The sequence below is a fragment of the Corvus hawaiiensis genome, chromosome 26 (genome assembly GCF_020740725.1).
Source record: "Corvus hawaiiensis isolate bCorHaw1 chromosome 26, bCorHaw1.pri.cur, whole genome shotgun sequence".
NCBI lineage: Eukaryota > Metazoa > Chordata > Aves > Passeriformes > Corvidae > Corvus > Corvus hawaiiensis.
Genome location: NC_063238.1, coordinates 612,084 through 731,699, shown reverse-complemented (window position 1 = coordinate 731,699; position 119,616 = coordinate 612,084). Strand labels below are relative to the sequence as shown.

General features: G+C 42.0%; 1 protein-coding gene across 2 annotated transcripts; it reads left to right on the top strand.

Moving 5' to 3' along the window:
• Positions 1-5,475: 5,475 nt before the first annotated feature.
• GAREM1 (GRB2 associated regulator of MAPK1 subtype 1) lies at positions 5,476-107,890 on the top strand. 2 transcript variants are annotated; one of them, XM_048286720.1, is made up of 6 exons: positions 5,476-5,838; positions 28,251-28,391; positions 83,140-83,270; positions 92,577-93,755; positions 98,829-98,995; positions 102,430-107,890. In XM_048286720.1, exons 1-6 carry the CDS (start codon positions 5,718-5,720, stop codon positions 103,340-103,342), a joined length of 2,652 nt encoding a protein of 883 aa, XP_048142677.1. In that variant the 5' UTR covers positions 5,476-5,717; the 3' UTR covers positions 103,343-107,890. The 2 variants fall into 2 exon arrangements, with proteins under 2 accessions (XP_048142677.1, XP_048142678.1); XM_048286721.1 differs by lacking the exons at positions 5,476-5,838; positions 83,140-83,270 and having other exon boundaries at positions 28,321-28,391.
• Positions 107,891-119,616: the final 11,726 nt, after the last annotated feature.

The following is a 119,616-nucleotide window of genomic DNA, read 5'->3' as shown; positions in this document are numbered from 1 at the left end:
AGTCTTTCTCCCCCATCCACAAAGCCTGTTAAAACCTCTTTATTTAGTAGAAATTCACTTGATCAGTTTGTAGAGGTATTTCCTTCCCTCCTTTAAGAGAGATGCAATCCCTTTTGGGTTTTCTGGTGTTGCAACCACTGGACTCTGCCTAGCAGGCTGCTGCAGCCTGAAAGCTCAGCGAGGGTTTCCTAGGGCCGTGCGATTGATCGCATCCCGGAGTCCATTTCGGACAGCCCCGCGATCTGGCTCCGGCAGCCAGCAGCGTTACAGCGCAGTGGTGGTAAAGAAGGCAGAGAAGGGTCTCTCATGAGGGTTTGAGATGGCTTTAATCACATCTTGTCCCCGAGATGTTCAGCGGTGGTGAGACAGCGTGGGCGGGGTGCGGGATGGTTTTCTCAGGGGCCCAGGGGCGGTCCCTGGACAGGGTTGGGGTACAGGAAAAAATAGGGAGAAATCGAGGGAGTGGCCAAGGCCAGGGAGGGAACAGGATGAACATACAGAATTAGGGGGTGAACAGGCCACCACATTCCGGAACCTCATTCTGTTGATTCTTGGAAATAATCAGTAGCAATTCTAACACAGTTTGAACCATGAGAGAGTTTCATCAGGTCCAGTCTGTGCAGAAATCTTTAACTTGCCTATGTATTTTCCAGTTTATTTGTTCATTTTTCTAGCCTTGGACTTTTGTTGGTGGTGCTAGTAGTGAAATCACATTTGCCTTCTAAAATTGAAGACTGAGGTTGAAAGTATCCGCATCACCAGTGATGATTAAATAGAGTTCCCACTCTGTGGAATAGCAGACCAGTTTTTTTCCTTAGTATTCTCACTATGCATATTATCAACAGGCTTGCTATCTTTAAAATCTAATTTTCTAACTTTTTGGGACCTTATCTTTCAGGTTTTGTCCATATATAGTATATATATTTATTAATAATTTACTAATTTGACCTACTTTTTATTTTCTTTCAGGTCATTGAAGATCTCATGATTCATTCAACTTAATCTTTATCTCACTTCCTTCCTCTCCTCTGTATAGATTAAATTCTGCAGTTTTGCATTTCAGCAGTGGATGTCTGATGAACTTTCAGCTGTCCTGAACTCACAGAAGTTCAGCTACTAGTTCTCTGGGTGAAACCTTCATGTAATTCCTCCTCCTTTTTCTAACAATGAAAATAGATTTTAAAAGGTCAGATTAATTTGTAATTTTGATTTCTTCTCTTTATTGCTAATGAGACTTTCAAGTACAGGAATTTCTTTTATACATTTTTCTTTCTTGCAGAATTTCCTACTGCTTGTCCTTAGGTATGATCCAGTCCCACCTGAGGGAGATGCAGATACTCAGGTTCCCATGGTAGTTTTTGCAGGATGCTAGCTCCTGCTAGCTGATGCAGCATGCTTCATCTAACACTCCATGAGCTCCATGAGCACCATGAGTGCTCTCCTTTTCACATCTTCTGGAGCAAAACAACTGCCTTTTTCCAAACATACTCATTGTAGATTACAGGAGTGTGCCACTGGGGAAAAAAAACCACTCTCACTAGAAAGGGCCAAAAAAGGTTCAGGTTGGACATCAGGAACAATTTCTTCATGGAAAGGGTTGTTAAGCATTGGAACAGGCTGCCTGGGGAGGGGGTAGAGACACCACCCCTGGAAGTGTTCCAGAAATGACTGGGCATGGCACTTAGTGCCGTGGTTTAGTTGACAAGGTGATGTTTGGTCAAAGATTGTGCTCGATGATCTTGGTGGTTTTATCCAACTTAAATAATTTTGTAATTCTGTGATTCAGGGAAAGAAATTCAGGATCTGATTCTGAAATTATCACTGCATCTTCTGTTATATCCCACTGGACTTGTAAATATTAGGAAAGTCAGGCCTTTGGTATAAAAAAAATCATATGGGAACAAGGAATGCAAATTGCTGGGGTTTTTTTTAAAGAAATACCAAATATTATGGTTTCCATGAAACTTACTGTATAAAGCTCAGTTTTATTTGATATATGCATACTACACTGTAAAGCATATTACCAGACTCACACTAAAATGAGTTTGTAGTAAACAATTCCTTTTCAGATGTTAGCACAGATATGAACTGATGATGATCTGAAATGCTTTAAAAATAATGTTATTGGCAATGGAATAAATATATACTACAGATTTGACAGCCTGCTGCATAAATGTGCTGTGGAGTCAACGTGAAGTCAATTCAAAATGCATTTAAGAATAATTTCAGGAATTATTCTGAATCCTTTTGCCACTGCGTATGGTTTTATGGCAAGAATTTACTGTTGATTCATAAAGACTGTCTCTGAACACCACCTAAAAGGCACATAGACAAAAACGAAGATGTTGTGTAACTGAGGCCCTGGCCCTGGGGTGGATTTGCTCTTCAGGTCTGGTGGCTTCATTAGCATTTTGCACCAGTAGGAGCCTGGTAAGAGATCACACTAGGGCATTGCTAGACATCAGGAAAATTATCTCTGAAGTGTTAATTATACATAAGGTGCAGTTAAAACAAATTTCTGCTATGTGCTGGTGATTTGAATGCCATTTATATAATATTAGAATGTATTCCAAGGAGGTGGAGCTGTAGTACAGTTAGGACACATAACAAAGTGACTCCAAGAGCAAGAGCAAGCCATTTAAATACTAGTGAGCATTATGTGAGCATTATGACATCTCTGCCTGGAGACAACTGAATGAAATTTGGATAGTATCTAGAAGTTACGTTTTTTTTAAATGCACATTGTTCCAGTAAAACGATTAAGGGTGGGCTGGGTTCTCACTGGTTGATGAGAACACAAACACAGTTACAGGAAGGCGGACTTAAAGGCTGTAGGACATCAAGTACAGAAGAATGAAAAAATGTTTGAAGAAAAATCAACAGTAACTATTTCTGTGTGAAAGATGCTTTTCTTCCCAGACAGTAGAAGTGCGTGATGTCTGAGAGAAGCGTATGCTGTGAGATGGTATCTATCCTGGAATTAATGGTACTCAAGATAGTGTTTAAGAACAATTCCTGACAGACTAGTGCTTCAAGTCCTGGTGAATCTCAGTCTGATCTGATCTGCTTTGCTTTACATACTGCACCTGGAAACCTCATCAAGCCTGAATGAGCTAAAGCCATGCTTTCCATATTTCAGCAGTAGTGCTCTTAGCAACAGCGCTCAAGTTCACTGACAACACAAAGCTGTGAGGAGTGGCCGATACCCCAGAGCCTGTGCAGCCCTTCAGAAGGATTTTGACAGATGGGAGAGATGGGCAGAGAACTGTCTGAGATTCAGTAAAGGCAACTGCAGGGTCCTGCACCTGGGGAGGAATAACCCCAGGCACCAGCACAGGCTGGGGGCTGACCTGCTGGGAAGCAGCTCTGCGGAGGAGGACCTGGGGGTCCTGGTGGACAATGAGCTGTCCCTGAGCCAGCAGGGTGCCCTGGTGGCCAGGAAGGCCAATGGTGTCCTGGAAGCATTAGGAACAGCACTGCCAGCAGGTCAAGGGTGGTGATCCTACTCCTCTACTCAGCCCTAGTGAGGCACACCTGGGGTGCTGTGTCCAGTTCTGTGCTGTGTCCAGTTCTCAGTACAAGAGAGACATGGAGCTCCTGGAGATGGTCCAGGGGAGGGCAGCAAAGGTGATTAAGGGACTGGAGCATCTCTGTTATGAGGACAGGCTGAGTGAGCTGGGCCTGCTCAGCCTTGAGAAGAGACAACTGAGGGGACTTTATCAATGTTTGTAAGTACCTAAAGGGAGGGAGGGTGTCAAGAGGATGGAGCCAGGCTCTCCTCAGCGATGCCAAGCAATAGGACAAGAGGCAATAGGCAGAAACTGAGGCACAGAAAGTTCCTTCTGAATGTGAGGAAGAACTTTACTGTGCAGTGACCATGGACTGGAACAGATTGCCCAAAGAAGTTGTGGAGACTCCCTCTCTCCATATTCTAGAACTGTCTGGATGCAATCCTGTGCCATGGGCTCTGGGATGACCCTGCTTGAGCAGGGAGGTTGGACCAGATGACCCAATGTGGTGCTTCCCCGCCTGATCCACTCTCTGATACTACTTTGCACTTCAGTAGCTTAATTCACTGAAGTTGTTGAAAAGCATTTGGTGAACTTGGTAAAAGGGAAACTACTTCGTAAAGAAGTATCTTTTCAAGCTAAATTTAAAAAAAATTTAAAGCTAACTTTTCTGGTAGGTAGGATCTAACAGCAGCATGACAGAGTGTATAGAATGATGTTTTTTCACCGTGTTGGGAAAACCCTGCACCATACTGTATAGCTAAAGCATGGACCCCCAGCAGGATGAGCTTCAAGCCAACCTAGATCCACTTAAAGCAAGATAACTTGGGTTTTCTGTAATCTTGTACGTCGACTAGTTTCCACGGTCTTTTTTTCATCTTGGAGACCATGGATAAAGTCGCAGTCTCTGCTTGCAGCAGAGCAGAACAAGAGCATGTCTGTCTCAGTCCTCCTCGTGCTGGCAGTGCTGTGGCACCAGCAGTGACAAAGGCACGCAGCAGCGTCTGGCCCTTCACCCAGGCCACGAGGAAGGGTGAGCAGCAGGAGGGCTCTTGGTACCACAGCTCTTCCCTGAGCTCTGCCATCCCCAGCAGTCTCAAGGATAGATGGGGAAGCGGGCACCTGGAGAGAATTTTTGGCTGTGGTTGTTGTCAGTCGTTTTGCTAATCACTGTAAGGCACTTTTCTGTCTCTAGTCAACAGTGAAGGCTTAAATGTAGCCAAGTTTAGTGCAATAAAATAAACGGGTTTGACACAGAAGTGAACAAAATAAACTTGAGCACAGTACAGTGCAACCACCCAGCAGTTAGTTTTTCTGGTTTAATTTCCCAGAGTTTCTGCACTCTGGCAGCCTGGAGATCAAAATGTATAAAATAAAATGTAACATTAAGTAAAATATCTTATGAGGATCATATAAGATTTTATCACATAAGCCACTTTGAAGAGCGAATGACTACAAATGTTCCCATGGTCTGGAGACCTTTGACTACGCAATATATGTAATACCTGCGTGTGCAGTAACAGTGACTTCTGTGCACTAGCCTGTATACATGAATTCACACGCATATACATGACGCACAGGTGAAAACTAAAATAAGAGCTACATAGCCCAAGTGCGGGCTGCACGTCGGGCGAGCGGTCGGAGGGTGGAGTGAGAGGGACGGGCTGGGCGGCTCTGGCAGCTCTGGCTCTGGCTCTGGCTCTGGCTCTGGCTCTGGCTCTGGCTCTGGCTCTGGCTCTGGCTCTGGCTCCGGCTCCGGCTCCGGCTCTGGCTCTCCGCGCCGGGCGGGCGGGCGGGCAGCCCGGCACTTTCCTTTTCGGCGCGGGGAGGAGCGGCAGCTGCGCAGGCGTTGCTCGCACCCTGTTGATTAGTCAGTGCTGGGATGGCGCTTCCTGGGCCAGGCGCGGCGGCGGCGGGCGGCCCCAGCCGGTCCCGGGGGGCGGCGGGAGCAGCAGCAGCGGCGGCAGCAGCAGCGGCAGCGGCAGCAGCAGCAGCAGCAGCGGCAGCAGCAGCAGCAGCAGCAGCAGCGGGCGCCCGGCGGGCCTCCCTCTCTGCCTAGCCCCGCGTGTCCCGGGCGCCTGGCGCGGAGCGAGCCGCGCTCCCTGCCTCCCTCGCTCCCGCCGCCCGCCCCGCTGGCAGCCGCCCCGCCGGGTGGGAGCACCCCGCCGGCGCTGCTTGTCTGGCTCCCTCCCCTCCCGGGCCGGGAAGATGGACCCCGGCCCGCCGCTGGGCTGCAACCTCAAGGACGTGAAGTGGAGCGCGGTGGCCGTGCCCCTGGACCTGCTCGTCAGCACCTACCGGCTGCCTCAGATCGCCCGGCTGGACAGCGGTGCGTGGGGCGGGGAGCGGGGCCGGGCGGGCGCCGGGCTGCGGGCGGGCTGCCGGACACAGTCCCGGGAGCGCCCCGTGCCTCCCGCGGCTCCCGGGAGCGCTCTCCCGCGGTCCTTGAATTGGCATCTGCCGCTGCCGGGGCTCGGTGCAAGGCTCCGGCTCGCCGCGGGGTCCGCGCGCTGCTTTGCACCAAAATATCTGGGTAGAGTGCCCCCGTGCCCCCTCCGTGTGTGCGGAGGGCAGCTCGGTGGAGCCTGTTTGCTGTCAGCAGCCTGCCCCACTCAGAGAGGTCTTCGCATTCCCAAATTAAGCGTGGAAGGGCATTTTCAGCACTGGAGAGCCGGTGTTTTGGTGAAGTGATGCTGCAACAAGGCCAAATAAGAAGGGCTACTAAATAGCCAAATGGGCTAAATCCCTAGTGTTACAATTCCCTAAGAAAGCCACGGACCTGTAAAAAAAAAAGAATAACGTCAGAAACCTTTACAGTCTCCAGATAACTTTTTATTACAGTTCACTTGGGTGCTCACCTGCCATTTCCAAGTCTGCAGCTTTTTGTTTACTCCAGGAAATATGAATCGGGTCCGACAGAACAGCTATGATAGCAGCGTTTTACCTTTCCTAAGTCCATGTCTTGGAAAGTAATGTGTTGGCACAGAGAACTAGGGAAATATGGGAAATCTTTTATAAAAGCTCAGATAACTGCTTTGTAATAATGTATATGTGCATTGCTTGGTAGCTCCATGAAAACTGTCCAGCTCCCTAAAGGAATGCAGAAGATAACTCACAAATTGGAAAAAAATTCTAGGCTTTTAAATTCATTAGCTTATGAAGTCACCATATACTCTATGACATAATAGAGCGGTTCTTGATTTATCAAGTTTTGTATTGATTTGAAAAGTTAAAAATGAGCACAGGCATTGTCCTCTGTTACTCCTCAGTGTACAGGTCAAGACCAAGGCTGTTTTGTTACTTAACTGCAGTTTCCATAATGCAGTGATGATTTTTGACTTTGCCCCTGGATTATGCAGTATTTTTCCTTTCACTCGTAGTGCTTCCTCAGAGCTGGCACTCAGGAGCATATTAAAGAAAAGCTTATTTTGCTTTTTTAACTGCATCTGCCTGTTCATCATACTGTCGAATGTATGTTGTCCTGTGAGAGTGGCAAAGCTGGTGTGTTAAGGAGCTCCTCGTGGTAACACCTTCTGTCACTAGGAACAGCTAAGATGGCCTCCAGTCACTGCACTTAAGGCCGTCAACTTACTTGAGGCTCCTGGCACTGATTCAGGCTTTAACAGGACGTATATATTGATGATTTATTAATTTCCCTCTCTGTGTGTTATACCTCCCAATCTCCCTGCTCCTCTTGTCTTTCTTCGTTGGAAGGCACCTGAAAAAGCTTTGTGGGTAGAGAAAGATTATGGTTTTTGAAGCAAGCAGTTGTTGGGGCTTTTTGAGGGGACTCTTGTGCTGGAGCTGTTGATGGGAATATGCCATAATTGTTGGGGAGACAAAGATGTTGTGGTTTTTGTGCAAAGGCTTTTTTGTCCCATGTGCCACACTTCAGAGCATATGCACAGGCGGGCGGATGTAAACAGACAGTCCTGAGCTCTTCTGCCCATGCCCTGAGATGGCCAGACATGAGGCAGCTGTTGGTGTAGGTGTCCTGCAGTAGTGGTTCAGCCCTGCACTAAGCCCTGCCAGGAGGCAGGCTCAGGTAGAGCTCTGTGTGAAGGGCTTCAGGTTGGAGCTGGTTTAGATCTGCCCAGACCCAGGCTCGTGGGTCTGGTTTTGCCTACTCAAATGCACGTACTTTTAACTTTGTGCACTACAGATGGCAGACAAATCAATATTTTATAAAGAACACAGACGCCATCGTCTCAGGGATACAAAGATAATGCTTTTCCTTCTTCCAAAGGAGGTTATCTTGCAGTAAGAGAAAGCAACCATGAATCACTGCATAGCCTTCTAAAGGAGGAAAGTTGGGAATGTGCAATGCTTGTGGAATTGACTGGAGCACAGGCTGTTGTGGGGTGGTTGCTCTGCATCCCTGTTCTTGTCTTGCAAAGTTAACAAGTGGAGCTCTGTCAGAGAATCTCTTGATGCAACACTGAAGAAAATAAATGCAGAGTTGAATCCAAATCTGTATCATCCAGTGATTAGGAGGTTTAAGACTACCTCTGTTAGCAAAGTAGTGTCTTGTGCCAGTTTTATCAGGTGTGCTTCTTATCTTTGGGTCAGGGTTTGTTTGCACAGAAATGACCTCACGTCTTCTTCAGGTGCTGAATTCCTCTCCAGGTCAGTGGAAGCTGCATGTGTTTCATGCTGTTGGAAATCGAACCACCTGTAGATGTCTGTCTTCAGTCACCTTTTGATTCTGTGGTTGGCCTCTGTCTGTAGCAGCAAGCTGTTTCTTGGCTGTTGTTTCAGTTTCCGTGAGGTTTTGTGAAAGTCAGAATTTGTTTCTTCTGGCAGACCAGGGTGTAGGAGAGGATTGTAAAGCTGGAGTTGTATTTTCTTCAGAAGATGCCAGTCTTACTGTGTTGTTTCTGCATTTCTTAATGGAGTTTAGCACTTGGTGGATAATGTTCTTAGATGACACCCACACAAGATCTCCAGTTTTTCACTGTTGCTTCACCTTCTGGCCTTTCAGTATGAAGCAGAAGAATGGATATGATCAGTTCAGTTTTATTCTTCGAGCTTGGATGTGCAGCTCCTGGAAAATTGCCCTTAAGTAATTCAGTTTGATTTCTTGACAGGATGAAGTTATGAAATATTTATGTGGACTAAATTTGGTCCTCTGCTAAGAAGGGAGGGTTTTTCTTGATGGTATGGGAGGAAGTAGTCTTTTGTTACATCAAGATATAGTTGGAATTAGTTAGGCATTCATGCCTGCCTTATCCATCAGAAATGATAAATATGTCAACTTCTGGCGGGGAGGTGGTCCAGAGTTTGAAAATCTGAAAAACTTTTCAAGTTTTTGGGTTTTTTTTGTTTTTTTTTTTAAATTTTAAGACTGGTGGTGTTTTCAGGTTATGCTTTTGGATGCTGTTAAGTCATACATCAAATTTTGTTTGTTTCAATGTGTTCATGTGTTTTATCGTTTTGCTGGTCAATATTGTTGTATTAATTGAACAAATAGACCAAGAAAACCCAAACCTGTCACTCTTGAAGGAAGCAAATGGGTTTTATATGGGTCTTTTTTCCAACCTCCATAAAAGCTTAAATATTTCTAGATGATAATTCAAATACAAAATGCTAAAAGAGAGCTAAACACCCTTCCAGAGAAAATGCATGGACTTGATCTCATGCTGTGGAATTCACTGAGTGGGCTCTTTCAGATGAAAAGAAGCAGGACTTGAAGAGCAAGAGAGGAATGAGCTTTGTGCTGTGTTTTTCCTGTCCTCCCCCCCCTTCCGCCCCCTAGTCCTGATTTGCATTGTCACAGTTGAATCCCACCCCAGTGAGAGACTTGTGGGTGGGTGAAGTGGGGAAAAGATTTTGCTCTGGGAACCCGCAGCAGAAAGAGATCTTATCACAGTGTGGTTGTTGAAACAGGGCAAAAGGTGAGCATCGCTGGCTTGTGAGAACCAGGGCTGCACGTGAGGCTTGGCTCAGCTCTCCTTGGACCATCAGGAGAAAAAGCTGACTGTGAAGCTGTGACTGTGTCTTGTTGCTAATGCAGAAATGGCGTCGTGCGTGGTGATCTCAGGGCTTTAAATTTCTGATAATTATTTTTCTATGGATAATTTTGGAGGGTAAAAGAGAAATGCTGTCAAGGTTAATATCTGGAAAATACTGCTTTGCATAGAGCTGAGCTTTAGGCCAAGCTTTTTTTTTGTAAGCTTACTGATCCCTTCAGACTCGCAAGAGCCTGTCATTCTTTTTCTTAGTGGAACTCCCTTTTTCCCAGACAGTCTTGCTGTGCTTTCACAAGTAAAGATCAGCCTTTGCTTGTAGGTATTTTTTACTCATATATTGGATATGAACTGAAAGAGTTCATAGAAATTCGCAGTTTGTGTACAAAGACTAAAGGTTAGGGGATTAAAAGGCCATGTGGTCCTCTGTTTTTATTTACTTTTTCCCTCAATGATATCTAAGAAAAAAAGAAATGTGTCCTGGTGCTGTTGGGGTCAAATATAGTGGCACTTGACCTCAGCTCAGAGAGAAGTGATTCCCGACTGTGCATGGTGGGGAAAACATCCTGAACTTTCCTGCAAGGGAGATGATGGATCTCAATGAGCCACTGAGACAGTGAAGGAAGTGCTTCCTTATCCATTGTAAATGTGCTGTAAGATGAAATGGCAGCATTGGAGGCTATAAAGAGAGGAAAAATCTGTAAAATGGGTAACAGATTTAAAAGGTGATTTTCTTCTTTCTTACCCTAAGGTGAACTCCTGTGCATATCAGCAATGGGTGAATAGTGAGTTCGTACTGCTCTTGCTCCTGGGGACAAAGGGATTTTGTTTAGTTTTATTTCAGGTTCTCTTTTTCTCTTCCATTTCAAAACTTTCTCATGGTGACAACTGTCTACCTCAGTCATGTTCAGGGGACTATTGTTCTGTTCAGCACATTACTGTAGAGCTGATTCCAGTTCTGGAAACTAAGCACCCTCACATCTTATCAAAGAACATCATACTTAATAGAACAGCGTGGCTGTGTACATAGTGAAAATTTTGCATTGCGTCACTCCACAAATGCGGGTTATCTGTGCAGCTGAACAATACTTTGAAACCACAGAGACTTATTCTTTAAAGGTCTGAATGCTGCTATCTGCGCTTTAATTGTCTTGAATGACCTCCTTCTTTTGAGAAGCTAGTGCAGCGTGTCTCTGCAGTCTGCTTTTGAATAAATCTTTAAAAGGCATCATGTGGGAGTAGGGCAAAGCTTTTGAACGGACCAAGAAAGAGGTTTCAGATATGCTCAGACCCTGGGCAATGCCCATGATCTGATTGCCCACTGGAGGTGTGGCCACCTTGTCCACTGAGGTGTGGTAGGTGATAGTTCTTATGTATGGGGCAGACAAGTGTCTGATTTGAAAGCAAATATCCTCAAGATACGTTGTATCCACATGGCTTGATTTTTTTTTTTCCTTCCTGCTTTGAAACTGTTTATGCTGTGCGTTCTGCCATTAAAGAATAATCTCAGTAGCATCAACTCCTTGCTTCCTCGTCTTTCTACCTTTACTCTGCAGTCTGCTGTTTCCATCAAGACAATTGAATGAAAAAAACAACAGGTTGCCACTAACCACTGCTCCTGGGTTTTTGTTTTGGTTGGATTGCTTTTTTCCTTTTCCCCTGCTGGCAGAGATGTGTTCCAGAAACATTTTCGAGAAAAAGCTTTTAATTCATTTAAAACCTGCATCTACCAAATGGTGTCCTGTGAAGATTTTCATGTCTTTCTGGAGATGGACGCCAGTACCTCAGGAAAATCTGTTCCCAGGAATACCCTGGACTGCCAGTGAGGTAGATAGAGTTCAGCATCATACCCATTTTAGTAGTGTGTATTGTGTGTTCTTAGCCAGAAATTTGAACCCTTGGTAGTGTGTTAGGGCTGCTAGAATGGCAAATAGTTACATTGCTCTTATTTCTTGCGTGCTTAATAAATGTTCATATTCTTCTCTGTTATTCAAGGTGTGAAACTACTAGCTCTTTGTTTCAATTTCTAAAGTTTTGACTTTGTGAGGTGAAGCCTTCATGCACATAACTGGAAGAACACTTCCTGGATAATTACGTAGTTCAGGTATTGAAGGTGAAATACCACTAGTCTTTTCTTAACTGGAATTCAAGTGCTATAACTTTAAGTCCACGGGAGTTTTTCTTTCTCCACCACCTCCTGCCCCCCCATTTAAATTGCATTTAACTTCCAAATAAAGCACAAGATACACATAAAATCTAAGGCATTAAGGTGCCTCAAACAGTTTGACTAACTCTTAATCTTAAATGTGGTGTAATGAATCATAAGCTGCTGTTGCAAGGAATGGCATAAGTCTAGCATAGGAAAGAAGGGCTTCGTTGTTTTCTGCTTTGTCTGTAAGTGCTGTTCTGGAACTAGGTGTTCCTGGCTTCGGTGATTATGTGAACTGGCACTCCCTGTAATGCCCCAGCAAAGGCAACTATGCCAAGATGAAGTGCTGGAGAATATTGGACAGCATGGTCTGGTGCTACAGGACTTGATGGAAGTTGTGGGAAGAGCTGCAGTGTGTTCCAGTCGTTCCAGTGGTGGTTTGTCAGAAGTAAAGGGCATGGGTGTTGCTGTATTTCCTTTTGGCATTAGGAGTAACAAGTTGGTTGGATTAGGGAAGCTTAAGTCTCTCCCCTATAGGAAAATATTCATCATCTTAGTGTGGATTGCATATGACTCAAAACCAACCTTCATAAAACTCCATGAGCCAATGTTTCAAGTCTGAAATTTTTTGCTTTTAATGATGCTTCTCTTTGGAAAGAGTTTTACATAGCATTTGTGGTTTGTGATTTTCATACCATTTGCAGTATGAAAAACTTGTGGAGCTAACTTCACTGTGCCTCCACCTGTAAGCGATGTCTGCTCGTCTAAAGGGCTTAGCACAGAAATGTAAAATTGAGGTGTATAAGCAGATTGAAGAGTGTCTTTGCTGGGGATCAGAGCCACATCTGCACTGCAGTCTCTGAGGCCATGTGCAAGTCGGCATAAAACTAATAAATCACATCTTTGCCGGGGCACCTGCGTGCTTGGCTGAGGCTTTGCACCAAGGAGAATAGCTGCTGTGTCTCAGTATCTCCTGTACTGCTGCTGTGTGATGTATTGCCCTGCCAGGCTTGGTGCTGCGTGCTGGAGGGGGGGTGAGGGAGAGGAGGGTCTTCCTGGCACTGGGGAGGCTGTGGAGTCCAACCTCCTCATCCTTCAGGTTGCCTGTTATGTGGAGGGAGATGCTCCTGAGACTACAAAATGCAAGCTGAGTGGATCAAGCCACGATGAAGATGTGAAGTGCTGAGCAATAGCTGCCAGAGCTGTGTGTTTGGGGGGCAGGGGGGAGTCCTGTGCCAGGGACTGCAGATCTGCACACCCAGGCAAGAGCTGATGTGCTCTCAGCAGTGGAGTGGAAAAGCAGCAAATCTTGTTGCAGTGGGGAAGGTCACTTGGAGCTTCCTGGAAGTGCAGACCTTCAAGAAATGCAAAATTACTTGAAAAGTGTCCTTTTTGGTTTGGGGGTTTTTCTCTCAGGATGTTATAATCTTGTAATCACAGAGAACTTGGATGTGTGCATGTTTCCTTGGTTTGTGAGAATGTCACTGGGCTTCTAAGAGAACCAAGAATAAAGATTTAAACATGGTCTCAGAGGCTGGAAGATGCCCAAGAGCTCAACCTGATGAAGTTGATACTGGAATTGCTTCATATTGGGGCTGAACCTTAGTGACTCAGATGTTATATAAAACACAACATGCTGCAATTCTGTTTGTGAAATGAGTAGGGAGAACATTGTGGTGGCGACAAGGAAGTTGGGGCATTTCTCCTTACAGTCCGAGCTGGGGGAGTGGGAAGAAAAGCTGAGTAAAGAAGTAAAAGCCCCTTTTGATGGGCCATTATGTACCATGTGCTGCTTTGCTTTCTGTCTTGGTGCCCTCATGGCAAAACATCTACCTGGCATGGGTAAGGACGTGGCTCCATGGGTGACAGGTTTCCAGGGACAGGCTGGGGGACTGCAGCTACTGTTTAGGGGAGCACCAGCCGCTGGCTGGGATACAGTGTGGGGGTGTGCATCCTCCAAAGGTGACACGCTGGACTAGAGGCTGTGTGGGGACACTGTTCTGCTCTGCAAGGAGGATATGGGCTAGTTGCACAGAGAACAGAGATTAACCACCCCAAAGAGAGTGAATAAGCCTTCACTCTGTCCTGAGGGGACAGGCTGTGCGCCCAAGACTGACCCAGGTGGAGGAAGGTCCCTGTGTGTACCATAAGCTGTCATTTCAGAGCTGCTCCTGACTCGGTGTTGTGCTGCCAGGGCTGTTGGGGAGCACTGCGTGAGCCAGACTGAAGCAGAGCATGTTTGCCTTGCAGCTGGGTTTGTAACAGCTATGCAGTCTAAATACTCAAGTTACTAACTTCCAGGAACTATTTCCAAGTAGCCCACAAATGCTTGGATACCCCCTCTCCTGTGTTTGTTTTTCAGTTTGCAGCTTTTCTGTTGTGGTGGTTCCAACTGGCAGTTTTGCTTATTTGCCCCACTGAATGCTATTCTTGTTGCTTCTTGGTACCTCACCATCCTGGAGATGAAGGAGGGAATATTGGGGTGGAAAAATGAAGGAAACTTTAAGGAGGGGGAGGAAAAAGGAGATCTGTGCATAAGTGCCTCTTCTTGTCCAGCTTTCCTGTTGCATCTTTCAGTGTGTCCCTTTAGGGCATGGTGGGTTCAAGGAACCCTTGGCTCCAGTCTGTGTCATTTGTTCCATCCCCCAGGCGGCTGTCCTGCACTTGTGGGCTTCCAGGAGGTGTTGCAAGGTTATCTGCAGGGTCGCTGTCAGGTAAAACCCCCAGTACTGTCCAGCAGTGGCAGAATGGAGCAGTGTGGTGTTCGGCTGTGCGTGTTCCAGGAGGGATAGCTTCATATGTGCTACCAGAAGTGAGAAAGCAAGCAGGGGAAGTTACTTTAGGCATTTCTAGAGACTTCAGTGTTTCTGGTCACTGGGAGCAGAAGCTGGAATTGCAGCTCACTGCTGTTAGAAGGAGCTGCAATTCCTTCCCTGCTTCAGAGGGGTGGCTGATATCAGGGCAGAAAATGTGGGATCTCCCCCTGTGGAGTCCTACACTTTGCTGTTGACATGATGTTTTGTATAACTTCAATGAAGGGAGTTTTGCTGGCAGGACTCAGATGTGAATTGATAGGTTTTGCATGTAATGCTTCCTTTTCTCAGCCCACACTGATTGCTTGCTTGACCTAGAAAATGAGTGGGAATGCTGTGTACTTGTAAGAATAATAGTAATCCTTGTCCGTTTGTGATATGATGCGATGAGCCAAAAGGACAATCTTAGGTGTATAGCCTTGCTGAAAACTGGCTTCTAAAACATTTGATTATCTTGCTTCTTTCTTAATACTTTTTTGTTTAGGCTTCTATTTATTCAAAGGACAAACTGCCCCATTTCCTTTTTGAAGGGGCCACACACACACGCATAGAGTTAAGCTGAGATCTTACCTGAGTTGCACTTAGGTAATTTCTCTTTTTTTTTTTTTTTCCCTGTCTTAATCTCTGAATGTAAAGCAGAAAACTCATAGCAAGAAAATATAGAAACAGCACGTGTGACTCAGAGAGGTGAGAGGGCTCAAAATACAAAATGTAGTTACACAGACGTGTTGCTGCAGCCCCTGCACTCAGGATGTGGCTGCAGACCAGCAGCAAAGCTGTAGCAGCACTGCAGCCAAATGTAGAGCAAGCTGGAGGAGAAGGTTTTCCTTTTGCATGTCTTATGGGTTGCAATGTCAAATATCATTTGGATTCCTGTCAATGTATAACAAAATATCTTAAGACCAAATTGCCTGTGGGCAAAGATAAATGTGCCCTCAAGGGGAGAGTGAGGCATGATGGGCTTTCTTTGTTCACTCTGTGTTCTGCATGCTGCTTACCAAAAGTAGAAGCCTTCCTTTCCACAGGAATGGGGTTTTTTGGGGGGTTTTTGTGTGTGCCTTCTTAAGGTGTTAGAAAGGTTATCAAAGAGCTGTTATTCACTTGTCCCTTATGTTTCAATAAAAGCAAAACCATTCTTTTTATGCCTTAAAGTGTAGATTTCTCTGAAACAATGGAAATAAATTGCATGCAGGATTAAGACTTTTTTTGTTCAGAAAAGACGTAGGGGCTGCTTTGATTGTGTTCCTCCTGTTAGCATTCCCATATTACTCAGATACTGTTCCAAGATGTAACCAGACCAAAGAGGTGCCTAATTAGAGTTGAACATCCATACTTCTGTCCCTGTACGCAGTCAGCCCACGTTTGAAGAGGCATTACCCACTTATTAGTGCTACTTGAATTTTTCCAGGTTGAGCAGAAGGGATGCCTTCTGCTGGGTGGATGAAGCTGAAATGCAGAGGCAGTGGTAGCTCCAGCAATCGGGTGCCATGTGTGCACAGTCCATTAGTGCCCGTTCGTACTGTGAGGGCATGGGGAGGTGGACCAGGCCACTGGGCAAGCAGCCAGGTGACAACCCCACTTCACAGCAGAGCCGAAATTCTGTTCATTTCCAGCTGTTTTTATTTCATCCTTAACCCAGGCTGCAAGAAGGATGAGAGACAAATTAAATTGTAATGGTGAGTTCTCTGAAAGCCAAAGAAAACCATGCTTGAGCAGCTCCTGCGTTTGGGCTACTTTATTTTTAATTGGGAGCTTATCCAAGATGCCCCAAGTTCAAGCAGGGATCACTGCTGTGCAACACAAAGTGGCATAGTGTCCCTTTAGGACTTGGGATGTATAATGAGAGGATAGAGTGTGTTTACTTGGATGCTATTTTAAAATATCATCTAATTATAAATAACTGTCAATGAGAGCTCCCCAGCTCTCAAGCTGTGCCCAGGAAAAGTCTGAATGAATAGGCTGTTTCTCCATCTGCCAGGGCAGAATCTGGAATCAAATTCTAGCTCTTAAATCCATGAGGTTGGTAGGGTTAAAATTTTCTTCATTGGCATCCCAAATCTGGGGAGGTTTACCCAGCCTTCCCTGACCACACTCCCAACCACTGCCTGTGACTTGTGCAGCAGCAAAGGAGTGCAGCTGCCTCTGGCTTGATCAAATGAAGCAACCATTCTGTATCTGTGCTTGGAATAAATAGGAAGTCAGTACCAGTGGGTTAAGTGCAATGTTAAATGCTGACCTCCCACCTCTGAAGTATTAAGCTTCTCCAGCTGGGCACCTGATGCTAAAGAGATGCTTGGAAGTGTGTCCTCCAGTGGACCTCACAGTATTTATAGACACATCTGAGCAGGAGCTCTCTAGAATGAGGAATGCCTGCCTCTAATGAAAGAAAACCTTGGTTCTCTTAATAAAGTATTGAAAGGAGCTGATTTGGATGGCAGCAAGCTGCTCAGAGGTCTCATTACTGCTGTGTTTTTCCTTTGGTCAGGTAGCACTGTTGTTCTCTTTATCTGTACCTATCAGACTGCTTTTGAAAGCTGCTCTTTGCGTTCTTCCTTTCCAGGCCTGGTGCCTTGATTGCAAAGGGCAGATCAATATTTTAACTTTTTTACCCCCTCGATTTTGGCCATGAGAATTCAAAGTGGAAAATGAACTACTTATGGGATCAACATAACTCCTTTCTCTCGCTCCCTATGATAACAATGAACTAGGCTGGAACCTCTCCTGCATGCAATGAAAAGTTACTTAGCTTTCTCCTCAATGTTTCTAACCTGTGACCATTTGAAGTGCAGTTAGACTTGTCATTCCTTGCTATTATTCTTAGCACTTCAGATTTGTGGTCTTAGGTGACTTCAAAACCAGAGAGCTTTCTTCCATAAGAATCTCATTTTTTGAGGAATTGAGTGATTCTAAGATATTTTTTCCCTTCCTTTTTTTACCATGATTAATAGTTGCCACATACACAACTTGTTGCAGAGTATCAGAATAGTTTAAAGAATTGCTGATATTTTCTAGCCTGTTGTAAGTAACCATGGTGTTGGACTGTTTTGATCAATCATAGAACTAAATCTGTCATGAGGATACAGCAAATCTGCAGTTACATCTGATGATGCTCAATATTAACAAGAAGAGTAATTATGGTAGCAACAGAAAGTTACTGTGTTTTGGAATGTGAATGTTAAGATGTTGTTGTACTGAGTGGTTTTTTTCCCCCTGTGTGGGAGTGAAGAGCAGTCTGTGTTGAAAGATGTGTTTTGGCTTGTTTGGCTTGAATTCATGAAAAGTAAGGTTTCTCATTCTGGGATGTTAGTTCTGAAGGCTTGAAATAAACACAAACAAAGCTCAATGAAATCTGTGTTGTTACTACTCTTTCTCATTTTTTTTCTCACTAGCTTTCTTATGAACACAAAGAAAGCAAGATGCCAAGGTTGAAACTGTGAGATTGCTGAAGTCAGCAGAGAGTTTACCATCAGTGGCAGTGGCACCAAAATTCCACTTACTGCTTATTTAAAGTATTTGTTCTTCTCTTCCCTGCAGTAGGTCAAACAGGTTTTTTTTTTGAAGACTCACTGAGATGCTCTCTCTGTATATTTGCAGCTAGGGAAAAGCTTGCCTTGGAACAAACTGGATTTTTCAGTGGATTAATCTGTCCCATAGCTTTGTAATGAGATTATGGTTTATGCTGATTTGTTGCAACAGTACTGGTATATCCAGTCATTCCAATAGCAAAATGCTAATCCTAGAGAAATAAATCTGTCTTCTTGCTGGCAGGCATAAAAAGAATAGGTGGTTGGGAGTCTCTGCTCTCTTGTTAGGTATTAGTGGATGATAGCTTAAGTTCAGCTTCAGTTGGGATTGAAGCAATTTGATTGTATCAGGCTTCTGCAGAGGGATTGGAAATTGCAGAAATAAAGCCTTATCTCCTTTCTCTTGATTGTGAAATACTTAATGGTTGCCCAGAGCAAAGTCTGATCACAGTGCTGTGAGGCTGAAGGGTTACATCAATGCACAAAGTACCCCAGGTAGTAACATAAGGCAGTCTGGGGGTGATGCTGTCTTTGCTCCTTCCGAGCTGAGCAGGTAGGGTCAGTGAAGCAAACTGGATTCCCTGTTCAGACAACTGAAAATTGTTGCAGTGTAGCCAACAGCAGTTGCATTTCATCCAAGGTGTACAGGTGGCAAGAGGCTTCACCTTGGACAAACTATTTTGTGGGTAGATGTATCTTGCCCAGCTCTTCTTGAAGCTGCAAGAAGATTCAGTGTTCCTCCCTCCACCATCCAAGGTGGAAACAAGTGTAATTGCTGGTAGCAGTCCTTGCTGCAGATGACCAGCTTTTGGACAGCACTCTGGGCTGGATGGAGTTGGACAAATCTCATGGACATTTCCTGCATTGTCTCAGCAGCGAATTAACGAAGAGATGGTGTGAAACTGTTGGTGAGTTTGTGAGGCACAACCTGAGCTGGCTTTGATGCCTAGCTCTCAAATAAAAATATTTTTAAAAATATATAAAAAGCACTTTTTAAAACTCTTTTGTAATTAAAAAGCAACTCTGAAGACCAGTAGGTTGAATCTTAATCTAAGAGACAGCACACAAGAATTTGAACTGATTTTGCCTGATCTTCGTGCTTTACTTACAACTTTCCCCCATTTCTTGTTTTTGGCAAAAGAAGGAATAATATAAGTAATCTTAAAATAAGTATGAATCCTTATGCTGTCAAACGAAACTTTTCACCCACTGGGAGATGTGAAATCTGTGCCACTGATGGAAGGTCAAGTCAGTATGACTTTGGATTTTTTTTTTTTTTTTTTTTTTGAGAGAGAGGAGTGTTAAATTGCAGTTTGAATCATGACAGAAATGCTGGTTGATTCAGATAATAGGAAGCAGCACAAATAATGTGCTGCAGGAATGGAAGTGTTAAACGGAAGCACCTATTGAAAACTACTTGGGAATTTGAGAAGGAAGAAGGGAAACTGAAAAGTGAGGCTGATTATCAATAGTCCTGGATATAACTGGAATTTTTTTCTAGATCCTTGTGTTGCAAGCTCAAAAGATTGTGTAGCTGGGTACAGAGCCTTCTGCTTTCATCTTTTCCACTATGCTCAGACACAGAAAGTCAGCTGAGACCACTGTCAGGCTTTCCTAATGAATCTGCCCACTTTAAATTAAAAATTTAGTACACTACATTATGTAGCCCTGAGATGTTTAAATTTTAACGTGCCTTGGGTTTGTTTTGGTTGGGTTGTTTGGCTGGTTTTTTTTTTTCTTACTCCTAGAAACTACAATATTTGCTCCTAGAAATTACAATATTTACCCTTTTAACTTACTGGCAGTCTGTATTTAGACCTTGCATGATATACTCCCACACAGGTTGTTATGCTTTCTTTTAAACAAGGAAGTTTCTCTGATCAGCTTGATTTTAATTTTTTAATCAACCTTTTTTTGTGTCTGTATGGAATAACAAAGTGAGACTGATAACATGAAACAGCTTTCAGAGAAGGTTTTTCTTCAGTAGTAGTGTTTTCTGCAATTGCATGCTCTTTCTACTTCTCTCCCATTAGGCATTTTATGCAAGAGTAACTCTTCTGAGCATCTGTTCAGTCATAGTGATAAAAAAAAATTCGATTTTTGTCAGTCTAACATTGCTACAAGTAGGCTTCATCACGTAGCAAAATATTTCTGGGACTTTCTTCCTCTTCCTATAAGGAACATTACAGTGATGTGATTTTTTTTTCCTACAAATTTGCTTTGCTACTTCAGTCTGGAAAATTCAGATGTTGTTCTGTACCTAATGAACTTTTTCCGCTGACCTACATCACAGACCAGTGCTTTTGCAGAAGAAATAGGACTGGCAGGCTGAGCAGCTCAATGGAGATTTGACTCAGTAACGAAGGACGATGCCAAAGCTTAAGCAAGCAAACCACCCTAATTTAATATTTATTAGTCTTTGACATTCATTGAGGTGCATCTCCATAGATAAAATACACAGCAGGTAGTCTGCAGTATGATGCAGTGTGCAGAAAACAAAAGGTTTGACTTTCTCCCTCCACCCTCCCTCAAGAGTTCAGATGGAGTTCTCATGAGGAGAGGTTGCACAGCCTGCTGAATAATAACAAAATAATTTGTCCTAATTTAAATATTCAGACTTAGCAAGAACTTTTTGTTTCTTCACCCAAAACATAAATCCCAAACTCATCATTATAAGAGAAGGAAGCTCTAAGTATTAGTGAAATGATCTGTAGGAAAAGAGGCAGCTGTAGTGCCAGTGAAATGCTGTGGCAGTAATACAGCTGAGTGCTGGAGGTGGTGAAGGATCATGTGTTGACAGCAGTGTGCAAGTCAGATGGAAGCTGTCCTGTGCACTGTTGTAAGGAACTTAGAGTTCTCTTTCCATAGCCTATTGCCCATGCTAACAATCTGAGGGGTTTTTGTGTATGTTTTTCAGAGAACTTGTACTCTTAATACCATGAAAGCAACATACTCAGTGCTGCTTGAGCACTGGTGGTGCTTCTGTGTATCCCTGAATCAAATGAGTCCAAATTCAAATTAACAGTAAATGCTCTTTGTGATGCAGCCTGGTGTACATCTTTTTGTTTTAGCTTACTTGGTTTGTGTGGGACAAGAAGTTGCCATCTTCTGGATTTTGTGGATGTTATGCCTTGGTTTTTGTTGTGTTGTATTTTAAGAGATCAGAAGCCCAAACAAACAACTGGCTAAAAAAGAACCAAAGTGCTGAGACCTCTTTGAAGTTTATGTTAAGGATTAGCCCACCACTAAGAGGAAACACAGACTCTCAGATAAGAATGGCTCTTGAGTTATGATTGGTCTTTTCTTTCTTTCTTCAATTTTTTTAAAGACAAAAGAATGTTGTGGTACCCAGCCTTGTTTTAACACCTGGTAGTACTGCAAAGGCTTGCAGGTACCTGTGGAGCTCCCAGACCCTCACTGCCAAGGAGACTGAAGTGTGTGAGATGCCTGCAGTTCCCAGGTGCTCACTGTGTGCTGCCAGGTGTTTCTGACCTGTGTGTGGTCTCCTCAGGTGTGCTGTCTCATCAGTGCTCGGCCCTGGGCTTCCCATTTTTAGATGGGGTCCCCCCTAGCTTTTGTGCTGAGGAGAGGCCTTGGCTTCATCTTTTACCTTCTATGGATCTCCCAATAAGATGAAAAGAAATCTAATTAATTGTAAGTGTTACCTTGTGTGGGAGCTATGTGACTAGCTATGTCTGTAGAAACACAAGTTTGCCTTTCCAAAAACAAGACAGCTTTTATTATTTTACTAGTGCCTGGTTTTGTAGGTTCCTTCTTTTGCCATGAAAAAGCAGTGCTGGCATTTATATTTGTGCTAGCAGTGTGACCTCCCTCTGACCCAAAACGTCTCTTTGCACAGAGCCATGCAAGTCTGTAATACTGTCTTTTTTTTTTAAACAATAGATAGATTATAACTTCATTTCATACTGTGTGGGGCTGTCCTTTTGTTTTTGTGGTGTAGTAGGGTAATGTTAAGGTTTATCTTAATGCATGGCTTGTTTGGTCCTCAGCTAGGGAACATCCAGGGAAGCTGCATGCCCAGTGGAGCAGATAGTGTGTAAGTAGGGCTCCTCAGTGCAATGGGAGCATGATGAATAAGTAAGAACCTCACTTCTTTCTTTTTACTGGCTTCTAATAGTTTTGCTTTCTCTTACCTTTCAGTTGTTGCCAGATAAACCTCCTTCCCTTGTAACACTAGCCACATGCTGACCGTTCTGCCTAATTATTTCACAGCATAGCTGCTTACCTGTCCAGCCAGCCACTTCTTTTTCCAGTTGCACAAATTAACACTTCATTCCTGGCAAATATTAGTGCAAACTCGAGGGAGAATAAGGTTGATGTTACTCTTTTGTGTGGTTTGGTAGGCACCTGGCTGAGTACCTGGTCATGATTTTTAATATTGCTGAGATTTTTCTATGTAATGATATGTAATATGATTATGGAACATTAGATGGAAAAATTAAACTCACCACCTACTTAACTGACCAAGACAGTCCGGGTGATGCACTTAATTGTACAGCATCTGTTACCTTGCATGCAGATGGTGTTCAGGCTTAATGAAAACACATGGCCCTAAGTCTTGCTGAGTTTTCCCTGGGGTTCCACAGGCATCTTTTTCATCAGTTATTTCACAAAAGCCATCTCAAGTTTCTTGTGAGCTCCTGGTTCTTTTCCATAAGCCTTTTCATTCCAGAAAGAGCAAATTCAGCCTGCTTGAACTGATGTGCAAGGAACAGCATTAAGCTCACTTTGCAGTCCTCCGTGATGAATGAGATGAGTGGAATGTGTCCGTAACCGTCTTCCTGGCAGGAGGAAATGGTATCTAGCTCATCTGGTATGTGTAAATGGAATCTGTTATGTTACTGGAACCTTGTATGTGATGACTTCTCTTTCTCTGAATTACCTTGCTACCTACTATTTTAATGTCTCCAGACGCAAAGCTTATGCTTTAAGGCAGCGATGCAAACTCTTAGCCACAATGACAAAGTGTGTGGCGTTATAAAGCGTTTATATTCCTGTACATCACTGCCTATTTTTAGCATTGTAGTTTCTGTGAGTGAGTGAGTCATATTGGTCTGAACATTTTGCAGTGACTTGAATGTTAGTTTTTCAATATTAGGAGGAGAACCTTAAAAGTTTTGTTGTTGGTTTGTTGTTGGTTCTTTTCATTTGTTTCATGAGTTTTCTTTAGTGGCTGGTGTTGAAAAGTCATTGTTATCTTTGGCAAGCGGAGTAAGTGGGACCTGTGTGAATTTTCTTTTGTGGACTGTAATGGGACATTAGGAAAAGGCTCTTTACTGAGAGGGTGATCGGTCACTGGAACAGACTTTCCACGGCAGTGGTCAGGGCACCAAACCTGTCAGAGTTCAGGGAGGATCTTGATGAGACTTAGGCATATGGTTTAGTTTTAGGTAGTCCTGTGAGAAATGAGCAGTTGGACTTGATGGTCCTTATGGGTCCCTTCCAGCTTGAGATATTCTGTGATCCAGGAGGAAGCAAAGAGGAGACAGGAGTGCTCAGTCTCCTTCAAAACTGGAGTGGTCTTCAGTTCTACTCCTGAGACTTTGGGGAATTTACAGACATTTTGGAATTGTGAAATGCTAAACTAAATAAAAACGTGTGTGTCTTTAGAAAGTAAGCACTGGCAACAGCTTGCAGAGAGGTCTCTTTTCAAAAGAAATGAGCTTCTTTCTCTGCTGCAGCATAGACATATATGAACTCAGTCCCTGCATGTAGCTGACCTCTGTTTTCTCACCTGGTTCTTAAAAACTGCAGGTGAAAACAGAATTTCGTCTCTGAATTTGTGGATGGGGGTATCATGTCCCTCCTCCATCAGTCTTGCTACAGTTGTTAGCTGTTAATTTGAAATTGGAGTGTTTACAATGACAGAATCAAGATTTGCCAAATGTGGATGGTCCGGTTTTGTAACTGGAAAGAATTATTAAAGTAGTATTGGCATTTAATGTAGGTAGTATTTAATAAGCATGGGACTCTAAATGAAGCAATTAACTTTTTTTTTTTTAATGACTGTATCAACATGTGAATGATTTTACTTTCCTGGTCAGCATTTCCCCTGCAACTACCCTTCAACAAGGATGTTGTTGACAATATTAGAGGGTTTTAGGAATTGTACAGAAATGGGTCATGCAATTAAAAAATGATAGTGAATCTGATTTGCAGTGAAGACCTGAAGACCTATTGCAATGCTACTTCAGTGGTGCTGAGCGAAGTACCCAGATACTGATTGTGGTCAGAGTGCTTGTGGGAGATCAGCTTGTGTTGGAACATACTGGTTGCATTTTCAGTTCCGAGGTGTGATGCTTTTCATCTCGGGCAAGGATGGGTGTTGACACTTTATTTAGGGTTTAGGAGCTGCTAGTGAATCATGGGTGTCTTAGTCTTGGGCATTATTATGAATAAACTTGACTCATATTTTGGAAGGAGGTAGGCAACTTGGGGAAGGGTGGGGAATTGAATGTGGTAGTTCATTGCTTCTCTTGACTTTTATTTGGGGGGGTTAAAAGACCAGCACAAGTATTTGCCTGTAGATTCTTTGTAGTGGTTTAATTATACTGCAGGCATGTGGGGCAGGGAGGAGAGGGTGAAAAGATAGAGCAGCTAATCCACACTGGATCATAAGAGACAAAACTGTTACTAAAGATGAGTGGCCTGTGTTCTCTGTTTTCTCATGGCGTCTTATTTTTATGTGAGCAGCAGCGTAGGAGTGTGTTGAATAGGTGAGAACCGAGTTGCGTAGCTGGTGAATGTGAGGGCTGCCGAGTTCTCTCCCACACGGCTAAAATGTGATTAATGGAAGGCTTGCATAACTTACGTTACTGCGGTGGGGGGGTGGGATCAGATTGAATGTGTGTGGCTGTTTTGCAAGGTATGGTTGGCTGAGAAAAGTGTGAAGGCCTGGCTAAGTCTGGCCTGGGTTGGGCTGGGACAGGAGGTGTGTAGCAAGGGTCAGTCAGAGGTGCCTCCAGCCTCGAAGGTCCTCCCCTCCAAGAAGAAGCCACTTTAAAATCACTGAGCAAGTCTTATGGGGGAGACAGAGTAGAAGAAAAGGGAAGACAGAAGTGAGTTGCTTTGTTGTCCTCAGTCGCATTTTCCTCACATAGCATGGAGGCCATGATTAGCCAGGTGTTTCTGAGAGTCCAATAATCCCTTGGTGACAAGGAGCCTCTTCCTGTTAAGCAAACCCCAGGAATCTGTCTCACCTATGGTTAGGAAAGATCAGGGCTTGGTAAGGACAGGCCCTTTGTTAAGGAGCCACAGGGAATGTCACCTCCCTGTCACACCTGCTTCACCTTGTCTCCTCCAGTCTCCTGTGGCAAAGCACAAAATTCGTTTCCGATGTAATCAGTTGCAGCAAATAATTTGTGTAATGAGAATTGTGGTTTCCAAGGTTCTGTTTAAAGAAATACAGCTCCTTCCAGCTCCAGACTCAATTACATAGTCACTCTTGGACCTGCCTTACTAATCTCTTTTTACACTCACCTGTCCCACCCAGTTTTAGTGGAGCAACCACTTAAACAGATCGCAGCATGTGAGCCATGGCTAGAAACACCTTTTCATAATGGGTGTCTTTATTTTCCTGAGAATATCTTCCTCAGATTCTTCGAGGGTGACCCATACTGTAATTATTTCCCTGCAATCCTGGATGTAGAGTCCAGCCTCCCTTGAGGTTTTCTGGGTATTCTGAAATTATACCTACAGATTGTAAGGCAGAAAAAAAGCATACTGGAAATGCTTTGTACTTTATTCCAAATTTGTTCACCACTGTCAGTGAAACTAGTAAAATACTAGGTCTTCCCTTAAGTATCCTTGGTTTGATTTTGTTGTGGGACAGAATAATTACTTGTTGCCACAGATTATAGGAAGCATGAGTGTAACTCTCAAAACTGAAACATGAGTTTCAAAGAACACCACTTATTATTATTCTTATTGTTGTTATTATTATTATTACTGTTATTATTGTTATTATTATTGTGCTCTCCCTCAAAATTGTAAAGCTCTGCAGCAAGCTGAAGGTAATTTTTATACATAGTAGAAGTTGCTCTGTGAGCAGAAAACAGGAGATGCCCGAGAGCTGATAATTTGCTAAAAATTAGCAGATGCATAATTCTTTCAGCAAATATATCTGAATTTCTTTCAAGATATGGATGGGACCAAAGAGTTCTCATGAAGCACCATGCATGGCAATTTTGCCACTCTTCCTGAGGCTTTACAAGATCACTTATCCCAGTGTGCTGTGGGTGGAGGGTGGTGCTTCCCAGGGATCAGGAACTGGTGTTAAGCAGCTGTCTAGGCCGCCAAGGGATGTGGTCCAAGGAGCACCTGGAAACCAGTTCATGGAAACAGCTTGTTTACCTGGAAGTTACTATCTGTGCTCTGGAAAAGAAGGAAACCTAGAAGCGTACCTTCATAGGAGCAAGAATAACTGGTACTAAGCATCTTTGTATATACCTTTTGACTTCTTAATTTTTACATTTTTTGTTTCTCCTCTACATTCCCATCATAGCAGTTGACCCATGGTTATAAGTTAAAGACCCAAATGTGCAAAGCAGGAACGTTTTTAAGGTTTAACAGGCTATGGAACAGCATTCCCATGGAAGTCCATCTATTGGACTCTGCAGGTTGGGGCAGGTCTCTCCCTTGTTTAGCCAAATACAAGTTTCTGGAGGAAACAAGCAGAATCCTGTGGCCAAAGGGTGTAGGAGCAGATGGTCGTAATGGTCTCTTCTGATTTAAAATCTAACAGTTCTCACACACACCAGTTGCTGTGTTTTAAATCGTGTAGGAGGGTGCTTTCTGATAGAATGGGAGCATGAAATCAGGCAGGAATTGGGTGTGTAGAAGCTGCTGCCTATGATGGAAGAGTGCCTGTTGTGGGCAAAAAAAAAAGCTTACTGGGAAATAGCTGTCCTCTGCAGAGATTGAACAGAGGAAATGTCTGCTGCCCCGGGCTGAGGAAATTCTCATTCTTCCACTGACTTTCAGGAATATCAGGACAGTGAGGAGAAAGTTCAGTTTGTTGGCATAGCTGAAGGGGGTGGGTTTTGTCCAAACTTGATTCCAGGGCTAAACTACTTGTGTTATTTTTGGCTGTAGCTGCAGAGGGCTGGTGGGAGAGAAGGAAAATGAAATTTGAAGTTTCGTTATTCTTGGCCCATGTTTAGTGCCTACTGAGTATTCCTGAACATCCAAGTGACTGCTTTAAAGACACCTTGAGAAAGGCTGTTTTTTGGTGTGCTTAATGCAGAAGGGTACTGAGCAGGACTGCAGGTGTGTGAGAGCAGTTCTGTGATGATATGCAGAACAGTTCCCTGCTCTGTGAAATTTTGTTCATATATCATGCTCGAGATGTGTAGCTGGCACATTGAGTGGTCCGTCTTATGTGGCTCTTGCAATTGCTGGAAAACCAAGCAAAGCACTCTAGACCTGATCAGGTACTGCAAACCATAGAGGAGAGGAGGATGCTCTGCAGAAATGCAGAGGAGTTATTAGGGACAGGGGAAGAAAAGAGGGCTGGGTCTTGATCTCTGACTGTGTTTGGGATGGATTTGACAGGTACCAGAGTACAGGAGAGTGCCTTAGAAAGGTGAGCTACACATTGTCTGGTAAGGCTTCTGGTTGAGTTTCACTCTGAGAGGGGACTTTGGTGTGTGTGAATTTTTATCTTTTTCATATATATATATATATATATATTTATTTATTCATTTCTCCTCCTTAAGTGATAGGATTAAGTTTATAGACATCTGAATGGCTAATTAAGCAAGGGCTTGCAAAGGGATAGAATGATCAAGATGAAATCTCTGTATCTGAAAGTGTGACATCCAGTTACTACTGTATGGTAGTGTGATGCTGATCTTCTAAAATATGAAAATGTGTTGGGGTTTTTTTTTTTCCTTTATTTAAAGGACCTCTCAAGTATTTATATCGAGTGAGATAGGCAGACAGAAATAGAAATATGAAAAGTCTGTTTATGCAGAAAGCTGAAAAAGGAGCCCCAGAGCCACTACTCAGTAATCTAGATTGCATCTCTGTGATATTGTATGCATGGCATAATTTGCTTCATGTTTGTTTTCTGGAAGGTAAGATGCTTAAGCTGCAAAAGTGAATACTGTGTAGAGTTGAAATTTACATAATTGAATTTTTAATTATCAAAACATCTGGAAAAAAATAAACACCAATATGAATAAAATGCAAGTTAAGTTTTCCTAATTCTTCATGTAGTAAGTGTGGCTTGTTTTATTTTTTAAAAAAACCCTACATCTGTTTTGCAGGAGAAACTGTAGAAGGTCTTCGGGAGAGTGATTATCTTCTGATACATTCGTGTCGGCAGTGGACAACAATCACAGCTCACAGTCTGGAGGAGGGTCACTACGTCATAGGGCCAAAGATAGAAATCCCTGTACATTATGCAGGTAAAGCTATTGTTCACCTGAAATACAATGCAAAAATAATGAACTGCCTACCACTTACACTGATCACTATATTTGAGAGAGTGAAGCTAAGCCTCTCATGCCGTGTCTGTGAGTTAATGTTTTAAAAATGTTACAGAGCAAGAGATACTGACTTGCTCCCAGGGCTGCTAAATAGATGTATTTCATTGAGCAGCACATTGACAGAACACGTAGCTTTGTAGAGGAATTGGTTTCAATTTGAGCATAATGAGTTGCTAGCACTTCTCATGTGTGAATTTGGAGACACAAGTGTGAAAGTTTGAAATTGCCTTGAAATGTTTGGTCAAAGATGGAATAGGTTTTACACTCAAGCTGGAGCGGATTTTCTGATATTTCCATGTTAAACACCATAATAATACTGCAATTTTAAACTAATGCTCCTCAGGAGTGCCTTGTCTTTGTCTGCCTTTTCGGGTGATAGAGTAATACTGTTGTTCCAAGTAGCTGTGATCCAACTAATCCATATTTATTTTACGATTTCAAATTATTTTTACTTTCCTAGGAAATTATTTTTAATACTGTCTCCTGCTGTTTAGTGTTCTTATTCACAAGCTGAACAGAACAATAAAATGTGAGTGGGAAGTGCTTATCTTACAGCAGTAGATAGAAAACTTTTAAAAGCTGGAAAGTGTGAACTGAAAGAGACATGGCTACGAAATAAAGATGTGGGCTTAGTGGTTTAGTCTTCTGTATAACCAGTTATCAATTGAATAATATACTTGGCTCTGCTACAGTCTCCTTTAAAACACTGTGCACTGAGGGTGTGCTGAGTTGGACAAGACCTGGCTGAATTGTTTCAGTGATGCAGTGATGCACCCTATTTCAGTGATGAAAATTACACTACTTGCCGCCTTATGCCCTGTTTCTCCTTGGAGTTCACTGCTGGAAGGTTAATTTTTCTAAGATATGTTTAAAAGCTTTGGTCTGATGGCATATAGTGTCATAATATATGCAGCTTTAAAACTCCCCGAAGTTAACCTTCTTAGTATAAACAGTTTTTAGTGCTTATGCTTAGTAACAATTTTTTTACACCTCCTGGCTGCATAAGTTCCAGTGGTGTGGACAGATAAACACTTCCTTCAAACTGAATGCCATGTTTTAAAATTCTTACACTGATTCCTGGAAGAAGGAGAACAGAAAATAAAATGGTTATTGGCATGAAAGAAGATCTTAAGGGGTTTACTGGAGGCTTGGTTCTTAATTTTTAAAGTTAAAGATATGCTAAGCAGAGTTTCCTGATTCCTCATGCTTCCATTCATCCATATCTTGAATTTACACAGACACCAGCAAAATTAAAATCTATCCCCTGAGATATAAAAGTGTCAATGTGCTTTTCTTCCTGGCCTGTGTTAATGCAGGAAAAGAGGGTGTGTTTAGTTAGCAAAATACATTTTGCTGTCAAAGAAAGTTGCCTGCCACAAAACCCTCATTAATGAGATGAAAATATCTTAAAGTTCAGAAACTTCCACCTAGTGACGGCACTTACTGAATGCACGATGAGCTCCAGTGTTGCCTAAGGAACGTCACAAACGTGGTCTGGGCTAACTTGCAGAGCCAGAGCATGTCTGATGGGTTTGCCTACATGAAAGGAGAGCTCAATCTATGCATGTGAAGGATTAGGTAGCAAAGCACTGCAGTTTGGCACTTGGGTGCTAACATGAATGCAATTAGAAGTGTCTTCCATGCCCTAACGATTAACTTGTGCTGCTGTGGAGTAGCATACAGAAATCCATGAGCTAACACTGAGTGCTTTCAGTGCTGCCCTGTGCAGTGCCTCACATTCACTGCTCCTGGGATCCAGAACCCCCTCTGGAGAGGCCAGGTTGCCTAAGCCAGCTTGCTGGGCTGGGTGCTGACCTGGATTATAGGACTGACTTTTTGCATGGTTAAACTTTAAACTTCTGTCCGCTAAGATGTACTGGCTACCAGAATAACCCTTAGAGATGGAACATAAGAGTTCATTGAAATTACTTTCTAGGTTTGTTTTGGCTTTAATAGAATAGCTTTTTTTTTTTAATCCCCAGAAGAATTTCAATGTCACAAATTGCAATATTATTTTGGTTGTAACAGTTGAGCAGGAAGAGACACTGAAACCGATTTTGTTTTCCTGAGATTATGGCTTAAGTACCACAAAGTCATCACTTGTATATATAAATACGAGCATAAAATAAATCTTATTTTGCTACTCGCTAAATCAGATTTTGATACACTTATTAAACAATACAACAAATACAAAACAATACAATAAAGCTTTACTAAAGAAGGGAAATGCTGTATTTTGCATTTAAGTGAAATTATATTAACAGAACCTGAGTTGTGCAGTCTTGCTGATGGTCCTTTCCCTACTATGAAATTGCTACCCTGGTTGTTTCTTTTGGTGATGGCAGACATGGTTAATTTTTGCTATTAAAGATCATATGTGACAGCTGTTAGTGTAACCATTCTCTCTTGAATATTCTCTCTTTAGAGTAAAAGTTAATGTGCATCAAGTTAAATTTTCATGTAATTAAAACCAAGTAACTAATGTGTTTCTGGCTCTTAAAACAATAGGAATCTTCATGTGCATATAGAATGGAGAGCATATCAAAATTAATGTCCTGATAGTGTCCTGTGAAAGAACAGTTTTCACAAGAATCCAAGGTAAACCATCACAGCAGATGGACATTCTTTTGGTGTCCTTTGCTTTCCTCAGATACACAATTCACATTTGATATTTACAGGAAGGTCTTATCAGCTCTCTGTCTGAACTAGTTTTGTTTTGTTCCTGGTACTCTGATATCCTTAATACCTGGATTTCTCCTCTAAAAGCAAGTGTGTATTACTGATACCCTCCAGCTGATGTTAAATATTACTGTTACATTTTGCTTAGGCAGCGCGGTAACCTTTACCTTGATAAATGTCTCCCCTGGTAGCCTCTGGAAAACGCTGGTTTATGATCTGAATTTGGAAGATACACAGGGAATGTTGGTACCTTGCAGAATTACACTTTGCCGTGCTGCTGCTTGCTAAGGAGGATACTTTCATTCTTCTGCAGAGGTTCTGCATAGGAAGATGTGTCCCAGGGATATGCTGGTGACCACATCTCAGATGTATTCTGTGATAACTGAAAGACACTCTCTCAGAGTTTTACTACTGCAACCTTCAGCCGTTGTCTGACTCTTCTTGCATTACCTTCTAGGACTCTACAGCTCAAAACTATCTAAAGCTTTTTGAGGATGCATCAGCTCAAGCCGCAGAGGTGTTCTGCTCTGACTGTAAATGGTTCTGTCTGTTGCAAATGCCTGTGCTACGTGGCCACAGTTGTTTATGTGTGCAGATTATTGATGTGAAAGTGGATGATCAAGTTGGATGTGGTTGCTTAAAACCTGCTGTACAGGAAAAGTGGCACAGAAGGCTGTGGAGTGTGTGCATACCCCCACCTACACAGTGCATTCTTTTCTTTCAAAGGCCATGCTAGTGTTGGTGAGTGCATGCAATGAAAGAAAAAAGTACTTTGGGATGGGTTGGCAGCATTTAGGTAATTTTGCCCCAAATATGCACTCCCACGTTTAATCAAATCATTACAGGACTTTTAATGTTGGGGGTTTTTAGGGCCTTATCGCTGTTGTTGGAACTGATGGTTCATTTTCTTAACTGTCTGTTTGGTTTTTTCCATTCTGAGAGGAAAACTGTTACTCTGAGATTACATTAAAAAAACCCCAAACATACAAATGTAAAAATCCTTTTCTTTTTTTGTAATTGTCTACTCAGTTTTGCCCAGAATTAGGAAGGAATCCCTCTTCTGTCTCTGCTGCCACCTGTGTGCACATAGGAGGCAACTAATAACAAAAATACTTCTATAAAGATATTAGAAAGTAACACCCTATTCCAGGGCGTGCCACACCGTAACACATCCGGGCTGTTGAAAATATTCCTGTGAACTCACACCTCCCTTCCACAGAGTGCAGGTGTGGAACTGCTAGTACAGAGTAATCACTGATGCCCTGGTCTGCTTGCTTACCTAAGTGTGCTGATAGCTTTCTTAATGCCTTTTAAATGAGGAAATATAAAACCTTGTCATGTGAACCTTCCCCAGGTGGGGTGTTGGATGGAATGAGTCAGAAGGCCCTTCTCTGCTGTTGGAACTGGTGTACAACAAACGCCTTACTGAAACCTGTTCCTACTGGTTTGATTTGTTAATCACGGAGTGGTGCCTGATGGGCCTGTTCCTCCCCGTGCCCTGCTAGCATGGAGGAAGACGCTCTCTGCAGGTCTTCTCAGGAGCGAACTTGCCTTGGCAGCAGGAGAGCTCCCTGACATTTGGCAACATGCAGTTGCAGAAGTTTCTCTCTCAGGCCCATGGCTGCCTCCAAGGCACAGTTTGGCCATCCCTGTAGGCCTGTTGCTATCCACTCTGGAATAGCCATCCCCTGGACACTGAGGGAGGAGAGCATGGTGTGAATTAGGCATCTCCCAGTTGTCTTGAGATGATGACAGCAAGAGCAGCTGCTGTTTCTCATTAGCCACCCTGAACCTGATGCATCCAAGGTCTGGAAGAGCTCCGATTTTTCCTTCGGTAATGCTGAGCACTCTTAGATGTTTCTAGTGTGTTGGGTCTTCTGTAAGTTTGCTGTAGAGCTCTCTTCCTGGCCCTGGGGAGAAGAAAAAATATTAGAGTGGCACACATCCTTTGCTTGTCAGCATTATGGTATCTGCTGCCAGCTTGTGTTACTTCGGGGACAAAGTGGGAGCCTGCTTAAGTTCAATTCAGACTCTCCACTCCCTCAGATGCAATTTAATGCTGTCTGCTGATCAGGGAAGGTGGTGCTGGACAAAGAGCGTTTTGTCCAAAGCTTTGCATCCTTGAGAAGAGCGAGTGGTGCCAGGGAAAGCTATGCCTGCTCTTCTGAGTGAGTTGAGCAGCACATCTCTGATGGGGTAATTTTAAGTTCAAAGAGGTGTGTGAGATCTAAGGCAGGGAGGGACACACTGCTCTGGAGTAGAGAACTTAGGTGAGTCCTTTCCAGCCAACAGGCACACCACTCCCTGATACAAAATGTTTTGCACTCTGATTTGTGTTTTGCTTTGAACTTACCCTGGCACCGAGCTATCACATAGTTCTCCTGAGGCTTTCGTGCTCTACAGCTGAGTATCACTTCCTAGAGAGCAGAGCCCGAATGCTGTGCGCCTGAGAGAGGCAGGCTGCCATGTGTATGTGGGCTTGTAAATGATTAATGAATGGATATCCTCAGAAGAAAAACCAAGAAAACAACCTACACACACATTTAACCCACCCAGTACCCAAGTTTCGTTTTGTTTTTTTCTTTCTTTTCTTGAAAAGGATTGTGCATCTGAAAAGAAACTGGAGGTTTGAAAACTTTTCTTCACAGGTTCTTCTAATAAGAGAAAGCATTGCCACCAGCATATAGCCTTCATGCTTTTAAAAGAGAAATATGACTTCTGTAGTTCTGAATACTTGACTGTGGGAAGTTTCTTGAGCACTGCAACCTTTCTTTCCCCATAAATATGTAGAATAAAGTGTATTTGGTATTCATTTAAAACTGTGAAGTACTGCCTGAATATTGCAGAGAGAGAGGGTATTCACTTTATTGAACAGTTTGTGCCTCCTCAACTCTGAAATCAGTAATGTCTGTAACACTTGTAATTGCCCATATAGCATCATTACATGCTTTTCTGGAAATGTTTATGCTTTAAAATATATTTATTGACTTGATTTTAGTTTGTTGCTACCTCATTTTCCCCACAAAGACTTAGTGTTTTTTATTCTAGGAAATCACAGCTTTGTAGTCTGGAAATTCTTCATATTCCTGATTTCTCAAACCTGTCGCCTTGAAAAACTGGATGAACTCTTATATGCAAGCAAATATCCATATTCCTCTTTTTTTTTCCTCGAAGAGTTACCTTCAACAAGTTGTCAGACCTTCCCATGGTCCTGTCTGTTTGTTACTTCACTTTCTGTACCCATTTGAATTTTGGCAAACATGTCTCCATTGATCTACAGTGCAGTATCAAAATGCAGTCAATGAGATTGCTGGCAAAAATTGCTTATTTCTTTTGCATCTCTGGGTGCACTTGTTCTTCCTGTTCTTTCATCTCCCCCTATTAGCCAGCCTGGTGAAGTAGCAGCTTTTTACCTAATTTTAATGAAATATTCCCCGTTTATCAGATAACGTGTTGGAGAATCTCATCTACTTTGCATTTTGTTTTATAACTGCTAAGGAAAGTATACATATGTCTTCCCTTTTCTTACCCCCCCTTCCCCCTTCTTGTAGAGTTGTGTGCTGACAGCTTCCCAAAATGGAAGCTATGGATCAGCAATACCTTTTCAGTGTGGAGAGATGATTCAAATTTAGCGTCGAGTGAAACGACGCTGTGCAATTCTTCATCAGGTTGCACTGATGAAGAATTCACTTCATCAAGAATCTTTCACTTGAATTCATCTCTCTGGACTCAGCCAGACTTTTTTGCAGTGTCTAGTTTCCCTGAAGTTACCATTCTCATGAGTTAAAATCAGCAGACTGTGAAACTTTCTTTCTTTGCACATATACAACCTTATGTCTATGGGAGATTTCTGGTATCCCCTACAGAACTTGTAGAATTTGCTTGATGTTCCGTTTGGTGGGTGGTTATATCAAAGTTTGGATCCAGCTTTCTAAAGATACCATGTTCAACACTCCTTTAGTTCAAATTTACCTTTCAGATATTTCAGATGGGCCAGACTGGAAAACTGGAACTGCGGTAAGAGTCTGCAGCCCTCAAAGACTGTTGCTCTTTGATGTAATGAGAAAAGTAGGATCAGTTCACAGGGTAGTAATATTCCAAGTAATGGAGGAAAAGTCTGACTGTGTTCCAGAAGTTCATGGAAAGAAAATACTTGCATTTTCTGTCTTGCTTTCTAACCTGGAGAATTGGTCAGACACCAATTCTGCTATAAAATATGCTTGGTTTCATGGAATTTGCTTGGTACCTTAAAGGGTACCTTAAAACCTTGTGATGACAGTGATATTTTTCAATCCTATTACAGTGAGCTACTAAGTGGGAAGAGCTGTATCCTTTTAGATACAGCTGTCTTGCTCTCCTCTACCTTGACTTCAGCACAAGTATAATCTTATGCTTGTTTTAAAAAGAAAACCCCTAAGATTTGCTTCAGCATTGAATTTGTTTTATTTGTGAGAAAGGAAGTAGGAAGAGAGAGGGAGAACTTGCAGCTTTTACAACTGATGGCTCGGAGTATCACATGTTCCTCTCAGACTTCCACAGCTCTTGGCTGTTACTCAAAGTCTGCAAACTTGAAAGTTGCTGAAATTCAGCTGTGACCTTACAAACATTCACTGTAAGGTGGTGGTTGGTTTTTTTGTTTCATTTTGTTTGCTTGTTTCAGATGTCCATGGGCAGCAAAAAAGCCTATTGGAGTTGCATCAATTAGGAAAAAGTTCTAGAGGCTCATACAAAAGAAATTAACTGGGGAGGATGACTTTTTGAAAGATTGCAATTGAGGGAAGGGTGGAATAGCAGCCAGGAAACTGGTTCCCAGAAGACTGGGAGATGGCCTGAATCACACGGGATTTGCTTGGCATTGCTTGAATTACTTTGCCTTAGCTCTTGCCTGGTACAGTGGAGTGCTGGGCTCATTTGCATGCTGCTGGAAAGACTTAAGTGCTTGGGAGGGGGTCTTAAAAGCTGCCTAACTTAACCACTGGGAAGCTGAGAGAAAAAGGCTGATCCCCACTGGGAATCTGAGGTGTATTCAGGGCTGCACTCAAGGCTCCAGTCTGATCCCTCATTTCTAATGATTTGAAGCCACCCGAAGCACTAGCTACAAGGAAATTGAAAATGTGGCTCCTGAGTTCCCAAGAGACAGCTGTTCTCCTTTTTCATGAGGTCTAACTTCAGAATTCAAAAGGGAGGAGTTGTATGAGCACTACAGCCTACCCAGCTGGTGAGCTGCTGCCAGCAAGGCTGGGGCAGAGAAACAGTGCCTGTTTCTAGGCACTGAGCAAGGCGTGAAAAAAGTGAGAAGCTGCTTCACCCCTTGCCTACCATGACAGGCCCACAGAAAACCATACAGTTAAAAGTCTTTAAGGACCGTTAAGAACCTCAAAGTGGGTCTCTTAACCTGTGGTCTGTAATTGCAATCTGGAACTTCACACCAGTTTTCCTAAAGTAGGAATTTCACAATTTTAATATCACCCATCTGGCCTTGAACTTATCCCTTGATGGGAGAAAAGAATAAAGAGAAGGGAGTTGTAAAGGCTATGTTTAATCAGTTAAAAAATATGCTTTCCCTTCTGTGCAAACTTGGGGGAAGAATTTTTATTAAATTCTGAAAAATGGTATATTTTGAGTTGATGGTTCATATGGGTGATGATGCCTTTTATTAATCTCATATGTAACACTGCATGAATTTTCATACAGAGTACCAGGTGCAGAAGAGAGCAAGCACATGTGACTGCTAGGAATGAAGCAGTCACCAGTGCAACTATCCCATGACTCTTACCTGGATCATTGTTCATGCTAGTAGCAGGTGAAGACTCTTGCAAAGAAGTACAGTCCTTAATGCTTGGGGAATTTGGTTATGGGCTACCGCACACTTCTTTTCATTTGGTGGATTCTTCTGCTTTTGGCTTCACTTCGTTTCAAGTTCATCCCCATTTTTTCCTTTAGAGACATTATGACTTGTTAGATGAACTAAATCTGCATGGGAATTTGTGAGGGAAGAAATTGCCATGAGCTTTCTATAATTAGTCTATCAAATCTCTTTCAGACAGACTGTCCCTTTTCCTTCTGGAGGCTGGAGGGGGAACTGTTACAACTGAGCCAACATGGCAAACAAGCAAGGCAAAAATTATTGATGTCTTTTCCTTCTGTAAATACAGAACCCAGCTGGCAGGAATGTAGAGCAGGAGTTTTGATAGGTCATGTGTGTTTAGGGAGGGAGCTGCAGAGAAATCTGTCTCACAGGATGGCGTCATCCTGTGAATTTTTGGATGCCTAAACAGATGATTTTTTTTTTTTTTCCCCTTTTTTTTTCTGCTGGAGGCAGTATTTGCTGCTCAAAACAACTGATAGGAAGTGTGGTAGGAATTCTTCGGTCAGCATCCTCCCTATGGAAACCGGCACACTTCATGTCTGGGAACGAGAGCTGGTCACGTCAGTGCTGCCAATTAAAGCAACTGACATCACTGATGTCCTAAGCTTTGACTGAACTACTGTACCAATTGGTGCCAATAGGAAAATAAAACCGTGCTATTTAAGTCATGTATAACTGTTTATATGGAGAATGTAATTTGTGTGTTTAATTTAGCCTGTGATCCAAGTCAGTGATTCTGCTGTGTCAGGGACAGGCACTTCTGTGAGCTTTGAAAGTTAAAGAAGTGGAAAAACTGGCTCTTTCCTCTGTCATGGGCTGTTGTGCAGAGCTTTTCTGTTCTCAGTTGGCAGAGATGAACTGGTTTCAGTGGTGGGGGGGAAGCTATTAACACTAATAGCAAAGGTGACCATTATTACCTGGATAGGAGGAACAAGGGTATTTAACTTCTTGCTCTGAAGGACCTGTGCAACAGAGAGAAACTGAAAGCCTGTACTTACTTTCTCGCAGCTTTATGTACAGACATGAAGCTCTGTATTCCATTCATTCCCTCTACTGCAGGTGAGACTCAACTCTTCTGGTGAACCCAAGTGTTCAGTTTGACCCCAAAAGCAGGTGGAGCAGGGGCAAAGAAGGAAATCATTGTACGCTGTAAGAGGGCTTTCATAAATGTCCTCAAACTAAGAACGCCAGGCTGCTGAGCCACCTGTCACAAAATCTACAGCACTGACAGATGCTACTGTCATCTTGGATGGTTGATAGCCTATGTAGAGTAAGAAAGACCTTTTAAATCAACGTGTTAAGAAGGTTATATTTTTCAGGGGAGGCACCTTCACATCACGCTCTTTAAATATTTGTCACTGGTTCAACCTTTCCGGTTCATCTCACATGAGTCCTGTATTGCAGTGGACTGGGAGTAGCCAGCCAAGGCTGGCTGGCTGCATTTGAGTGGCTGAAATAATTCAAGCTGGCTGCATCTATTCATTGTTGCCTTGTTTCATGGCACTCACCTGATTCTTCTTTTGCTGTGTGTGGACCAGCTCATCATGTGAAAGGTCCCATTTTTATTATGATGGCTGCACACGTGCTCAAAAAGGAAGAGGGATGTGTGAGTAGGATGCAAGATCACACCTGAAGATCTTCATCAAAATGATGGGAAGTGCATTTGTTGTGTGCTGCCAGAATAATTGTTTGTGTATTTTAATTTTTTTAACAATTAGTAACCTTTTGAGCATAGGCAAGTGTGAGCTATGTGTCTGTGGAGGAGAAAGCTTTCTCCAATCAGTACTTTTGCTGAACACTGTCTCTGATAAAATGCCGCATGGGCCTCTGCATTTCCAGACTCAAAAAGCAAAGTCTGTGTAGACCAAGTGGGATCACCGTGAAGCTTGATGGGGAAAGTGAAACAGGGGTGAGATGGATGGGCAGGGTAACTTGAATAATCCAGTTCTTTAGCTACTATGTCTCTGCTAAATTAATTACTAGGATTCAAAGTATGTAGGAGAATTTGCTACACAAATGGCACTGCCAAAAATAGAAGAAAAACAAAGTAGTACTGCATTAGATTCATGGATCATAGCTGAGAAATCTGTACAAGTGTGACTTAGAAACCCAGAACCAACTGCTGGGAAGGATGTGTCCCTCAGAGTCAGTGTAGGAGAGGAGCTACAGCATATCCTGGGGTGTGGGATGAGAAATACCCTGAGTAGGAATGAAGTTGCTGTATGATATTAAATCAGCTTTAGGCTTCACTAGACACTGTGGGATGCTGGATGGGGGAAATGGTCAGTACCTGTAACTGTTCATGATATCAGATTTTTTTCTATGCAGTGCTGTTGAACCTTCCAAGAGAAGAGTTGCTATAGAAACATAGCACGTGAATTTAGACAAACATTCTAGATAAAATCAACAGAAAACCTGAATTTGAGTTCAGACTGGTAGTGTCTTAAAACAGTATGTAAATAGAAGAGAGACTGACATTTATAATAAGATCTAGTATGCATATGTTCCTCTCTGAAAAACTACTTTATCTGAGTCTAAGAAAAGGCTGAGATGGACTCGAAATCCTAAGGGTTGGGTTGGTTGATTGTTTTCCCTTTTTTTCAGTTTGATTGCTGCTGACTGACCACTGTCCCACTTCAGGAAGTCTGTGGGTTACCTTTGTTTGTCTCTTGGTGTGTCAGTACACACACTGTTAGACACACAAAGGTGTCAAAGGATCAGATGGATCTAGTGGATCCAAAGGTCTCCAAGAGCTGCTCTAGGTAGCTGGCTGCGAGCAGATGTGCTTGTGCTGCCTTCCTAAGCTGGGAGCAAAGTGCACAGACTTCTTAATGGCAGACAGGCTTGGCTGATCTTGTCATCTTATGTTCCTGTAGTCATCCTGGTGGCTGAGGGAGTGTTAGGGCAGTAGCAGGGAGGAAGAGGAGTGAGGGGGAAGTGCTGGTGGAGGGGGGGAAGTAGGGGACAATAGCAGCAGCAGCATGGGTGGCGGTGGATGGCAGGAGGAGGAAGAGATGTAGGGACAAGGGCTCCCCACTGGGAGGTCAGGAAACACCAGCCTGGCAAGGATGAGGTGTTCTGCCAACCCTGCTGTGGAATCAGGGCTCCCCTGTCAAACTGGTAACTTGCTCTGAGCCCCGAGTGGCTCTCAATACTCTGCTTATGAAAATTTCTGGTGCCATTTTAACAAAAAGTTGCTTTGCTAATCTGCATTTCTGGTTAAAATTCTAATGACTAGAATTAGTCTGTTTAGAAGAAAGAGACATATGGCAAGCAAATGGCCCTTTTTAATGAGCCTCCCACTCAGCAGTTGGCTGCTCATCCAGTTTGTGTGTGGCACAGTCTTAGAGCAGTATCTTCTTGCCAGATTAAAAAAAAAAATTAAAATCCTACAACCTTTTGGTGAGTTTCCTCTCAGAAAGTGGGGTGGTAAACATTATAATCTATTAGAGAAAGACAAAACATCACTGTAGCTTCTGCAACAATTTTTACCAAAATGGTAAGAAAATATTCCAGAACCTAGTTTAGAAAACTGGAAAGCACACAGTTCTTTACCTCTTAGTGGTGGATGGGTACCATATATACTTTTTTAGAGCATGTGAAATTTTCAATGATAAATAAAACAAAGTAACATAATGTCTGACTTCTGAAAGTCACAGTAGTCTGAAAGGCTGTAGTAAATTAATGCAGCTGGTCTATATAATCCTGTTAAAATACTTTCAATAAATACTTGTCGGAAAATACTGTATTTGGTAGCCAGTAGTGGGTCTGGAGGATTGATGGGACCATTGTTTCTAAACTGTGGGTGCCACCAGTATGGGAGCATAAAATTTATGATGATCAGTCTCTGGTGTCAGTAATGGCTGTGTGACTGATCTAAGAGAAATCCATTGCCAAGGTGTAGCTGTGCAAGGATTCATGGAAGTAAAAACTTACGTACTTATCATTCAGCCTTATGACTTCAGATGAACTTGTGGTAAGGTCAGGCTGTCCTTCACCTCTTAACCTTGCCTGCTGAATTCTGTGCTATGGCAATGACTTTTAATATTGGCTCTGACGTTAGTGTTTGTTCTCATGTTGGAATTAGTTTGTGTGTAGCAAAGGGAGAATACCTCATGCTCTGTCACCTTGCTGCTAACCCCTTCTGAAGTTCTGCCTCGCCTGATGTGCAAGTAGCGCTGCTTTTCCTTCCTGCTCTCATTTCCAACACTTTTCCTGTCCACTCAGTGATTGAAAGTGCGAAGTACTTTGCCACCCAACCTCTGTGTGCATTTGAGGCTACCCAACCCTCAGCTGAAGAGAGAGGGCTGCTTGAGCAGTCCTTTATTTTGAGCACTGCCACTACATAGTGGGTTTGTTGGATCCTCTGTAAGAAAGAGGTTGGTTAAGTACTTCTACAAGAAAAAAAGAGAGATGCATGTCAGACCTGTTTCAGTAGGACTGCCTGAAAAAAAAATGGGAGGCACTGGAGTTCCCTGGGGTGGTAGCAGTAGCAGTAGTGTGCACCTAACTCTTCACCTGGTGCTATTTACTTTGCCTTTAGTTGCCATGGCTAAAATCCTTGTGGCTCTTTCAGAAGAGAAAAGGAAGCTATTAGCAGCAATGACTGTACTCCTCTGGCTCTTTTGATAATGTATGAACTAGTAATTGCAACTTAAAATAACTTCTCCCAGTCCATCCCTTGGCTGCACAGTTGTTATCTAAGCAGCCTGGAAACAGAGCTGCTGCTGGCCTCAGGCACTGCCAGGTCTGGTGTCCGACAGACAGGTTCGAAATCTGGGGCCAAGCTTTTCAGCTGGCCAACATAGTCTGGGTGGTGGAGAGTTTTTGTAGATTGTTAATCTTCGGTCTTGCAGGCTTTCTTCCAACTGTGTGTGTCTAACAGGGACTCTTGGGAAGTTCTCCCTCCCCAGGCCTTGTCTGGACATGAGCCAGCTGAGTGCAAATGTACAAACCTTTTCTATGTCACATTGCTGGTGACCAATTATAGCAGCACAATATGGAGGGGGGGAGAGCGGAGGCATTTGACCCTCTGTATTTGCCAAGTCATATTATCATAGCCAGGTGTGAATAATAGCCATTCTCTCTCTCTCTCTCTCCATATATATATACACCCCCCAATATCTGATCTCACTTTGATTTGATTTCCAATGTATCTGTATACCCAAAGGCAGATTACTCCCAGCTACTTCTTTGTGTGTGAGCAATAAAAATCATTCTGTGTGAGTGGGTTGAACTTTTTTGGGGGGAAATGTAAATATATTTTAAGGAAGGTATGATCTGATAGGCAAATAACTAAAAAAGCAATGTAGCAAAACTGCCTACCTAATTTTACCAATGGGGCTGAGTTAAACTGTATTATTTGCTGTTGGGATGCTCGTGGGCAATTTTTTTTGTTTTTAATCTAGGTATTCCATTGTAAAGTGTGAAGGGTGTGTACACTCTTATAGCATGGTGAATTAAATAGGATCATTGAGGAGCTGGCAGGTCCTGCTGACTGCAGTAAGTAGTTGACAGTTTTGTATCTGGGAAGGAACTCATAAGGTATCTAGCTTATTTCCATTGTATTAAATTCATCTGAAAAGGGGTAAAGAAAATTTAATGCAACCCAAAAACAGGCTTCTGCACTTTCCTTCTCTGGTTCTCCAAAAACAGCCAGAAGAATTTTTTCATGTGCCATCTTCAACAAAACTATAGTACTTCAATATATTTCAGTATTTCATTTGGCTTCAGGTGTCTAATGTTACAAATTTCAAGAGCACAGAATAAAGTTGACTAATGTGTTTGAGGGAGATGGTGAAAGAAGTATGGGATGCTGTGAAATTCCTCTATGACAGGTTGCCTCAATTTGTATACATCTGAATGGGTGTGCAAGGAAGCTGGTGTTTCCATTAGAAAGTTTCTGCAAAAGAAGTTTGTAGTCCATACTTTCCATTTTGAAAAAGCTCTTAAGGGAGTGGGGAAGGAAAGTTGAGTCCTAGAATTAGAAACTTAGTAAGTGTTTAAGGCCTATGAAAATTAAATTTCTCTTCCCCAAGTTTTGAAAACCAAGCCACTATTTGAATGCTTCTGAGAGGATTGCTCTGTCCAAATCAATAGCAGGGTTATCTGCTGCCTTAATACAATACCCTTTTCAGGGTAAGAACATTTTCAGCTTCAAAAGCCTGTTGTGCTCATAAGCTGCTCTGATGGATAGGAGTTGTACTGCGTGTAAACAGAGCCCCTCACTTTGAAGGGCCTGTGTCCTAGGAACCATATGTGTGATTTATGTGCATATTTCTAGTGTTTGCATTGTGTGTGGTGATGGTGGGTATTGACTGTTTTCCATAGTTGCTGGTCCAGTCACAGTGATCCTTAGATGCATTTATAAAATAAAGTGGAGGAGAAAATAAGCATTACTGCCTGGGGCCTCCCCTTGAGCACCAGTAAGCCCTGCTCTTCCCAATCTGAATCAAAAGTTTCAGCTGTTGCCTTTTGAAAGGCAGCACTTGAGTAATACTTGATCTTGTTCGTAATTTAGTTGGATCAGTTTAAAACATATCTCTTTGTAAAGGCTTAGTTGTTTATAAAGCTGAAAACCTTGTTTGGATAGCTATTTGGAAAACTAAAATGGGGGACCTGGTTGGTAAGCATTTGCCCAAGGCTTCAGTATCATTGACTTCAAAAGAAATCAACAATAGAAACAATTTGAGCTGGTTTTGGCAGATGGGGCTTTTTGTTTCTTGCTTTCCTCAGTTGGAGGGATGATCTTGGGAATAAAGACTGAATATTTTGACTAGTATTGTTATAAATATTAGTCTCCCTTGCAGTAATTCTCTGTACTGAACAAATAAACAAAGCTGTTTTAAAAGTTTGTTCTTACATGTGAGGAACCATTAAAATTAATACAGATAGCCTCTTACCTATGTCCTCAGACAGTTTCTCCGAAATAGATTTAAAAATAAGTTTGTGTGTTGTCTTTTTACATTTAGGCTCTGCTTGTGGTACACAGCCACAACTCCATGTTGTTGCATGCTAAAACATGTTGTATCATGTCTTCTTAGGCCAGATGAGTTTCACAAGTTAATTATGCTTAAAATTAACAAATGCTATAACTCTGAAATTTGTCTTGAGTGATTGGTTTTGTTATTCCAAGGCTCAGTAACCCTTATTCTTCACCAAGTATTGTCTCTGTTTGAAATGCTCATCAGTTGTTTCCCTTGGTAATTCCTCGCTGGAGGAAAAAGTTCTTCTTCTTCTGCTGTAAGAAGAAAGTGGCTATGGGACATGGGTAATGTCAGAACTTTTGGGTAACGTTTGGAGAAGCGAAAAAGCAAATAGCATCAGGGAAAGATTAGGTGAAACTCTTCACTGGCCTCTCAGGAAAACTTTTGCAGAAGTATGTAGCATTTCCTTAGTTGAGCCATTGATTTAATTTTTTACTTTTTTTTTTTTTTTTTTTTCAAGAGAGTGTTAAAAGTCCCAGTAATTTCAGTGGGAGCAGAGCTGGATTACTAATAAGGGCTCTTGAAAAGAGCCTCCTTCTGAGTACTTGGAAATACTTGTATTCTCTCTCTGGTATTCTACTCATACTACGATGGTTCAAAAAGTGAGAAATAGAAGGAAGCAATGTGGGTGGCTTTTGGTTATTTGAACACAGTGCCCTGGATCTAGGGGTTCAATTCAGTGAGAGGAGGTAGAGGCTACAGATGGCAAGGTTTCCAAATCTTGCTCAGAGAAAACTAAGGTTCAAAAACCTTTTGTCTTAAACCCTGAAGCTTGATCCAGTGGCTATAAAAGAACATCCATCTATATATACAGAAATAAATTATAGCACTATCAGTTAAATGCCCAGGGATGAATGGAGATAGTGAAGATAGGAGTGTACATATATTTGTTTAGCTGATTTCATGTCAAATGTAGTTAATATGTAATGGTAGCAATAACAAAAATGTGATTCCACATTAAATTTAGTTTGGTTGTAATAGCAGCAACAAAAAAATGTGTCCTTAAAAACTCGGAGCATGTAAGTAAAATTACTAATTTTAAATGCACTGAATTAGTCATTCCCAACCACACACAGCAATGGATTTACGTGTGTTGCATTTTGGGAGCACCTTTTAGGTTCCTTACTCTTGGTTGCTGTGGCTCAGAAACATCGAGAAGTGAAGAACAGTATAAATGTGTTTTCCACTGAAAAGAGCAGGTGCAAGATCATGTACAAAGTTCTTGTATTATTTAGTAAGAGCACCTCTTCTTGAAGAGTTGGACTGCAAACTCTCTGAACCATATCCAATCAAACATTTGGGAACAGATGCCTTCAACTGTTGTTTCCCCCCTCTTTCCTTCCATTGCATAAAATTGCAGACATTAAAACTAGCTGGTAGAGGTTAATACTGTACGATAACCTTTTAGTTCAAAAAAGCACAAGAACAAAAAAAAACGAAAACCCAAACAAAAAAAAACCCAAACAAAACAAAAAAAAAAAAAAAAAAAAAAAAAAAAACCAAAAAAACCCACATCCAAACTGTAGTAGTCAAATCTCTTTGTTTTTGTGGCCATGTACATTGGTAGGATTTTTCATCATGAATGGCACGTATACCATGCAGAAGTTAGTAACACAGTAAATGTAAAACCCCACAGTACTGTTTCCATGGATGTTTTTAAGTCTGGTGGTAGATGTTTTCTTTCTCTTTCTTCCTTTTCTACATGGGAGTTATCACTTGTAATTTGTGGAGGCCTAATAACTTCAATGTTTGACTGTTCCAGAAGGTCTGACTAATAGACATGACAAAAGTTTGTCTGCGAACAGTTACAGAAGGAAGAGTTCAGGCCAACATGGAAATGAAACTTTGGGTGTCGACACCAGTATTCTTCTAAATAGTATAAACAACCAGACAGATTATTCTTAGCAATGATTTACAAACCCACCAGAGATTTGATTGCATCCAGATTATAGTGCAACATTTCCCTCTGAGCTGCAAAGTCAGTTATTTTGTCAGTAGAGGTTGTTAGATTGCCACTATTTTTTTTCCTGTGTGTGTCATTTTGCACCTGTATGTGGTATCACCTTAATGTTTTTGGCTGCTTAACAGTCTCACAGTAGCTAAAGCAAAATCAAAGTAAACATGTGAAGAACAGCTAAGAGATTGTTAAACTTGTGTAGAGATTTGGTAAATTCCCCCAAAAGAAAGAAAGCATTTCTTCTGTGTCTGGCAAATTCTTTTATTAGAATCTTTCCCCATGTGTTATCAGACTGATTTAACTGTTTGTTTATTTATTTATTTATTTACATACTTTTTTTTTCTCTGCAGATGTACTGGCTCCAGGCATTGGCGACTAACCGGCGTTATATTTGTGGAGTTGATGTTTGTATTGTATTGATTGTGCTATTCCTAAATATAGCAAAGTCACTTTTAGACTGTTCTCTCGCTCTCGTTTGGCAGTTGTACAGAGATACATGATCATCTGTTAAGCACCACTGTCCTGCAAGTTCAGTACCGTAGCATTTAAGTTTTGAGTAGAAGCTTTGTGATCTTGAGATCTGTGAAAAGCAGTAGTGGAAAAAATACCTTTATGCTGTGCTTGACTACGAGAATTTTGTAATTATATTTTTGAATAGCTGTTAACTGTGAGAGTAGATTTTGGGCCATTTTAAAAAGCCCTTAACATTCCCCTATTTCACTGTGCAGTTAGCAAGACCGATATATTATGTGACAAAAGCCATTATTAATTTCCTAAAAAGTTACTGGTATATGGTCTTAAAGGCTGCTTTGTGTTAGAATAAATCCTTCTCAAGTTCTGAATGGTGGCAGTAGGTTTTCTATGGTTGTTAAGTTCTGTAAACCTTCCAGTAAGAGGTTGCTTATTGTTGTGTATCTTGCAAGGACAAGACAGTGGGGTTATCCCCGTGGTTCTTTGTGAGATGAACTGCATTATTGGCTATGAACATGCAATAAAAGCCTTGTTCTGGAGGCATCTCAGCGTTTAGGCCCAGCCAGGAGGAAAGGAAAACCTCCCAGGTGAAACAGGAAGGCAGGTGAGACTGAAGTTCCACAGGCTGGATATGTAGCAAGAAAGTGTTATAACCCATGTCTAGATAAGCTGCTCCTCTAAGATGAGAGACTCTGTATTTTTGTTTACCAGATGGTACAGGCTGAGGTGATGGAAAATGAAGGGGAATTCCTGGCTCTGGGCTGAAGTATTTGTGTGGGCTTGTGTAATAGGGACTCACAATTAAGAATAGTAACTGAACTAGCCTGATCCTGACCAGAGACCAGCTTTATCTAGTCTCTGGCTAGAAAGGAATATTTGTGAGAACAGTTGCAATTTGGCACTGAGTTGCAGTGTATTCATGAACACAGATGCAAAACTAGAAGAGCATCATGTAATTGCAATGGAAAATGTCTGTCCAGCCACTAACATTTCAGAAGCAGCAGCAGCAGCTTTTGGTTACATAGTGCTGGATTCTGAATCCGTTCACGTGCCCCAGCTATGCCTCAGCTCTGGAGTTGTCCTGTGGGCTGGAACATTGGCTCTGCAGAGGTGCCCCACTGCTGGCGTGTGGCCAGTGGTGGCCAAGTGGGACTCTGCTGCAGCACAGCAAAGTGGAACACCTGCTACAAACTCCTTGTATGCTATTTCTGTTTGGTAAACAGAATGTAAAGCACTAGAGGAAGTAGTAAAGGCAATAATTTATAATCTCCTAAATTCATGATGTAATCAGGACTCCTGCAAGAACAGATTTTGTAACCGTCTTTCCTGTTTTATTATTATTATCTTGTATTGCAAAACTCTTCCTATTATCAGATCAGTTTGTAGGTATCTGTATTCTTAGGGGCTTGGCCTTGTCTTTCATCCACAAATTGAACTGTTAATGTCTGGTGTATTTATGTTACACCCATTTGCCATTTTCAAGTTCTTTTCAGAAGGCAGTCTGCAGTTTAACATTCTTCACTGACCATACAGTATTAGAACTGTTTGGAGTCTGATTTATATAGCCTTCTTTCAAAGGAGCAGCCAGCCTAGTTCAGTTAGTTAGAGCATGGTGCGAATAACACAAAGGTTATGGATTTGATTCCTGCATGGGCCATTCACTTAAGAGTTGGACTTGATGATCCTTGTGGGTCTCTTTCAACTCAGAATATCCTATGATCTATCAACCTGGATGGTGCATTTCCTCTAAAAAAGCTTAATTCTGTAGCCTTTTCTAGTCCTTTCTTCATCCTGCTGAAACTAACTGGTAAAAATCCATTCATATGATCTGTATGTTGACTGCTTACACATAAATGTGGATTTGACAAAGCAGTTAGTTGTTAGCCTGCTGTGTGTCTAACATACTGACAGAGGTTTTAAGCAGGACTGAAATCAAGCTAACAAGGGCTTAAATCATTTAGCTAAAGGATATGAATGCAAATTTGTCAAGTGTTGCAGCCCTAATATCTAAATTGTCCTCTAAAAAAATCAGTTGCTGCTTTGTTGCTGAGATTTTCTTGGAGAGGTTTTTGTTTCTTTTTGTTTCTTTTTGTTTCTTTTTTGTTTTCCTTCTTTAACAGAGGTGGAAAAGGTGCTTGGGCTGAATTTTTTTCCCTCATCTTGGAACCTAATACATCCAGACGTACAAATGTGTTCTTCCAGCAACTTTTTTTTTTTTAAATGTAGCATTTTAAAAAAAATTCTAACCTTGTGCTGCAGAGCATTGTAGGCACCCAGAAAAAATGCTACAGTAACTTCAGAAACCTCTTACTTGAACTGAGCTGTGACTGCTCTTAAGCTGTATTTAGTGGATACTTTGAATTAAAATAATACTTGCACAAGCTGGTCAGAACATGGAGTCATGAAACCGTTTTTTATTCTGTGCCTTATTCTTGCATGCTGGCACAATTGCAAGAAATGTGCTTTCAGGAGTTTGTACCTGTGTATACGCACACAGTAATATCCTTGATCAATCACCAGACTACAGCTCATTTTCTCACACCTAATTCTTTTCTGCAGAAAAGTGAGTACCTGTGTGACATGTTCAATTTCAAACTTGGTTTAACCAGTTAGAGAGCTTGACAGTCCTTTATTATTTCTCTTTGTAGAGCAGCCATAATACCTGAAGCACCATTCAGATACATAGGCAAATAGTCCTTATGGTGGGAAACTTTCTTCCTGCAGAAGGCGAGGAACAGAGGAGAGGTGAAGAGGAGATGGCAACAACATGTATGTGTTCAGGGTATATGCCAGCAACTCTTTAGAGCTGCATGGATCTTCTTCAAATAACTGAATTTTTTTGGGGGGGGGTGATTTTTTTTTTTTTTTTTTTTTTTTTTTTTTTTTTTTTTTTTTTTTTTTAATCTGGCAACCTCTTCCTCAACTGAGTGATGTTTCCTGCCTCCCTTTCTTGGTAGGGAGCCTGCGTGTTCTGCCAGAAAGCAGCTGTCACTTGACACAATCTGTTCTGTGCTCTGGCGTAGGCTGGCTGCTCAAAGGGGAGCTCTGTTGATTCTTACACATTAGGAGATTAGAGAGTGACTTCAACCTCCCTTGGTTATTAGGGCTTAAAGACCAGCTGCAGAGTGAAATATTTGGAGCCTGTTTCACTAGCTTTCTGCAGTGAAGTGGGTCAGAGTGATGTGTCGAAGGAGAGAGGGGTGTGCTATTCTGACACCTACGAATGCTTGAAGTATATCGTGGTAGATGTGGAAAAGGGAAAGCTGGGGGGAGGAAGGTGTGGGATTAAGAGTTCATGAAGTGGGAATTTTGGTTTTGTTTGCTTTTTCAGGGGTTTATAGGTAAGGTGTATGTTTTAAAATTTATATGTATATATGTATTGTCTACATATATACTCATATGCTCATACATATCCAAATACACACACAATCATCTATCTGAAACTGTGATTACTAAGTACTATTGCCACTTTTTTTACTGCCTGTTAGCAATTCAGAGTTGCACGATGCTCTTCTTGAAGGCCAAGTCCTTGTTCCAAACAGAAGAATAACGGGGTAGTAACACCAAGCTTCCTTAACAGCAGTAAGTGAAAGAAAAAAAAAAACTTCTGCAAAATAATTAAGCCTGTTTGAAAGGTAATGAGCTCCAGAATCACATGCCAAGGCCTATTGCAAGGAGTTTCTGAGTTACAAGAGACACTTGTATGTGAGCTTAATTCTCTAGAATAAGCTTTAATTAATAATTGGCAGTAGAGGGAATTTTGCCATCTGAGAATCTTGTCTGAAATGTCTCCTCAGGACAACTTTGAAAGAGCTACTAGTACCCTATATAAATATCTTACCTAATGCTCTGTTTCCATAATTACTGTCCAGACAGTCTGATATGAAAGTAACACCTTTTGGGGTACATTAATTAAATTTAACTGAAAGGCAGCGTAGCTGAAGGATATAAGAAGAACTGATTATCCTTTGGCATTTTTCATATTCCTAAATCTGAATGAAGAAATATTATTTCTGTTTAATCTCAGGGCATCCTTACGCTTGTATACAGTCTCAAACTTAAGAGAATTTCTGATAAAGACTTTTTTTTTATTCTTACCATTTATGCTTCCATGCAAAGACAACACAGTTAAAGCCTATTAGCTAAACTAAAGTGGTTTGAAAAGGTAATGTGAAAAATCAGACTTCAGTGTATATTTAGATTTCTCTAGTGATTTTATAGGAAAGCAGATTGTATACAATTTGATCCATTTATTTTACTAAAAAAGCAATTATAGACAACATGTGAATTACTCTTGTCTTGGAAAATGATGAAAAATGTTTCAAAGAATGCAAATGGCTCAACAAAAAAAGTTTGTTATCTGTTTAAATACAACCTCACGTTTAAATGACAATCTGTGACACTTGGTTTCTTAGGGAAGTGGTCATTTTCTCCTTCAGGTTGTGAAATCGAGGTTTGTCACCATAATTCAGAAAATTCATGAGTTCCACAGACATTGTCCATGACCGTTTCAGCTGTTCAGCATTGTTAGCGATCATGAGATTGAATCCTTCTCGCCTCTCCCACCCCTTCCCTCTCTTCTGTCTGTAAAGACTGTTTTGTTTGTGTAGTTTCTTGGAACAAAATCCACTGACAGCAGTCTGTGCAATAGATTTATTAAGCAAGTACAGTAGCTCCTTCTGTAGCTTCCCTTCCTGTATCGTGCCTGTGACCCTTGGAGTTTTTCCAAGATAATGTCAGTCTTATGCTTCATAGTTGGATACATTAATTATGCTTATGTGGAACTGAGCGTCTTATAGTTCATTCATTCATTTGCTGCTACTCTTCACAAACCTTGCCAAGTTAACTGGTTCCTAGAGGTGCTTGGTTCCAGCAGAAGGTCTTTAGGTTATGCACTGTGGGACCACCTACTAGCTGGTCATTGGTGAACTAGCAAAGTGGTGGTGACACTGTGCTGCTCCTTGTTTCCAGCTTTTGCATAACAGTTGAAAGTTAAAAACCAGGACTACCCTGGAGGCTGCTTTAGTACTTCAACTCCACGAGTTTGTAATTTCACTGAAGAGGTTGGACCACTTACCTGCAGTTGAAGTTGTTCAGGGTTCTCTTTTTAATGTTATGTCTTTGACCCATTTGAATATTTTTTTTCTGTAAAGATCCTGGTATTTCTATGGCCAGTATAAGCTGAATAACAACAACAGAAAAACTCCTTGCTTTTCACAACTGCACTGTGTAGTCAATAAACCATTAAAAGCCACTACTGCAGGGGTAACAAACTTGGAAGTCTTCCTCTTCCCTCAAAAGTCTTTTGTGTATGAACTGTGTGTACTCTTAACACAACTTCTCTAAGCCTCTGCAGGAAAATATAAGGCAAGTGGTAGAAAATCAAATGCAAAGCAGAAATTAAGGGTCACACCTCACTGATTAAACGTACTTGAAAAAAGTACTTTCTCTTTTAATATGATGATCATCAACTATTCATCAAGCCAAATAGAAGACTGATGTGTGATGCTTCTCACCATGTTCTGCAGTTGTAGGTGTGAGCTACTTGGTGCTGCACAGACCTGGAAATCTTCTGCAAAGGTGTCCATTGGGTACGTTTTGACTTAAGTAGTGTATTGAAGTAAGAACTTGAATGAAAACAGAGTGAAAATAGTGATGGAGCAAGCCTGGCAGTACTGAATGATGGCATCTTTCACGTGATGGTAGGAACAGGAAGCGCAGCAGAGGAGGAGGACAGAACTGGGCTTTGGTTACTAATATATGTTGATGGCTGTCAGTTCTCTGCTAGCCTAATTCTTCCCTAGTGGATGAGTAGGATGTGCAGGGCTTGCTGCTCTGTAGGTTATTTTATACATAAAAACTGTAGTTCCTGTGCAGGCTGATGTGTGCTTACATCAATCAAAGGACAAGCTGGTCTAACTTAGATGATGAAACTTCTGTTTATGAGGACTCTTGATTGCATATTGACTCAGTTATGCCTAGCTGATTGTGATGACACTGTACTCATTAAATGGAATTAATTTGCATATTATCTCTGGACTAATCAAGAATAACTGTAACTACCAAGTACTTGATTTTGTCACATCATTACTCTGAAGCATAAGCTTTCAGTAGTGACAAGAATGGAGAAGAGTAGATTTCCTAGCTCAGTTTTTCTGGAAACTCAGTTTGAATGAATTTTTTGCTTAAGATGGTATTTGGGGCTAGTGGATTTGCCCCATTATTTTAAAAGTAGTAGATGACAAATCAGAGTCTGTGGTGAATGTTGATTGCTACCAGTAAAAGAATTGTTGGGGGCCTGCCAAAGCTTTCAGTTATCTAGCTTTTTCCAGGTATGTTTTTGTTTGTGAATTCTCTTAGTTTACTAAATGTTTCCTAAGGGCTTTCTTGGAGATTCAGATGTTGTCTGTAATCTTACAAAGCAGTTTATAAACACATTTAATTAAATCTATATAAGGACTTAAGATTTACGGGTAATTATGACTGTCCTGCAGCAAATGAAAAACCTGCCTGACAATTTTGCATGGGCGAATAAATGTAAGTAGACTGATGAAAGCATCCAATTGAAGCTTAAAGTTTCTTCTTGTCCTCTGTCTGAATTGAAACTAGAAGCTCATGAATACTCCCCACAGTTTGTATTAACAGGAAAACTAGCTTTTGATGGGTGGCCACTATGTCCTTGGGAGCGCTGAAGTGTTTCTGGCCTTCTGTGATCAGAGCAGAAACTCAGCCCTAGGCACAGCTCTGAGACTTAGAGATGGTGACAGATTACTAGTACTTGCCCTAGTTGTAGATGGGGAGAGAGTTCAGGATTAAAATGTTATTGGAGTGACTCTTGCTTGGTAGCAGTGGTAGAGACCCTACTTGGAGCTACAGCTGCCAACCACCTCTTCCAGAGGGCATTACAGGGGATTGAGAAGCCAGCCTGGCTCTGCAGGGAGCATGCTGTCTTCTCTGGGATGTGAGTGGGTTGCTTGGGAGAAGATGGAGGCCTACACTTTTATAATCTGGGTGCACAAACTTGAGCTACTTTTCTGCTGAGGCTGTTGGAGAGCTACATCATAGAATCATAGAAGGGACCTTAAAGATCCTCTAGTTCCAACCCTGCTGCCATGGGCAGGGACATCTTCCAGAGTGCCATCCAGCCTGGCCTTTAACACTTCCAGGGATTCTCTGGGCAACCTGTTATAGTGTCTCACCACCCCCACAGGAACTAATTTCTTCCTAAAATCTAATCTAAACCTTTTCTCTTTCAGTTTAAAGCCATTCCCCCTTGTGTGTCACCACACATGCTCTGGTAAAAAGTCCCTCTCCAGCTCTCTTGCTGGCCCCTTTTAGGTACTGGAAGGCTGCTCTAAGGTCTGCCCAGAGTCTTCTCTTCTCCAGACTGAACAATCCCAACTCTCTCAGCCTGTGATCCAGCCCTCTGATTACCTCTGTGGCCTCCTCTGAACTTGTTCCAGCATAGTCCTCCTTTGCTACTTGCAGAGAGACCAGTGCAAAATCCTTCTGTGTCCATAATGAGACAATCAGTGGTAGTTGATTATACTGGCAATTTTGGTGGACTGCAGAGCTGTTACTGTGATGGTCTGTGATTGATCAGAAACCTGAACTTAATGGCCATGGGGACTTTCCAGTCCCACATTTCTGTGGATTCTACATCTTGCTGGTGCCAAATTGCCAGCTGATATTTGAGGTATCAGAGAGCAGAAGGCCTTTGGCAAGCCATCTGAGAAGTTTCTGCCTTTTCCCTGTAAATCAAATAAATGACAGTTTTTTGTGTAGCAGTCTGATCTCTGACTTTAAATCTTAGCTAAAGTTTTAAAACCTGGATACCCTGGAATGTCCTATTTCTTTCTCTGTGGAAGAAATGAGGAAGAGGAAAGGGAAAATGCAGGCAGAGAGGGGTAGTAGCTGTAGTGTTTGTAGGTATGTTGTCTCAGTGTGACAACAAGTTATATAGGGAGGCATAATATTTTTGTTAGACCAGCTGGAATTTCACAAGATACATTTGGAAAAGGCAGGCAGACTTTTGGGCACATGGTTCTTGGGGAGGAACAGCTATTTTTGCATTGCATGGGAGGGATGAGACACACGGAGTCCTTGGCGGGAAGAATAAATGGAGGATTTGAGTATTGAAGTAGGAGGGCAAAACAGTTCGACGTAGAGAAGAAAATGTTCTCAGCCTCTAATCTCTTCTTTACAGGGTGAGATTTTACACTTTCTTTTCTCTGTGACTAGGCATTGTTGTTACTAGCAGATAGCAGTGTGGAAAGCACTCTTTAGTACTCTGTGGGCACCAAGTTGTTTTTTGTGCACAGAGTGGTTCGGCTTGGAAGGTGCTTTAAAGATCATCCAGTTCCACGCCCCCCCCTGCCATGGGCAGGGACACCTTCCACTGGACCAGGTTGCTCAAAGCCCAATCCAGCCTGGATGGGAAGTGGTGCATTCAGCTAAGTCTATTTCCCATTCTCCGTGCTTGGAAGTTTGCCTTCTGTGGGAAGGTGCAAGTGAGGAGAGGAGGCTTTCTTGTTACACAGGGAGGAGAAAAATAGCCTTGTTGGAGACCTTCTTACAGTGTAGCCAGCAGTGCTTACCTGAACATGAATCATCTCCTCTTCAATACCTGGTCTAGCTGAGTGGAGAGACAGACTTCGTGTGTTGCAAGGGAGCCTGATCACTGTCTGGTTTTTGAGGCATGGAAGAGAGATGTTGCCTGTAGTCCCAAATCTAAGAAGTGAACCATGATGAAGGATGTTGTAGTAGAAAAATCCAGAAATAAACACTGTTTTTAGGTTTATACAGTTAAAATAGAGATTTTTTTTTTTAAATGAAAGAATTCTAATAATATTTTTAAAAGCGAACAAAAAAGCCAAACAAATCCTGACTAATGTATCTCTGTGCTGTAATATGTCACTAACTGCGTGTGCCTTCCTATCCTAATCTCAACCAGTTCTCCTTTAGAAGACTGAAGACAGTTGTTTACTGTGTAGTTTTACACTTACCTGGTTGAGAATGGATTAAAGGGGACTTCTGTAAGTCCTTCTCAAAAGCATTCATTTACCAGCTACCAATATAAGAAGGGTTCAGAGAGTGAGCTGGGTGCATGTTCTTTTGGAATGCATGTGTTCACCATGTGTGATTAATCTGGATTAAAGAGGTCACACATGTAAAATTTTAATCTAGGCACTTTAACCATGTGAAAAAACCCTACTGGTGTCTTCTAGTAGGACAGAACTCAGAGTGATTTTAAGAAAATTTTGATTCTCTAAATAACATCCTAACACCGTTTTACTTCACACCCTAAACATTAGAGTCACTATAAGCATTGTGTGGGAGGCATGTAACAGAAGATAAATGTGTTAAGATGTCTTACATGCATATAGAGTTCTAGATTTGTTTCGTTAGGCTTTACTGGGAGTAATAGGCTTAGTAGTATTTAAGCAAACAGCATCCTGGAAAGTCAGATGAGCCAAGAAGTTCTAAAAGATGCTTGTTGTTGATGGTTAGGGGGCAGAGGGATCTAATCACTTGATTTAAAAGAAGATTTGCTGGACATCTCGAAATATTTGTAGAACTCAGAACACTTTCATGTGCTGTTTCCAGACAAGACTGTTGTGGAAATTTATATAGTGTTTATCTTGGTAAAAATAACACTACTTCCATAAAAGACTTTTAAATGTTGGCTGTGCTTAAGTCAGTTTCACCCTACAGCTGGAAATGGATTCACATCAGGAAAACTGGAAAATAATAGTTTTAATAGAAAACTATTGAGTAAAATGTGAAAAATAAAGTTGTAGAAAAGGCTGAACTGTGTTCATTGACAGAAAATGAGATTCGTATCTGTTGGTGTCATGTAAGTCAGTAGCATCTTTCATTATAAATGAGCATGGTTTTAATAATATTTACTACAGTTTAAAAGTACTTCCCTTTCCTGTCAGGTTTGAGTGCTGTAAAATGCTGTATTTGGACATATTCAATAGAATCTACCTTAATTAGGAATTCAGAAATGAGCCAGGCAGACCTGTTTCTTAAATGATGTTCCCTTCTAGAACCAGGAGGACTTGCACTGTGTAGCTACTAATGCTTGAAAGCAGCTTTGAAATTCAAGCTGGTTTAAGGATGGCCTCTGCACTAAATGTACAAGGTACAGGAGCTGGCTCACTTAAACTCCTTTATGCTGCTCTGGTTTACAGCAGTTGAAAGAAAAATCCAGGGATTTTTATTTCTTTCTGGAAAAAAGGGTATTGCTACGCCTGTAGTGGCTTCTAGAACTTGTATGGGTATATGAGGCGAGGAAAATATTAATCATTACTTGGGAGGCACCATGGAGATGCCACATTTTGCAGCTGTTAATTTTATGGCTCATTTCTGCCTTTTATGGTATTACTTCAGTGGTTATTTCTGTAAATTCTTACGTGTTCTTAATGCTTCTTGTGACTGCTTTCCTTAGGAGGGAAAAAAAACCAGAACATGTTTGCCTGATACATTTCAGAAGGAGGATATTCAACATAAGCTTCTTTGAGGTTTTTTGTTTGCTTCTTGGACTAATTTACTTTGAGGAATTCAAAGCCCATATCAGAACTTCAAGCAGATCTTAACAGCACCTTACTAGGTGATGAACAAAGACATAAATTCAATTGCTTCAAGCAACAGATTGTGTCAGTCATTATCTGTCTGTCCAACAGCATTTAGAAAAAAATAGGAATATTTAAGGTATATTTTTTATTAAAATGAAGACTTCTACAGTTCCTTCATAGTGTTTTTTCATCTCTTTCATTAGGAGCTATTGAAACTTAAGACATGTTTATGTATGCATGATATATCTCCTACCCAGTGCTTCATGTATTTAAAATGCTTCTTTTGACTCTTCCTCAACTCACTGCCCATCTCGCACTGCTCTTGCACACCAGTATCCCTTTTGGAAAGCTATTGTGATGTTTAATGCAAACATCATGTATTCTGTGAAGTGGTAATGCAGTACAGTTTGTAGTGCATGTTATTGACACACATTTCTGTGACATGGGGAATATATGTGAGATGACAGCAGTTGTTATATATAAGGAACACAACCTCTCTGAACTCAGGAATGTTTTAGAGGATTGTAGCTCCCTTGCTGGGTTTTTGTAGTCTTATTCAGTGTTACTACAAAGACAGAAATCTGTGTGCTACTGAATACTTTGCTTGTTTACCTCAGTGATCATTGCTGGTGCCTCTTTTTTCTAATTGTGGGTCAGTTCTCCAAGATGTTCTCCCTCACTGAAACTGTAAAGAAGAGGAAAAATAAAGAACATGTTTCTTTTGTTGTTCCATGTGACACTTGAGTTGGTTTTTTAAAAATACTGTATTTGCCATCAGTAGCTCTTTTACTCTGTTCTTTCTTTGTTGTTTTATTTTAATGATAGATTTTCTTTCTCCTGAAGACATAGCAGATATTGTCTGTGTGGACTTGGTATGTTGGAAGGTGGTTGGGGGTAAACAAAATGAAAGCTTGCCCTTTCACCCATACAGACAATTGAGATTCAAGCAAGAAGTGTTTATGGTCTGCATCTACTGCTCTGAGCTGCTTTTTTTTTATTATTTATTAAGAAAGTGGTCTTTTGATATGTCTGAAAATCAACCATCCAAGCTCCTGATTGTTCCAGTTTTAGAATTCTTGACAGCTGAAATGGAATCTGCTTTAGAACAAGAGCATGAAAAAAGGTTAAAGGCAGGCATCAAGCACATTGCTAGCAACAGACATCAAAGATTTTATTTTCAGCTGGATATTTGGAGATGGAAAACAAATTTAGTAATAGTTTACTTCTGTTTATAAATCTGAACATGAGTCAACTGTGTCATGCTGTTGCCTCAAGGAAAGAGGAGGGGTGAAGTGTCTGAGATGAAACTTAGTCTGTAGGATGATACGGTTCTGCTCTCTCAGCTGTTGGTACGGCAGGAGCTGAGCAGCTTCTTCACTTCTGACACCAAACATCAAGAAGAGCACAGGCAACTGGAAATCCAGATGACAGCAGCAAGAATAATCAAGAGCTAGAAAATACAACCTCTGAAGGGAACAGTCCTAGCAAGGGAGATTTAAATGAGTTATTCCAAGTAAGCCAAAAAACTTTTCTCCATGTGAGGATGCTACACATTGACGTAAAGTGCCTTGACAGTTTGAGACATCTCCTATGTTAGAAGCTTTAAAAACAGGTCAGGTATTTGCCAGAACTGGTTTAGAGATAACAAATTCTTCATTGGAAGTGAGAGAAGGGAGGGAAGAGAGAACCTTTGGACATCTGCTCTTGTTTCCTGTGATTTAAGAACAGCTGTTTTGAAGCTCCATTCATACCCATTCTTTCTCAGATGTGTGTGGTTTTTTAGCATTTTTATTAATTAAGTGTCTGGGAAACACAAGGTCAGGCACAAGTAGAAAATCAATCTAGGTTAAATATTATTCTACATTAAAGCAGTATTTATTTCATTATAGACAGATACAAAAATTACACATGTAGGAACAAGGGCATGTAAGTTACATTTACAGGATCAAGAAACACTATTTTAAGAAGTGTCATTTCTGAAAAGGTCTTGATTATCCACTGTGAGATTTTTTTAATCTGATTTCTGTGGTAAATGGCCCTCATGGTAACCAATGGGTTTGGAAAACAGAGGCTTACACAAATCTCTCTTTGGGACTGATGTGACTGCAGCCAGAATACAATTTATGTCTAGTTTTTACAGTGGAACAGATACTGGGGGAAAAGCAGGATTCCTAGAAGAGGCACGTCAACATGATGGGCTGGGCAATAATATCACTTGTGAGCTCTGGGGGTTTGGAAGGGAAGTCAGTTTTATTCAGCTGTAGTCTCGAAGAGCTCTCGCTTATCAAAGCAGTGAAATTAAGCCATGTAATATTAAAGCTGGAAGAGCCCGCCAGGCCAAGTCACATCAGAACTGGAATGGAAAGTAAATAAAATGGTAGCAATCAGCATGAGGACAAAAACATTAATTTGAGTGTAGAACTTCCTTCCCTGGAAACATTTCAATCAAGATTGACAGGGGAGGTTTTTTTTCTTCCCTTTTGGAAAAAGCAAAAACCCATAAGCCTTAACTCAAAAGAAATAATTCATTGCAATCCTCTGGCTTGTTCTATCAAAGAGATAAAGACTTAGATGATTACATTGGCTCCTTCTGGCTTCGTAATTTATTTTGCAAAGTGAGGGAGAGGGGGAGGATTAAATGGGAGATTAGCAGCTCTGGTGGGAGTGGAAGAAGGGTTTTCCCATGACTGGCATTTTTTAATCTCTCTATGAAAGTGGTGTTTTCAGTCTTTGTGCCTGATTTTCTTAGGTCATTAGTATTTCTATCAGTTTTGATATCGGAGAAATATATTTTAGCTTTTATTCTTCTCATAGCAGGAGGACACTGTTCATTTACCATCAAAGGAATTCCTCTCAATTCTTGATTTTAATTTCTTTTTCACTTCAGTAATTGTTTCATTTGTTATTTTGTGGGACACCATAGTTTCTGGAGTCACACAATTACTGATGCAAGCTTCTTTCATAGTAAAGAAAATATTATACAAATATGTCCTGAAAACTGTAAAATCTGACAAAAAGGCAGAACCAAGTAGTTGGTGGTGTGGATATTGTACATGTTAAATATATCATGAATTTTTGGGGGGGTAGAGGAGACTTGGTTTACATTTCCAGTATTTAACCATTTATAGATAAAACTATGAAACTATACATACTTCAGGTTGAGGGAAATGGCAGCAGCATACTATATAAAGGGAATGTCAAAGAAGGAAGGGTGCTGACTTCAGAATGATCTTACTGGCAATCTTATTTAGCTGTGAAGAGCTCTCTGCAAATTTTAGTGTATCTGTGAACTAGTAATCATTAAGTAAAAGTCACTGGGATAGCTGGGGGCTGTAGCACATGGTGTTATGAGAAGAGCTGGAGGAAGTTAGGCTTGTTCAGCCTGGAGAAGAGGAACACAGGGGATGGCAGTACCTACCAGCCACAGGGGCTTTTGAGAGAAGACAAGTGAGGCACTTCTCAGAGGTGCACAATGAAAGAGCAATGTACACCATGTCCAGCAGGGAAAATTACACTTGGATGTAAGGTAAAGCTTTGTCACTATCATTGTGGTTAAAGCTGAAAAAGGATCACCCAGAGGTGCCGTGAAGTGTCCATCCTTGGACACTTTCCAACCCTGATGGAACTGAGTGCTGCGATCCACCTTTCAAGTTAGTCTTGCTTTGAGTAGTTCATGGCCTCCAGAAGTCCCTGCCTGATTAAGGACATTACAGATTTGTCCCATAAAGGTAGACATTCCTCCCCTTTATTTCCTGCTTGTTACTAAACACTGAATCTGTAGTTCTGAAACCTTAGTTTAAAATGGACTATTTTATTCAGATGTTTGTCTTGTTTCGTGAGATGCTCTTAAGAGTTGGGCAGCAAGATGAGGATAGGAATGAACCTGTCCTTATCACCTGCAGTACACTGGTGATGTTTCGTTCTGTGGGAAAGGACGTTTGGTGGTGTACCACAAGGTGTGGTGGTAAGGGTTATAGCCATCTAGTTTCTCATGTTTCCCAACCTTCTACTGCCTGAAATCTGGAGCTGATGTTGAGATTTGCTGTTTTCTCCCTTTCTGCTAGAAGCTGGGGATGGGTGTGGGAGGCTTTTTGTCCCACTCCCTTTTCTTCTTGTATCTCTCCAAAATACTTCTTCCTAAACTTTACAAGTGCTGCCAGGAGAAATTTTGGCATGTGCATACCATTTAACTGTTCACTTATTCCTAATTGATGAGAATACACCTTTGAAATTACTAAGAATGTTTTGCTCTGGAGTTGGTTGTAAGGTTTATTTTCTATCTAATTTGTGACTAAGTGGCTATAGCATTTATTTTGAAATAAGATACCTCCATTTTTATTTATTTTTTTTTTCAGTTTTGTTGATTTAAAGGAATTGTTCTGCTTAGCCGTTGGTGTTTTCTGGACACTTCTATTAATATTTGAGCCTAGTAAGGGCAGGTCTTGAGTTCATAGCTGAAGTTCACTTAACAGATGGCCTTCCTTGGCTAACTTGCTTGTTCTCCTCCCCCTCTCTTCCCTTCTCTGGAGAGAGAAGGTCTCTCTGCTCGTGGCTGTGAGCTTGTGAAAACTGGATTCTACTGGTTTAAGCCTTTATGCATCCAAGTTGGGAAGACTCATGTTCGTCTGAGCAGTTTCGCTGATGCACACAGTTTTCTTTCTTTTTCAACCTCTTTGTTTCCTTGCTTCCACCCACAAAATCTTCCCTACCCTTCCAGGTTGCCTCTTCAGCTACTCAAACATCCACAGTTTTTCACAAAGTGACTGGGTGGTTTTCACAAAGCAGAAGCTTAGCTCTGTATTTTAGGATTTAGGGTTTTTTAATAATAAACAGCCTTTTGCCTGTTTTTCATATCACCTCCCATAAACTATCTGTACACTCAAACTTTCTTGCCATCAGATGTAATGACCCCGATATACTTAAGCCTCACTGTTTCCTATTTTATATGTGTGGGTCCAGATTTCCCTCTTAACTGGGGCATAAATTAGTTCCTTGGAAGCTCTTCTTTGTGATCTGGTGGGTTGGGGCTTCAGGCAGGGATGGAAGGAGAGGGCTTAGCAGTTCTCTGGGATGGATGCCAAATAGCTTCCTCTGAATCCTCACCTCAACTCTCTTTTCCCCTCATTTCTTGGGATAGAATAGATTCACTGCCACTGTGCTAAATAGGGTAGAGTTTCTTTTTTGTAGCTGAAAGACCATGATTTCTAAGCTTCATAATTTTGTAGTTTTATGTGAATTTAGTTTCTTGCTAGATATAACCATTAATATCACTGATTTTTTTTTCTTTTGCCTTTTCCATCTTCTACAGTTTCTGTGTTGCAGTGCTGATAATGGCACTTCCCAGGGGTTGCTTATAGAAGATAAAATTAAATCCCTCTCAGTGCAGAATTTCCTACAAGAGTGAATCCCATGTCTCATAGCTCAGCGTAGGTATCCTTAAAAGGTAGGTTAGTCATAAATTCTCCTCAGGGGCAAGTGCATGAAGTGCCAGTACTATGGGAGCATTTGGGTCCAGAGACCTGAAGCTGACAAGTATGACTTGAAGATGACAAATGAGTAAATGAAGCCTTAGTGTTCTGGAGGAGTTCACAGGATGTTCTTGCTTTAGCGTGCTTGAACAACTCTGTGCTCTGTCACACCTGCTTCCCACACCAACGTCCAGCTTTGCACCAAATGGCAAAAATCTGACATCCTGAACTTCCTTACTGAGCAATGAATTCCATCCTGTTTAATGAACTACAAACAGAGCTCTCCTGCTGATCGTGTTCAGTTGAGTTTTTTCTTGAAATTAAGGCTGTTTTTCTATTTATTTTACAATACTTGAGAGCAATATTATTTTAGCCACCTACTTTATCCTTTACCAGCTTGAAGTGCTCTGAACTATTTAATAGCAACAGAACCATTTTACAAAAAGTGCTATCTCCAAACAAATTCAAATATAGCTTTACCCAGGAAAACCATGTAAACACATTTATTTTTTTGTTTTTCATATGGAAGCAAATGTTCTGTTCTTGTACCATGTGAAACTGGAATAGATTCAGGTCAAGCAATGCATATTCATTCCTTGAGACTCCTTGGCAGTTTTAACTACAGTCATTTCCCTCTCCAGCCCACTCCTTTCACGTCTAACTATGAGAATGGGAATTCCTTCATCTTTTGGGAATTGTGCTTGCGTGTCTCTATGCCTTTATGGATAAAAATCTGTTAAACTTTATCTACATGGAACAGATTTAGCATGTGAATTGTGTTCTCGGGTCTTGTGATATAAAAATATCATCACTCACCAAAAATGGCTTTCAGTGGTAGGCTTTTTTTCTGGATTATTGTGGACACTTTTATACTTCTTTCAGTATTACTGAATTTGTAATGGGAAGTATTAATCTGGGTGAGTCATGGTAGAGCAGCAAAGCTTCCTTGGCTGTGATCTAAAATGTCACTGATAAAGCCTAAAACCTTTTCCTTATATAAATGAAGATATCCACTAGACTGCAGCAATGCCAATTAATCATGTGCAAGCAGACATGTAATGCCTTTCCTCTCTGATCTTCACCAAACATCTGATGGGAAAGCTGTTCAGGACAATAGCAGCTGTCTCTTTTCTTTGGAAAGTTGAGAAATACCCATAGGGAGTGTTTGTATAAACTTCCAGGTGTGGAAAATATTCCATAAAAGCTGGGATGTGACATTACACCCAAAGGAGACTCAAATCAGTTATTTGCTTTATTCATTTCAAAATTGTTCTCCTCTCGCCTGTGTACAGTTTGAGGGTTCAAGTGGCAGCGTTAAGAGTTGAGAAGGCTGTATTGTACTGAACAAAATAAGGGCTGTTCTCCAAAACCCTGTTCCCTGCTACACAGGGTCCATCTATACTGCAGGAAAAAAGAATAAGTAACAACAGATTAGTTGTGCAGGGAACCACACAAAACACATTGCCTGTGTGGAAGATTCAGGCCTCTTCTGAACACTGAATTCATCTGCTGCTGAAAAGGTCTCCCCTCCCCCCAGTGTCCCGTGAACCAACACCTTATTTTTTCTTTTCTTTTATAATGTCTGTTACAGAACCTTAATGTGCTGGAGGTGGTTGGATATTTTTCTCATTAAAATTTATGTTTTGAATAGTTACCAGGTCACCAAACTGGCTAAATAAAAAGAAGGAGGATTTAGCTGAGTCTGAGCCAGCCATTTACAAATAAATCTCTTGTGGTCTCTAAACACTGGTGAATCTCAACATCAGTTTGATTTGAGGGGAGATTAAGGATTGCAAATATGTTAGAAATCTATTTTTAACTTCAATGCCATTTCGTGAAGGTGAAGGATTCAGTGCTGCTTTTTCACCCTTTCTTACCTCCCGCAGCAGACTGGAATGATTTATTTGGATAGGCTGGAAAACGTTAAGTGTTTATACTCTGTCTGTACTCAGTGCATGAAACAGTGGTCAGTGGTGTGGCCAGGAATGCATCAGTGCAGAAGTCAGGGAATTTTGTTTTCACAAAATGGGGGAGCCATGGAAAAAAAAAGGGGTTGCCTGGTAAACTTTTTCCCCACAATTTGTCTGTGGATGAGCAGTGGATGAATATTTTCAACCTTCATGGCTCTTTGTCTTAAAACAAGTCCGGGTACTCCTGCCTGATTCCCACTGAGGAGAGTGGCGTTTGTCGGATGGTGCTACTCCTTGACGCATCACTCCTGACTTGCTCTTGTGTCTGGTAGGGAAACATCCCTTGCTGTACTTTGACAACATCCTCTTAGTTACAGGGATGTCAAATAACAGTAGAAATCACTGGGTGAGTTTATGTGGGAAGAACTAAGTGTTTGGATAGAAGGTGATGGACCTGCCATCTCCTACCATATGTGTGGTTTGCCTTTTCCAAACTTCCAGGAGCCTCTTCTGGCAGTGTGAAACTGCAGGAATTCTGTGAAATTCTGCCCCAGAATAGCCCTGTCCACAGGGCTGCACAATCAGCATCCTTTAGTTCCCCCCTGTATTACACCTTTTCCCCCATTCCCCTCTTTGTCATCTGCACCAGTTGTTTGAACCATTTTGCCCTGCCATGTAAATTCAATTCAGTCACAAAGCAAAGTCGGGAGGGGGTGGGAGAAGGCTGACTCCCATTTGTCTGAAACCTTCATAATTTGGTGCTTTATAAATTTTAGAAATAAAATCCTGAGATGATACATAAATGTTAATGAGCCTTAGCTGGGCTAAAGGTGTTGAGATTTGCTTGCAGAAGCCATCTGGATATCTGTCAGCACAATGTTTGTTCTTTGTATTATTCTTTTAACCTGCTGTAAACAATTTCAATGGCTTCTGGATTTCCCCTTGATATACAAATGAATCTTCAGTGCTGATCCTCCCTTTGACTCTCTGTATCAGTTCTGATGCCAAGTGGAAACAAAACTCCCTTCTGTGTAATAGCTGAACTGTGTGCTCCTGTGGGACTAGTCCTGACACGGAAGGAAAGGCAGCCCCAACCCTTTCTCTGCCACCAGCCTTCAGGAGAGTCAAGCCAGAACTGAGTGCAGAAAGTCAAGGTGGAGACCTGATCCTTGAAACCTGTCTCCAAGGCATCAGCTCTGGCACCCCAGGCAAGGGGAACAAACAGGGCAGAGGGCGAATTGCAGCTTGCCCCTTCCACAGCTTTGTATAAAGCCTTTGAACCCTTGCCCTAAGGGGAGGCAGGGTGCCCCTGCACGCTGGGGGCTTCTAACAATGTGCCCCTTGTGCTGGCTGGCTTCTCCAAATGCTGCAGCATCTTGGATTATCTTGTAAATTGCTTGGTCAGAAGAAACCCCCTTCTGGTGTAAGAGCGATTTCCTACTCTTGTTGCTGGATGGAAGCTGAAATAAAGCAGTTTAATCTTTAGAAAACTATCAACCCTGAAAAAGCTGGGCTATTATTTTAAGTAATGTAATGAGCAAACGCTTCTGGAAATCATTAAAAGAGCATATTCACAGCTGCAGACCCTGCTGCCCCATGTGTATTGATGAAACTTTTCCTGAACCAGGAGGATGCAGGTTAATTTTTTTCTGCTAAATTGACAGCAGCGTGGGCAAGACATTTTGCTGTTGCTGTGTATTGCATTTCCATCACCAGGAAGCTTGTAGTCAAATACAGGCTATTAGTGTAAGTGTGGGTGAATGGTGTGAGTGAACATTCGTAATGATCTCTTCATAGAGGTTTGAAATGAGGGTTGGCAGAATTCATTTTTAGCTGTACCATTTTTTTCCTGGGAATGCTGAACTGTTCACACTTTTGTAGCACCATGCTGAGTTCAATCTGAAGGTAGGTTTGTGGTTTCGTTTTTGGGTTTTTTTCTTAATTGAAAAGCTTCTCAGATCTGCAATGGAAATAGAAAATTTCACAATACAATAACAAGTGATTTAAAACTTCTGCGAATAACATATAAGATGTGTAGACTCATGCACTTCCTGTCCTACAGGATGTGGAGCAATGACTCGAAATTTGCTTTTCATATTCACAGTTCCTTGACCATAAAGGTGTATAATCAGCTGCTCTGCCCCAAGGATTATATTTGGAGCAGTTCTTCTTTTCCTTTTTTTTATTTTCATGTATATACAGTTCTGACTGTGGCAGAAAGATTGAACTTGTAGCAGGGATGTAAGAAACTGAATTCAGATTGATAGCTCAAATGAAACAGAAGAGGGGTAGATTGAATTCCAGCTGCTCACCAATATGTAGGGTTTTCCAACCCTATCTGGTGGCACTGAGTGCATGTGAGCATCCCGTGCAGGCTTCAAAGCACTGGGGAAGGATCTCAGAGTAATTCTGTTGTGGAAAAGAAAGAAATAACTCTAAAACTTCAGATCAGTATGAGGGACAGAAAAGTTTAACCGAGTTTCTGAATACAGAATTCGTCTGTACACTCAATGAAATAAAGTTTTCAGAGGAGCTTCAAGATCCTTTGGAAAGAGGCTGCTGAAAAACATGGCAAGCAAATTGCTAGCATAAGGTGAAATACAGATGGAATATGCAGGCTTGTGTTCTTCCTTCAGAAAAGCACTTTTTTTTGGTGCTACAACTTTGTAAAATAACACCTACAGCAACGTTTTTTTGGAGTTAAATAGCTACTTCCATGGTTCTCCTTTGTATAGATGTTGTTCAGCTGACAGGAGCTGGAGCACTGAATATTTCTGGATCCTCACAATGAGCAGGTTTCTAAAGCTCACCATGCTTTGTGTTGCTCAGTAACAGCAGGGGACAGGTGATGAAGGTGACAGATGAGCTGATCCAGCAGAAGCACTGTCATTTCTTTGACTGTACATCGCACATGTGCAGTCTTTCTGCAAGGTTTTCTCAAGGAGACAGCCAGAACTAGTGAGAGAGCGCTACAGTGTGGGAGAAATTGTTTAATAACAGCTGACCCTAATTAGTTGTAGGCCTAAAGAAAGAAAATTTAGGCTATATTCCTTGAGGAAAAAAAATCTGATTATTCTTGCATTTCCCTATTGCCTTCACCTGTGAAGAAAGAATTATTGTAGTCTGTGATTTTTAGTATTTAGAGATTGAACTATAAGCTTAGCTAAATCAGATGACCCAACACTTGTTCTTTTTCCCTCACTTCTTTCCATCAATGCTCCTTGAGTTTGACCATGGAGGTGGAATCAGATTTCATAAGGGAAATGAAAATCTCATTTTCAGACAGATGTTGGATATCAAAACCAGACACGTTAGAAAGCCTGATCTGATGAGCTATGCATATGGTTTAATTTTTTCAGTAGAAAATGTAATTAAATTGTCTGGTGTTCCTGGATTAGCCCATAGTGCTTCATACTGTAATCTTGCACAAAGATCTTAAGTGTGTGATTTGATATTTCTGGTATATGTTAGCTTTTTTATTGTGAAGGATTGGTATCTGGCTCAATTTATTTACTAATTAACCTTCCCTTTTTCACAGATTGTTAGAGTGGTGTGCTATCTGGTCATAGATAAACTTATCCTCTGTTTTTACTCTGGGAAGAATGCTTTTGAACTTTGATTTCTCTAAATATTAATACTATCTGTGAAGCTTTTTTTAGTGGTCAAAGAAAAGAATAATTTTTTGTAGCATAGATTTCCTTACTTTTATGTTTTCAAACATATACTATGAAATTTGGGTCATACTGATTCCTGGGTATGCCACTGCCTAGAGGAGAATCGCAGAAGATAATTTCAAACATACTCTTTTGCTTGTTTTTCTTTTCTTCAGAGGGAAATAATTGTGGGTGAGGGAGAAGGGGAGCAGAGAGGCATTGGCAGATATGATGTTTGTCAGGGAAAAAAGTGAGTAAATAACATACAAAGGGCCATGCTAAGCCTTCAGCTCTGTATGAAGATGTGTGCAGGCTTTGCAGATCAGCTGTCTGCAAGGCCTAAGACTTTCCCTAGAAACCCTGGAAGTGAGGCATGTAGGGTCTGCCCACATACCCCCATGGATGTGTAAGAACATTTCCTTGCCTGTTTAACAACAGCAGGGACAGAGCAGCAGCCCGGCACGTGATAGCAACCAAGGTCTGTGTGCCAGGAGTCCCTGGAAGGGAGGCATCCTGTGCTGCTGAGAGTGGAACGTGGTGCTGCCATGTCTGCATTACTGCCATCCGACGTGCTGGCTCGGGGGAGCAGAAGTGTGTGACGTGACTTGTATGCCTTCATCCTGTTTGGATGTACCACTCGTCTTCTCCACTGTGGAAAATGAAAATAGCCACCTTTTTCCCATGGTGCTGATGCCATGAAGATTTTTTGCCTTTTCTTTTATACCCCTTTTATACCTTTTTACAACTTCTGTATTCTTTGTGCTTTTTGCCTACATTCTTGGACTTGTTTGTCAAGCTAGGAGATGAAACATTTTAGAAGCTTTGTAGTTAGGGGATCCCAGTTAGTGTGCCCCAGACCCCAAGTCTCTCCAGAACACATTCTGTAAACCAAGATACAACCATCCAAGGGAAGGAGCCTCTCATTGGGGAATTTTTGATAGATATGCTAATTAGTAAGACCTATAATGTTATACCAGATCTTTTGGGGGTGTGCATTGTGGTGTGCATTTGGGTGCATTCCACCTGGACACGGTGCACCTAAGGATCCTTAAAATAAATGCCAAGGTAAAATCCCTTTTTCCCTTCTAACCGTGGTTGTCTCTTGATTTTAAGACCAGGAAAAGGCATCAGTGCACAGGTTTGTCACTTCATGGTGTTTGGCCACTGTAAGGCTGATTTAATGTGGATCAGATGGAAAGTGTACAGAGTGGTTTTCTGACTCCTGTCCAAGAAAAACCTTAGGTCAGCTGGCATACAGCTTTCTGAGAGCTGGCTCAGCTGAGTCTTCCTAGAGCTGGCAAATGAGCTGCCTCTTCAGCCATGAGGAACCTGCAGCAGGCAGGGGTGGCAACACTGGGGCATAGCATGGTGAAGGGTAATACATGGGTAAGACATCAAGTAAATGCTGTAGGTGTTTAGGCTCCCAGCCACTTGAGCAATTCCAACTTGAAGGGTGGCTGAGGAGGCCAAAATAATACATGCTCAAAGCATGGAGAGTGACTGCAGGGAGGAAAAGTGAATTGCCCTCTTTGATATCCCTCAATCAGAGAGACCCAGCAGACAAAAAGACAAAGATTGTAAACCAGGTTGTATCTGGATTTGCTTAGGGTGGTCACAGTCTCTAGTGATTTAAGTAGAAGTGTTTTGGACTGATTTACTTAGGCAGGCACTGAAGGTGCATGTGGATAAGCCTGTCGGCTGTGGGGCTGTATGTCTGGACAGAGTACGCCATGCCCATGGCTTCTTCCTGTGAACCCTGCACCTACTGCTGGCCAAGCTGAGACCCTCACCTTCAGTGGCAGGGTTTTGGCAGCATGGACACTCTGTCCCCTCAAGGCAGCTCAGTGTGGCGGAAGGAGGTGGCAGACTGAAGGGGTAAAAGAAGTGTTGGTCTGCTTCCTTGGGGCAGGTGACCCTTCTCCAAGTGACCTTCTGCAGCACAGTGATGACTGTGCCACTGTGTGTCTGTCAAGGCCTTGTGTACTGTTGGGTTTTGCTTCGCTGGATATGCAGGAGTACAGTTGAAAAAAGGAAGGAGTGGACTTTTTTGAGGAAAAATGTGCTTCGAAAGAGCATAATGCATGTCATTTCAAAGGCAGGGGTTTTAAGCATCTTTGCCTCTCTGTTTCCTATGTTCAAAAATCTCAACTGAAATAGTCGTTTTCCTGAAAGGAAATACTAAGCTGTCGGGAAAACTTTGTAACAGCTCTAGCAGACTGATCTTATGATGGGTTTTGGTTTTGAGTTACTTTTAGCTTGGGATGTCCCAGTTTTTCTGGTCTCTAAGCATCATCTGCCTCCCTTTCTAAATACCTACAGTAACCAATTCTAGTTGTCTGAAACCCTAATATCCTTTTTTCCTGTCCATGGCGTCTTTACAGCCTTAAATCTGTGTGCTAAGGCAAACTGTGCAGTATTGATTTAGCTTCGTTATTCAAGGAATAACTTTTTTTTTTAATTGAAGTTTTAATAATATTTTTCCTAATCTCAGAGGCAGATTTAAGATCACCTTGTTTTACAACCAAAGTTCTTTTGCAGAAATTTAAAGCAGAGAATTTCCCTGGAATGTTTGCAGCTGCTAATGTTAGCTTTTGTGCTTAGAAATCAGTATGTAATAATATATCTCATGATAATCTAGCAGCTGGGGAAGTCCATGTCCACTCAGAGACAAACAGACAACCAGCCACTCTGATAATTACCACTTCACAGCCCTTTCAGTGAAAGGCTACAAAGTGGGATTGGTGCAAAAATGCCCTTCAACGGGAGATGCCCCAAACCAGTATTAGTGGGAAGTTTTCACTAGAAACGCATATAGGAAAAATATTCACAAGTACAACTCTTTAACTCATGAATTATCATTGAGATCAAGAAAACAAAATCCCATAAGTAGTGGTCTAAGAACACTTTTGGAATTAAACCACCCCATGTGTAGTCTGTAGCATTTATTTTCTGTCAAGCTGTTTTAGGCTAGGCTGGCAGCCTCTAGTAACGGGTTTCATTTGGCTCTCAGCAAGCTGGCAGGCATCTTACAAGAGGGAAAAATTGGCTGGGCATTCTGTTTCTTTATACCTTTTGGATTCAGCTATGGTAAGTCGAACTGCCAGAGAGAGGTTTAGATGGTACCCTCCTTATTTAAGGTAATGAAACAAAATGCGTGTGTCGGAATGCATTCAAGAGAACTGAGACAGATGCATATCTTGCTTAGATCTGCATTTTAGATTTATCATCTTTGTTGCTTTCTTGAGTAGCAGTGAAAATTAAATGAAGTGGCAGTGCTGAAGCAATGTGCTCTTACTCATCATCTCTATTCACTCACCTTTTCAGCTCATCTCTTCTTTCCCTTTTTTCCCCTTTTTTTTTTCTCCTGGTGACACTTTAGCACATGCTGTGAACATATGCCAAAATGCTCATTCTTAAAAGCTGCCTTCATTCATCTTGAGCTGTTATCAAGAGCTTTGTCTGCTTCGTGGGTAAATTGCACAGCGCTGAATCAATGTCCTCTTGTACTGGAAACCAGACAATTCTGACAAACTCCGTTGCATTCATGGGGAGCGAGTGAAGAGATGGCTTAGCTCATGCAGAATGCAGGGATCAAAACACCTTCTGCCTCTCAACTGAGGCGGTGATACAAACGTGACTGCTGATCCTAAACCAAAAAAAATTAGAAATGTTTGCTTGCTGCAAGTTACTTTGTATGCTTGATAGATATTCCAGCATTGCAGATGACAGTTTTTGGAGCATAAGCTCCTGCATGTACTTCATCAAGGTGATTTTCAGATCGTGTATTATTTTGGCTCTGCACTTGTTTTAAATTCTCCTTAATGTAATTTTAGCTGTAGCATGAACGTACTTAAAGCTGAATACCCTCCTTGACAGGAAACCTCAGATGAATAAACCAGACCTATTGTGTAATTAAAGAGTTTCTTTGGAAATTGGCTTCATTTCAGTTTTTCAAATGTTGTTTAATTTGTTCCAGAAGTAAAGTGAACTTGGTTTTTTTCAGAACTTGGTCATGATTGCTGGTGGTCGGAGTATAATAAATTGAATTCCTTCCTAATTTAAACATGTTGTAAATAGGTAAACTAAGGTATCGTTGGCATTGACAGGCATTGACAATACAAAGTGATAGTACCTTTCCAAAGAAAATTGTCTTTTTAACTACATAGAATAACAGCAACTACTCCTTTCCATTGCAGATACACAAATGTTGGGAACTGTTTGAGTGACAGGTTCTGCAGTAATTTGAGTACAATACTTTAGTAGATTTAAGTTGAAGGAGAGGGGAGAAGGGGGAAAAATATAGGCTCTGCTAGAAACTACATATATATTCAGCAAGCAAATGAGATACAAGCTTTGAAACAATAAGCTGCTCTATAATGCACAGACAGTCTTTCAGGATACCAAGCCCCGGCTCTGAAGTCTCTCTACACATTGATGAAAATGTCTAACTGAATGAAATAAGTTTATTCTGTCTCATGTAAAGCCCTGTTAAGCTACTGAGAACTGACTGAGCTGCTGACTCAGTCATTGTTCCTGTTTTTTACAACTCCTCCTATTCAGTTAATTAAAAAACCTGTTCCTGAGCAGGAAACAAAAGCACTTTTTATACAGAAGTGATCTATGTGCATTTTAAAGATTTCTGCTCTGTGAATGCACTTTTCTTTAGCTTTGTTTACTGCAGCACAAGTTGCTGCCAGGGGCAGTGCTGTGGATGTGACTGCCCTCCTTGGGCAGTCCTACACTTGGGCCGGGGCGTGTTGCCCATGGGATGGGGTCGGAACCTGAAAGGCACAAAAGACTGCTCAGTGAGCAAGAAGGCAATGAATGGTGCTCAAGTCAGGCCACAGAAACGGGGATACTCACGTGGGAGTAGCAGGAGGAAAAAGATCTGTCAGCAAAAGAGCAGAAAGCATAAAGGATGGTGGGTTTGCAGTTGAAGAAAGTGTCTTTGCACTATGGCAGAAATATTAAGAGTTTGAGTTTTGGTGAGTGTGGGCTTTGAAGCTTTTGCCAAATAAATAAATAAAAGCTGTTACTCAGTATGGCAAAGTTAATGATTAAGCTCAGAGGTTGCTGCTGTTATTTTAGTGAAAGTTTTGACTTACCAAGAAATAGAAGAATGTGTATGAACTTGTTTGGAAGAGCTGCTTTCACTTTGCACATTTATTTTTTAAGAGATAGATACCAAATCCATAACGCTGTCTGGTGTAAATCCACAACTGGCTTGTGGTTACGATCCCTGGAATCCGTATTGTGGTAAAAATGCACTTCTGGACAACTTAAATCTCTCCCTGTAACTGCCATCTCTCAATTTTTTTAATCTAAGTGAAATGATAGGATTCAGAGCAGGCCTGACACAGAGCCTGGAACCTGCTTGTTTCTAATGTACAGAAGTTGCCTTTCTTCAATGCAATCAAATTTTGATTCCCTAAAATGATTAGCCCTGTTTTCAAACTCATCTGTTTCCCTAAGAATGAAGCCTCTTCCATCTGTCACTATAACATTTTTCTGTTGCCACAGGTGAACACAGTTTCTTTTTTTGAATGCTGTCTGGTTTTTATCTTTCTGTCAGTGCAAAAAATCATTTTCATTTTTTTGAACAAATTTAGACAGTGGAGTTAGAAGAAACTGTTCCACTAGAACTACACTGAACTCAGGTCCTGAAATATTGCTGCCCTCAGAAAATAACTCCAGTTTCTTTTACTGACACTTAACTTGCACAAGAAACTGAAGTTCGCTGTTTAGCAACCAAAATGGCAAGAGTGAAAGGGAAAATAGGGGTATCTTTCTGTGTGGATTTTCTGTGAGGAGGCATCTGCTGAGACAAGGGAAGGATGTCATTGGGTTTCTGTTCTCATTAGGTAGTTGTAGTGCATAATGCCCATGCAGATTATGGCCTACAACTGCACTGTTGATGGTGCAGGCATCAGCCCACAGGAACAGATTTTGTTAATATGTTTTCTCCAAATTATTAATCACAAATTTGTTTTGAAATAAAAGGAAAAGGGATTTTCTCTGTCAGCACTGAGGAGGAAACCTTACACATTCATAATTTCCTGTGATATCAGCTTTAATAAGGTCAGTAATCTGTGGGATAAAGGCAGAATATTTGGATGCTGCTGTGATACAAAATTCCAGCATGCTTGGCTAACCTTTAACAGGTATTCTCATGTCATCCATTTGAGCCTGCTTGAAACTAGTAATATTAGTTTCGAATATTAACCAGGAGTTTATTCAGTTACTCTCATCTCAGCTTTCTTCTGTGCTTTAATTAAATGTTAATCTATTGTAGACAACCTTGTTCGCTTAATGTGTGTATATCTTGGGATGAGTGTACACTGATGATTTGGGAGGAGATCACCTAGCTATGACTAGGTCCAAAGGCAGATTAGGTCTGTGTTGCTTCTTATTTTTAAAGGTATGTGATATCTTTCACTAAAATGGACAAATCTATGGGCAGAGCACTGTAAGGTTCTTTTAAGGGTCTTATCTACCACCCAGTGCAAGGGTTGATGTTCAGTTTGCTTCGACATACTTAAGCTGGATCTCTGCTCCTTTAGGATTGATATTTAGTACCAAATCAGTGTTGATGTGTAAGTGAAAGCAATGTATTAACTTAATAATGCAAGTGTTTAAAATGTGGAAAGAACTGTAACCATATACTTTTTCACCTTTGGTTCATTTTCTTTTCTGGTCATTTTTGCTAGAGGCTTCTTCTAAGTGAAGGATTAAGTTGTCTTTACCTTCTTATCAAGTCTTCCTCTCTGGTGGCAGGCAGTTCCATTGGATGTTCTCATAAGGATCCTGGATGTTGCTGTAGTAGGTCGGAGCCATAAGCTTTCAGTGGCTCTTAAACATTGTCATAACTGCGATCTGCGTGGGTATTATCCACTCCAGTACCAAGGGAACGCTGCTCCTACACACATAAGGAAAGCTTTTGTCATCGGGCAGCTGCTGTAAAATGTAGTCACCTCAGTACTGTTTCATGCGAGCTCTGGGTTGGTTTAGTTGAGCTTTCTGTGACTTTCCTCTCTTTCAACCCCTTTTTGAGCTGATATACACCAGGAGAGCTACCATCTGCATGTGTGTCTTTATATTCTTACTCTTCAACAGGAGACTTATCACAGCTTTTGTTAAGTCATTAGGAAAGTCAGACAGTGTGGTGCTCATCAGAGTCCTCTGCATGGCCAGTTGAGCGTGTGAACTAACGCACTGCTTGTGGAACATACTCTTCATGTCTGCTGGAAGCATGTGGGAAAGGAAGAAAATTATGCTAATTACAGGTTAGATCGATGATAACCCAGTAAGTTAAATCTAGTTAACTAACAGTCCAGACACTCAAAACATGTGACCCTGTAAAATGGAACATTTCATTGTGGTAATCTTGTATTTGTGATGATAATAACTTATGAAACAAAGGTTGGAGGTTAGGCTTGTTTTCCCTGTCTTTTTACATCATCTGTAACCTAAAATTCCCCCTCTTGCAATATCTGTGAGTTAAATCTGCTTTAAGCTATCATCAGTCACCATTTGAACTGATTTTTCTTTGTTATGCTGCCAACAGAATCTTTTTTTTTTTTTTTTTGTTATGCTACTTTAAAAGTAAGATAAGACAAAAGAGAATGCTAGGCTGTACCATCTCCTTTGCTTTGCCAGCACAGGATTAGAGGGTTTGATTAGCAAGCATTGCGTTGCTGTGTGGGAAACTTGGTTGGATTCCCTTCCTTGATCTCTCAGATGGTGTCTGTGCATACGCACAGGTGATGTGTCAGTGGGCTGATGCTCTGCTTCGACATGTCTCACCAGGTTGTGATGCCTGACTCATTCTCTCTTGGTTGATTGGCTATTTGTGCCACGGACATGACACAGTGAGGAATAAAGGCATTTAAGGCTTCAAAATCTTCGTAATATTTCCAAGAAGTAAAACTATTCATTCTGAAGGGCTCCGTCCCCGTGAAGTGTTACACCATATCTGCTGACTGAATGTGCCTTTGTGCCTTGCCCTCTGCTTTGCAGTGCCATAAGTTTAGCTCCAGTACTCTTGATGAATTCTACTTGTGTCATGTTTACTTAGATCTGTCTCTAGTTCATGTTCCGTCTGTTTTTTTAATACATTCCCAAAATTTCCGGAAGATTGGGTATAGATTGGGACACAGGAGGTCCTCTTCTTCACCCATCTCCTCAAGAAAAAGTATTGACAGGCAGCTCTTAAAAAACCAGAAGGAATATTTTGGTTTCTTATAGCTGTTTCAAGGTGATTATGCCTTAAGAATCAATCATAGCATTTCTAGTTTGTGTCCCAGTTGTCATCCTTTGGAAGCTGTGCACCAAAGATATGCTTGTGTATTTTCCTGTTGTATTCTCCACCCTTTTATAGTTTCCTGTATGCTTTCAGCAGGGTACAATATGAAAATAAACAAAGAAGTTCTTGTTAATAACTCAAAAAAATATCCTCTCTGCCCCCAAGCCATTTTTTGCATAGCTCTCAGAAGCTATCGGTGTGGCAGATAAGGGTGAACCTGTGCTGCTGGATTATCTTGCTCTTTCTTTGACTGAGGGGTTGAACTTACCATAGCACTGCATCCATGTTAGTTTGCTGCCACATCCCAACCTGAGATGAAATCAGTAGCTACTTCAGTGGAGAGCCCTGAGATAACAGAGCAGGCGATTCACTTTCCTGTCTTCTCTGTGGGCAGTGAGCCTGCCTGCACTAGTCCCTTTGTGGACTACTGTCTGTTCCTGCTGTTAAAAACAGCATTCTGTAGTTCCATTTGCACTTGCAGTTTCTCTCTTTGCAGTGGGGCTCTGCTGCTCCAGAGGAACTGAATGTGCCTGCACTCTTCTCTCCTCCGGAGAGCTGGGAACAAATGCTCACTTTCGACAAGCTGGAAGATGACAGAAGTGAAGCAAGGCATTTATTTCCCACTCATCATTACTTCTGCATGTCTGCCAAACCCTTTCAGGCTGGCTTAGTGGTAGGTCCCTGGAAGAGCTTCAGTATTAATTTTACACCGTGGTCCCTGTTAGCCACATGATAGCTATGTCAAAGATTGTGATGGGCTCTTCTGTTCTTCCTTTTCTCAGGTCTGGACAGCTACACTGCTAGGACGACACTTCTTGCAACAACAAAATGCTACATTTAGGTTCTATGCAAAAACATATTGGCAAATGTCAATTTAAATAAAAATTGACCCTTTTTTTAATTGCAGGTAGGCTGAAGTGTTATGATTATAGCTTAATCCATTATTTTAGTCTTTGGTTTGCCATGCTCACTCTTGACTAAGGATGCCTTGTCTAAGGATTAGTTAGGGATGAAATAGCTCTACCGTGTGATCTAGTTGATGGGCTGACAAAGGGAGACCATAAACTGAGATTTCCTTCCGTCCTCCCCCACTAAAATGAGGCATTGAGGAGAGTTGTGTACACAATCAGATAAAGACTGTACAGGTCCATCTAAGAACCACGTGTGCTGAAGTGTACTTTTGGCTTATGCTCTTCAACTCTGCCCAGTTACATCAAGGATCATCATTTTGTGAAGAAAAACAAAGTAATTTGCTATCACTGTTATGCACAGGAACACTGAAAAATGTAGGCAAGAACTGTCTTTTTCCAAAATTATGTTATTCTGACAGGTAGAGCCTTTCCTTTTTGAGTAGCTCTGCAGTGCTTTGAAATACTAAAATGCAGTCAGCAGTCAACAAATAATACAAAACATAAGCCTCTGCAGTACTTTTGCTACCCTGCTGTGCCGTCTGCACATTCTTGAGAAGCACTGGGCCTTGCATACAGTCTCATAGAGGGCTGTGAGACTACTAAATAATCAAAGCTGCTGAAAGACAATACGGCTCCTGCCTCCTTGGAGAAACATTTAGCAGCTAACACAGCTGAGCAGATGTTTCAGTGACCTTCCATGTTTCCTATTGATGACATGCTTTTTTTTTTTTTTTAACAGAATTTCTTTTTCCAGCTTTTCTTTTTGGTCTATGAGCATAAATGTGCTCTCATGCTTCTATATCAATGAAAACTTGACTTGTTTGTCCAGCCTGTGAACGCCTGCCATAGATAAAGACTGCCTGGGTCTAGGCACAGTGCAGACACTGTACAGAATGAATGTTTCTGTTTTGGAAACATTCTGGACTTTTGGAAACTGCTGGACTATTTGAGGGTAAGGGGTAAGTCACTGAAAAAACCAGGGGATCTAACATCACAGAAATAACCTGTAGGAGCTGGGTTGGAGTTAGGAACGTGTGTAAGCCTGCAAGAACCTAAGCAGTGCAAGCAGCAGAAAGCTGGAACAGAAAGGGCTGATTAATGCCCCTTCTCACAGCCATTGCAGGGCCAATCTGGCAAGAAGGAAGATAGACTGATCCTCCTGCTCCTAGTGGGTTTTAATAAATGCCTTCATAAACTGGAGAATAAGCACTGGTTTAGGTCCTTCCTTGCCTTTTTAGCTTTCCAGACTCATTTCCACCAGTAGTAGATTTACTGTCTTTGCTGTAAGTACCTTCACAGAGAAATAAGAATTCATAATCTACAGAGATAATATATACTGGGATGAAACTGTTCCAATACTGTGCCTGCCAGAGGCCAGACAGAAAGATAAAGAGATATAAAGCTTGCAGTAGTTGTTCATTTCCCCCTTGCACTTGGCTGCAAAGGAATAGCCATACCTGCTCAGTGGACCGTGCAGGTATTATGAATCTTTGATCTTTCTGAACCTTCTCTGATTTACTACAGAAACATTTCATTATTCTTTTTGTGCTAGTGAGAGAGAGGTGAGCTTCTATAAAAGAATAGGTTTAGCTTTATATTTTCTTTTTTTGTTGTTGTTAAATTCCTAATTAACACACAGTGAAATTGCCCAGTGGTTTGTTCAGGCTTGCTGTCGATTTTGTAAAGCCTCCCAATGAAATTGTGCCCATTGCAAAGTGTAATAAAATTCCACTCTAACATGCAGTCAAGCCGTACTTATGTCCATTAAACTTGTCTTTCAGCCGTGCTGTCTTTGTTTTTTTATGGAGGCTTGAATAGAGACCAAGGAGAAACATAGTAAGAAATTGTCTGCTTCCTCCCCTTTAGTTAGTTAGTTACTGACATCTAGTTCAAATGTTTACTGTAGGCTCCTCTTCAGCCCTTCTTTGTCTCCTTCCAATAAAAAAGTCCACTTTTTTCAATGAGGAAATAAGTTTTTAAAAACTGCCTATAAAAAATCTCAAGTTATAAACCCATCTTTTTCAAGGAAGAGGCATTTTAACATCTAGCCCTGACAGCTTCCATGCACAGCATACTTCTTGATTTCGTAACAGGCAGAGATTAATGCTGCCCTTCTATTCTGTGCTTTGGGATCTGTGTGTACTCCTCTGTCGTCAACCTCCTCGTGAACTGCTTATTAGCAGTGAGGGCACAGACAGCTTTGTGTTTGTGAGGCTCAGCTGAAGGACGGGGAGGATGGCACAGATAGCGACACAGACAGCTCTGAGCTTCGCTTTGTACCGAAGCAGAGCTCCCAGTGATGATTTTTTTTCTTTCTTTTTTCCTTCTTCCCTTTTTTTTGCAGGAATGTGTAATTCTGCAGTAAAGAGCAGACTCTGCTCCCAGTTGCACACAGCCTAGAGCATTTGTTCTGTGCTGAGGAATTTGGGACCTTTTTTGTAGAACTTTGGGTTGCAAGGAGTAACTGATCATGTCTTGCCATCAGATTGACTGTTGTTAAATACGTAACAGTCATAGAAAAATAGTATTATTATGATTCCAAACAGAGTAACTAGAGAACCTAGAATTAAAGACCACTCTCTCATTCAAAGGGCTGGATGAGTATTGTTCATATCATGTATTACTATTCAGTATTTTGTTTTCCTTCCTCGTTCATGTGAATTCATGCTTCGTTACTGTGCCCAGCTCAGTTCCCACTCTGAAGTGAGAGTTCTCAATGTCTTTCTGAACTAGCAAAATTTTATCACTGCAATATAGCACAGTTTCAAAAAACTATGTAGCTTCCATGCAATATTATATTCACCTCCATTCTGTGCATAAGCATGGAGTGTTAAATCAGAAGTAACTCCACTGAGTTTAGATCTGTCTGAGATGACTTAAACTTGCTGTGGTTTGGGTTTGGGGTTTGTCATTAAAAACTGTAATCACAGCTTGCCTCAAATGGTAACCACAGCCAGGAATCCTGCAAATCAGACCCCTGGATCCCAAACTGGGCCATCAGTTAGGGTTGCATCCCAGTGGCTGTGTCAGTAGTCAAAGAGGATAACAGTCGAGAATAGGCACAGCCTCGGGTCAGCCCATGGTGAAGGGACACTGTGTGACATCTGTTAAATTTAAGAGCATCTTGCCCTTAGTGACCATCTGAAGTACAGTCACTGGCTCTGTGCTCTAGAGTAGTGGTTTTTCTGTGCTGTCAAGTGCTCCCTGGTGCAGCTCACAGTCTCTGCTGCTGCATGATGTCCTGGCACGTGCTTGACTCCATGTAGGAGGGCAACCTGACTTCACTCATCTCCTCCCACTCCTGGGTTTCTTTCGAAGCAAAGTGGGGTTCTTGTGAGGGAAAGATGCAGCTACAGAGTGCATCTTCCCCTTGGTTAGGCTGTGGCTGACAGGGAAATCCTGAAAAGAGGACTTGCATGGTCTGTGGCAGATTGGGGATTAAAAAGCACAGTTCTCTCTTCAACTCGCCATGTGCATGCCTTGGCATCAGTCACAACGGACTTTCCAGCATCAGTTAACTGAGCAGCTCCCTGCTAATTTTTCAGATTTCCTTAGCCCAAAGGTGTTGGCTGCCTGGCCCCTCTATTGCTTTGCACCAAAAGGGGCTCAAAGTGGACAGGCTGAGGAATTCAGCTTTAGTATGCTGGCATGTTTCTACTGAGTATGTGAAGCATTTTTCCAAATGCTTGTCTGCTGTCAGGTTTCCTGTGGCTACCCGTGCTGTCTGCCAGGTGTAGCTTTATCACTCCTACAATTTGTAGTCTTAATCCCAGAGGTACTTCAAAGTTCGTGGAAAACGAGATTGCCAAAATTTTTCAAGATAAGAGGGTATGTCTACAATGAAAGTTTTAGATACCTTCAGTGAGCAACTAAACAAATTTACAGGGAAGAAAACCTTTCCAGCTACTAAGCCCAAAACCTCTTCCCTGCTCTGGGCATTCTTCAGCCATGAGTTCCTCTGTGAGCTGCAAAGGAGATTCTGGGTGGTATTGCTAATTGTGCTTTAAGTCCAGCCTCCTTACACAGCTGTTGCTTACTCCTGTCTAAGGTGGAATGCTGCTCGAGGCAGACCTTTGGTCTGACCCAGAGAAGCCATTCCTGCTGTGGTACACTGTAGGAAGGGCTTCCTCAGGTCAGACCAAAGGTCCTGTGGCTTCTACCCCAGTGCTGGTCTCCAAAGTACATGAATTGTCTTGGTTGAACTTCAAATCATAGCATGTCCTGAAGCAGACATGAAGTTGGGAAAACTCAACAGATTTTGGAAGCATGATGAAGGTTATTAAAACACTGGAAAAATAGAGTCCTGCAGTGAGAAGTACCAGCATATGTAGTTACCCTGTTGACAATACGTCAAAGTTACCATGATCACTTTAGAAAGATGAAACATATGGAAGGGTATAAAAGGAAGTCCTCTGCCTTGCAAGATGATCTTCGGGGTTACAACCACAGAACTCTAACATACTGATTAAAAGGGTGTGCCCCTGGCAGCAGGTGCTGGGGATGGGCAGCAGCACTGAGCCTCTTGCTCTGGCACCTCTCCTGGGGGGTGTTTGAGTGGGTGGGTACGTGTGTGTGCACACACCTGGCACGGGGCTGGGAGCTCTCTCTCATGGGGCGTCAGGGCTCGCTGAGTTTGCATTCGTTTCCTCCTCTGCTGTTATGGGGACTGAAATAGTTCAGTGTGGGTGAATTCTCCAAATGTGTCACAGAAGTCTCAAGCCTGATGGGATGTAAAGGGGCAGCAGGGTGTTGAGCACAAGAATGCTGAAGGAGTGAGAAAATATTTCTGTAGGTGGCTGACATCCTCATGTACTGGATGTATTGTAATGAAGCTGAGTACTATTTGGGAACAATAATCCAGTGGCTGCATGCATTGCAAATTTTAAAATGAGACTGACAGGAGTTGCACCAACCATAGATTTTATTCAACCTTTTTCTCATTTTCTGGAGTTGTTTCTTACATGGAGTCTTGCTGAGACCAGCCTTTAACTTAGTAGTAGTTACCATTTCTAAATTTGGAAAGACGACTCCACTGATTTTAAGCTTAAGTCATGCAAACAGTAAACTGTCTAAGCTTTTCTTATCTCTGTATTTATAAAATAAAGTTTTTAAACTTTGTGTTCATAGTGCACACAGGTGATTGATGTGCCTGGCTGTCCCTGGCAGGTCTGCCTGGGGTGGCTCCCTCCATGTTAGTTCTTGCCTTTTACAAGACATAGAAAATAGACAAAGTTTTCATGCTGGAGCAAGAAACGCTTCTTTCTCATGCTCTTCTGAAGGCAGACACCTTCAAAAGAGTTTTAAATGTGTGTGGTTTAATATCTTATGTTCGCTAAAGTTCTCAGAGGACTTAGTTTATGATTAAGGAAAGTTAGATGTTGTTCCATTGTTAGGGAAGCCCAGGGGTAAAAGGGCTTTAGCCTACCATGTTTAATAGCTGTTTGATGATGCTAAAAACAAACCCAAACACTTTATGTTTATTGTTTTGGAGTTTTGTAGTAATGGGTGTGGTTTCTTTCTGTAAAACTTTTAATATTAAAGACCCAAAAGTGCTATCTGTACAGATATAACGGCACTGAATTAAGTACACAAATGTAAATGCCTCCATAATTATTTACCATTTCTAGAGAGCATGTGATAAACCAATCTTTTTTAATTTCACTTTGACTGCCACACGTTCTTTTCATTCCGAGCCAGTGAAAGTGGGTGTCTTTCATGGCAGGTTCAGGAGACTCTACAATCTTTCGTCTTCTTGTTTGGTTGCTAATAACTGGAAAAATTGACCGAGCAAAATGGTGAAGAAGTTGAGCCAGCAGTTGCCACAGTGACAGTTGTCCAGTATAAATATCTTACAATTCTTCTGTTTATCATCTGTTTTCAGGGCAGTTTAAGCTGCTGGAACAAGACCGAGATATTAAGGAGCCAGTGCAGTATTTTAACAGTGTGGAGGAGGTGGCTAAAGCATTTCCTGAACGAGTTTACGTCATGGAGGAAATAACATTCAACGTTAAGGTAGTCCCTGAATAAATATTTATCCCTGTCTAAATGATTAACTGTTACAACCTTTACATACATGGCAAGTGAGCAACGGCGCTGAGTGGGAAGTGTGATTTTTGAGACAAATGAGCCTTTAGTGTTCCACATTCAGTGATGGTGCTCTTTGGGATCATTTTTGCAGTCTTAAATCAACATGTCTTCTAAGGGCTCTCCTGCCCTATGGCACTTTGGGGAGCAATCCTGATGATCCATTCAATAATTCATCTAATTAGGATGCTCCTGCCAGATTTTAAACAAATGTTGTTTGTTGCCCCCTTTCTCCTCCCCCTCCAGCAGTCTGAATTTCATTCTCTGCTAAGCAGCAGCTGCTCAAATCCCTCTCCAGAAAGCCTCATTCTCAAAGAGCACACAGGGTGAAATGATGGGGTTGCTTGTCTCAAAATTACTGCAGCTAAGTAGCATTGTGAATAAAATAACAGAAAAAAAGAAAAAAAAGACACAGTTGTTCTGCGTGTGTGTGTGTGTGTGTGTTTGCATGTGCATAGCTCTTGGGCTCATCAAAGGGTCACTGATCCCACGGGAGGGCTTGCTGTCACCAAACACACTGCAGTGCCATGTCATGAAGCAGTGAAGACAGAACTCGTTCTTCTTTGTCCTACATGTGTGACACTGCACAAGGTAGGTCAGCTCTGCCATGAGAGCAGAGTGGTCTTCAGGCTTATCTGGTTTGTTTGAGCAGTGACACCATCTCAGACTAGCAGAAGAGCATCCTAGAGCTGGGGTGCAATGGTGTGGATCCACATCATGTACCCTACAGGGGAAACTGGCTGATACTGCTGGTGCAAAACCAGTCTGGAGTTTCCTGGTCCTATGTGTATCAAGATGGGCTTTGTATAGAAACCTTTTAATGGCTTTTTCCTGTTTCTTGCACTGCTGCAGTTGGAAGACACCTGCTAGTTCACAGTTTTTATAGGTGTAAGTGCAAGAGCTCATCAGTTAATTTACTCAGTGACAGACTCACACCTTGCAAGACAGTAGTTTGTTTTCATTTGTGCTCTGCATTAACCTGAGCCTGTAAAACAGAGGCTTTTATGAATGAAGGCTACATGAGAAAGTTGGAACACTTCTGTATCTTTAGGCAAGCGAACAAGAAAATTTCATTTCTGCTCAGAAAAAATCCTTTGGACTGCTAGCCTTATCCAGTGCTGTGCTATTATTTCTCATTTGATCGGTGACCAAACCAAGAGAATGGCACAGTAGAATGTGCAGCTTTGATTTTCTAGTGCAAAAAGTATTTGTCTACAGACTTGTTTAAACATAAAATGCCATATCTTGAGTTTAATATGAGTGTTTTTAAAACTCTTTGTCACATGTAGCAAACTGAGAAATAAGCAGAGCTTACTGTTAGATATCAAATCCATTTTTAAAAGGTTTTATAGTGATACTCTTTAATGTAAATAACAGTAGTAATAATCCAGGTTTAACCTAGTTACACAGTTATCTTGGCAGTATTCCTCTTGGCAGTTTTTCCAGTTTCATAGAAGTCTATTCCAAGGTTATCATCTTCCAAAAAATAAATGAACTTAGCAGGATTTATTAAAGTGTTTAATAACCCTTTACATGCAAGAGAATTATGTACGCTAAAATTTTAATATAGGAGAGGTTCTGTCAAGCTGATTAGAGCAAAGGGAGGAATACTAAGTATGGTTGATTTCTGTCCAATGCAGCATGCCTGTTTAAATTCAGAAAAGAGTATCAGAAGGTAGCTAATCTGATATAAAAAGAAAAAAAATGCCTAAAATATCTGATGAAGTACTTAAGATGAGAAGGAGCTCTGAAGTCTGGGAATTCTTTCTTGTTCTAAACACTGAAGTCTTCAGTGGATAATTTTTGAAGAAGGAGCCTGTAGAGTTACCAGGTGACCAGTCAGTCACTGTGTGCTTCTGTTGAGGTGTGCCTGCATGTGCCAGTACACCACGGTTGTGGCTCCACTTGGTGTGAACCTTGCTCCTGTGTGTAAATCCTTGGCTGCTCCAGCAGGATTTCACAGCTACCGCTGCCCTTCAGCAGGCTGCCTTCTCGCTGCAGTGGGCTGCAAGATCTTTTCTAAGGGGCTTACTTTATTTTTGCTTCTTGTAATAATTGTTGAAGGGAAAAATCAGCCACGTTATCCTGGGGAGGCAGGGGAGATAGTTCTCCCTTCCTTCCCCATGGTTTTGCAGCTGGACAGGCTTTCTGGGCAGTGCCCTGAGGCAGGGGGTTGAGGACCTGCCGGGTGTTTGAAGGACAGCTGTAACATGTGTCAGCAAGTGCAGCTAGGAGGGAAAGGTGGAACCACTTTTCACAGAATAGCAAACAAAAATTTTAGGTTAAATAAAACTTTCATAATGGCTTAAAGTACTTAGTAACTTTTTTGTCCACACGTACTGCACTTAGATACCCAGTTGGTTATCTCAGGTGGTGGCCAGCAGCATCTACAGGCACAGCAATTTAGAGCATCCTGGGAATAAGTGAATTTCACTCAGTCAGTAGTTTAATCTGTTCCTGATTGAAAATTAGAGGTATTCTGTTCTTTCTTCACTGACCAGATAGGTGAGAACCTTTTTTGTATTAATATTCATTGCGTAATTGAAGAAGATTTTATTTATGTTACAGCATTATGCTACAATGAGAATTTTTGATTCTCTATTACTAGGAACAAAATACTAAGAAGGTTGAGCTACCCCAGGGCCCTATCTTTTGCTGAAGCAACAGCAGTAGATTTCTGCTCTCCACTGCTCTGGTCCCATACAGATGGCAGTGTGTACAAACACCCAGGAAGCTATTTGCACTAACACTTGAAAACAAAACAAGGAACAAATCCTCCACATCATACTGAGGGTAATTCACAAAAAGTTCTCTTAAAAAAGCAGCAGGATTGTCTGATAGATTGAACATTGGACAAGCCGGGAATTCCTTCACTCTAAAAACCAGCCTACTTAGTGTTGCAGGACCCTTCAGATCTTCCACAATAATGTTTTTGTCCTGAAGACATCACTTGGTCTCTCTGGAGAGTCTGTGAAGCTGTTTGCAGACACTTTCCAGAATGGAGAGGTGGATTAGTAAATTAGCCTTATAATGATAATTTTCTTACCCATCAAAGACACTGTATGACTGGTTTGAACTTTTGATGCCTGATTTGTTCATCTTTTTTTATGTAATCCTCTCTTCACAGTGATTTAACCATGTTGGCCCATACAGTGTGCATTTTGGCAGAAAGAAATCTGTACTGAAAACTTTGCTCTTCCCCCCCCCCCCCCCCCCCCTTTTTTTTTTGGCAGATGTTAGTGCAGTACAGTGCAGCAAAATTGATCTCCTGATTGTAATTCTAATGCCTCTGATAAACTCACCCTGAGTTGCCATAAAGCACATATATAGTAGGTTGTAACCTACGGTGACATTCTTAAGTGCTGCAGTAGTGACTTTCTTGAAATGAGGTGGTGTGTAGGTTTTGGCTCCAGACTTTCAGGCAATTAATAATACTTCACCTCAAGAATTAGTGCTTTAGTGGCCTTGTGGCTTGATGCCAGCCTTACGAAGCAGCAGGACTCAGCTCCAAGAGGTTTGGGGTTTTTTCTTCTTTTTCCCCTTTGCCCCTGGTACACACGGGCTCGACACCTCGGTGTCTTGCACTGGCATTGCAGTGCTGTGGCTGCCTCTTTTCCTCTTGGAGAAAGGTGGGTGGCTTGAGTAAGAGAGAAACAAAGGAAGCAGAGCTGCTGCTGCTGCATGCCTATGTTGAGGTACCTGTGAGAGGGGTCCTGCTCCAAAAGGAGCCTGGATGGCTAGTGCCATTGCCTCAGTGGCTCCTGACGTCCCACATAAATAGATGCTCCATGTTACAGCTCTGCAGTGTTACCTGCCACGTTTTGGGTCAGTTTTAGAACACTGATTTATTTGAGACATCCTTGAAGAGCATTGAAGCCAGCTGTTAATGTAGCAATTGGGCAAAGTCGCTCTTATCCCAGAGGGAAATACGTGTATGCTAGCATGAAGACTTTTACTTGCTGATTCTGTCTTGGGAAACAGACATTTATAGAAGAAAAATGGGATACTGTCTCACTGAATTTAGCCAACTTCCTTGAAAAAGTTTCCTCATTTTTTTGTCCGCTAACAGCTCTTCTGAAGACTATGTTTTACATTTTAAAAATCTTTTTCCATTTTTGTGACCTGTAAAAAAAAAATGTAGCTAATATATATTATCTATTAAATATATGCGTAGTGCTATGATTGGTCCCTTGGCTCTAATAGTAAAAACCATATGCTGTAGCTATGAATCAGAGACCTCACAGTTACAAAGACCTCTACCAAAAGAAAAAAATCCTCATTGTATTTTTAAAGTGAATGCAAAGCTTGCATTACTCTAATAAAATCTAGCAGGTATACCAACCAATATAAAGCCACAAATCATTTTTATAAAAGTGTTCATATGTGTCCAAGTAATTAAAGACTTTTGCTTCAAACTATAACAAATTAGAATAATTGGAGTCAAAGGCAGCATATTGACTCAGGTGTTACCAAAATCTATTATTGCAAGTTAGCCTTTCCTTAAGCAAAAGGAAGAGTATACCTGAGCTTTTCCAAAAGAACGTTTCCTAAATAATCGTTCCTTGCTTCCCTGATGCCTGTCTTCTGCAGGAGTTACAGTTGGCTTTTCAATGTTACTGAAACTGCTTGAGTCTTAAAATATAAAATATTATAGTGACTTAACCCACTGCTGTTTTGCAGTGTGTTTGGTAATGTGTCTGTGTGCCTGTAACCTTTCTGGTCAGCATCCTGGCATCAATAGTGAACAGGTAGTATGGATCAACATCTGGCAGTCGGAAGGGAGAAGGCAAGTACAACAGGGAGGAAGTTCTGGTTCTGTGGGTCTTCTGCATTCATTGTTCAGCTTGAACATCTACTAGAGATTCTTAGATGGCTTTGGAGTGTAGTGTGGCAAGCACTGCCTCTTTCACAAAGCTGGGAGCACTGGTTATTCTCACCTGTTTCCAATGAAAACTGGCTGGGAAGAGCAAAAGAGGGGCGAGAGCAAAGTAAAACTGCAGGAGTTGCTCTTACAATGCATGAAACATTATTGTTAGAATGTATAAGCCCTCCTTGGATATGTGATGCAGCTGAGTGAAAGCTTCTGGGGTGTTTTCTGCCTTCTGCAGCATTACCTCTTTTCCAGAATTATTATGAGACTTTAAGAGTTTGCCACAAAAATGTATGATTATTTCTGCTCTAGTCTGTGATCTAGACCACCTTAAGTCTGCCACTGTGCGCTGCTGCCTTCTGTCCATCAGGTACCAGCGATACGCTGTGTCCCGCCCACCAGCTGGGACCTGCCACTAGCAGGTCCAGGTGTCTGAAACAGCGCAGGGCTCTGCTACACCCCGCCAGCAGCTGCCTAGCAGGAAGCAGAGGGTGCCCAGAGAGTGCTCTCAGCAGGGCTGAGAAGATGCAAATCCTGATGGGTTGGTGCTGAAAGCTTAGAGGGTAGAGGGGGATGGGTCTGGTGTGGGGCTACCCATTCTTCCTTCTAGGAATAATTTATGATATGCACTTTGATGTTGTCTATAAGTGTACTATTTGGCATAGAACCATAGAATCATTTAGGTCGGAAAAGACCTTTGAGATCATCAAGTCCATCCATTAACCCAGCACTGCCAAGTCCACCAGTAAACTATATCCCTAAGTGCCACATCTTCACGTCTTATAAATGCTTCCAGGAATGGTGACACAACCACTTTCCTGGGCAGCCTGTTCCAGTGAATGACAACCCTTTTGGTAAAGAAATTTTTCCTGATATCCAATCTAAATCTCCCCTGGTGCAACTTGAGGCCATTTCCTCTTGTCCCATCTGTTCTTAGGAAGTGCTCTGCATGGCTGATTCCTGGGCTTCTGGAGGCCCTGTGAAGTTCACCCAAGGCAGTGTAAAGCTGAGCTAAAGTCCATGGCTCTTTGTTGATTTTTCTGTAAGTTTTGTGGCTGTTGATAAAGTGAAATGTTTGAGTGAACAAAACAGAGCAAGTCTGATTTTCATATGTCATTGCTACAAGGACAAAGTAAAGATCATTTAGCTGTGTAATCTGCAAAACAGAAGCTGAGTGATATCTGTGCACTGTTACGTGTATTGAGAGAGAGGTATATATTATATGTATGGTATATCTTTTTGCTAACATTCTGGAATACATATTTACCTACAATTTACCTACCAATTTTAAAGTATAATTAGCCTGCTGGGATGTATCAGCAGTCTTAACACCACCATAGTAGAATTTAGCAGATAAATTTGTGCGCTCTTAGACTTCTAATTTCACATTTTCAGTTTTTATTATAATTTTGGACAGCAACTAATACCTTATATTTTTGTTTAGAAGGAAGAATGCAGAACAGTATTTATCTCAGAGTGCTAAACTAGAACTATGGCCTCATCTTTCTTTTCAGAAAATATCATAGAATATACTGAGTTGGAAGGGACCCACAAGGAACATTGAGTCCAACTCCTTGCCCTGCACAGGGCACCCCAAAATCACACCATGTGCCTGAGAGCATTGTCCAAATGCTTCTTGAACTCTTGTCAGGTTTGGTGCTGTGACCACTTCCCTGGGGAGGCTGTTCCAGTGTCCAACCACCATCTGGGTGAAGAATCTTCTTCTAATATACAGCCTAAACCTCCTCTGACACAACTTCAGGCCATTCCCTTGAATCCTGTCACTGGTCACCACAGAGAAGAGATCAGTGTCTGCCCCACCACTTCCCCTTGTGAGGATGTTGAGGTCTCCCCATCTCCTCTTCTCCAGGCTGAACAGATGAAGTGACCTCAGCCAGTCCTCATACAGATTCTCCTCAAGGCCCCTTCACCATCCTCATGGCCCTCCTTTGCATGCTTTCTAAGAGCTTAATGTCTTTTTTATATTGTGGCACCCAAAACTGCCCCCAGCACTCTACACCCCAGTGCAGAGCAGAGCGGGACAATCATCCCCCTTGACCAGCTGGTGATGCTGTGCCTGATGCACCTCAGGATACCCCTGGTTGGCCCTCCTGGCTGCCAGGGCACTGCTGACTCATGTTCAACTTGCCAGTAACCAGGACCCCCAAGTCCCACAGTGCCGCTCTCCAGCATCTCATTCCCCAGTCTGTAGACACATCCAGGGTTAAATTCAGCCTTTTTTCACCTGTAATTATCCTGTGACTATATTTTTTAACAATGAGAAAATGGTTTTCGGAGTTTTTAATTGAAAATAATTTTGTATTTAAACATGCCTGTTGACTCTCAAAGTCCATTTGCTACTTGGTTGGTTGAAATGGATGACATTAATAAGTAGCTGCTCCGCAAGACCTTCATTGTGAATCTCAGCCGTGTAGTTACGTCTGTGGTTTCACATCTGACCCACTGTTTCCTCCTACAGTGGCTTGTTTGTTTGTGAATCACCAGGGAACTGTAAGTTGCCCGAGGAGGAGCTCCCAATGCTGTAGGTTGTGCCACCTCCCTCGCTCCAGACAGTGTCCCACAAGTAGTGAGGAAAAGCTGTGATCATGCAGCATCGAGTGAAAAGTCCAACAGTGTAGCTGGCATTATCAGAGCAGCCATTTGTGGAGACTTGTTGATTCTAGAAACCAATATTCTTAGAGAAAACGCGCTCTCAGAAAGAGAAGGGGGGGATTGCGTGGTACAGGCACGGAGCCCTGTGTGTCCTCAGTCCTTATCAGCCCCTCGAAGGCGGGGCTATGTGGCTGCAGCTCCAATGCAGCGCTCTGTGACAGTTTGAGGAGAAACCAGCAATGAACGTCACACAGGCGTTATCAGCAAAAAAATCCCGAGTGCTTTCCTTTCACGTCGTGGTGTTTCAAAATGCTGTCAGGCCAGTGGTGCAAACTGTGAATGAGTATTACGTACCATAAATCCTAGTAGTTTCCTGGATTAGACCAATTAGTGTTTGTTTAGATAATTCAGGGTTTGAATGACTTCCTCTCCGGAAACCCCAAGCCTGAAGTGCTAAGGCGGCACACCTCGCCTGCGCTGCCTGTGCAATTGCTCCGAGAGGCTTGCAGAAGATAATCACAGTTCTGCAAATACGGGGGAATTGCAGGTCATGTCTTACAAGAGGAAGCATTATTCACAGCGCTTGTCAGTTATTAACTTACTGGAATTACAGCTTTCATTTCATGCAGTGGCTATTGTGTGATGATACCAGGGTTCAAAGCCTGGATTTTGAACTACACTCAAGTCCATGAAGTCTTTAGGGGTTTCAGAGGTGAGGAAGGGATATACAATTTTAGCATATGTTTTCATTGGCAATTTCTTTAGTATGTTTGATATTCTCAAATAAAATGGTCTATAACAGATGAGTAGTGTTTATCTGGTGCACCTTCATTTATGAGTAGGAATCTGCTGCTACCAAAGAATTGGGTGGGTTCTGTTAGGTCCCTGGAAAGGGCTTTTCATGTTAAACCACTCAAATATGAGGCAGAGCAATCTTGTCTATAAAGAGTTATTTCGGTCTTAAGGAAATAACTTCAGGAGCAAATGAGCCTTGGACATCTGTTTTGTTGGGTTTTTTCTCCTGGTACAATTTCCATACTAGAAAAGCTCACACATGGCTGTGCATATGTTGTTTAATCTCTTAAATTGCAATTATGATCAAAAAATGAGGAAGGAAGTCTATGACTAGGAGAGCAAAGCGGGGGGAGGGAGGTTAGGCATATGGGATAGACCAATATTCTTGATTTCTCCTTCAGGGAATAGATGTCATCTGTCATTCCCCCTAGCCTGGAAAAGATTATATCAAAGGGATATGCTTCATCTGTAATGATGAGATCACCTTTTCTGCTCCTCAGGGAGCTGAAGATGGTGAAAGAAGTTTGTTTCCCTCAAGAGCCTGGCAAATAAGTTCTAGCAAACAGCAAAAAACAAGGGTGTGGGGAAAAGATACCCAAGGGAATCCAGCCATGGTCTGTCATAGCTGTATGACACAAGCGGCTGTTTGAACTGTTGGGATATGTGGATTTGCCCTTTCTTTAAAAAATGATAATGTTTGTTCTCATGCCTTCTTTGGCAGTTTCAGATGGCTCTTTCCTCTCAAGTAAGATGCAGGAATGTGCTGAACAATTTTAAAAGCTTACTTAGCTGAGCTTTGGGTTAAACACCTTGCACTTGACCAGTTGGCTGTTCAAATAAAGTTAGTTTCGTTTTTTCCAATACATAGTATTGTAAGTTCAGTCTCAAGAGATTTGATGTGATTGAAGTATTGTCTTCGTTGGGGGAAAACCAAATTTTTTATTATTATTTTGCAGGTAGCTTCAGGTGAATGCAATGAAGACACTGAAGTTTACAACATTACCCTTAGTACTGGGGATGAGCTCACTTTAATGGGGCAAGCAGAAATCCTTTATGCAAAATCTTCTAAGGAGAAGTCACGGCTCAACACCATCTTCAAAAAAATCGGGAAGCTTAATTCAATTAGTAAGCTAGGCAGAGGCAAAATGCCCTGCCTCATCTGCATGAACCACAGGACCAACGAGAGCATCAGTCTCCCTTTCCAGTGCAAGGGCAAGTTCAGCACTCGCAGCCCACTGGAGGTGCAGATGCAAGAAGGGGAGCACACAATTCGCAATATAGTAGAAAAAACCAGGCTGCCCGTTAATGTGACAGTGCCGAGTCCTACACCAAGAAACCCTTATGACCTGCATTTTATCCGTGAGGGGCACAGGTACAAGTTTGTCAACATTCAGACCAAGACTGTTGTAGTTTGTTGTGTGCTTCGTGGAAACAAAATCATTCCCATGCATTTTCCTTTGCACTTGACTCTTCCAAAATTTATTCTACCTGATAGTGTGGTGAAGGGGGAGCTGTGGCATGAACCCCTCATCCAGCACTGGTTTAACATATGCCAGGAACAGTTTGACATAGACGAGTATTCTCGTGCCGTGCGAGATGTAAAGACTGACTGGAACGACGACTGCAAGAGCCCGAAGAAGAGCCGGTGCACGGGGCACAGCCACGTGCCAAACTCCCTCAGCTACGCGCGGGACGAGCTCACGCAGTCCTTCCACCGGCTCTCCGTCTGTGTCTATGGCAACAACTTGCATGGGAATAGCGAGGTGAACCTCCACGGCTGCAGGGACTTGTGTAACGAGTGGGCCCTGTTCTCTCACGATGTTCTTCAGTACCAGGAGTCGGGGGACAGTAGCAGTGATTATCTTTTCCCTGAAGTTAGTGAAGAATCGATGTTTCTGCCTACGAAATCAGAACTTCCTTATGAAGAGCTCTGGTTGGACCAAGGGTCTGGAAAGGGTGGTGATCAGCCTCTCTCTTGCTCGCTAAGTGAGAAGAGCAAGTGTGACAACTACAGAGGATCTTTCCGATCAAAGTGTGGTACCGCGTCTCTTCCTGTGCCTGCAACTATCGGAACAACCACAACGTCTTCAGATGTTTCCCTACCTCCACCTCCAGTGCCTCCGAAATCAGAAGCAGTAAGTCAGGGTTATTTATGTTTGTTTCTTTCTTTCTTTCTTTAGGTGGTGAAGAGTTTGCATGCAGATCTTTTTAGGAAATACTTGGTGGAGGGGGAAGGGCACATACAGGGCAAGAAAGCAGTCAGACTTCGCAAGATGTGCAACTTCAGCTAGTTTCCTACTGTGTGTAAGTCATGCCTTAAAAATCACAAGAGTATATTTAATACTACTGATCTAGTAGCTTAATCCTGATACTTTCAGGTGATATTTATTTTGGGTTTCTTGCTCACACAAACAAGGTCTAAGAATTGCTGAGTCACTTCATTCTCTTGCTTTCCGCATCATCTCTCCATGTGACCTCCATGTTTTCTCATACTTTCTGTGGCCAAAGTGTGTGGGGCATGACCACACACACAAACTGCCTCAGATGACCTTAGTGTGTGTCTTCAGTTAACAGGCTCTGATAATGAGAACAGCTATAATTTTTACAGATTTGAAGTGTTTGTTAATGAGAGATTGTCTTCTCTACTGTGAGCCTATAGCAGATATTGAAGAATATTGTGGCACTATCCTCAAGGAAACTTTATCGAACTATACCTTAACTAATCATTCTGTACTGCTTATTGAAAGAAAATATGTTTAAATAGGAGCTCTGCAGAATTGATAAATGAGCCTTCTAGTCAGTTTTAAACAGAGCATGTTTCCTGGCCTAAGGTTTTTAATGAAAACTCATGGGAGAAATCAGTTCTCCAAACCTGAAATGTCATGGAGACTTCAGAGGAAAAATGCAAATACGTTTTATCAACAGGAGCTTATGTGGACTGGCTGGAGAATCCACCTGTTATGTGCTCCCTTGACATAGTCCTAAACATTATTTTAAAAAAAAAAAAAAAAAAAAAAAAGAAAGGAAAAAAGAAGGTTCCCCAGGAAAGACTGTCTACCAGTCTTTAGCAAAGTGTCAGTGATACATACTTATATTGCATTAATCTTGGTGGATATCATTTATCAAATTTGTTTTGCAGGGTTTTTTCTGGAATTTAAAAAAAATATATAATTCCTGTTACAAGTCCTGTGGTGATTTCAAGAGCACGGCTGTACTGTGAATTAAGACTAATTTGAGACCAAACTGTAGCAAACCATGATGATCCCACACCTTTCCTTCTGCCATCTAACAGTCCAGTAGTGTTGGCTGTAGCCTTTCCCTCACAAGTCAGGTCAGAACCTGGTTGAAAGCTAAGTTGTGTTCATTCATGCTGGGTTAGCCTGCAGTGGATTTCCATGGGGATGCCCCTGGCCAGGCTCTGTGCTTCCTGGGGAGGTGCAGCGAGGAGAGGGGAGGAAGATGCCGTGCAGGCACGAAATGCCCAACTGCAGCCCTTGGACTGTGCTGCCAAAACTGCCTGAAAAGCAAATGCAGCAGCTGGAGCAGCCAGGAAAGGCAAGACATTATGTCTTCTTAGCAAAGCGTTTACAAACCCAAGAGCACTTCCTTGCCTCTGAGGTCAGGTATGCACTGACACTTTGTCCAGACTCTTGGACGAATGCCCAGCAGCACCATATCGGGATGAGGCTCCCTGGCAGCCTACACTGACATTAACTGGTGTGGGGCTGGTCCCACCCTCCTCCACCTCCTCCTCCTCCTCCTTTCCCAGACACATCATCCTGGCTTCTCTTTTGTGCTGGCTCTGGCACTCCTGTGCCTGGGCAGGCAGCCAGGTCTGGATCTGGAAAATGATTAGTTTCCTGCTGATTTCTGCAAGCTGAACTGCTTCTGCACAGGGTCAGAGGAGTGGTGGAGTGCCGGGGAGTGGGTGGTGGGGGAGGAAGGCTGCCCCTGCAGCAAGGTGAGGGCAGCCCTTGTGCCATGGGGGTGATGATGCCCGGATCATGCCTGAGATATGAGGGTCTTATGTCATCCCTGAGGTGTGGGAAGTAGGGTGCTGGGAGAGCTGTGGAGCACCTGCACAGCATTGGTGTGGACCCTCATACTTGGGGTTTAGTGACTCCCTTTTGGGGCCAGCAGGGTGACATTTGGGGTAGATGTGTATGTTGCCCTTGAGAGTTATTCTGTAAAGTGTGGAATTTTGTCATGTGTGTCTTACATTACTGAGGTAATGTGTGAGTGCTGTCAGCAATGTGGATATTGCTTTCTAGCCATGTTGGAGAAATAACTTCTGCTAAAGATATTAGCTTGCATTTAAAAGTGAGCAGGGGGTGTAGCCCCATTAAAAATAAAGCTAAAAACCTACATTTCCACAGATTATAAGAATTTAGACTCACTTTTATGGCTTCCTGGAACAGCTTTGGAGTGAGTATCAGTGACCTACTGAATTCATCTGTGGGCTGGGGCTGAGGAGAGGTTTGCATGGTTTTCATGTAGGTATTTATAGAGTAAGTAGATCTCAGGAGCTGCTGAAGAACATGCGGTTTAGTCATCACTCCCTCTAGAATGATATTCCGTAGCATTTCTGTATAAAGGTTGGCTGGCAATTGTATTTTTGCACTAAATTTAAAATGTGTGTCCAGGAGCTGTTTGCAGGACAGGAAAGGACATCTGGGTATTTCAGAAGCTGTTCTGGTTTTCTTCTCTCCAGCAGGATGAAGCATTCTGATATATCACGTGTATTTTCTAAATAACTTTCAGAAAAATCAAAGCAGCGTGAAGGCAGAAGGCAGAGGAGGGGAGAATAACTTCTGAATTAAGGCCTATAAATTAGTAATTGCTTCATTCCCCAAACAGTAATTTGCATAAAATCAGAGGCTGTTTTCCTGATTGATATAAAGCATATCCCTGATGGAGTGCACCGGAAGTTCAGGCTCCTGTGGATGAGGAGCATGGAACTGCTCTGTGTTACACTCACAGTCATACTGGTGACAGGGCAGGTTTTATCCAGGCAGCTGCAGAGCTGGTCACTGCAATGGGCACCGTAACACCCAGATTCAGCAGTGACACCCCAGGGCCCAGGCGGTGCTGGCAGGGCTTGGGCTGGCAGCAAGGAAAAGGAGCAGAGGTCTTAAAATCAACATAGCACTTTATGCCATTAGAAACAGGTCACCATTCCTAGGTCACAGGAAGGAGGGTTGGTGCATGAGAGGTCAGTATCAAATAGAAGTTTCAGGTTGTGCAGTGTAAATGTGTTTTATCTGTATCTGACAGCCATGTGACATCCAGTGTTTGCAGGGCAAAGAGTATTTCCAGCTAAGAGCAGCAGCCATCGAGGTCATTGTCCTGTCACACTGTGGCTGTTCCACTCATCTCCCTTATTTATTTCATTGCCATTCTCTTGGACCTAGTGAACGTGGCTTTCCTGAAGCTTCCCCTTGCTGTTGTCCATTTAATCTGCAATATCTCTACTTTTTATTCCTCTGCTGGGTTTTCTGGGGGCTGTGTGTGGCAGCTGTAATTATAGTTTTATGACAGGGACCAAATGGGACTCCAAACAGGTGTTATTTATGGCTTCCTTCTGATCTGCAATCTAGGTCAGCAAGAGAGTTTGGCATAGTTTGTTATGCCAGCACCTTTGAATGCCTCAGTTTTCCCAGGAAAGAAACACTTTAAGCCTTTGACCATCTGCTGTGCTCCAAGAGCTCCCCTGAATGGTGTCTCTAACCCCATGGATATATATTCAATAGCATTCAGTATTAATTTTGCCTATTCTGACTTGGGGAGGGAAAAAAGGCTTCAGGCATCCTTGGGGCACAACACTAAAATGGCTGAAGAGTTTTATGCCTGAATTCAATAACAAACATGAATAAAATTGATTCATTTTTTTTTCATTTCTTTGAAAGAGCAAATAAGAACCCTTAGAACAAGATTTATTTCAGTGTTTTATGCTGTCGGGCATTTCCTGTAATTTTGACTTGTTTTGAATTAGGGAAAAAATGTAGTACAATGTCCTAGTCCCCAGTTTTCCATTTCACAAAAGTACTAAATATGTTATTGCATTTTGAAAGCACTGAAGTGGATTGCAAAAGGTTCCACATTTATTTTGTTTTTAAGTAAATTAAATCACTTTAATTGCTAATTATGTGTTGCAGAACTGCTAAGATAACTTTTAGTTCTGCAGTGCTGTAAAATTTTAAAATAAACTGCAGCTTTCAAACACAAAAATAATTTCCCTTTTCTGATGCATCTAAGACTGTTTCAGACAAGGAGAACATAGAGGTCTCCTCCTGCCCAGGGGCAGGTGGTGAATTGTTAAAAATCCTGCCTGGCAGCCTAATTCTCAGCAGCCTTCTCATCTCTAGCCCTACTAAATAAAGTTGCTCTCCCAAATATGTCCTGATGAGATTAAGTCCTTAATTCCATCATCTTTTATATGGGGATGGATCCTGACATTTTGCTCCTACATAGACACACCAAACTGAATTTCAGGTGAGCAGTGCTACAGCTGTGTGTTGTGAGCTGCAAGGTTGTCTGGCTGCATGGAGCAGACCTGTTGGCTTGGTGCACTGTTTGAACAGACTCTTGTGCCCACACCTTTCCACTTCTACATTTTGGACAGCCTTATCCTGCCCTGCCTTGGCAGCTACAGAAGGACTGAAGCTCCAAGTTTGAATCCAGAAGCTGGTAAATATGAGATACATGTACTATTCCTGTGGGAGGGAGGCTGGGAATTGTCCTAGAGCTGGATGACTGACTATCACTGGTGAAGTAAGTCAGGAAACATCAAAGTATATTGAGATCTTTTCATTACATAAGCTTGGTTTATTACATCTAAATAAACAACACTAATGAAGTTTAGGCATGATGAATTGCTCCTTACAGAATGTACAATATCAGGAACAGTCTGTCTGATTTTCTATGTTACTGGAAGGTTCTTTTACTTTTTAAATGAGTGGCTATCAAACTGCTGAAACGTGCCCTAAAAAAGATTGCTAGTAGCTCTGCCAGTGGCAAAGTGTTCTTTTGGACTTCTTTGACAGCTACATACTGTTGCAAATGTATATACCTTTTCATTTCTCTCTTCTCCTCCCTTTTTAATTATTTCCTTTCAAAGAGTAAGGCAGAACCAGATGTGTTTCATCTGGCTGAGGCTGCTGTTGCCCAGATTTTCTTGCTGCTTGCTTACGTGTTCTTCTTTTGTACAGGTAAAAGAGGAATGCAGGCTCCTCAACGCTCCCCCGGTCCCACCACGGAGTTCAAAGCCGTCCTCCACCAGTCCTTCCATCCCTCCTCGCACAGTGAAACCTGCACGACAGCAGACCCGCTCTCCCAGCCCCACTCTGTCCTACTACTCGTCAGGACTGCACAACATGTATGTGTCTGAGCTGTGGGAGCACCGTGCTGACACTTTCTGAGAAAGTTAAATTTAGCACTGTTCTTTTTAAAGGCGCTTGTTTCTAAGGCACGGTACGGTGTCAGACTTGCTGACTTTTTGTAAAACGGGCTAACCTGTCAAGTTATTTTTAAAGATTCAAAAGGAAGAAAAGCTCCATCAGGGACTAGGTTTTACTAGATAGGACATAGCAGTTGATATTAAATACCTGCACACATTGCTAGAGGTAATACCGCTCTTAGGTGACATAGGCTGTCTAATTAAAAAATCATGTATATAGTTCTCCATGTTTCTTGAAAGGCTTGAATCTTCAAACCAGACCACCTCAAAGCTAGTTTTTGGGTGGGATTGCAGTGCTGCATGCAGTGCAGCCAGCTCTGATAATCAGGGACACAAAAAGAGTGTGGTAATCCAGAAATGTGTTGTGCTAACTATATGGGAACCTACAGGGTGGATGTGATGGAGGACAGAAGGACCAGCAGACACCACTGAGTGTGAAGTGAGGTGTAGCAGAAGGGGGCCAGACAGCTTCCACATCAAACACACTTCAGCACGACCCACAAACTGGAAAATCCACCCAGGCTGGTTGAAAGTTGACAGTAAATTCTGAATTATGTGGCTGCATAGCTTTTCTTAGTGATACAGTGTCCTTCCTTTGGCTTCAGAAAGTATATGCACCTTCTGAAGCCTCACCTCCTTTTTACCTTGGATGTCTTCTTGCCATTATTTTTGGTACCCCTTCAGTGACACAGTGTGTGGATATTACAAATTAATCTGAAACATCACTGAATTCATTTCAGCCTGGATGCAGTTGGGATAATAACTTGTGCTGGAATTGCCTTACTAAGCCATACTGCACATTTGCGGCTTAGTGTTGTGGATCTGGCAATGATCACTCTAGATCAAGGCTGCTTGCTTATTTTATGAAAGCCTGTTGGGTAGTTCTGTCAAGGTCTACTCCACAGGAGGTTGAGCACAAGACCTCCCAGCTTTTGGGGCCCACCAAATGCTGCCTTCTCTCTTTGTAGCTAAGAATACATCTGCCTTCCAAAAAACTATGAAAAAACTAGGAAAACAGAAGTGAAGTTTCTCAGGAATGCAAAAGGTTGTAGTGAGGTGGGGGTCAGTCTTTTCTCCCAACTAACAAGCAATAGAATGAGAAGACATGGCCCCAAGTTGCACCAGGGGAGGTTTAGATTGGATATTAGGAAAATTTCTTCATGGAAAGGGCTGTCAAGCACTGGAACAGGCTGCCCAGGGAAGTGTTGAAGTCACTATGCCTGAAAGTGTTCAAAAAAAGTGTATATGTGTCACCTGGGGACATTGTTTAGTGTGGACTTGGCAGTGCTGTGTAATGGTTGGATTGATGATCTTAGAGGTTTTTTCCAACCTAAACAATTCTGTGATTCAGTGACTTGCCTTGAACTTCACAGTATTTGCATGAAATTCATCTCCACCTGGGTCCAGACCAGACATCTCCATTTTGGTAGAGTTGACCTACCAACACCTCTGTGTTGCAAAGGAAGCTACTAGAAAATTGGCATTGTGTGGAGTAGCCAGATTGCTGGTGAAGTTGCTTTGCCATTTATATCAACGGTCTTGTTTTCTGGATCACGAAAGGTTGCAGGCAATATTTTAAACAGAAACAAAGTCAGTATGATTTGTCCTTATCTGCCTCTAAAAATGCCTGATGCCTGACTTAAGCTGTGTTTGAGGCTTGTCTTGCATCCTTTGGCACCAAGTCCCAGGGAGTTAATTTTAGTGGAGGATGAATAAGGAAGTACTTTGAAAATGTTAAAATGTTATTTTATCAGTTTTCAGGAATTCCATTAATTTTTGAAATCAATAAATGTTCCAGTTCTAGTATGGAATTAGAGAACAGAAACAGGATCAATCAATTTAATTGCTCTGTATGGTTGGTTGTTTACAACACCTCGCTGACTGTTTCCTCAGCTTGATGGCTTGGTTTGTGAAAAATGATTTGCACTGTGTGCAATACACCAGTTGGCCTTTCAGCAGCCAGAAGTGACCAGCTGGTGGTGTATCCCTGCTGAGTGGGGAAAACCCCATCTCTCCTGTTGTAAATATCCAGCTGCTTTACCTGTCAGACTTGTATTAGTGACGTAAAGAGACGAAAAGTTCGGAAGGCACGGAATGGAGACTGAGAGATGGTTAGAAAGAGGGAAACTGCATCTGTTGGGATGGATATTTTCCAGTGATGCAGATTAGAGCTGGTTTTATGCATCTGCACTGTGTATTTGATCTGGGCAAGTCCAGGCTGGCTTCCTTTCTGATCCACTGTAAGTACACGGGGAAGTAATTTTGTGTCAATCCACTGAAAACTATGCTGGTTTTTGATAACTGCTCCATTCTCAAGCAGTTTCCACTAAGCTGTCATGGGGTGACTGTTGAGTTTCTTTCTTGAGTAGTTAGTTCTCAGGAGAGATAGGTGACTAATTAAAACAATTTTTTTCAACTGGTGGTTTCTGTCTGTTCTGTTGAGTAAGGATTTATAAGTCTGCTAAGTGTTTTTCCAGTGTTCTGGTTTAGTTGGCCAAAATTCCAAAGATCAGCACAATCTTTCACATTTTCTTTTAGAAAGTGGCATAGAATCAGCAAACATTTGCTTTTGATAACAGCTTGCGTGCTTTTGTTGTCGTCTCCGTCTCTTGGGAACGCCTGGATATAAACCATCAGTTCCCTGGGACAGGCTGAGCTTAGTTCACCACCTGGAAGTGGATCAGGGTAACTTTTTTTAGGTGCCTTTGAACAGCAAGTGTTTGACATCAAAGCATTTTAAAGATCCAGACACATCAACAAGTTACTGTGGGTAAGCTTAAAGCCTGATACTTCAGCACGTCCAGCTAGGTCTGCTTACCCTTCCTGCTAAAACTAATCCTTTGGCAGTGAGCATTAACTCACTCTGTGTCTCTGTACTCTGCCCTGGTGCACATGGCCTTGTGCAGGGTGACCTGCCCCTCATATGAGCTTTTGCATACCATGACACATATGTGCTATATATGTAGAAAAGTACTGGACTAGAACATCTTTCTAGTATATGTGAGGCTGTTTCTCATCCATGGTGGTATCCCTCAGGAATTCAACAGTGAAAAACTGAGTATTTGTGTGATGACACAGAACTGAATTGAGACATCTACTGTTTTTATGAGCTTGAAAAAACAAGACATGAGGCTTTTGGGTATATCAGCATCTTGTCAGGCTTATAGAAGGGGTGAAGGAACTGTCAGTGCATTAATTCAAACATGTTAATTCAAATGTGAAAAGTTCTGCTGGAGGAAAGAAGATTCTTTCCTTGTGACGGTCACCCTCTGACTCTGTCAGATGATTTATGAGTTTATTGAAATGCCAATTTTTTTCTTACTAACAACATCTTTTCTGCTTTGTTCCTTAAGTAATGTCACAGAGAGCGACAACACCAACCCAACTGAGAGCCCACCCGTTTCCTGCTACCCGTGTAACATGATGAAATCTGAATCCAAAGAGCCTGAGACCACAATGCCTTTGGGAAGCCCCTCAGCTGAAGCTCTGCCTTCGAGGTTATCTTGGCCAAACCATTTTTCAGGAACTGCTGAAGGCCTGAACAGGAGTGATTTCCTGCTTGATCCAAGCAGGAGCTACAGTTACCCCAGACAGAAGACTCCAGGTACGCCAAAGAGAAACTGTCCAGCACCTTTGACTTTTGACTTCGATGGGTGTGAGCTCCCAACGGGGTACTCCCCGCTGACTCCAGCAGAGTTCACAAACACCATCTCCAGCTGTCCAAAGTCAGCAAGTTACTCTCTAGACTGCACTGATGAGAAAACTCTGGGAGTCAGCAACACAAAGCAGAGCCATTCGTGTCCTGCCTTACCTCCTCGGGCACCCAAGTCAAGTGAAGATAAGATGGTTACAGACATGTGTCCCTTGCCACTGAAAATAGATGGTGCCGAGGAGGAATCAAAAACTGGCTCTCCAGACATCTTGGAAGACCAGTGTCTTGCTAAAAAGGGCATGCAGGATACATTCTCTGTGTCTTACCCCTTCTCGTCTCCCCTCCACCTCCAGTTAGCACCGAGGTCTTGTGGGGATGGCTCTCCCTGGCAGCCACCCACAGACCTTTCTGGACTCTCGATAGAGGAAGTGTCTAAATCGCTGAGGTTTATTGGTCTGTCAGAAGATGTCATATCATTTTTTGTCACGGAGAAGATTGATGGCAATTTACTGGTTCAGCTTACAGAAGAAATCCTATCAGAAGACTTCAAGCTAAGCAAATTGCAGGTTAAGAAAATATTACAGTTCATTAATGGCTGGCGGCCCAAGATGTGATGCTGGCTAGCTTTTAGTGAAACTGTATGAGGTGTGCTCGATACATTTGAGCTAATACATCGCTTCCTGTTTTTTGCACTAAAAATCCTTCCTGTAAATAGTAGTAGAAAAATTCTTACTATGCAGATAAACATTTTTCAGTGGTGAATGGACTTTTTTTTCTATGTCAATAATAAAGGTAGAGAACCTGCAGAGGTGTGCCTTTGTGCATCCCTGAATATTCAACAGCTGCTAAAAACCGGACACTAAGGGAACTTTGACTCCATAGTCTGTTAAGACTTAGTCGTATTTATTACTGAACAATTTGATGCTGAAAGACACACACCAATCCAGTTTACAGTTTTGTGTTAACTGCAAAAAAAGGTATTTCTTATGGGATTATTTCTGTTCACATAATATTTGGCAACGTGCTGTGACTTGCAGATATACAAAAGCATTGGTTTTGACACTACATCTGAAAATGTTAAGAATTGCTGTGAAGTGCCACTAGCACACTATTCTTGCAGCATTATTTTTATTCACAGTATCTTCCTGACTATCTGTAACGTGGATGCATTTTCCATGTTACTTTGAGCAAAAAGAGTTAAATGTTTTTAAACCAAGAGTCATGCTTAGCTCGTTGCCCAGAGGGGAGGGAGAAGGGGGATTTTCTACTGAGCCACTCTGCCCTGGCCAATTAAAAGTTTATGACCTGTAGATTTCAAAAGTTGCTTTTGTAGTCGGATGACTGGAGTAAATAGCATGACTTCTGGTCGTGCAGCTTTCTCATGGGAAAAGCAGTTCAGTGCACAGACTCCTTTCTCAGCAGATCCTGCCTGCTGCAGCAGCCTGCTAGCACAGCCCTTGCAGGAGCTGTGCTGTGGTGGAAGGTAACAGCTCCTTGTGTTTCCTCTGCTGCTGTTCTGATCGTCTGAAAACACGCTCGGTCTGCTCTCCTATTCCTGCGATCGGATCTGTGTGGGAAGGCGATCGTGCTCCTGTGTCATGCCTTTGAAATAAAGCGTTGGCAAGGTGGGAGGGATCGGAAACAGAGCACGGCATGCTGCTGAGAATGGGCTGAGTGAGGTTTTGGACCATGCCACAGGAAATGTTTGTGATCTTTTCAGTTCACCTGTCTTGTTTGCAGTGGGCTAGAAGGATGTGGGTGTCAAAGTGGGAGGGGCTGAGCATCAAAGGACGTGCTAATTCAGTTGCCCAGCTGCAAAATCTGCACTAGATGTCACATGTAAGTAGCAGTTAAAAGGGAGCACAGAGATGGTACGTGGGTATTAGTCTGCCCGTGGAGACCTCTCAAATTTAACTGCTTAAAAGGCTAGGAATAGGATTAACTTTTGATAGTCCTTTGTGGTTTTCTTGTAGTTGACAGAGCTCTCTGAAATGTGTCTAAAAAACCCCTGGATCCCCCTGCCTTTATATACTGGATTCAAGGATTTGTGGAGGTCCTCAGGAAACACTCTATGTTATCCCTTCCTCCTCAGCAAGTGTGCGTGCCCAGGATCCTCAGGTGGTCAGAGCTAGGAATGCTAGAGCAATTTCACCTTCACTTGCTGCTGAGCAGAGCCCTGGCTAGGGGAACACCATCACCTGCCTTGTTTACCTTTCTGATGTATAAAAAAATATCTCCATTGTAGGGCACATAGTTGGGAGCATCAAGAGAAAATACAGAGCAGGGACAAAACTGCTAGGTTTGCCTGTTTTCTCAGCCATATTGACTCATTAAAAATAATTTATTAGCAAATAGAGCTTTCTGTTGTTGGGGCAAATTTCATGTCATGTCGCCATGACGAAGCCAAGGTGCATTATTTGTCTTGCAGAATGCAAACCACCAGTTCCCAACCAGAAAGCAAATCCCAGTTCTTGTGGGTACTGTAAAGGCAACAAATACTCCAATAGAAAAACCCCCACGACTTCATAATCCTCTTTTTCATAATGTATTGGCTTTAAGCAACACATGAATAGCTTTCTCCAAATGCTTTTTAATTAGCATCCTAAAATATTTTAGCTGCAAATAGGATGAGATCAAATTCAGATACTGTTCAGACGTGTGTGCTTGTTGGTAGACAGATGCAAGTTGAAACCAATTGCCTTTTAAACCTCACTGTGTCAAATGAGTGTTCAAATTTGAAAGGGCCAAATATTTAATGTCAGGTACTTGTCATTGTTTTGCTCAGCTTGTTAATTCTAGGTAAAAACCCCTAAAATATCTCAAAAAAAAAAAAAAAAAGAAAATATTGCAGTCTTGGTAATATTAACATTAAATATTGCTAACACCCCCTAGTATATTAACATCCCTGACAAAGTAGTTTTCTTTGACTGGATTCACACCTCTTCTGTTACCTCTGCTTACCTGCTTGAAGTGGTTATTCTTGCAAAGAGACTGGTGGAATTTGCATTCATGACCGTGCTGCATCAACATCTCACATGCATAAACCAAAATACAACTGGCCCACAGAAAGGCCTAGCAATGTGCATTGTTTGCGGAAGCTGAGCCTGTGCACCAAAGTACAGCTAAAACCTCTACCTGCAAACTTGCTATTGGTGGCCTTCCAGTTGTCTCGTTCTAGCTTGGCACTGCTTACTTTTTTTGTGCATAATGTATTAGCATTTAACTTCTTCCTTTGCCCTTAGCCACTCGTTGCCTTCATTTTCCAAGCCATTTTTTGGGATTTAGGTGTTCCTAAAATCTGTGTTCCTTGAATTTTATGACTCCAGTGTTGATCTACCTGCTGTGGTGCCCAAGCTGGACTGAAGTTATCTGCTCTGCTGAAATCAGTAGAGTGATGAGCAAACTGAGCAGGTGGAGTGTTGTGGCTCAGCCTTTGGATCCTAGGTTATGGAAAGGGGTATCTTTCAATAGGTAGCCAGGCACAGTGTGGAGGTCAGCAGTGGGGAAAACCAATCTGGTTTTGGGCAGTAGTGGAGTCCAGCCATGTAGATGGGAGTTGTGTTGGTTGTCTTTGGGGCCTGAGAGCTGTAACCATTGAGCATTGTGCCAGAGTGGGCCAAAAATCACTTAAATTTTTGAGGCAGTCTGCTAAAACAGGCCAGTCCTAACCTTGGATTTCTTCCCTCAGATTAAATAAATGTAAGGCCTCTGGTGCTTACTTGGTTATTGGTGTCCGAGCTCTGCGTTACCTTTGGGGTTTTTGTTTGTCTGGGGGTTTTGGTAGCAAAAAATATGGCATGTCATCCTGTATGGAGCTGTCTCTCTGTCCTGCACCAGGAAACACATCCTTTCTATGCAACAGTTGCATGTTGGCACAAGGACTGATGCTGCCTTCAGCAGTGAAAGCCGGATTCTGGCATGGAGGCTTTTCTGGAGGTGGACATTGAATTGGGCAGGGGAGGCATGGAGAGGAAACTTGAGGGGAAATGCTAGTTTCTTTCAAATGCTCATTGTGCCTAGGATTGAGATTCTTTGTCTTGCTGCCTGCCTGGCTAACCAAAGCTGTGTTGACAGCAACTCAAAGTGCATACTTGCGTTCTTATTCTTGCCATATTGTAAAAATTGCCTACGGCTAGAAACTTAGACAGAAAACATTTGGTCCATCCAAAATTAGAAGGGAAATGCATTTTGAAGTATTCTTTTCAGCTAGAAGCAAGGGTTTGAAGTTACTGTGTATTACTGTGTATTTTCTAATACAACAGGTTTACTCGCCACTTAAATGAACTTCGTTCCACAACAGCTTCAAGAGAAACAGCATAAACAGCGAAGCTGCCTGAAAAGGCACCGTGTTTCAAACCTGTCTATAAATAATTGTTTTCCCTTATGTTTTCATGTTAAATCAACTTCTTGATTGTCCTCCCACAAAACAAATTGTGCTGGCACCAGCTTCTTGTGTGCTTCCCAGTGGGTTGCCTGCCTGCGGGCCCAGCAGGAGGTTACACCATGGTACTTAAAAGCCAAACACCAGCCCTCTGAGAGGACTACAGCTTAGCCCAGCTGTCCTGGCTCCTCTTACTGATGCTCTGAAATTGCAGCGTTCCTGTATGCAAGCCAGAAGGTACAGATTAAATCCTAATAAGCAAGAGGGATCGTCCTTTTTATTTATAGGGATGGCAGGGCAGTGTGGAAATGCAGGCCCCTTGTTGAGACCTAGCAATAAATGACTCTTTATTTTGTTATGTCTTAAATTCCTAATAATCCAGGAGTTGTTCCAACTTCACAATTTTTGTGTGTAATAACCAAATTTTCAGTGTGAAAATCTGCAGAGTGATTCTCTTGACTTGGACAATCTTCTGAATTGTATTAAAAATATGTTAGTTCTTAGTGCTTTAGATTCACTTTGGGTATGTCAAAAAAGTAACACTTGGGAAAAAAAGAAAAAAATAAAAAGCCCCAAAACTTTGGCTTAGTGCATTTCCGTTATAAAACGAAGCATGGGTTTTGTGGAATTCTGTGCTGTTTTGGGCTTTTGTGTAAAAGGCTGAAGGCAGATTATTATTTAAACCAGGTGCAAATAAATATCCCTGTAATGTATATGAACAACTTTAAACCGCGTATTGTAAGTATATAAACTGTATATTAAAGACACTATTTTCATGATACTTCAAATGCATACAGAATTTGTTGTACTAAATCAGTCGGGTTGCATGTATTATATAAAAGGGTTGGTTTTCATTTAGTAATTTCACTGACTTACCCTCTTGCTCATGTCTATAATTTGGAAATAAGCACTTCTCAAATAGTGAATTTCACAGAGTAAGATTGGGATAATTGAGAGGAGTAATCAGGCTTTTGCATTTAACCTCTCAAGACATGTTACTTTTCCCTGTCTTGTAATTTCACTCGTTCCCCTTCAGCAAGAGTATCGAGCTGTGTTTCCCCAAAGAATTTGTTGCCAGACAGCAGACGTTCACCTAAAACATTATTTTCCCAATCCCTATTACCTTTGTTTTGGAGGAAAGTATTCAATTATAACTTGGATATGCTTTTAAGTGCAAGACCATGGGCAAATATTCCTGCTTTGCAGAAAGTCTCTGAGGCATTTATTGGATGGGGAGGAAATGAGAGACAAACCAATGTTGTGCTGTAGGTTGCAGGTTGCCTGTTCTCACTTCCTTTGATATTGGCAGTGGAGAGAAATGTCAACTCTACAGCCATCCACGTGTTATGCAGATAAGTTGCTACTGTGCCAGATTCCCTTGGGCTGAAGCTTCATTCGCTGATACCAGGCCAAGAGAAAGTTTGCTACAGCACAACAGTAGTTGTGGAAGGGTTTATGGAGGGAGTCATTAATACGTGTTTATGAGACATAAAGCAGGGCAGGATCTGACCCAGTGGTTGCCGTTGGATTTGAGACAGATGGGGTTTACTTGCCTCCAACCCTCACCTCCGGGAGAGGAAAGAAGCGTGTCTGGAGGCAGGATGTGCATCACAGGGGGGTGGGGGGATGGGGGAGGGGCAGGGAGAAGCAGAATTGCTTTCACAAGTGAAGAAAACTCTCGTTCACCATGAGCAGGTCTGTCTAGGGCTTATCTGTGCTCCCCTCTCCTAAGAGGGGAAGGAAAAATATTTCATTTTTTGAATGCTCCAGTCAGTTGGCTCCAACCTGAGCAAAAAGATCTGCAGGATACAGGATAGCATTCACTGCATGAAGGGGAAGTGAAGGGCTGTAGCCCAAATCAAAGTATGTCCATCTCCCTATCAGGAAAGTGCTGTCCTAAATCAGGCATGTATATTTTATATATATATTATAGGTAGTAGTCAGCAAGCCTGACATAAATCTCCTGTCTGATTAGTCACCATGGCTACCTATAAATATGAATAAAGAATAGAGGCAGAGGTGGGACCAAAAACACAGCTCTCTTCTCTTTGGAAAGTGCAAGCTTAATGCCCTTGGACATGCTCCTCCTCTTGGTGTGATACAGTCTAACCAGAGCTCTCCTGGATCTGTTAGGTGTGTACGTCCCCTGTCCTCCCTGTCCCTGGGGCTCCTGTCCTTGAGCTGCTGTGGGCCCGGGGTGCTGACAGAGCCTAACGTGCTGTCTCATGTCGCCGGTGATTAATCCCTGAAGTCCTTGGTTGCAGAGGACTGCGCTAGCTCCGGTCGTCGCTAGCTTGGGGCATTCCACACCACGCTCTGCTGCCCAGGTATAAACACATTTTATGTCACCAGATGCACACGTCACGTGTAACCACTTTCTCCTGTGCACAGAGTGACTCAAAGCTGCAAACCTGGGCTAAGCTCCCGTGTTCTCCCCTTTTTCTGTGCTGTGAGCGCATGATGGGATTTGCCATTGCAGAATGAACAGAAAATCAGTCCTGCTTGGGCAGTTGCCCTTGGTGATTTTGCTCAGGCCCTCAGTGCTGCTGGACCATTTCCCTAGCAGCCTTGCTTCCGTGGCAGCATTATTTTAAGGGATTCCCTTGGCGCCTCTCTCTGACTACTACCTCTGCCTGTATGGGTGACTGTTGGAACAGCAGCTCTGGTAGTTCCACAAAAAACTCACTATTAATTGTATTCTGTGTATAGAATTCTTTTCTCTGGCCTGTGATTGTCACACTCAATGAAGATCAACTTTTGTTGAAAGCTGGCAGTATTTATATTTTTATTCAGTTGCCTGGATCCAACATTTCTCCTTTCCCTCCAGGATAAATCATTTTATATTCATTCTTACTTGGCATAATGAAGAGCTGACATGAAGAGTGGCTTTGAGAAGTAGGTGTCTTCACACCATTCTCTCCATCAGATTTCAAAGGTGGAAAGCTCAAGATGAGTGACCAGGCCACCACAATGGAAGCACAGAAATACGACTCAAGTATTTATTGCTCAACAAGACCTCAAAATGCCCTTGACTCCTAGGCAGGACAAAAGGAATCTCTTGCCAAACACGCTTGGATTAAATGAAAACCATTCCTCACGGAGAGTCTGGGGTAGAAGAAGAATAAAAGGGAAGAAAATAGGGACGAAGGAGAAAACATTTCTAAGGTGCCAAGCCTAAGGAGCTGGCAGTGAAGCAGAGGGACGTGTCCCCTGGCCGTGTGTGACAGTGGCTGCTGTAGTACTTGTACGTGCCACACAGTGTCAGACTGGCACACAGCCACAGAGGATGGAACCAGCTGGAGGGGCTGCAGTGGGTGATGGATGGGTTCGGGGACCTCATTAGGACTCTCTGCCAATCCCACAAAAGCTCTGTCATGAGAAGGAGCTGTTTTAATTGTGCTGGTGCTTTTCCATTGTACAGTATCAACAATTATTCTTAATGAATATGGGGATCAGTGAGGCAGGTCTCCAGGGCTGGGTTTCCAGTGGATTACTGCAAACAGAAAGCAGGAGGAAGGAAACTCTAATAGGCCAACAGTGTAAGACCTGGCAGAATGTCTGGCAGAGCCCTGAAGAACTGCATATATCTTGGCTAATCTTTTTATTTAACTGCAGCTCTGCACGTGGGAGAAACATATGACAGCTAGAAACTATCCTAAATGCTACTCCTAGAGAGTAGCCTCTGCTCCTGATAAATGAAGCATTGGCCATCCTGGTAACTGGCCCTCCAGTTTCCTCCTGAAAAACATGGGTGTTTTTCTCAAAAAAAGACTGAAAAATCCCACTAGATGAGTACTTCACTGAATGGTAGAATGCTTTGTGTTGGAAGAGACCTTTAAAGATCATCTCATCTAACACCGTGCCTTCCACTAGACAAAGTTGCTCCAAGCCCCATCCAACCTGGCCTTGAGCACTTAAAGAGATCCACAACTTCTCCAGGCAACTTGTTCCACTGTCCCATCAGAAGAAATTTCTTCCTTATGTCCCAGCTTAATCTACCCTCTTTCACTTTAAAACCACTGCCTCTTGTCCTCTCACTACACATCCTGATAAAAAGCCTCTCTCCCTCTTTCCTGTGAGCCACCTTTATATGTTAAAAGGCTGCATCGAGGTCACCCTGGAGCCTTCTCCAGGCTAAGCAACCAAAACTCTTGGCCTGTCTTAATAGGAGAGGTGTTTGATTTTCATGGCTCTGAAATTTCTCCTTTCCTAACAAATCGGTGAAGCTGCAATAGAAATGGGCACAGTGTTCTCTCTGCATCTGTGTAGGTCTACTGTTGATTGCTGAAACATTTTTCTCTTCTGCTTCCTTTAATAAAAGGCAGTGATATTTCAAGTTGTGTCTTATCTATTGAGTAAGGCTTCCAATAACCTTTCCTTCCTGATTTTAAAAAATTCTAAGGGCACATACTGTTTCTTCTGATTCGTCTCTGTTACAGCTGGTTTACTGAAAAATGAAGTGTCCTTTCACGGATTCTACAATGTTCATTTTTATTTTATACTCTTCAATCTGAGCTCCTTGTACAATGCTAAAAACTAGGATTTGGAAACTGAGCCTCCAGCAGGAATGTGGCAGGCCAAGGATAAAAAGTATCCAAATTAAAAACGCAACAAATAGTACAAATCCAGGTTTCCCAGCTTCACCTACCAACTCAACCCAACATATCCTTTCATTTTGTCACTTTCCTTTGCTACCTTTTGGTCTTCAGAGCCTGACTGGGTGCCTCTTGCCACAGGTGATGGTCTGGTTGCAGGGGTGGGTGGCCATCCAGATCTGGTCCCACATAGAGCCCTACTGCCACATCCCGGCAAACCTCATCCTCTTCCTGACCTGCTCCTGCTGTCTGCACCTCTCCTCCTCTGAGATCTTTAACCTCTGAGCTTCCACTGCAGGTAAACATGAGCTTGGCTTCCACCATGCCTGCAAATCCTGAAGGAATCAAGTACGGTGATATCCACATATAAAAGCAGGTAACTAATGCTTATACCCCGCTGCTGTTTAAAAAACAGACACAGGCAAAGCACAAGTAAAACTACTTACATTTAGGCAGCAGGTTCTTAATCTTAAGCTCGAAATTTCAGGCCTGATCATGAACCTGCCCAAAGCCATGAATTTCCATATACAATATGCAGCTTTGAAACCTTTTTCAAAGTCTTGCGTTTGAACTGTGGAAAACCAGAGAGGAGGAGGCAGTTTCAAAAGGAGAGAGGAGAGGCCTCTGTGTCACACTGCACCTTTCATCTCCAAACACGAAGGACCAGCATATAGGAGAAGAACAAATGCAAGCCAAGCTGCAGCACCTCAGCCTGAGGTTGCAGCCTGGCATCACCTCCCTTGCAGCAGCCCTGAGCAAAGGGCATGTCAAGGGAATGGGAAGAGGAAACACCAGTATGTTTTTTGGGACTGCATTCCCCATCTCCACTGATTTACATCTCAGGGGCTTTCAGAGACAGTAGTGGTATTTTGTGTTTAAAAGTCACTGTCTTCACTAATGACTTTTGAAGCCTCATGATAAAATGCAAACTTTTACCTGTGGCTTATGTTGGATTTTGTTCAGAAGCACTAAGCAAAAATCTAGGTTATAGGAGCAGATGCATTCAAAGACCCCAGTGCCACCACTAAAACAGTGTCAGTATGTTGTGTTTGTAAACAGTATGTGACTCTGCCTCTGGTACATTTGTTCTTGGATGCTTTCCTGAGGTGTTACAACTTTCTGTTGGTACTCACAGAGCTTGACATTCATGCAATAATGTGTGGAGCACTTGGAATTAGGAGATGCTTCTTCCTGACTGGTCAGAAAATCCCTCCCAATTGACAAGGGCTGCAGTTTGCACCAACTCATTCATGGGGATCTAAAGGAAAAGTGCCCAAATACCAAGGAACAAAGAAAAGCTTTGGACCCCAAATCTCAGTGTTTCTCAAGTTCTGGGTGAAACCAACTTTATTGCATGGTTTCCTGCATTTATTTCTAAGACAAAATTTGCCTTGAAATGAAATTGGATTTTTAGAAGCCAGAGGGGATTCCAGCCAAGAAACTAAGGTAATGTTCATCACCAAAAATTTGACCCAAGGCATTACTGAGCCTCTTAGGCCTGCGTTATATATCAGAAAAATTCTTCTCAGAGAGCTGTTCTCCAAAACAGCAACTACTTATTGCTCTCCCTTTTGCCATAAGCCAGGATCATAAATGTATTTTTAATTGATGTAATGTAAGTCTTGGAGGTTTTTTTGATGAAAAAAAGAATTATAATTTCTTCAGTTAAGCTGAAATACTTATGAGATCATTTTAAATAGGTGTCTTCTAGACAGCTTTGCTATTTCTTCATTTTTAGTACTTACCACATGCTATTTCAGACTGGAGCTGTCAGAGCATCAATAAAAAGTGGTTAAATGCAGGCTAGCTTCTGGTGAGCTCAGGTTTTTGCTGAAGATGTGTTATATTACTGAATGCAGATGTGTGTATGCACCTGTGTGTCTGTCTATATATGCATGTAACTAACAAAATAATCACAAATAAAGGACTCATCTGCTGCTTACTATACAGCTTAAGTGCTCCTGCAGTACTGAAAACTCAACTTTTTCTGGCATGTGAGAACAAGCAAGTGAGCTTGCCTGACAGATAGGAAGCAAAGTCTGCTCATGAAGACAGACTGACAGTTCAAGTACAGGGAAGTGGGGAAAGGGTAATCCAGGATCCCTTTTAAGTTTGCTTAATAATAAGGTTCTCTTCTCTTCTGAGAAAATCAAAGATTACATTCACACAGGTAAAGGGCTTTTTAATTTAATTGTTTTAACTGAGTTTCCTTATGCAATTTTCCATTTGATTTAATTTAATTTGATGATAAATGCTGCTTAATCTGAAATTCTTTTTCGTTTTCGTTTTCATGTATGAAAACCAAGATGAAAGATTAGCTTCTAGTGACCTGCATCAAAATATAATTTGGCTGGAAATGAAATGAATTTGGATTTAGCTGTATCTCTTGGATAGCTGTGCTGCAACAACAAATATTCATAAAGTTAAGCTGCCTCTGCTCAAGGAGTGGAAGACGTTGTTCAGCTGAGCTGTGAGAAGCTCCCGCGGTCTCTGCCCTGCCTGTATGTGTCTGACTGGGAGTCAGTGCCATCAGATCCTCAAAATGTAAAGGAATTTGGGATTTTTAAGTAAGATTACTGCAGCAGCTTTTCATGGTTTAATTATTTTATATTAGAGGCTGCTGAATGATGCGTTCAGTGAGCTGATTGCTTTTCAGAGAGCATTAAAAGATTTACTTGCTCCCCGTTTCAAACATTTGGAAGTTTTTGCGCTGGGATTGAAGGGAGCTGTGGAGCAAATCGTGTCTCTCCTCGGGTGCTGGCAGCTCGCTTCCTTGGTGGCTTGGACTGTGTGGAAGGAATTTTGACAAAATGTAATTATTTTGGATTTAAGCTTTGTTGTAACTTGGTCTGTGTTTTGTCTCTCAACTGTATAAAAGGCAATATGCACTGGTTGTTGGGTTTCCTTACTCAGTAAGCATTAACGGCAAGAATTAATGCAGCATTTCCCCCTGCTCTGCTGGTAGCACTGGTCTCGCTGGGTGCCCACTGCCTGGTCTAGTCCCATGGCTGCAGTGAGGAGCTACTGTCCCTCAGTGCAGAGCGGGCATCTCCAGGCAGATGTCTTTTCAGATCCTGGTGTCCTTATGTACCTTGAGGCGTTGGCTGCAGCTCAGGTTGAAGCAGGCACTGGAACAAAAATACAACCAACTTGTGAGCTGTTGCATTCTCCTTTCCCCAACATACCATTGTGTAGCTGCCAGAATTGCCATCCATCCTCCTCCTCCTCAGTGGGGAAATATCCAAATACCCTACATCTCAAGAGCAAATGGTCTGTTGACAATATTACAAATATCACATGGAAGGTATTTCCAGAAAAATCTATTTCTTTTGGCCAGTGTGCAGGAGGAATAAGCGGTCATAAAACTCTCCATGGATGGGCATGGCAGCAGGGGAGGCTGCCATGGGCACTGGCTTGAGAGGAACTTGGGGTCCCATGGCAGGCACTGGCATTTACCAAACAGTTAAAAAATTCTTGTCAGCATGGCTTCCAGTACTTGGAAGGATCCCACTGTTTCAGAGCCAGGTTCCGGCCTGGCCTGTGCCGGTTGCTGCCAGCTGCTCTCTGTACCTGTCGGAGATGGCTGCCACGCCACCCCTGGAGCTGAGAGCAACCCTTTCCACCTAATGCCATCTCCTCTTCGACAAATTTCCTCCCATTACCTGGCCCTGGCTCCTCCCCAGTAACAACTGGGCACCCCCTGTGATGGGTCCTGAGATGCTCTTCCATGAGCCCTCTTTGGGGGGGCTGATGTTGGAACTTCATTGAATCCTCTTGCAGTGTGGATTTCACTTGCTGAGCCATAATAAAATGGATAAACCTAATAATTTCTTTGATTTTTTTTTTTTGTATTGTGTAAACAATGGTCCAGTATTTATTTAATAGTTAATGTCATGACATTTCTCTGCATCTGCAGGAAAATACCCAGAACAATAATGCTTCCTAATAATATCAAACTGATGAGCAAAGAAATAGCATCGACATTCTCAACTGATGATGTGGCAAAGATCAAGAAATTCTGCAAAACTCAAACCAAAGTAAGATATAAATTGCACTAATACTGGCTAATGGATAATGAGATTGCATTTAATGTTGGTAATGTGCAATGTAAGTGTTTGCTGTTTCTTAAATAGGGTATCTTTGACCATTTAAGCAAGCCTTTAGCACCAAATGTTCATGGCCATGAGTATATTAAAAAAGCCGTTTTGTGTATGCTACTGCAGGGTAATGAGAAAGTTCTCGACAATGAGGCATGCATTAAAGGAGACATCAATATCTTATTATTAGGTAAGAGCGTGCAGAGTTAATAGTGCATTGATAAGTTATTTTATTATCCCCCCTCCTCATCATGCCAGTGTGGTTCTGTTATGCAATATTAGCAAGAAAATAAAAGCCAACCCAGTACAAAGACTCATTTTGCCTTATACAAGAATGTTTGTTAGTGTCTTAGGATCAATTTATTTTATCCTTGGGCATATTTTTACAATTATTTCTGTTTATTCTCACACTTCCCTATTTACGTGACATCTGTTCTATGTTTCTAACTAGCGCTGGCATGATGCGCAATCCCGTCTAATCCTGAGCTGCTCATTGGGGCGAGACACCCACTGATTCCACGAATGGGCTTCAGTTTATTGCTGAACTTGATGGAACTATTCTACTTCTGTCACTTGTAGTCACAGTTGTTCAGTTGTGACTTCGTTCCTAAATGCTTTGTTTTCAGTATCCGTAATTAAGTTACATTAGCTGCAAAGTCTAACCTGCTCCAGAACAGCTCCTGGCAGAGATGTCAGCTTCCTTACATAAATCAAGCTCTTTGTTTCTCTATGGACTTTCAATCCAATATTTGATAGCTTGCTTTTAAAAATAGATTAGACTAAAACAATAATCCTTGTCAAATCTTTTGAGTATGTCTTTTCTCTCCTCAAGAGGGCAACTTGAAACGCCTCCCTCACGCCTCCTGCCCTGCTGTGGCATTTTAACCATGTCAGTACAGGTGGGATCTGTTGCCCAATAACCCCTTATCCAAAGCACTTGCTCAGCACCAGCACTGCCTTGCTGGGTACCCAAATGTGGCACACATGGAACCACAAAAGTTCAAAGCAGTTGTCTAATAGCACTCAGTGACATGCTAATGGATCTGCTGCGCTTTGCAATCCAAAGGACTGTCTATTAAAGCTTTAATAAACCCAGAAATTGGTCCCTTAATGAAATGCAAAGCTAGGTGGGACATAGACAAGCTTCCTTGAAATATGGAATGAGAACTTAAAAAAAAAAAAAATTAAATATTTATTCTGGGAGGATTCTAAAGAAAGAACTCTAATTAAAGGAAAGTATATTTTGAGCATTTCTATCTCATTTATTGAAACAGTAGAATTTCTGAAGCTGTCTTTAGTACCCACCTGTGTTGCACTATTTTCTAGAGGAGTGTTAGCTATGCAGTAATACTGTAGTAATATAAACCTTTCCTTAAGAAAACAGATTTAGTTCTTCTACATTTTTTTTTTTAACAGTCTTGACCTTAGAAATGCCATTTTGTGTTTCTTTTCCTTCCATTTTGAGACTGAAAATTGCAATCACAATACACACCAATAGTGTTGGTATAACCTTACCAGTAATTAAGCAGTTTAGAAGCTAATTAGTGTTGCAAGATTTCAAGTTTGCAAGGAGTCAGGAGCATTCTAGAGGGGAAATGCTTGAAAAAAGGAGCAAATTAAAATTCTATAACCAGAACCCTTCAACTTTGGGAACTTTAAGGCTCAAGCACATCTCTTAATGCTCTGTCTTCCTCCCGTTGCCTGGACCTGTGTTTTTGGAGATCCTGGTGAAGCACGGCAGGGTCCTGTACCTAGAATAATGAAGAGTGTTGATTTGTTATGCTCACAATTTCCTTCTGTTAAGCTGAAGCAGAACATTACATCTCATGACATTTATATGGAAGCTGTGTTTTTGAATAACGAATAAAACAAAGGGAGGAAAAATATGTAGTAAAGATGTTTCAAGGTATTTTCAAGGTTTAAGTGAATGTTTTAAACTTTAAGTTTTGATCTTCATTACTTGAAAACAGGAAAAGCTTTGACACTTCTCAGCATACCTGGAACACTGTCAAAGGCATCTTCCTCTTTTCACAGTGAAGGAGCTTCGGAAACACTGAATAAAAAATACTTACTATGAAGATCAAGTGGTAGCACATAAAAGCTGGCTGTAAATGTCATTCAGCTGCCTGAAAAGCTGCATTTTTTGGCACCACAGCCCCATACTTCCTTGGATTTAGCAAGATCAGGGTTAGCATCCCCTGATCCATCATCAGGGACGCCTGGTACTCCTGGTGCCACCATCTTCATCCAGCTATTGAGGTCTGTCTGCTAACAGCTGTGGGATTTTGGGGGCCAAGGGGGAAGAATTGTCTTGTCAATGATTGTGGCCATGGCAGAGCAGCACTGACAGAGGTCTTGGGTTTGCTCCCACCAAGTGGTGTTTCCCTGGTTGTGACTGCTGGACTAAACAACACCACTGAGGCAGCAAAATATCAGACCAGCTAACAGGTGCTGGTGGGTTGCCTTTTCTCAATCTGATTCGACAGGAATTTATTCTGTGCCCTTACTTAAGCCTCCAAATAGTAGTGATTTAACTCTTTACAATAAATGAGGAAACTGATTTCCCATTTCCCAGGAGTATTTGGGTAATTAACTGTAAAACTACTTTGTAAGTGCTTGAACGTTCATCTCATTCAAGTTCATTCCTACCAGAGCTTGGAAGTACCAAGATTCCAGTGTACTGGAGCAATAAGCCCAACATCATAAGTAAATATTTTGTGACTATCCCTAACATCCAGTTCAGAGGCCTAGACCTGCATCCTTCAGTCCCTGGATCTGAAGGAGGTGACCACGATGCTCCTCCTGCCCTTTCTTTTGCACATCCATGGAGAGGAGTCAGGGCTCTGGCTGCTTGGATCCACATTTCCCCTTTCATAAAAGTTATTTTATTTGCATGGAGTTGCTGTGCTCTGAAGTCTGAGGTTCAATGACAAATAAGCCTTTCTACAGCTGGGAGAAGATCTTTATCAAGGGTAATCCTGCTAATGTGTGGCTCCATCTGAGATGATCCAGACCTTAGGAGTGCACCTCTGTGTCTTACGCAGTGACCTTTGAGAGAGATGTCCAAAGAACATTTTTACTTCACTAGTAGCTACCGACATTTCAAATGCTTTCAGCACCTCTTGTGATAAAAGACAAAGTGGTGGGGAAGGAGAGCTTCCTATGGGAAATCGTGCACTCACAAATACTGCACCAGTTATTCAGTGTTGCAGTGCAGGTGGCAGTGGCCACTGCAGCAGAGCATTGGAGGACAGGCCTCCAGAACACAGAGGTCTGATTCTCATCCTGGTTACAGCGAGTTCCCAGGTTCCTAGTGGCTCTTAGTTTTTGTTAGTTTTAAGTTAATTGGTTCAGGAGTTCTGCACCCAGTTTTATGTATAAGTTCATGTCTATGTATTTCCCCTAGTTGCTTATGTATTACTTCTGGAAAGTTCTCTCTTCTTCGATGCTCCATTGGTCTACTCATCTAATTCCCTCCCTTAAGTTATCCCTATTGGATAGTCCCCTGTTGTCCCCTCCTTATCAGTTGATCCCCATTGGTGGTTTCCCCTTGTTCCACCCCCTTATAAATCACTGCAATCTGTCTCACTTCTTAGTCTTTCTCCCTGGACCCTCCACTGGCAATAAACCAGCTGGAACCTACACAGAGACCCCTCTCTCATCCTTTGCCTTTGCCAATGCTTTTACACCACCTTTGTTTGGGGCTCGCGCCTTGTGAAGGAGCCAGCTTTCCCTGCTTGCTGCAGCTGGCAGCTTTCCTTGCTTGCTGCAGCTCACAGCTTTCCCTGCAAGCTGCAGCCAACCCCTGCCTGCAG

Excerpts from the sequence above, each read along its gene's own strand:
- GAREM1 (XM_048286720.1), top strand. The coding sequence starts at position 5,718 with ATGGACCCCGGCCCGCCGCTGGGCTGCAACCTCAAGGACGTGAAGTGG. Across the intron at positions 28,392-83,139 it reads AATCCCTGTACATTATGCAG|GGCAGTTTAAGCTGCTGGAA; the intron begins GTAAAGCTATTG and ends ATCTGTTTTCAG. Across the intron at positions 83,271-92,576 it reads AAATAACATTCAACGTTAAG|GTAGCTTCAGGTGAATGCAA; the intron begins GTAGTCCCTGAA and ends ATTATTTTGCAG.